Here is a 111,017-nt window from a genome sequence, read left to right on the forward strand (position 1 = left end):
ACTCACAACAATGGCTGAGCATAAACGGAGTGGCACCTAATAACCAGCTCGAAAAACAAAACTACACAAAAACAAACCAACAAACTAGGGCTGTCAACGTTTTACGCTGTCATCACAATTAACGCGATTAAAATTTTTAACGCAATTAATCCATCTGTGGCGCAGAATTACTCAAAATCCCTGAAATGTTTCTGTCAAAGCATTTCAGGCTGTTTGTCCAAAGTTTGTCCATTCTGCGCTCCAGATGGGTTGATTGCATTACAAATTTTATTCGCGATAATCATGATGACAGCGTTAACGCATTAACATTGACAGGCCTACAACAAACACAAAAACTGAAGACATTATGATATAGACTTATAATTTGCACCGATGTGTTTTCTAAATTCTATCACACACATATACGCGAAAATGTTCGCCCAGGGCACCAAACAGGCTGTTGGTCCATCTGTGTTACCTACGTTTCTCTGCTCACCGTGTCCCGTGTTTCTCCCTGTGTGCTTATACAGTGGGATGCAAAAGTTTGGGTAACCTTGTTAATAGTCATTATTTTCCTGAATAAATCGTTGGTTGTTACAATAAAAAATAAAATGTCAGTTAAATATATCATATACGAGACACACACAGTGATATTTGAGAAGTGAAATGAAGTTTATTGGATGTACAGAAAGTGTGCAATAATTGTTAAACAAAATCAGGCAGGTGCATAAATTTGGGCACAACAAAAAAAGAAAGAAAATCAATATTTAGCAGATCCACCTTTTGCAGAAATTACAGCCTCTAAACGCTTCCTGTAGGTTCCAATGAGAGTCTAGATTGTGGTTGAAGGTATTTTGGGTTTGATGGCTTCCGAGCATGGACAGCTCTCTTTAACTCACACCACAGATTTTCAACAATATTAAGGTCTGGGACTGAGATGGCCGTTCCAGAACGTTGTACTTGTTCCTTTGCATGAAAGCCTTAGTGGATTTTGAGCAGTGTTTCAGGTCGTTGTCTTGTTGAAAGATCCAGCCCCGGCGCAGCTTCAGCTTTGTCACTGATTCCTGGACATTGGTCTCCAGAATCTGCTGATACTGAGTAGAATCCATGTGTCCCTCAACTTTGACAAGATTCCCAGTCCCTGCACTGGCCACACAGCCCCACAGCATGATGGAACCACCACCATGTAGGTAGCAGGTGTTTTTCTTGGAATGCTGTGTTCTTTTTCCTCCATGCATAACACCCCTTGTTATGCCCAAATAACTCAATTTTAGTTTCATCAGTCCACAGCACCTTATTCCAGAATGAAGCTGGTTTTTCCAAATGTGCTTTAGCAAACCTCAAGTGGCCCTGTTTGTGCTGTGGGCGGAGAAAAGGCTTCCTCTGCATCACTCTCGCATACAGCATCTCCTTGTGTAAAGTGCGCCAAATGGTTGAACGATGCACAGTGACTCCATATGCTGCAAGATGATGTTGTATGTCTTTGGTGCTGGTCTGTGGGTCGACTCTGACTGTTCTCTCCATTCGTCGCTTCTGTCTATCCGAGATTTTTCTTGGCCTGACACTTCGAGCCTTAACTTGAACTGAGCCTGTGGTCTTCCATGTTCTCAATATGTTCCTAACTGTGGAGACAGACAGCTTAAATCTCCGAGGCAGCTTTCTGTATCATCATGATGGTGAACAATCTTTGTCTTCAGGTCATTTGACAGTTGTTTTCAGACCCTCATGTTGCTACTCTTCAGGGAAAATAAAAAGAGGAGGGAAGCTTACAATTGACTCCCTTAAATACTCTTTCTCATTATTGGATTCACCTGTGTATGTAGGTCAGGGGTCACTGAGCTTACCAAGCCAATTTCCGTTCCAATAATTAGTTTCAAAGCTTTTGGAATCAATAAAATGACAACAGTGCCCAAATTTATGCACCTGCCTGATTTTGTTTAAACAATTATTGCACACTTTCTGTACATCCAATAAACTTCATTTCACTTCTCAAATATCACTGTATGTGTCTCCTATATGATATATTTAACTGACATTTTTTATTGTAACAACCAACGATTTATAAAGGAAAATAATGACTATTAACAAGGTTACCCAAACTTTTGCATCCCACTGTATAAGCACACAGGGAGAAACACGGGACACGGTGAGCAGAGAAACGTAGGTAACACAGATGGACCAACAGCCTGTTTGGTGCCCTGGGCGAACATTTTCGCGTATATGTGTGTGATAGAATTTAGAAAACACATCGGTGCAAATTATAAGTCTATATCATAATGTCTTCAGTTTTTGTGTTTGTTGTAGGCCTGTCAATGTTAATGCGTTAACGCTGTCATCATGATTATCGCGAATAAAATTTGTAATGCAATCAACCCATCTGGAGCGCAGAATGGACAAACTTTGGACAAACAGCCTGAAATGCTTTGACAGAAACATTTCAGGGATTTTGAGTAATTCTGCGCCACAGATGGATTAATTGCGTTAAAATTTTTAATCGCGTTAATTGTGATGACAGCGTAAAACGTTGACAGCCCTAGTTTGTTGGTTTGTTTTTGTGTAGTTTTGTTTTTCGAGCTGGTTATTAGGTGCCACTCCGTTTATGCTCAGCCATTGTTGTGAGTGCGCATGCCAGGGGCTGCGACACATTTATTCAGCCGTATTTCGCACATGACTATGAAAGGCGTAAGGGGAAGTAGTTCCTTACAATCCAGATGATCCGAATGAGTTTCTTTCCACTGTGTTCCTGTTAATGATAAACTACAAATTTACCCCAAAGTACTAAAATATCGATATTTTAATATGAGAATCAATTCTAGAACATAAATTACTGGTATCAGAAGAATCGATACTTCAGTATCGATCCGCACACCACTACCAGTCGCCCATCTCAAAAACCACTACTGACTGGAGAAAACACACTAATATACACAAAGGGAAATGAGGAAACCGCACACAGGAGGGAGACACAGCTGAACCTAATAAGCAAGACGAGACAGGCAAAACTGAACACACTGACATAAGACAAAGACCTTCACAATAAAACAGGAAACTCAAAAAACACATGCAAAGACACAGACTAAGAGACACGGGCTTTACACAAAGACCTGACTGAACTGGAACAGAGGGAGCATGGGAACCAAAACCTAGGAACGAGAAATCATAACAAAAGACATAACCAGAATAACCTAAAGCATAAGATAATAATAATTAAAACAAAACATTGGGTCAAATGACCCAGGACCATGACATTTAGTGAGGTTAGGTTAAATGGTCATTCTAGATTAGGTGTGAGTCCGTAGGTGTGAATGTGAGTACAAATGGTTGTCTGTCTCTAAGTGTTAGCCCACAGGTGACCTGTCCAGGATGTAGCCTGCCTCTTACGCTACAGGCTCCAGCTTATTAATACTTATTATTAAGTACTTCAAATAGTGTAGTGGTTAATACATTAAAAACTGTAAGGCTGCACATTTAATTCCAGCTGGAGATATTAGCTTTTAATAGTAATAAAATTCTGGAGCTTACCACCAGCACATTGTTATTATCCATCATTAAGATGGTATATTTCCTTCTGTGTAGCCCATGCAGATATCTGAGGACCTTATGTTGGGTTATTTGGCAGACTGGAGGTGATCGACACTTTTCTCTTTTCTCTTTATATCTCTGTATTTGCAGCGCATGCAGTTCTGCAAGGAGGTGCAGAAATTACTGTTAATATGGCCGGGATAGTGGAGATGATCGACACCTTTGATCGGCCCGGTAAAGCTTTTGCTGCTGGTACCTACGCAGGAGCAGATGCATTTGCAGATGGATTTGAGGACAAACCTGGAAAGCGTGTTCCAAAGGCAGGAGTGTATGCTGCTGCAGGAGTGGGCTACGCTCGTGCTGAATGGAGCGTTTTTGACGCGGAAGCCAAAGGTCCAAATGCCAGTGCAGGAGCCGGAGCTTCTCTATCTTCTCTCAGTGCACGAGCTTTTGCCAGAGCAGAAGTAGCCAGTGCTTCAGCCTCTGCTGGTCCATTGAAAGCTAAAGTTGGCCTGGCAGTAGATACAGGAGTTGGAATTGGTGCCAGTGGTCTAGAAGCACAATTTCTAGGAACTGGTTTCACTATTGGCCCTAGAGTGAAGATTTCCCTGTTAGGCAACAGTTTTGAACTTAACCTTGTATAGATGTCGGCTTTATACCAAGAAACCATCATCTATTTATGGCTTCTTGGTGAAACTGATTACTAACTAATAAATAAATAAAATAACTAATTATTTATTAGTTCTTTTAGTTATTTTAAACAATCTGTTGGGTAATGAACTTACAATGAAATTCAGAATCCACTTTAAAACTCTGTTATTAACATATTAAGTTGTAGATTACAGGTCCCTGCTTATATATCACAGCTTCTGAGACCTTATCAATGAAGCTGGCATCTCCAGTTCTCTAACCAGGGTTTCCTAACTTTGCCTCGCACTGATTTTAAAAGCAGGGCTGATGGTGCTTTTGAGGTTGGTGCGCCCAAGCTGCTTACTGCTGAAAACACATTTTTATTCATTAGCTTTTCTTTAATGTTCACCTTACAGCCATAGTTGGCAACTATTTGCAGGTATGTGTGTTTGTTGGAATGAATGTCTGAATGCTACGGTTGATTATGTGTCTGTAAATTTGAACATGTTTACATAGCTTCAGTCTGTGGCTTTTGTTTTAATTCAATCTTTTGCTTCAATCTGTTTTGAAAAGTGCTATACAAGAGTATACAAATAAAGGTATTATTATTATTATTGTTACTACTACTATTATTGTTATTATTATTGTTGTTGTTGTTGTTATGGCAAAAAATTATAATCATGACTACTTTATGTAAAGCGCTTTGGGGTCCTTAGGGACTAGTAAAGCGCTATATAAATACAGGCCATTTACCATTTACCATATTATTGTTGTACCAGCATAATATCTACACGATGTACTCAAAGATAAAAATAAAAATAAAAATTTAAGCTTTAAAATAAACTATATGTACAACATAGTGGAACAAAGAACCATAACATTGAAATACTGAAAGCATCCAACATTTTAAATGTACTTAAGTAAGAGTAATCCTCCTCCTCATTGCAGCCCAAGCAGTCCAGTTAACACGTAAAGAGCTTGTGGGACCTGGACTACTGGGGTGTGCCAAAATGTGAATCGGTCCGGTAATGCTTTTGCTGCTGGTACCTTCGCGGGAGCTGACGCATTTGCAGATGGATTGGACAAAGCAGGAGCGTATGCTGCTGCAGGACTGGGCTGCGCACATGCTGAATGGAGCGTTTTTGATGCCGAAGTCAAAGGGCCTAATGCCAGTGTAGGAGCAGGAGCTTCTCTGTCACCTGTGAGTGCCAAACCCTTCGCCAGAGCAGAATTAGCCAGTGCTTCAGCCTCTGCTGGTCCAGTGAAAGCTAAACTCGGTCTGGCAGTAGACACAGGACTTGGGATCAGTCCCTCTGGAGTTGAGGTGCTGGGAACTGGCTTGTCTGTAGGTTCTGGTAAAATTAGTGTTTCTCTCTTTGGCTCTGGGTTTGAAGTCAGTTTCTGGTAGATTGTACAAAATACAGATTTTCTAAACTATATTCTGCCCTTCATTACAATATTGAAGCCACTTTTTTAGCATTTAATATCTGTCATGTGCATAAAATGTTCTAACATTTCAAATCATCTGTTAGAAATGTTTTTATGTAGTTTACGTTAATCTTTTTTAATGTTTTATTTTATTGAGTGTGCATGATCAGATTTATTGATATGAGATGAGTGAGGTTTTTTTACTGTTTTTTTATTTGTTTATTTTTATTGGTGTAATGATTGGTTCATTGTTGTAACAAACTACTCAGCTGCCTTTCTGCTATCCTGTCTGATTTCAGTTTACTTTATATGTAATGTGAGTCAGTATATGTCAGTGTAGAGAATAAATGACTATTCAAGCCCATCTTCCATTACTGTTGGTTCTTGTTGTGGTGGAAAACGATTCTGGAATTTACCATAGTTTTCTGATTATATAAGACAATTATAAGATTATAAGGCGCATTAAACGAAACAAAACAGTCAAGTAAGTCAAACTTTATTCAACTCAGTCACAATAACGTTCAACATTGTTTAGTTGTAACACATAAATTACAGAACAATACACTTTCAGTTCATTCCTCTTTCACAATTCCATCAAATTCTTCATCTTCAGTGTCTGAGTTTAACAGTTGGGCGTTTTTTGGCATCAAGTATGCCCAGATCCCTCTTATCACTATCTGAGTCAGTCTTGTTCTTGTTACTTAGCTGTTCAGTAATGATTCTAGCCTTTTGGAAAACAAGGACGACACTTGAGGCTGATACCTTAGCGCAGTCATCCATGATCCATTGGCAGATAGTGGTGTAACTCACCCGCTTCATAAGCATGTCTCTTAACAGGTGCCATTTTGGGGTCCTTATACACACATCATAATATTATGTTGAAGCACAGTACATATTACTCCGTGAGGCTCCTGACTACAGTAGCCATAATGCTCCAACAATCCATCAAGCAGTGTGGTTTCTTAGCTTACCAAAGTCATACTAAAACATTTTGACAGATTTTAAGGATTTTAAGTGCACCTTATCTCTGAAAAATACAGTAGCCTACTAAACAAAATAGCGGAAAACAGTAACCAGACATGAAATCCAATCAACATGTCATGTACTGTAAAGATATCTGAAGAAAGTAAAAAACAAAAAAATGGAAATACACTCGGCATTCACACCTACAGGCAATTTAGAGTTTTCAATTAACCCCTATCCCTACTAAATGCATGTCTTTTGGGAGGAAGCCAGAGGACTCACACAAACACAGGGAGAACATGCAAATTCCACACAGAAAGACCCGAGCCTGATGGTGGAATTGAACACAGAACCTCTTTGCTGTAAAGTAGCAGTGCTAACCACCACACCACAATGCGACAGCATTTGCAGCACATTAACTTTATATTTAAACCAGGTAATTTATTTTTGTTTTATTAATTTTGTATTAATACCACGTGGAAAGCATGTGATATACTGCAGCTTTATTTCTGACAATGAAAATGATCCCAAAACATTTTGCCAGCCCAGTAAATTCATACCCAGATAGAAAAAAAGCACAGTGGCCATGTATTGGCCTCTTCACAGCCTGGACCTCAAGCTTGCCGATAAGATAATTCAGACAATGTTGAAAAATCAAGGTGGATATACCAAATATTGACTTTCACTCTTGGCAGAAGTGTACTGATTCAGTTTTTGCCGTATATACTGTATTTTCATGCATGTTTACGCAAGTTTCAATAAATCACTTCACCTATGTCACATTTTCCTGGAAAATCCAAGTGAACCAAAATGTGTCACTACAAACCATGTGAGAATATTCAGTCTTCTTACTGGTAAGATAAGTCTGGGCCATGAGCAAAAAAGTAAATACAAGAAGAAGGTACTGTGTTCTGGACTATCAGAAAAGATAGAGAATTTACATTCTTTGAGTTGGCCCATACCAAGCACATCAGGTGCGAAAACACCCTTAAAATATTTAAATACATTAATATACAGTGATATAATTTATTATCTTATTCATCTAAATGTATTAGTAGCAATAGTCTTTGTTTTAGGCAAGGTGATCCACTTTGTTACCACTTTTGATTTGTTCTGTTTTTTTAGCTGAAGAAAACACAGTAATTGTAATTTCATACCCAGAGAAATTTACTTTCACTTTTCATGTATGAGTTTGTGTGTGTTTTGGGGGATTACCTCTAAAACCACCTAACGGTTCTTTATGGCTTTTGTTTGTTTTCGTTTTCACTTTTTCTTTCTGTTTACTTTGTGTTTTACTTGGCTTCAAGAATATCCAGTGCTTTATGGTACCTTAATCAAGTTTATAGAAATCACATAGCGTGGTGTAGTATACTAATACAGCTACAGTCACAGAGGTTTACTTCACATTGACTGAATTGTTGCATGAATAATGAATATCCCAGAATAAAAAAGCTTACTTTAAATGTTACTTTAAAATGCCTGTAGAACATTAATGAATCAATCGTTTTGTCTGGGTTCAATATTTAACTGGATATATAATTTCCTACACCAGTTTAACCAGCTTTTGACATTTTCTTTCAGAGTAAAATACCTGAAAATGGAAGGTAAGCAAACATAATCTAAAAGAGTAATTCTCAATCTGGCAGTCTAATTTTTTAAAGCTATATTGACTGATAGTTTAACTATATGTCTCTCATTTTTTATATACTGTATATAAAGCATTTTATGTTTTTGCTGAAATATAATTTAGGGACAGATTTGCTAAACCAGGCAATATAATGTGTGACCACAATAGCACTGATAGGTTTGGTTATTTTTGCAAATGATTTATAAAAGTTGTGATGTTTTCAGGTCATATATGTGTACGTTAAATACAGGCCTACGGTGGCAATCAGGCAAATAATGGACACAGGCTTAAGTAATTGACAGGCTCCAATGTAGGACTTTAAACTGTGCAACAATATACAAAGACAACTTCAATGGATAAAACGACCTAGAAATGTCTGACTGAAAAAAAGTTTATTTCTCTCCTGGCAGTGGTGATGTTAACTGTCCACCACAATGTTTTTGCTTAGTTACAAAAATAAAGTTGCTAGTGACCCAGGATGTTATAAAGCACATTCCAGGCTCCTTCTATGCCAAAAATGATTTAGCTAGATGGCTGACATGTACAGTTAGGTCCATAAATATTTGGACAGAGACAACTTTTCTGTGCATTACCACAATTAATTTTAAATGAAACAACTCAGATGAAGTTAAAGTGCAGACTTTCAGCTTTAATTCAGTGGGTTGAATAAAAAGATTGCTTAAAAATTAGAGGAACTAAAGCATTTTTAACACACTCCCCTCATTTCAGGGAAGTAAAAGTAATTGGACAAATTAAATAACTGAAAATATAGTGTTCATTTAGAATACTTGCTTGAAATCCCTTTGCTGCAATGACAGCCTGAAGTCTTGAGCTCACGGAAATCACCACATGCTGAGTTTCCCCCTTTTTCATGTTGTGGCAGGTCTTTACTGCAGCAGCTTTCAGCTACTGTTTTTTTTAACAGGCCTCGTTAAACGGCTCGCTTTTTGTTAACATTCAAGTTTTGTTCCCTGTTCCTTGGAGTCTGTGTTTTGGGTCCTTTTCTTCAATCCTACAGTCTGCCTCTGCCAGACTGTGACAGAACGTCCTGACCACGCTTTTATGGTAACCCTCTATAACTCTTCCTTACTTTGCTTCCTTTCCTGTGAAGGTGGGGGTTAGCTGTTTTCCTGCACCATGCCATAGTTCTTCATACATATTCTAACAGTACTTTCTATTTGTGCTCTACGCCCTAGAAACTGCCATATCATAATATTGCGAGCAATCACAAACTATAGCCTCCTTAAATAATGTATAGGGTGGGCCATTTATATGGACACACCGTAATAACATGGGAATGGTTGGTGATATTAAAGTCCTGTCAGAAGAAATGCCAGCACAGGCATCCAGTATCCATAGTTTCAGGTGCTGCACCTCTCATATCTTCACACCATAGACAATTGCCTTCAGATGACCCCAAAGATAAAAGTCTAAGGGGGTCAGATCAGGAGACCTTGGGGGCCATTCAACTGGCCCACGACGACCAATCCACTTTCCAGGAAACTGTTCATCTAGGAATACTCGGACCTGGCACCCATAATGTGGTGGTCCACCATCTTGCTGGAAAAACTCAGGGAACGTGCCAGCTTCAGTGCATAAAGAGGGAAACACATCATCATGTAGCAATTTCAAATATCCAGTGGCCTTGAGGTTTCCATTGATGAAGAATGGACCCACTATCATTGTACCCCATATACCACACCAAACCATCACTTTTGTTGTTCCAACAGTCTTGGAGGGATCCATCCAATGTGGGTTAGTGTCAGACCAATAGCGGTGGTTTTGTTTGTTAACGTCACCATTCACATAAAGGTTTGCCTCATCACTGAACAAAATCTTCTGGGTGAACTGAGGGTCCTGTTCCGAATTTTTGTTTGACCCATTCTGCAAATTCTGTGCGCCGATCTGGGTCATCCTCGTTGAGATGCTGCAGTAGCTGGAGTTTGTAAGGGTGCCATTTGTGAGTAGCTAATATCTGCCGAAGGGATGTTCGACTAATGCCACTCTCCAGTGACATGCGGCGAGTTCTACGCTGTGGGCTCTTGCTGAATGAAGCTAGGACAGCCACTGATGTTTCTTCATTAGTGACAGTTTTCTTGCGTCCACATTTTGGCAAATCCAACACTGAACCAATTTACTTTCCCTGGAACAGTCTCTCACTTTCGTTCTCTAAACCTAAAAGAGAATTATGGATTTGATCAACTGGTCTCTGAGTGCTATTGACACCCTTTTCTCAACGAGAAGTCGGGGCTCGGGAGAGCCTGAGTGCCCTGGAGGGACTTTCTCTGCCGGTTACACGATGGACGGGTGGCAGAACTGGAGGACCGTGTGCCTGGCGGGACTGTCGATCGAGGACGCTGAAGATATCTACCTATTCGGAACCATGATAACAGGGTTCATGCTGATCGGCGTTGGCTTAGCCCTGGTTTATCAGAGAAATAAGAAAGCGGAACCGGCTGTTCAAACCCCCACAAGGCTGCCCGCTGGATTCGAAGCGACGGGACGAGGTGCGACCTCTCACAACGAACGTAATATGGTCAACACCTTGGAGACGCTTACAGCTGCTGTGAAGGCTCAAAACAACACCATTGAGCGTATGAGGGGAAACATCAGAGAGAGGCCTGCTCAAAATGAGACCCTTGAGCGACAGTTGGAAAACATCGCGGAACGGATCACTGTAGTTGTGAGGTCTCAGAATCAAAAGACTGACAACACCACGGAACAGAAGTTTGATACCATCATGGGGAGGCTCGCAGCTCTTCAACGGGAGATCGAGAGACCAGCCTCGGAGTGCTAGAATTCGAGCTGCTCACAAAGGAGAAATCAACAATATTCAACATTTGGACACCACGGCCCCAGCTGCAGGCCCAAGGCTGGAGCCCACCAAAACAACTCCCTGATAACGACTGTGTGATGACTATTCTTCCCGCCCCATGAAGGACACCTGGATTGGCTGGAGGACTGTTTACTTAGCCTGATAGGCCGAAGGACACTGTCTCAGCTAAACTATGGACACGCACACACACACACTTACACTGATAAGCACTCACTCATCCCCCTCCCTTTCCAACGCCTTCGATGCTTGTGCCCTACCGGGGATGATAGCAGTCAACTGGACCAGCACAGATGCTGCAGGACCGGATGCGCTGTCTACGCCGGCTCTCGCTTACCCTTTACCCGCCCTGTTGCTTGTCTCGTGTTTCTATGGTGTATTGATAGTCATGTGCTTTTGTGCTGAGGTGATTTTTCTTTTATCAAACTGTTCTCCCACTAGGAGCTCAGTCTGAGTGGAGTTTTTTTTTCTCCTCCTCTTACCTCATGTAGTGTATTTTCGTTGTTTTTTTCCTATCAGCCTACCTTCTGACATGTCTGCCCAATGTGATGTTTGTGTAAAGTTGGTCAGAAGGTTCCTTTGTGAGTGCGCATGCGCCATTAGCGTGCTGCCTGCTGTAACCCCTAATTTCCCTCGGGATGAATAAAGTATTCTGATTCTGATTCTGATTCTGAACCAGTTTCACGAAAATTAGCAAGCAGTTTGCTAACTGTAGCATGGGAGATGGGTGGTCTCGTAGGGTGTCTTGCATTGAAATCTGCTGCAATGACCCGGTTACTGCGTTTACCAGATATCAACACAATTTCAATCCGCTCCTCACGTGTTAACCTCTTCGACATGTCAATGGCTGTGAACAAAGAGAAACTTGTAAATAACTCATGAAAGAATAAAGTTACGTTGAAACCAAACACACCATTGTTTTTCTTGTGACATTACCAATAAGTTTGATGTGTCACATGGCCCTCTTCCTATTGAAAAAACAAAAACAAAAATTGGATCCAAGATGGCCGACTTCTAAATGGCCACCATGGTCATCACCCATCTTGAGGAGTTTGCCCCCTCACATATACTAATGTGCCACAAACAGGACTTTAATATCGCCAACATTCCCATTTTATTACAGTGTATCCATATAAATGGCCCACCCTGTATATTAAGGAATTACTTTTTTTTTTTTTTAAATAAACGTCGATTCTTGTCTACTGTGCAGATATCTAAAAACAATCAAGTTATTTGAACTTGAAGCCAAACAGCAACACTGTAAAATCTAGAGCAGATTTTCGTTACTTGAATATTCTCACTTTGACAACTTTAGCTTATCGTACAGTACAGATATCTGGGGTGGTTTTGATCCCTCCCTGTTCATATTTCCTGCCTTCACAGTGCAAGCTGGAACAAGTGCTCCCCCACAATAACAGTCTATGCCGCTTTTAGTTTAACTTCTGCATTTTAACAGAATCTTGTGAGTCACTTGTAAACACCCCCCCCCCCCCCCCTCCCAAGGCCTCCACCCTCCTGCTCTGCTATTTATTCCTCTCACCCTCAGTGCTTAGAGCAAAGGCGTGCAAACATTTCCTGTAACCCAAGCGACATTATTCAAGTAAGTAATCATCGGATTATTATCTGATTCTTACATTCTACAGTCCATATCAAATGTTGTAGTATATATTAATCTATGATATTTTAATTGACCTGTTCTTGCAAGTTATTGTTTTAATGAGAAAACTTAACCCTTTCTCACAGATGATGACACATAATCTATTATCAGTGTGTAACTGATAATTTTCTATATTAATTTTTTACAGCAGCTCTCCCAGTTTTCTTAACAATAACTGACCAAAAGATGCCTCGCAGGCAAACTTTTTTTTTTCCAGGCTTTTCCAAGAAACAGATTAACTTATTAACTTACTCGTACTTTGTTCTGAAAAACAAATCAAAACAATAAAAAAAAAAATACTGCATGTTTAAGCACCTTTGTGTTTAAATGTTTATATATTCAAGTATTTCAGAAGTAACTTTTTTCTTTCCAGGACATATCCAAACAAGAAGCAGCTCAACAGCAGCAAATATGGGAGGTAGGTTTCACCCACAGGCTTCTAACATAATTTTAAGGGTGTAATTTAACCAAAGTTACTAATTTCTCCCAACAATGAAAAAGTACGTGTGATGCAGTGTTGCCAAATTATTATAGGGTAAGGTTTGATAGACTAAACCCTTAAACACAAAACTTCAAAAACCTAGAGAGTGAGTAAGACTGCTAACTGTATCGTTCAGCAATAAACTTATCTACAAATGTGTTAGAAAAGAAACTGCAAACTATAAAAGGAATCTGGATTTAAATAGAACATAGTAGTGTTGGAATAAGTGCAGGAAACACTAGTATTAGGTGTCTATGGAACAAATCTCCTTCAACGTTCAAATGACCAAAGTGAGGACTACAGGCGTTTCTCTCAGTTGGTTGTGTTCAGGGAAAAAGCAGCTAAATACGCTGAGACTTCTCCACATTTGTTAGTGAGTTAACTCTGGATATCTGTAGGTTTTGTCAAACTTGGAGTGAACAAAAGCAGAAAAACAGTAAAAGATGCAGACAGTGAAAGTCTGGTTTATTTTATAAGATAAGATAAGATAAGATAAGATAAGATAGAACTTTATTAATCCCTCGGGTGGGTTCCTCTGGGAAATTCGACTTCCAAAAAAAAGCACAGCAACGACCGAAGTTACAGTTACAGAATTGTTATATATATATATATATATATATACACACACACACACACACACACACACACACACACACACACACACACATATATAAATACAGAGACAAATATAAATAAAATATACAAAGGGGATAAATAGAATAAATAGGAATAAAAAATAAAAATACAAGTGAATTGCACATTTCAAGTATTGAGTCTATTGCACTGTTGACTATTATGAACACAATAATACTATTATAACACTATTATGACATTATGAACACAATGAAACATTTTACAGTCCACAGAGCAAAGTAGCATACATGATAAATAGATACACATAACACGGTCAGTGAGAAGTAAAACTCATCGTCTTACCACGTGTTATATTCTGTAAACTTAAAATAAACCACAGAAATTAGTGTTTAGTGTTTTAAAGTCATTATTAAAAAACATGAGTCAACATTACTGAAGTGACACTTTAACGATGCTTCATATCACAGTCTTTATGATGATAAAACATATTCTCTCGTTAGCACATGTCTGCGCTGACACTTGTCATGAAAATGTCCTGAGCCAGGGTTCAAGCTTCCTCTTCAATTACCATTAATCATTAATAGGACGCACAAAAGATTTGTCGCATTATCCCCATAAACAACATGCTTTTATAGAAATCATTGTGACACAAATATTTAGATTCTTGTTTCACAATGTGCCTGAACTCAAAATCTTTAGAGTTTCATATTTATAAAGTATCGCAAAGAATACATTTATACCATTGTATGAGCTACACTTCTTGTAAAAAATAAACTGATTGGTAATGCGTTTGAGAAAACCTCCTGCTGTGACCTTCCTTCTGTGAGGGCACACACACTCACACAGAGAGAGAGGGGGGAGATCATTAATACAACGGCTTGGAACCGGTTTTTGGATTTTCACTTGTTGTTGGCTTTAATATGAACAGTCACATAAAATTCATTCCAATTTTTTGCCTTTGCTTCAATTAAGATGTTTCTTTAAATCTACAACAGCTTCCTTTTCGAAAAGTTTACTGACATAGTAAGGAAGTAGCTAGGGAACTCAGTAAGTATGAGCAACAATAGCTTAGGGAAAGTTTCTACAATAAAGAGGATTTCATCATCTGCGGTTCGTCAACAAGTGTCGTATTAAAAACAATTCAGCAGACTCTCAGAGTGCAGATACAAACTGTTTTCAGCTGTAGAGGTAGAGATACACTTCATGTACTTATCAACATACAGTTTAGGGGCTTGCATTAGAGTGCTTTGGTGCTTGGGCCTCTTTTATTTAGCATAGTTATACCATTGTGAATTTATCATATCAGCTATCATATGTTTGACATGCAACTAAAAATTCGAAAATATATTTTTTTTAAATCAGTAACTTTGCAAATTTAGAGGAAATGTTTTCGGACAACATATGTGTCACATTTTAAACAGGGTTTGAATAATCAGCGCTGACATACAGACATTTATGCGCTGGGTATAACAGACATGCTTACCTTGTGAAAGGCCCTCGGATTTCTTGGAGCAGAGAAACACACTGTATTGTTGCTTTTCTCTATTGTATAAGCAGCGCCCGACTGTCAGAAACGCTCTGTGTGGGTAGCAAAGTCGGCTCCAACGCACATCCAGGAATCCGTGTGAAAGAAAGGTGTCGCTGCAGCTAGGCTCTCAGGATAGTGAGGCTTTTATTTATATTTGCATTCTGGTGTGTTAAAACTAGCAGCCTCTGTGTCCCGCTTGGATCCTCATTCCGAAAATTCAGATATTTAAATAAAATGGTGAATTGGCTAGTGATGAGGAGCCACTTAGATCCGTAAAATGAGGTTTGATTAAGTTGAACTCTTATGAACAGCTATGAATTCTACCTCTCTGCTGATGTGTTCCAAACAATCGATGTTTTTTACATGGCCAAATTGTGTGCTAACTACCTCCCACCGCTGTGTCTGAGATCTGAAAAAATAAAAAGTTAAAACGATATACCTTGCGGCAGTTGTGAAGTGCTGAGGAAAATACTGTGTGTCTGATGGGGTGTTTTTATATAGGTGGACTTGGTTTCAGTTGGGCTCTGAGATGCAGATATAAAGAGCAGGTTGTAAAGAGAAAGGTGGAAAAACTATGGTGGTTCAGTTAGTCAGTAGGAGGTGTAATTGTCTGCCTGTAGAGATAAAGGTGTGGGGTGTAAGAAAATGTGAAAAACCTTTGGAGGTTCAGTTGGACATGGTTTCAGTTGACGTCTGACATGATAAGATAAGATAATGGAACTGTTTGTAATTAAAAAATGTGGAAACTATGGAACTACAGTTGGGATGTGTGTGCTGGGATGGTCTTGATAAGGGAGCCTCTTTTATTGTTTTATGACTTCTTTTGCTGACTGTTGGGGCCCTACCTGTAACCCACTCTGTCTAACTGTTACAGAGTGTGACTAGGTGTGAATATGTGGTTTTAGAAGTATCACAAGAAAAGTTTATTTCTAAAGGAATACCTGTTGTTGTTTGTGGTACTCTATTTAAAACTATTAGCCTCTGTGTCTTTTCGGAGCGCTAAAGAAAAAAGTAAAATGCCCCTAAAGTAGTTAAATCATCTATGTGTAATCAACAAGTCTTACTGTTGCAGTGTGTTTGTGACTAGTAGATAATTATAGGGCTAGTTGCATTAAAGGAACATTGGGGTTGATACAGTGCTAGTGTGACTAGGTGTGAATATGTGCTTTTAGAAGTATCACAGTTTATTTCTAAAGGGATACATGTTGTTTGTGGTATTCTGTTTAAAAGCTATTAGCCTGTGCAAAAAAAAAGTGCCATTATATTAGGGAAAGGGGAAGTTGTGAGGGGGGAAAGGGGAAGTGTGGGTGTGGGCGGTGAAGGGGGAGGCAAAATAAAGTACCATTATATTACTACTCTTTTGTGTTGTTAACATGTTTAATGTTATGTATTTTCTTCTATTTAATCTCAAAAAGATCCTAAAACAGTCAGTGATCACTGTTGACCTCCCTCGGCTTTTATTACCGCTAATCATTTATTTAAGCTCAGTTTTTAAAACCTTGGGATGTAACTACAACCCAGCCCATGCATCAGTATATGAATGACTAACCTCGTATTGTGGATGGATTATCTCAGTTGTTCTCCTGGCTGAAGTTTGGTCCTTTTACAGCATCCTGCCATGCGATTACATTTGTTCCTGACCACTGAGAACACTCACGTTAACTTTTATCGAGTGGAAAAAAAGTTAGCTTGTTTATATTATGCTAACATAGCTGTGTCGCTAGCGGTCATGTAGCACATCATTATATACCAGCTAGCCAAACTTCAGTAACCCTACAAACGTCACTGCTGTTTAGCTTTCTGTCATTTATGTTGGAAGTGATAACAGAGCTGTACGTTTTAATTTGTTTCCAAAACCCCGCAGTCAGGACATGCTATATTGTATTTAGATAGAAGCTAGCAAGCTAACTTCCTGCTAACTTCTAACTCCGTTAAATGTCATAAATTCCGTTTTCATGGATGCCTGGATGTTAAACTCAATTGTTACACCTGTTAGAGCAGAACGCTGATCATTTTATTAAAGATGAAAGACTTTAGACAGTTTTCAACTCTCAGTAATGCCATAGTGATCGTTTGATATATGGACCTGCAGCGGAGTTTAGGTCCAGACACGGCTAGTGACGTCAGACTTTACAACTGGATACATCTTGTCACAGAGCTTTACTCTGTTTCACTATTTATTTGAGTGCTATGAAACTTTAATAAGGACAAAGCTGTTTTGTAAATTTATTAATAAAAATGTATTGATCACAAAAAACAAACAAACTGTACCTTCCATCTACTAAACCAATTCAAACTATTTAAATAAAAAGACGACTGCTAAACATGGAGTAAAAAACACCTTCAGCTGCACAACGTTGTTAATTCTCACCTACTGTACTAATTTCCTTTTCTTGCTTTCTCTTTGATAGGTTTGTGTCTCAAAATTGAACTGAAAGCCTTCTAACTGCCACTAGCTCAAATTACTGACACACCCTTTTCCTGTTGGGTGTCTTATCATTTGTTTCACATCTTCGAGCTATCTTTCAGTCCTTATTTGGTCCTTATATCCTTCTGATCATTATTCCTCTTAGCCACAGTGGACACACCATAGGAGCATTTCTTATAACCCAAGCAAATTCAAGTAATTGAAGTAAGTAAACATGGGATTATTGAAATATGGGATACATACACCATGCATTAATTATCAGGGTGCTGAGATGTTGACCCAGCATTTTGAGTGTTTTTTTGTTTTTTTTTTTGTATTTTTTATTTCTTTTTGCTGTTTGGGGTAAATTTTTAAGATCTAGTGTTTACAGTTAGTATGGAGTTCAGTCCTGGTTAGATTTTAAGTGTAGTTATTCTTATGATCTGTGTTTTCTTGTTGATGTCTCATTCCCCATTTCCTGTATGAATCTTTCATGTCCTCTGCTTATGTCTCGTAAGTTATGCCTGTCTCCCTCTGTCTAAAAAATACAATATGTAAACTCTGTCGGTTTACATATTCCCCTCATGTTATTACTCCGAGTCTCCCCTGTCAGTATTTTGTTTTGTGTATGTTCTACCGAGTCCGCCATGTGTGTCTCCTCCGTTGTTGTGTGACTTAGCCTGTGCCTTAATATTTCCTGTTTTAATTTGATTTTGTGGTTGTGTGCTTATATTGTGTCTGTCCTTTGTCAGGTTCTCTGGATCTCTCGTTTTGTGGTCCAGTTATATATATATATATATATATATATATATATATATATATATATATATATATATATATACACACATGTGTATATATATATGTGTGTGTGTGTGTGTGTGTGTGTGTGTGTGTGTGTGTGTGTGTGTGTGTATGGAACGCCAGGACTGCCATAATATATATATGGACCTGACCGTATTTACATATAAATTTGTTGGGATTGTTTGAGGTTAGATCAGGCAAAGCATGAATCTGACGAGCTTTTGGAATTTTGAAAATACAATATTTAAGCTAATGAAATTTCTCTTTTTTTCAGATATGGATGCTGAGGGTAAGTAATGTAATGTGGCAGTGCAACAGCATTTTGAGAATATCTTTTAAAACTAAAATAGTGATAAGGTTGAGGGTGAGGAGGAAGAGAAGAGAGAAAATAGGACTAGAGAGACACAAGAAGAAAACACAAAGTACAGAAGCTGTTTCAGAGGAGTACAAGTTACATGTATAACGTGTACAAGGTATAATTACATTAATTATACCCATACAAGAATAGTACTTCAATGAAATACTTAAGTAAATAACCTACTAGAGTACTTGTTTTTTTATTATTATTATTATTATTTAATTAATATTAATATGGGTTAGCACAGTGGCACTGTTGCCTCACAGCAAGAAGGTCGTGAGTTCGACTCCACCAGCGGGGTCTTTCTGTGTGGAGTTTTCATGTTTACCTAGCATTTGTGTGGGTTCTCACTGGGTACTCCAGTTTCCTCCCACAGTCCAAAGACATGGAGTTAGTGGGGTTAGGTTAGACAGGCGTAGGGCCATGCAAAGATGTTTGAAGGGGCGGGGTCTCAAAGTTAAAAAAGGGGCACATAGAACCAGGCTGAATAACAACAACCGATGACACGAAGTACCATCATGTGGTGGCCTTGCTGGATCCGCTGTCCACTCGTCGTGTGATGACCCTCATCCGGGATCCCCCCACCCAAGGGAACAACCAATCAATGAGTCGGTGGCCCCTGGGAGATTTGGTGGGGACGCGGGAGATGCCATCGGATGCCGAAGCTCCTAGTAGCCGGGAGAATGTGATCCGGTTCTTCTGTGAGTGAGTGGTAATCCTTCGCGGCCAGCAGCAGGAAGTTGGCAAGGCCAGCTGGCATTAGAGCCAGCAACTGTTGAAGGAAGAGGTGAGTGAAGAGGAATCCGCCATTATCCATTCCTGGCAAGGACAGCATGCTCTCCATGAACTCGAGAGCGGTACCATCACCCAGGCCTGAGTGAGAGAGGAGTTTCTCAGCCCGCTCTGCATCAGAGAGGGAGTAGTGCCGCAGCAGTGCCTTCAGAGTGGTGTATTTACCTTGGGTTCAAGGTTCAAGGTTCTTTATTTGTCACATGCATAGTTATACAAGTATAACACACAGTGAAATGTAGCCTGACACGCTCCTCAACATGTGCAAAGAAATTGGGGGGGGGGGGGGTGTAGAGGAAGAACATTATATATATATATATATAGTATATACATTGGGCGAATGTGCAGTAGTAGCAGCAAGCAGGTGAATTCTGTACATTAATATGAATAGACATCTGACTATTTTACAGGATAGACAATATAAACATGTTTAAAATTAAAGGAATTTGAAATGTACATTGTGCCTTGGTTTAGTGTCTGGAAGAGTCCTGTCTCAGTCAATTATAGATGATGTGAGCGGGCGGGTGTGTGTGTTTAGGGCACGGATGGCTTGGGGATAGAAGCTCCTCTTGAGTCTCTCTGTCCTTGCCCGGAAGATGCGGAACCTTCTACCAGATTGCAGAAGTTGGAACAGTTTGTTGCCAGGATGGGACGGGTCCTTCAGTATCTGCGCTGCTCTAGTCCGGCATCTCCTGGTGTAGGTGTCCTGAAGCGGGGGGAGAGCAATCCTGCAGCAGCGTTCTGCTGTACGGATCACTCTCTGGAGAGCTTTTTGGTCCTTCACACAGCTGAAGGATGGGGGTGGGGGTATCTCCGGGTGGGGGTATCCCGGAGTAGGGTCATCACACGGCAGGTGGACAGCGGATCCAGCAAGGCCACCACATGATGGTATTTTGTGTCATCGGCTGAAACACCCCAAAGAGCAAACTGAGCTTCGACTTGCACAAACCGCGAAGGAGGGTCGTGAAGCCAAAAATCTGGCCGCTTAACCGCCACAGCAAAAATGAAAACATACAGCTCTGCTATCACTTCCAGCATAAATGAAGACAGAAAACTAAACAGCAGTGACGTATGTAGGGTTGCTGAAGTTGGGCTAGCTGGTATATAATGATGTGCTATGTGGTGGCTAGCTACACAGCTATGGTTAGCATAACATAAACACAGTGCTGCCAGTGTCCGGCAGCCTCGCCTCTATCAGTTGGGTTATTTGGCAGACTGGAGGTGATCGACACTTTTCTCTTTTCTCTTTATTTGCAGCACATGCAGTTCTGCAAGGAGGTGGAGAAATTACTACTGATTTGGCTGGGTTAGTGGGGATGATCGACACCTTTGATCGGCCCGGTAAAGCTTTTGCTGCTGGTACCTACGCAGGAGCAGATGCATTTGCAGATGGATTTGAGGACAAACCTGGAAAGCGTGTTCCAAAGGCAGGAGTGTATGCTGCTGCAGGAGTGGGCTACGCTCGTGCTGAGTGGAGCGTTTTTGACGCGGAAGCCAAAGGTCCAAATGCCAGTGCAGGAGCCGGAGCTTCTCTATCTTCTCTCAGTGCACGAGCTTTTGCCAGAGCAGAAGTAGCCAGTGCTTCAGCCTCTGCTGGTCCATTGAAAGCTAAAGTCGGCCTGGCAGTAGATACAGGAGTTGGAATTGGTGCCAGGGGTCTAGAAGCACAAGTTCTAGGAACTGGTTTCACTATTGGTCCTACACTGAGGATTTCCCTGTTAGGCAACGGTTTTGAACTTAACCTTGTATAGATGTCGGCTTTATACTAAGAAACTGTCGTGTTTTTATGGTTTCTTGGTGACACTGATTACAAACTAATAAATAAATACAATAACTATTTATTCATTGATTGAGTGATTGATTAAGTGATGACACTGTGCAAGAGAGAAACATTATTTTGTGTAATTAATTGTCCTCCTTTCCTCACTGTTTTGCATATTCAACCTGTATGCCTCTTTTATATGTTGAAATCACTTCTAACGGATACACCTGTGTGTCATCTGACAGGAGTCGCTTCGCCACATACAACCTGATCGGAAGGTTGGTGGATTGATCCCTTGCTGCTCTAGTCTCCATGCAACTTGGGCAATATACTAACCCCAAGTTGCTCTCCATGCATACATTTGAGTATGAATTTCTGTGATTAGTAGCTAGTAAGCCCTTAAGTATAGAAGAAAGTGCTTGGATGAATGGGTGTGAATGAAACAGGTATACATGTATAAAGTGCTTTGAGTGCTCTGGGAGAGAAGAAAAGTGCTACGTACGAATCAATCCATTTACCCCCTTCCCCCTCTCCTCTTCATTTGTCTTTGACCAAGAGTTAACAATAATCCTGGACCAAGATTATTGTTACCCTAGACCCAGATCAATCCAGTATGGAAATCTTATTTTTGATGATCTGCATGTTTGATTTGGTGAATGCTGTTTTAATGCTGGACACCGTTCCTCGTGCAACCGTCTACATATATACAGGCTTGGGACCAGCCTAATGTGACCTTAAAACTCATTACAGTTGAAGAAACTTTTGTCGCGGGGTCCTGAAGAAATGCAGGCGTAGTCAGGAAGCGTTCAGTGTGGATAGTTTATTCTGCCGGCATCCCAGGTGCACAAAAGATTATTTACAAAGAAAATAAACAACTAACTTAATTCAAAACAAAACAAACATCTATATACAAAACACAAGCAGCTGAGCCAGTCTTCAAGTTACCCTCACTGTAACATCTCACAGAAAGCCCAGGTAGGCCCTGACGGCCTCCCTTTATATCCCATTGCCCCTCCCACTAGGCATAATAGTCATCCCTTTATCATTTCTTTCCCCAAAACACTCATTTTTCCTCAGCTTATTTCCAGCTGTATTCCTACAATACATATATGTATACACAAATTTATGGCCACTTCCAGACAGCCTAAAGTGTTTCACAGTAACAAAAAAAACACAAACAAAAATAATGCAGTTCACGTGACCTTTCCAAGCGCATGCGAACCCACTATTTGAACCCCAGAACACCATACCATTATGGCATTATTTTTGTGCCACTATTCTGAGCGCACGTAAAAAAAAATTGAGCGCACGTAAAAAAAAATTTTGCAGGTGCAAGTGTTGCATTTTGAGGAGAAATTTTATTTTGAGCGAAGAAAAGCTAAATTTGAGTGAACAAAATTCATTGCTGCATGCAAAAGATGTATTTCAGTGTTTGCTATTATCCACACACACACACACACTAGCAGCCCCTCTCGCTCAGTTTTTGCATTTGTGCTTGCTCGCAATGTGTTGCTTGCGCTCTCAACATTTCTGCCCGTCTGCGTCAACTCTTTCTGTATATTTGTGCCACAAAACCAGCCAATCACAGACTTGGATGCAAAAAAATCTGATTGGCTGTTTTGATCTCCAATCAGCTCGAAATGACGAAATGCAATATCCCAGAATCCATTTCATCCAAAACTCAAACGAGGCAGTGGCGGAAGAACACAGAGTGGCGGAGTTTGAAATATTACTCTTTCTGGGTCAAAAAATAAACTTTTAAGATATTTTCATGCGAGAATGGTGCTGTGTAAACTTAAAATACCTGCTCGATTCATCAAGACATCACATATTTGCATAAGTGCTCTAATGTTTTCGGAGATGCCTGTTACCCACCAGCTGACCGGGTGGTCACTCGGGTTAAACATAATATATAAGGCTGAACTGACAAAAAATCACCGACTACACCACCAGGTATTATAGGAAAAACCATAAAACCTTTGAACTAAAACAAGCTGACCACCAGCTGACCAGGAGGTCAAGGCTCAATAGAGCGTGCGAGCACAGCTAACTCCTGGAGTATGGTTTTCAACCCCCCTGCGGTATTTTGCTACTCAGGTTAGTTAGTTATGGCTACGATTGAAAATACCCCCCACACCCCACCCCTAATGGTTGCACCTCCCGAAACTTTTGTCTGGGCTCTTATCTCATTTTTTTATTTGAAACAATCAACAGAGAATTTCACACATTTCACATATTTTTATAAGGTTTTTAAGGCTGTGGTGTTAGTTTTTTAAGTAACATGAGCCCAGCAGCAGCAGCAGCAACGCTAGGCTAACACTAACTAGCTAGCCATATTATAAACCTCATGCTAAACTAACAGAAGCCACAAAATCAGTTTAAATAATAGTAAACATTTACTCACCAAGTCAGTGTATCAGGTAAAGATCCACAGCAATGACAACAATAATCTCTTGAGCTGTAGCTTCTCCAGGTTTGCTCAACATATTCCGGAAAAAAAATGCTGGCACCGCAAACATGCGGACTGATCTGTGCGAGGGAGGAGGATGGTAGTGACGTGGCATTTTCAAAACACATCTTTCATCCTTCCGCACTGACGAGCAACATTTCCAGTTTACTTCGTTTTTCTAAGTTAAGAAAACTCAAATAAATTGAGCTGATCAGCATTTTTGCATAAAAAGTATAGGTAACTTATTTAAATTGAGTTCTAATAACAAATTGATAAAGATTGAGTTCAGCATACTTTTTAATTAAACACAATATTACATTTTACAGTGTAGGTTAATTGGTAATTCTAAATTACCTGAATGCTAATGGTTGTTTGTCTCTATGTGATAGGCTGGTAAGCTGACCAGGGTGTACCCTGCTGCTTACCCTATCACTTCTTGCCTCAATGACTACCGCCCAGTAGCACTCACCCCCATCATCACTAAGTGCTTAGAGCAGCTGGTCCTAGCACACTTCAAATCCTGTCTCCCCCCCACCCTGGACCCCCACCAATTCACATACCGCCAGAACAGGAGCACAGAGGATGCAGTCTCCATCGCACTGCACTCTGTCCTCTCACACCTGGACAACAACAACACCTACGCCAGAATGCTGTTTATAGACTTCAGTTCAGCATTCAATACAATCCACCCCTCACAACTCACGAGGAAACTGACAGACCTGGACATCAGTTCCCTCATCTGCAAATGGTTACTGGACTTCCTGACCAATCGCCCCCAACATGTCCGGCTGGATAACCACTGTTCATCTACAATCACGATGAACACCGGTGTACCACAAGGCTGTGTGATGAGCCCTTTCCTCTACTCCCTCTTCACCCAGGACTGCAGACCTGCTGATGGTTCCAACACCATCATTAAGTTTGCAGATGACACCACGGTGATTGGCCTCATCAGTGACAATGATGAGGCCGCCTACAGGGAGGAGGTGGATCGTCTGGCTGAGTGGTGCGACACAAACAACCTGCTGCTTAACACCGAGAAGACCAAGGAGCTCATCGTGGACTACAGGAGGAATGCTGACCCACATCCACCCATCCACATTAAGGGGACGGCTGTGGAGCGTGTGAGCAGCTTCAAGTTCCTGGGAGTCCACATCTCCGAGGATCTCACCTGGACGACCAACTGCTCCAAGCTGGTCAAGAAGGCTCACCAGCGCCTCTTCTTCTTGAGGACTCTGAGGAAGAACCACCTGTCCTCAGACATCCTGGTGAACGTCTATCGCTGCACCATCGAGAGCATCCTGACCAACTGTATAACAGTCTGGTATGGGAACTGCTCTGCCTCGGACCGGAAGGTGTTGCAGAGGGTCGTGAAAACTGCCCAGCGCATCGCCGGAGCACCACTTCCTGCCATAAAAGACATCTACAGGAAGCGGTGTCTGAAAAGGGCTGGGAAAATCATCAAAGACCCCAGTCACCCATCACATGGACTCTTCACCCTCCTGCCCTCTGGGAGGCGCCACAGGAGCCTCCGGACTAAGACCACCAGCTTCTTCCCCACAGCCGTCAGACTCCTGAACTCTGCCTCCTGACATCTGACCCACGTTAACACATGAACTGAACATACACACCCCCACAATGGACAACTGTACCCTCAAACACACAATAATAACATGGACTGAACCACCACTCACAACCACTAGCACTTTATATAGCCTCTGTAGAAATTATCCACACCCTCACTTATCTTAACTGCACTACTGTATAGCTCTGTGTAAATAATCATTCTGTACATTCGATAATTTTTAATCCTACAACTGTTTACAACTTGCATAGTTCCCATTTCTGTATAGCTGTATATCCCAGATTCTGTAAAGTTATTTATTTCATATTCTGTATAGTTTTTCATATTTATATCCTGTTCATAGCCTGTACATAGCTTGTACTCACTACAGCCTGTACATACTTATAGTTATAGAATATTCACAACATACTTCATACCGTGTACATTATAACATACCATAATAGACCCATTTCTGTAATATACTTACATATCTATACTATTGCTAATATATATTGTAATATATCTATATCACTAAAGCACTTCTGGATGGATGCAAACTGCATTTCGTTGCCCTGTACCTGTGCATGTGCAATGACAATAAAGTTGAATTCTATTCTAATTCTATTCTATTCTGGGTTATGCCCTTGCAACCCATATAAAGATAGGAGGACGGTAGTCATTGTAGATCCATTCAATTCTTATGTCAAACCAGACTCTAGACTTTGTTGAACATTATGTAATATGAAGACAACATGTAGTATTTAAGTGACCAAGTAGTATTGGGGTAAACGTTATTGAATAGTGTTGAAATAAAATGAAACTTGTTTTATTAGTTTTAAACTTTTAACTTTACGAATGAAGCAAAAATTAAATTATATGCACTGGAAGAAATTTGTTTAACATTTAAACCTATTTTCTGCATATTCCAGCATATAAAATAAAATGTTTTTTGTGTTTACACTCACTCTTTCAAACAAATGCAAGTAACACACAGCAGAAAATAAATAAAATCAAAGGCTCAGCGGTCCTTTTGCTCTATTTTCACCTGTATAGCAGGAGTGGGGCAGGCGGAGGTTTGCCGTGGTGCAGGTGTGTCATAGCGGTCAGTGGAAGGATCTGGGAGTTTCACATTCCCGTGGCAGCGTGTGGGTGCTTGCTCGGAAGTTTAGGGAGTTTTTTTGCTGTAAAAAGAAGTTTTCTTCCCACGCACATCTTTTTACACACATGACTTAAAATAATTGAATGTATTTTTTATAGTTATGTTGCATATTTGCATTTACAGTCATGAAGTATAACACCTTTGCATTCAAGACACTCTTACTATAACATCATAACATCATTCTTGTATAATTACAGAATTTTCCATCCTGTTTAAATGATACTCTATGAATAATTTACACTGTAACATTGTCTTCTATATCCAGTTTTGGTCAGAAGTTTACGTACACTCATCATGGGCATTAATGACAGGGCAATTTGAGGGTTTTGGTGATAAACAACAGTTCAAATGACACATCTTTAATGATTATAAAAACAAACAAAAAAATGATTAAAAGCCCAAAATTGCCACAACATTGATTCTGCTGATGAATGTATGTGTCTTCTGGCCATAACTATATCTCAAATATGATATTTCTCCTTACTTACAGCACATGCAGTTGTGTGAGCAGGTGGAGGAGTTACTGCTAGTGTTAGTGGAGATGATCGATACCTTTGATCGGCCTGGCAGAGCTTTTACTGAGGATACTTTCGCTCGGGATGGAACATTTGCAGATGTTTGCAGTTTAAAGACAAGCCTGAGAGGCATCTTCCCAAAGCCAGAGTATATGCTGAAGCGGGAGTGGGGCACGCCCGTGCTGAATGGAGCGTTTTTGATGCAGAGGACAAAGGACCCAATGCCAGCGCAGGAGCTGAAGCCTCTGTGGCATCTCTTGGTGTAAAAGCCTATGCAAAAACAGTAATAGCCAGTGCTTCAGCCCCTGCTGGTCCAGTCAAAGCTTCAGTTGGTGGGAATCGGTGTAACAGGAGTGGAGGCCAAAGTGCTGGGAACCAGTATCTCCTTTGGTCGAAACTAACAGTCTATGCCACTGTTAGTTTCACTTTTGCATTCTGTTTAAAAGAATCTTGTGAGTCACTTGTAAACCCCCCCAAGGCCTCCACCCTCCTGGTCTGCTATTTATTCCTCTGTCCCTCAGTGCTTGCAGCAAAGGCGTGCAAACATTTCCTGTAACCCAAGAAACATTATTCGGGTAAGTAGTCATGGGATAATAATCTGATTATCTGAGTCTTACATTCTACAGTCCATATCAAATGGTGTAGTATATATTAATATATGATATTTTAATTGACTTGTTCTTGCAAGTTATTGTTTCAATGAGTAAACTTAAAACTTATTCACGGATGATGACAAACCATCTTTTATTTGTGTGTAACTGATGTTTTTCTATATTAATTCTTTACAACAGTTCTCCCAGTTTTTTAAACAATAACTGACCAATAACAATGAAGAAAGTACTGGATGTTTAAGCGCTTTATAGTGTTTAAATGTTCATATGTGCAAGTATTTCAAAAGTGACTTTTTTTTCCAGGACATATCGAAAAAGGAAGCAGCTCAGGCTGGGAGAAAGAAAGTGGAAACAAAGGCACAATAACAGAAAATATGGAAGGTAGGTTTCACCTGTGTGTGTGTGTGTGTGTGTGTGTGTGTGTGTGTGTGTGTGTGTGTGTGTGTGTGTGTGTGACAGAGAATACAATATTGATACTTATTGATAGAAAAACAATATTGATATTTTCATGTGATAGGACATATTTGCCTTTCATATTTGTGAGGTTTAACACCTTTGCATTAACAACAGTGTTTGTTAGTCCATCATTAGCATAATTCTTGTTTTAGTACATTTTTAAATCCCATTTCTATAATATTGTAGGAATATCCACTGCTATAACATTGTCTTCTATGTAGCTCAGATTACATTTCTCCTTACTTACAGCCCATGCAGGTGGAGCACTTGAGATGATCGATACCTTTGATCGGCCTGGCAGAGCTTTTACTGAGGAAACCTTTGCTCGGGCTGGAACATTTGCAGATGCGTTTGAGGACAAACCAGGGAAGCGTCTTCCCAAAGCCGGAGCGTATGCTGAAGCGGGAGTGGGGCACGCCCGTGCTGAATGGAGTGTTTTTGACGCAGAGGCCAAAGGACCCAATGCCAGCGCAGGAGCTGGAGCCTCTGTGGCCTCTGGTGCCCAAGCCTTTGCCAGAGCAGAAATAGCCAGTGCTTCAGCCTCTGCTGGTCCAGTCAAAGCTACAGTTGGTCTGGGATTAGACACAGGAGTGGGAGTTAGTCCCACAGGTGTGGAAGTCAAGGTGCTGGGAACGGGTATCTCCCTTGGTCGCAAAATGGGCATTTCTCTGTTTGGCACTGGTTTTGAATTCAATCTGTGGTAAACTGTGCCCAGTACAGATCTTTCTAAACCGTGCAGTGCCTTGTATTAAAACAACAAGCCCTCGAATCTGCATATAATTAATAAATTGTCATGACATCTCCAATCACTCCTGAAAGATTTTTCTTAATATGTGTTGTCGCTGGTGATAAAAACATTAAAATTGATAAATGATATTGTGTGTGTTTATTTTTATTGCTTTCAGATTTAATATTCTCATATGAGCACAAAGTTTTACCACTTCGCTTATTTTATCATCTTACTTTATCACTTTATGACACAGAGATTAAAGAACACACACCATCCCGCAGGTGGTGACAAGGAAAAGGAAAATTCATTGTAGCTTATTAGAGTTGGATGTCTCGAGACTGGTCTTGGTTGCAACACGTAGCAACTAAACTTTCCACACTGTGTCACGCTGAATATGATATAAAACTTTAACCTATAATAACACAAAACTCCAGACACTGAAACGGGTCACTCAGCAAACACTGGGCCCATAAATCGATTTATTCCTACCTACAAAACTAAATTCAGAAAAATAGCAAAATGTTATCTGAACTTTTTGATTTCTCTTTAACGTGCAGGGCTCGAAAGGATGCCTTCACTTCCTCAACTAAGAATAAACTACTTTGAGAATTCGGTATGACGCTTGTTCTACTTTTCTTAATATGACCTCAATATCATAAAACACTCAATAAAAGCACTGAAGAGAATGTGAAATCTAGTGAGTCATGAAGCTGCAGAAATTCCAAAAAAAGCACTCAACAAAAAAAGGACTGGGAAAAAATCATCAATTAAGTCTAATGTGGCTATGAATTTTCTTTATATAGTGAGGAACTTTGTTTCTTTCTTTCTTGTCTTCTGTATCACCACAATACTGTGATAACATACAATGTCTCCCAGAGGCTCCAGGAAACTGCAGCTCTAAACTGATGTTGGCATTTGTTCATTCAGAGTAAAACACCTGAGGATGGAATAATGGCAAAAACTGTTTATTGATCCCTCTCTTTCAAGCAAAAGCTAAATAAATTCTCATCTACTGTGCAGATATCTAAAAACAAACAACTTATTTCAACTTGGTTTTGCTTTCTCTTTCAGGCTGGAGGCTTGTGACTCAAAGTGAAACTAAAAGCCTTCTAACTGCCACTAGCTCACATATTAAATTATGACACTCTTTTTCCTGCAGTTTGTCTTAATTTGGTTTTTTTTTACATCTGGAAGAAAACCAGTGAACCTTTGGTGTCAGAATCAGCTGGTACAGACTTAAAACCTGTTTTTTTGTTTGTTTTCTCTTTAGAAGCTACATAGTTTTTAGGTTTTGATACATTCAAGTGCAGATTTGATGATTTAGGGGTGGGCGATAGAAACGATATACGATAGAAACTATATAAATTTGGCCAACGATAGAGATGACTATATCGCTCTATCGCGATAGCGCATGTTGATGATGTCATCAGGCTGCGCCTGTTTTGGTCGAAAGCATCGCAGCGGCTACAACCATTATCATCTGCAAATTATGCCGGGCGACAGTCATAGCAAAGAGATGAAGCACTTTTGAAATATGGGGAAAGCCAAAAACTGCGCTTCCTCCACTTCTGTAACATTGATTCATTAATGTTGAATTCTCTCGCAGCTGCTCTATTCCCATGTTGTTGCAGTATATTAGTAACTAACCTCGTATTGCGGATGAATAATCTCAGTTGTTCTCCTGACTGAAGTTTGGCCCGTGTATAGCATCCTGCCATGCGATTGCATTTGTCCCTGACCACCAGAATCCCTCACGTTCACTTTTATCGAGTCGAAAAAAAAGTTGGCGTTCATCCTCCAGCTTCACTGTGTTAATGTTATGCTAACATAGCTGTGTCGCTAGCAATCACGTAGCACATTATATACCAGGTAGTCCAACTTCAGTAACCCTGCAAACGCCACTGCTGTTTAGTTTTCTGTCTTCATTTATGTTGGAAGTGGTAGCAGAGCTGTACATTTGAATTAGTTTCAAATATCGTGATATATCTCTCAGTCAGAACACGGTATGAAATGTTTAGGTGTAAACTAGCGAGCTAACTTCCTGTTAACTTCTAACTCCATTAAATTTCATAAATTCTGTTTTCATGGATGCCTGGATGTTAAACTTAATTGTTACACCCGGTAAAGCAGCAATGCTGATGATTTGATTAAAGATGAAAGAATTTAGACCGTTTTTAACTCTCGGTGTTCGTTTGACTTTGGGACTTGAAGGGGACGGAGTTTTGGACCCAGATTACTCCGCGAAGCTCCTCACTACGGCAGCCGTAATGCTCTGACAATCCATCAAGCAGTGCGGCTTACCAAAGTTGTACTAAAACGTTTTTTAACAGATTTCTGCACGCCAAAATCGGTTCGAGGTCAGTAAGCACAACCAGAATTCATACATAAGGCACACTCTCGATTTTTGAGAAAATTAAAAGATTTTAAGTGTGCCTTATCGTGTAGAAAATACGTTATACAGAAGAAAATAATATATCGTGATATATATCGTTGCCGCACATGCTTCAAATTATATCGCGATATGAATTTTAGGCCATATCGCCCAGCCCTAGAAGAACTTTCAGTTTCCATGTAGCACTACAGTTAAGTGATGTTCAAGAACTGAAGACAAACAGGAACACTGTAAAATCTCGAGCAGATTTGTATTACTTGAATATACTCAATTTAACAACTTTACCTGTATCATACAGTACAGATATCTGGGGTGGTAGAAGTTGAACTTTTAAACCCTCAAGTACTGTTTATATATATCCTGCCTTCACAGTGCAGCCTGGAACAAACTAACAGTCTATGCCACTGTTAGTTTCACTTTTGCATTCTGTTTAAAAGAATCTTGTGAGTCACTTGTAAACCCCCCCAAGGCCTCCACCCTCCTGGTCTGCTATTTATTCCTCTGTCCCTCAGTGCTTGCAGCAAAGGCGTGCAAACATTTCCTGTAACCCAAGAAACATTATTCGGGTAAGTAGTCATGGGATAATAATCTGATTATCTGAGTCTTACATTCTACAGTCCATATCAAATGGTGTAGTATATATTAATATATGATATTTTAATTGACTTGTTCTTACCAGTTATTGTTTCAGTGAGTAAACTTAAAACTTATTCACGGATGATGACAAACCATCTTTTATTTGTGTGTAACTGATGTTTTTCTATATTAATTCTTTACAACAGTTCTCCCAGTTTTTTAAACAATAACTGACCAATAACAATGAAGAAAGTACTGGATGTTTAAGCGCTTTATAGTGTTTAAATGTTCATATGTGCAAGTATTTCAAAAGTGACTTTTTTTTCCAGGACATATCGAAAAAAGAAGCAGCTCAGGCTGGGAGAAAGAAAGTGGAAACAAAGGCACAATAACAGAAAATATGGAAGGTAGGTTTCACCTGTGTGTGTGTGTGTGTGTGTGTGTGTGTGTGTGTGTGTGTGTGTGTGTGTGTGTGTGTGAGAGAGAGAATACAATATTGATACATATTGATAGAAAAACAATATTGATATTTTCATGTGATAGGACATATTTGCCTTTCATATTTGTGAGGTTTAACACCTTTGCATTAACAACAGTGTTTGTTAGTCCATCATTAGCATAATTCTTGTTTTAGTACATTTTTAAATCCCATTTCTATAATATTGTAGGAATATCCACTGCTATAACATTGTCTTCTATGTAGCTCAGATTACATTTCTCCTTACTTACAGCCCATGCAGGTGGAGCACTTGAGATGATCGATACCTTTGATCGGCCTGGCAGAGCTTTTACTGAGGAAACCTTTGCTCGGGCTGGAACATTTGCAGATGCATTTGAGGACAAACCAGGGAAGCGTCTTCCCAAAGCCGGAGTGTATGCTGAAGCGGGAGTGGGGCATGCCCGTGCTGAATGGAGTGTTTTTGATGCAGAGGCCAAAGGACCCAATGCCAGCGCAGGAGCTGAAGCCTCTGTGGCCTCTGGTGCCCAAGCCTTTGCCAGAGCAGAAATAGCCAGTGCTTCAGCCTCTGCTGGTCCAGTCAAAGCTACAGTTGGTCTGGGATTAGACACAGGAGTGGGAGTTAGTCCCACAGGTTTCGAAGCCAAGGTGCTGGGAACGGGTATCTCCTTTGGTCGCAAAATGGGCATTTCTCTGTTTGGCACTGGTTTTGAATTCAATCTGTGGTAAACTGTGCCCAGTACAGATCTTTCTAAACCGTGCAGTGCCTTGTATTAAAACAACAAGCCCTCAAATATCCAGTCACCCTGAGAGACTTTTCTTAATATGCTGACAAAAACATTAAAGTTTAACACTATTAGTGCCACCAGAGCAGACACCAGGTTTGTTCTAGAGATTTCACTCAATCTTTAACACACAGGAAACACAGGTCATCCCTCCAATCTTTATGTATGTATTAGGGGTGCAACAATACTTGTATCGATATTGAACCGTTCGATACAGTGCTTTCAGTTCGGTACGCATATGTATCGAACAATACAAAATTTTTAATTTATTTTATCAACTTTCCTTCTGACGATGCTGTCTGTGTTGAGCGCTCAGTGGATCTGCGCTCGACAGTGCAGCCTAGGCGGAGTAGTCGAACGCAGATTCACTATGCGCAGGGCAAGCTAGCGAGACAGAAGTTAAGCTCTCCTTGCAGCATGGCAAATTGGACCTCCCCCACCCTCATTCAGATCTGGCGTTTGGAACTATTTTGGTTTTCATGTGACGTATGACCCTAAAGGTAAGCGCGTCATGGACAAAAGTAAAACAGTATGTTGGATGTGCCACGCAATGCTCAATTACATGGGTGGGAACTAGTGCGTTAGCGCAGTTTGCTCGTTAACGTGTTGGCCGTCCAGCCCCTCGCACGGGCGATCCGCGGTAGCTTGTTAACGGAGATTTGCCGTGTTGTGGCGTTAACGTCATTTCAGATTAACGCTAACAGCACTAGTGGGAACACAATGAATATGACTGCACATTTACGCCGACATCATCCTAGTGCAAAGACAAGTGGAAGCAGACAAAAACAACAAGCACGCATGCTACAAACTTTACCCGAGTCATTTAGACAGCCGTTAGCACAGGATTCTCCTTATGATATGTTTAATATGCTGCTGAGAATATAGCCCAGAAGAAGCGTATAGTATAGCTTTTATTTTGGAAAGTGACATTTTTCTGTAATAAACTCTGTTCCAAAGATGAGTGATTCCTCAATCAGATAATTAATTTTTTTATTACTTTGTTTCAGCAACATTAAATTTAAAAACTGTACTTTTGAGTTAAAATATATATTTATAATTTTAATAAATGACAAATTAAAAAGGCATGAACATTTTTTTTTGTATCGAAAAAATATCAAACCGTGACACCAAAGTATCGAACCGAACCGAACCGTGAATTTTGTGTATCGTTGCACCCCTAATATGTACGTGTACATACATACATACGCATGTGACACCAAGCTGCATGTCAGGTAAACATCCCGGGGAGATTGTAATAATTATAATAATAATTACAGTAAATGGACAGGCGTGCACTGAGATTTTAGACTTTTCTCTTTCCATGGATGAAAAGTAGATTTATTAAGAAGTATATTTGTCTAGACGATAAAGGATCTTAACACAGAGCAAAGAATGCTCATGTTTTTCTTCCGAACCGACATAATGACTCAGTGATGTGTCCCACAAACAGACTGGATGTCAAGACAAATAAAAATTTATAATAGAAATTGAAGGGGGGAAAAAAGTTCATGGCAATGCAAAATCTCTGTCGGTTTCTATTTAAGAAAGCTGGAAGTAACTTTATTGAGAATATTATTTTCTGATTAGAGAGGTTTGAGAGTTTTGCTGAGGATTTTTTTCCCTTGTACTTGTTCTGGAAAACCAATGTGCCAGTAATTAAAATAATTTATCCTCCAGCTTTCACAAGGCTGGAAAGTTCATGTACTAAAGCAAAAATAAGATTTGTGTTATATATTTGTTTGGGTTTTTTGCTACAGATTAAAAAGGAGAACATCAATCACGTGAGGTTAATTTCCATCATTTTTAACCACTTTCACTCACAGATTAGTCAAACTTGTGATGTTTATTGTACCATAGTCAGTTTTTACATTCCCATAAAATTTTGATAAAACAGTCAGTGATTCCTGACAGACATATTTACAGTGTGCAGATTTTTACAATGTAAATACAGCCACAAAGACAAACATACAAGACTTGTTCTATGAACTCAGCAGCCTGTTCTCACACTGTAGATGCTGTCAGATGCACAATGTTACGTATGATTCATAGCAAGAGTCGGACCCATTCAGGACCACCTGGCGTCACATTTAAAGGCACTCGGGCACTTTTTTTCTCTGCGTATGGATTTCTGTGTATTTTAGCTCCAAACCTACACGAGTAGCTAGAAGTTATCAGTGAGTGAACACAAAATTTAAAATGGAAAATGCTACCATACGAGAAACAAACCGCAGCCCTCCTGCTTTCTCAAACTCCTCACATCGAACTACATCTTTCATGTATCTTTGTGTCGCCAGCAGATTCTGATAAAACACTGAGCTGAGAACGGCTCAGGGCTGCATGCGAATGGCTCCGTCCAGTCTAATGACCTCCCCGTTGATCATGGGATTCTCAACCAGGCATGTGACCAGGTGAGCAAACTCAGCGGGGTCACCCAGGCGCGAGGGGAAGGGCACCTGGCGCGCGAGGAATGAGCGCACCTTCTCTGGAAGACCGGCGAGAAGAGGAGTGGAGAAGAGCCCTGAAGGAAAAAACAGTTTTGTTGATTTTTGTGTCAATTTTTGATAAAATAATCAGAAAATCTAATTTCTCCACATAGTTTTCGGTTTAGTCTAAGTTAACTATAACGGGCTAAGTAGGAACACTAACCGGGTGCTATGGTGATGACTCTGATGCCCACGGGTGCCAGGTCTCGTGCGATGGGAAGAGTCATCCCAACGATGCCGCCTTTAGAAGCGGAGTAAGCCGCTTGTCCAACCTGAAGAATAAATAAATACAAAATCACTCATTTATTTTATCACTCACTTAAGAAATACTATATATAGTATTTTTTTTAACCTTACCTGTCCATCGAAAGCTGCCACGCTGGCGGTGTTAATGATGCAGCCTCGGTGTCCGTCTGCGTCGGGTTCGTTCTTCCCCATCTCGCCCGCAGCGAGGCGAATCACATTAAAAGATCCTGCAATGTTCACCTGCAGGTTAAATTAAATAAATAAATAAAAGCCACATGTGATTCTCTGATTACTTCTTCTTCTGTCCGTCTGATCATCTGTCCGGCCGTCTTACATTGATGACACGCTGGAAGTCCTCCAGGCTGTGAGGGAGGTCCTTCTTAAAGTTATACGTTTTCACAGCCACAGCAATGCCAGCGCAGTTAACCGCCAAGTCCAACTTCCCAAACTTCTCTTTGGCCAGGGAAACAGCTGACCGCACCTCTGCCTCTGATGTCACCTGGAAAACGACGAGGACAAGAAGCCCTTTTGCTCACATCAAATTATAAAGCATTCCAGCCAATAACAACCCCAGTAGAAGAACTCGAAATGCACCAAAGATTCTTTATATTCCCTGTTTGCAGGAAAATAGAGGACAAATAAGAATAATTATGGCCAAAATATACAACATGAATGCACTGGGGCTCAGCATCTACTGTGTGTGAGCGCCATCTACTGAGCTGACAGGGTATTACATTTCCAGTGGCACATGCAGAATCTACACGATGGTGAGAATTTCACATCCAAACGCTGAACAGACAAAGATTGTATCCACGTGATGGCTATAAAGGAGCTGTTGTAATTTTGCCTTTGTGTCAATGCTGGTGTGAACCTCGTTCATGCTGTTTTGATCCCTTTCCGAAGGTTTTCACTTTCTTTCAACAAATCTCAGAAATCTGTTTGGTTTTGATGCTCAAATTATTTTTCCACAACTCACCCCACTATATATTTATCTGTCTGTCAATCAATCTAGTGGTCTCTGGCTCAGGTTTTAGCTGCCTTCATGTCAAAATGTATGCCACATTCTTTTCTATGGGGTCAGAATGGCGTCCTCGATGGTTCTAGGTTGAAGTTGTTGCACTTTTTTTTTCTTATTAATCCCACACACCCCAAAAATCCACTAAAATAAACCCTTTTTAGGAAAAGTCACGAAATATAAGATGATTGTGTTTTAATTCAACACTTTTACTTGATTTTTTTTTAAATGCCAAGGATGTCAAAATGACCGCTTTTGTGGTTCTAGTGCTAAAGGACAATCAGTATTCATTTCACACATGGCGTAAGAAGCATTTTGGTCCATTTTGTTCTATTCGATTCATGTAAACTCTATGCCCCGCACAGCTCGCACAGATAGGAGTGTTTACAAATGTGACTTTCTCTGTTAATGTTTCCAAAATATGCAGTCTCGCATCGGTTGAATTTTGGACTCACATCTGCAGGAGCAAAGGCACAGCGGTTTCCCAGACTGGCTGCCACAGCCTGTCCGTCAGAGGAGGGCAGGTCCACGATCACAGCAGACGCTCCGCTCTGCACCAGACGCTCCACGGTGGCCCGCCCCAAACCGGAGGCACCGCCTGTTACCAGGCCGACCATACCCTGCTCAAGATAAGATAAGATAAGATAACCTTTATTAGTCCCACACATGGGAAATTTGTTAAAAACACACGTAAAGAGGGACGCCCACCGGGACAAGAGGAGGGGGCAGAAGAAAAGGGGAAAGAAAGTCGCAGGCCAATAAGAAAGACGAGTGAAAGGACAGATCAGAACATCACTGGGTTCCTTTCAAAAAGACACTGCATGTTTTATCTGTTAAACGTTAATTCCTCAGTAATGGATTATATTAGGTACACTTCATGAAATTGTGATGGGATTTGTTTTTGGTTAGTCAAACATATTTGATGTTAAAGCTGCTTCATTGAATTTAAAATACTTTTAAAATCTTGTCCAGTGTCTTTAAGGTGACTACCAATGAATCCTATTCAATATCTCTCTGCTGTGGTTTTCAATGATCGAAATTCAATAGTAATCAGATCAATACATCAATAAAGGCCTTTCAGAAATAGTATAATACTGCAACATCCACACTGTATTGAAAGAAAGCTTTAATTCGAAATAATCGCATGCCACAATTTCCCTAAAGATACTGTTGGAGTGGAAAAAACTGCTAGTTGAATGAACTAGACGAACTTTGGCACCATTTCTTCATAACGCTGTACCTTGCACTTTGACCTTCCTGCCGTATGTGTAGCTGCTGCTGTGGAATGAGGAGCATTTTAACCCAAAACATAATCTTTACCGACATCTAAGCAAATGGCATTGTTACTTAAATTTAACAAAACGGCGACTGAAAACATGTTAAAGGAATGAAACCTTTATGGCAGAAACATTGAATATAAAGTAGCCAGTCGCCATAAAGAACACAAATAACATACATAACTTCTGACTGTCTGATCACAGACATTTCATAGGAAATTTAGCTGTCATTCAAATGTTTTAATTAAAGAAAAAAGAGACATGAATTAAGGTCTGCGCTGCAATAATATGAACTACATTCCTTCCATTGTATAGGAGGCATATGAACCATTATTCTACATGTAAACGTCTAGATCGTGTCTTTATATGGGAGATGCAGTCAGTGTTTCCTCAGCGTTTGCTGGGATCAGTCGTTCATTGTTTGCAGTCTACATCAGGAGACCCATTACATCATAATGCCACAGGTTTCCCTGCATATGAACATTTTGTCACCCACCAAAGAGGCTTTTGTTTCCCCCATGAAAGAAAATCACAGGATGTTTAACCAGGGTTTTATACACTCCAGCATAACATAGACTGTTTGTATCAAATATCCGGAGATTATAAGAAACTTCCCAGGCTTCCGTGATGTAAGGTGACACAGACTCATTGTGCTTTTGTTGGCAGACAGTCTCCAGAGACCAGACTTGAGCCTGAAAAAACCTGATGCGTAAAATACTGGGGGGAAAAACATTTTAAACACCTTCTTCTAAATGATCTTATTTGTTATTTGTCTTATTTGTTTTTGCAAAGTTAACAAAAAAAGGGGGCTAAGCACACATGCGCGCACCTTCATTTACTCTTCAGATTCATCTCAGTGACCGGTTTTTATTAACTGAAATATAAATACAGCATTATTAATTTAATTAATTAATTTAAGCTGCCATGTTTAAAAGCCCTCGTGTGTCCTGTGTCCATCTAACTGACAGCCGGAGGTCAGCCGGGAGGGCTGAAGGGGGAGCTATCAGCATGTTTGCTAACCTGCAAGTATGCTAGCCGAGCACTCAAACTTATGGACTACAAAGAGAGCGTGCACGCCGAAAGAACCAGAAAAACTCGCACAAATCGAAACCGAAGCAGGGTGAAAGTCTAGCGTCATATTTCCTCAGAGGAAAAGAAAACGGCGAGGCAGCGCGGAGGTGTTTCATGTTTATTCTGCTGCTCACCTTCACACACCGAATGTTCGCCATCGTAGATCCGACTCGGCTGACGTCATACCAAAGATCGTGTGTGTACGAGAGAGGCTGTGATGGATCTTCTTCTTCTTCTTCTTTGTGTTTAACGGCGGTTGGCAACCAACGTAAAGGAGCATTACCGCCTCCTACTGTTCCGGAGTATGGGTCAGACAGTGAGTTCACAAGCTGTATAAAAAAAAAAACTAAAAAAAAAAAACCCTACACTCTTTCATAAACACCTATAGCCTTCAGAAACCCCACCAGTTCCCTCACCTGTGCCCTACTACCCTCCAACACACTCTTCAGATTAAATTCCCCAATTCCCCGCTCCGTCAACCTATTCTGCAGAACTGTCCTCTCCACATCATAACCCTTGCACCGCAGTATTACATGCTCTACTGTCTCCACCTCCTCCTGGCACACTCCACAAAGCCCCGTCTCATGTTCTCCTATCATCTGTAGCGTTTTATTTAATGCACAATGTCCCAGTCTAAGCCTGGTAATGACCGCCTCATCTCTCCTATTACCCCTATACAACCTACTCTCTGCCACCTCCTTCTTAAGATGATACAATTGCCTGCCCGTACTCCCTGAATCCCACCGCTTCTGCCACTCCTGAACAACCTGCCTCCAAACAACACCTTTCCCTTCAGATCCACTGCTTGTAAGTTCCATCTCAGTCCTACTTTTAGTCAACGCTCTTTTCGCCAACCTATCCACCTTTTCATTTCCACTGATCCCTACATGAGCTGGCACCCAAAGAAAGTGAATATTGCCACCACAACACCTTATCCTGCTTATAGTCTCCAGAATAGCATACAGCATGCCCTGCCTTGTCTTCGAACAAAACGACTGTAGACTTTAAAGAACAGCTGCCGAGTCAGAACATACTACCACCTGCCTGATTTTCGAACACTCTACCCATTTCAATGCTACCAAAATTGCTACCATTTCAACCGTGTATACTGCCAGTCCATCCGAAGTGTATTCTGTGTATTCCAATATTTTTTGACGGAACTGTTTCCAAACCCTGTACTTCCAGTAACTGGACTTTTAGCACCATCCGTGAACACATGAATACACTCAGGGTATTCAGTCAAGCTGTGAAAATGAAATGCTGAAACAAGATCGACTCTGCCTTTCAATGTTCTCTTCAGATCCAGCAAGTACCAGTCCACAGGAGGAGTCTCCAATAACCATGGGGGAACCACAGAGAACACTACTGCAGGACATATTTTAAGTTCATACACCTGACACTCCTTAGCCCACTGATTCCCCACCTTTCCAAAATGAGCCTTCTGACTTCTTCCATACTCCCAGCATTCCAAAAGTACCTCCTTTGTGGGATGTGCATCACCATGACCACCAAGATGAACCCAGTAATTCACCGACACTTGCTTCCTCCTAAGATCTAGGGGCATTTCTCCCATCTCCACCTGTAGGGCACCGACTGGAGACGTCTTAAAAGCTTCACAGCACACTATAAGGGCTTCCGATTGCAGAACATCCAAACGTCTCAACGCAGAAGGAGCTGCTGAACCATATGCCACACACCCATAATCAAAGACCAACCTAATTAATGCCAGGTAAAGTCTTTTCAAAGCAGAAGAGCTCGCTCCCCAACCCCTCCCAGCTACACACCTCATAACATTAATAACTTTTTAGCATTTGGTTTCAATCCAATCAATATGCTCCCACCATGTCAGTCTCGAATCAAACACAACACCTAAGTACGTAAAAGAGCTCACTTTCCCAATTACCTTGTCATACAGTGTCAATGTCAAAGTCTCACTCACTTTTCTTTTGGTAAAGAACATCATTTTTGTTTTTTCCAAAGAAAACCGGAAGGCTGTGATGGATGAAGACGAGCTGAGCTCTTTACTGTTACTTTACTGATTTACTGTGACCGATACCGCGTCTTTAATATGAGATTTAAAAAGGTGTAAAACGTTCTTTACGTCCTCAACGACTGATAATAATAATGTGAGCAGCTATTTACAGTTTGCACTTTATGCTTTATTCTGCGTTTGTAATATGAAATGTTTGTAGCATAACAGCTACAAACACTTGGTAGAGCCTACATTAAGACAGACAGACACACACACACACACACACACACACACACACAGGGTTCACACACACACACGGTTTGTGTACCCGAAAAACCATAAAAGTGAGAGCGCTTTTACTTATCTTTGCTCAGAACCCCGCCCACTAAGTTCTGACCAATCCGGTCTTTAAGTCTGACATCGTAGGGTCGCTGTCAGACCGGATAGATAGGCTGAACTACTGTAATTCATTATTATCAAGATGTCCTAAAAATTCCCTGAAAAGCTTTCAGCTACTCGAAAATCCTGCAGCTAGAGTACTGACAGTACTGCATACTGCAGCTTCCAGTTTGGATTCGGGAAATTGACACTATCTCTACTTTTAAGATTAGGCTTAAAATTTCCCTTTTGCTAAAGCATATAGGGCTGGATCAGGTGACCCTGAATCCTCCCTTAGTTATGCTGCAGTAGGCGTAGGCTGCTGGGGGTTTCCATGATGGATTGAGTGTTTCTTCTTCAGTCACCTTTCTCACTCACTATGTGTTAATAGATTTCTCTGCATTGAATCATTCTTGTTCCTAATCTCTGGCTCTCTTCCACAGCATGTTTTTTGTATCCCTCTTATCCCCTCCCTGAGCCTGGTTTTGCCGTAGGTTTCTTCCTTGTCAAAAGAGAGTTTTTCCTTCCCGCTGTTGCCAAAGTGCTTGCTCCTAGGGCGTCATATGATTCTTGGGTTTTTCCTCTGTATGTGTTATTGCAGGGTCTAGTATAAAGTGCCTATTTTTAAAAAAAAAAAGGAACTGAAAATTGTTCCCGTCCTGGTTCCCTGCGAAAGCAAAAACCCGTGCCTCCACCGTGACAGAGCTGGAAACAGCTTGAGGTTATTGGTGCTCATCTCCTTATCAAGAGCATTCTCAGTCCATGTGACAAAGTCAGCCAGGGTGAGACTCCCTTCAAGGCTGTTGTCATCTTAAACTTTTCACAATATTAAGCACGAACTGCCTAGACTTACTTTATCATTTTAATCACTGGTGGTTCAAGAAATGAAGTGTAATCTCACAGACTCAGATTCATGGAATCACGGGTGTTTGAAAGATTTTATTGCATGTGTTGTAAAAAAGTTGTGTTTAACTGCAGTAACATCATAACTTACAGGGCAAAAAGTGACTTAATAACAATAATAATAACAACAACAATTATCATCATCATCATCATCATTATTATTATTATTATTATTAATACGACAGTGTATTTGCTAAAAACATCAGTCATAATCAGGACAATCTCAAGCCCACCAAGGGAGGGCTCCAGCAAAGTAAAATCTATGGCCAGGATTTCATTTAGCCTCGATGCCTACAAGTGGCCCATATAGCTATGCGATACCAACCCTGAATCTTTTGTAGTTTGACAACGCTCACAACCCTGGACCCACTGCTTGATGTCAGAGGACATCCCTGGGCAGTAACAGTGCTGTCTGACCAATTCGGTGGTATGCTATGGTCCTGGTGCAGCTGTCTCAGCTGAAGTCCCAGAGACTTTAGAGCATCTGGGAGGACAAGTTGGAGCACTTCCTCACCCCCATCAGGACGTGAAGTCTGCTGATAGAGTATGCCATCCTTCTCTACCAAACGGTCCCACTGACGTAGCAGAACCATAACTGGCTTGGGAACCTCGCTCCTCTCCCTTGGAGATGGCGGAGACTGCCTTTTCCAAAACACCAAGAAATCCCTCAGGTGTGGATCAGCCTGGTGTCCTCTGGCAAATGCTAAGCTTATGTACTAAGAAGTGGTCTGTGGTCACCACCTTGCTAATTGCCTATAATTTCCACCTATTGTCTATTCCATTTTCACAACAGCATGTGAAATTGATTGTCAATTAGTGGACAGTTTGATTTCACAGAAGTGTGACTGACTTGGAGTTACATTGTGTTGTTTAAGTGTTCCCTTTATTTTTTGAGCAGTGTATATACATCCCAAAAGGCTCACACAAGCTAGGTCCCTTAACTTTTGGTAGCTGTTGAAAGGATTAAGTTGTGGTATACCAATGGCCAGAAATGCCATTATTATTACTTCATCACAAAGTCAGGGGTGATCTGAGACGAGTGCTGCAAGGTACACTGTGCTGCAGATGTGCTGTTGCTATCCTCCATCTTCAAAATGCATCACCCTCCAGGACCTGAAGATCAGTGAAGCACCAGCCAAACCAATCTTAATATTGGAACAATATTATAGTTTGATGTTGAATTTCCACCACCTTTGCACCAGTGGTTAATGTTGAAACAATAATAAAATCATGATTAAAAATCAACAGGACTTCACAGATATTTCAATCAATACTAAACCACTGCAAATTACCATCAATGTCTTTTTCAGAGGTTTATTATCTAAAAAAAAAAAAAAAAAGGACACAATTTAACATGTCCAAAATAATATCTCTATAACATTGAGTGCCAGACCTGATCTAATAAAAAAAAAAAAGACATTTTTGCATCAATTAAGAAAACAGTTTATTTTATGAAAACATTTTTTTGTTAAATCTATTATTTACACAGTGTTTTCAGTTTACTCTGTGATGGGGCTGGACCCCCCAGGACCGTGACTCAGATGTTGCAGGACACTAAAAGCTGTAAGGCTTGCAAAGAAACAACAGAGAAGCACCTAGAAACACTGTGAGACTAGTTAACAGCACCCAGTGCAGGAGGAGTTTCAAGTGAAACCATTGTGAGACCTTCTCTCTTTAAATGCCCTCTTTTGCTTAGTCAGGCCCTTATTTTTTCCTCCCAGCCCAGTTAGGTCCAGAGGCCAGCTCAATTGTAATGGCAAAGGCCAGCATGCGACAGACTTGCACCTCCTGTGTGTTCCCTCCAATCAAAGAAAAGCCTTCCAGGTTTTGAATTAGTTTTTCTCTCTCTTCCTGATAATTTTGACAATGGAACAAAACATGTTTAATAGTTTACTACTACATTTCCCCATTTGATTTTTCCCTATAATGAACAGTGAACTGTTTAACCCAGTGTGTCCGAATCTGAATCGAGATATTGTCTCTTCTCTCCTGGTTCTCCTACTTTCCTTTGAATAGAATAAAACCCATCTCCCTGTCCTCTCCTCCTCCCACCGATTTGCCATCTTTCCCTTGTTTTCTGTTTTACCATGCTCTTCATTTCAGCTTTGCCAATACTGACATTTAAATCAACTTGATCTCCTTTAGCAGCCTGCTTTGCAATTTTATCTGCCACCTCATTGCCAATAACACCATAATGTGCTGGTATCCATACGAATTTAACTATCAGTCCCATTATATTTATTCTGTAGATTGTCTGTAAAATCTCAATTAAAATGTCTGGTCTGGCATCTGAATGACTTATCCAAGCTGGTCAATGATGAACTAGAGGGAACAGATTATTGTCCATAATGGCTTGTTATCCTCCACCCACTGAACAGCTAACAACAATGCCAACATTTCCCCTGTGCACACTGAAAGTCCATTATTGAGCCTTTTTCCAACCTTTATCTTCAATTCTGGAAAATTGAATGCCACACCCACTTGATTGCCTATATTTTTTGCTGCATCTGTATAGAGTTGTTCAAAATCATAAAATTGATTAATATAACCCTGCACTATATAGGAATTCAAAATAAATTCCTTGTCTTTGAAAACATGCGACACTGAAACCACCACGTGTGCTGCAGGCACTTTGGAAAATCTGATCACATTTCCACAGATAACCTAAGCAAGGATCTATAATCCAAAAATAATAGAAAAATGATTAAATATTTTTTAAAAAAGACCAGTAGAAAGTTACAACACTGGAACAAATTTATGACCAAAAACCTGAGGAGGTAAGACGATGGAGGGGATGGTTTCGGTTGCCGTGAGAAAGACAGTAGGCTGTATAGTTATCTCCCAGATCTGGTGTGATCCTAAAACTATACAAACTACTACCTCATTCCACAGCTCCCACTTTCTCCCTCAGTCCACCCCGGTCATATATTAACTTTATATGAGCATAATAAACATGGCCCTGCACTCTTGGAAACAGGACAGATGACCGGTCTTCAGAAAATCCTGCAGCCTTCTTCCCAGAAGCTCTTTGTTCTTGAGTCATAGGTAGGCATCTCCCAGGACAAACCTAGGAGAAATTTAAAAAAAAAAGTAGTAATAATAATAATACTACTACTACATCTTTAAATGATCACAACCAACAAAACCTGAACAAAACAAAAAGCATCAAAGAAGAGTCAAATAAGATGTGGGAGATGTTATGACGCATCATTTGAAGGCCAGCAGAAGGTGACATTAGATGTGCTGCTAATAAAACGTGTGAATTAAGGTATTTGTTTGCGGTACCTTTTAAACTCATCTTTGCTGATACTGTGTTTGAATATTATCACATGTATCTGCACTGCATAGGCTCAGGAGGGCATTTCCTGTTCTACATGCAATATATTTTTACAAAGCAAGAAACTTCTTCCTGACAGTGAGATACGAGAACAATGACAGCGAGCAGATGTGGGGAAAAAACAAACCCCAAAACAGTCAAACAGGGTTTTTAACATTGCTTCTCTGATTGTTTAGTGAACTTCTGTCATTGTCACTGAACCCTGGTAGATATACAAGATATTAAATGGTGGATGGCTCAGAAATTCCTGCAGCTAAAGAGGAGATCATTACCTGCCCTCACAACCATGTCAGAAATGACACTTTCCAGTTGTGTTTTATTCAACAACTCAGTATGATTAACTCAATTTTATAAAAAACAAACTCTAGGGACAGCCATGCATGCATTAATCTCCTCAAGGTTAGATAATTGCACTTTATGACACACTTTCAGGCAATATAACATGAGGTTGCTCTGCTGACCATCCCACAGTCTTGGCTAAGAACCAAAGTGATTGGGCTTTTTCTATCAGGACACCCATCCTCTCCCTGAGGAGATCAGTTTGACGAGCACACTGTTATCTTTTATATCCGTCTTAAAGACATTTTTAAAGCAGGTTTTTATCTCTTTAGTGTCCATAATTGTTTTACCACCTCCTCTACATTTTTTATTTGTGCTTTTAAAATACCTGCATTTCATTTTTAACTGTCCTTATTTCCCCTTTTAACTCCTTCCTCTGCCATTATTGATGTTCACTTTTTCCTCGTCATACATTTTTTATTTCCTCTGTCACATTATTCTTTACACATCAAAATCAACAGACATTGTGACGGTCCATCTGGATTTAAATGATAGATTCACACAGTTAACAGCGTGGAATAGTGGTCAAAGTTTTAGTCATTTTTGATGGGTCACATCACACTGGCCACTAATGAGTGGCATGACGGGAATCTGCAGTGTTTCTGGATGCAGCTGCTTTTTGAATTGAAAAAGGAAGAATGTGATACAACACCACAAACCTACAGCCGAAGCAAATCCAACATGCAAGCTTTTCCCCGTAACAAAAGCCTTTACGTTTTGCTATTTCTCTGTGGGCGCTATCCAAACACAGCCATTTCTAAACATCAATTTGTGTTATTATATTAATAAAACGCAAATGAAACCCTCAGCTTTCTGCCTGTGTGGTGTTCAGAGGTGATACTAAAGGTTTGGGTGGGCCCCCTGCAGATTTTCACACTTCAAACTGGTTAGTCTGATGTTTGGAATGACTGCAGTAAACGATGTGGAGTCACTATTTTAAACATGTACGCATAAAGTGTGTGCGGCAGAGAGTTAAACTAAAGCAGGGATCCCGTATCATTCTACATTATTAGGTGGCGCTAACATGCTAACCCGAGCACAGTCACAGCCTCTGGAAACATCGGCTGCTTGGTTTACAGTAACCCTGTCCCCGTCAGAATCACAGCAGTATCTGTTAAAGGAGGATGGAAAGCAGCCACTGCCACCGTGTGTGGAATATTTATCTGAGCCTGCCTCAGAAGTAGCTAGCCCGCTGTTAGCTCACAAAGCTAGCTGACAGCTACCTCGAATTGGCGGTTCTCGACCTGCTGTCATATCCGCACCGCACGCGACAACACACACCTGCCTGTAGGCTCGGTACTTCCCCCCGTAACTAATCGAGTGTTTGGGTGCCGACCTACAGTAGTGGTTTACCTCAGAAGCCTCCCTGTAGCCTGGGTGGCCCCCCATATCATCGTCGCCATCTTTCCGAGCGGAGCGGTTTGCAGCCAGCTGCTGATACGCACAAATATCGCGAGATTCATGTGTCGTGCCGGGATTTTTTATTTTTATTTTTTTTAACGCGTATATAATCCCCGAGCTTATAAAATATCAAGATTTCCCACTTTCAGGACTTCTTACTTCAGAGTGGGCGCCAATAATATGAAAATTTTGTGGGGGGGGGGGGGGGGGGAGGTAAACTTCATGATAGATTTAGGCGATAGATTTAGTGGAGTCGTTTTTTTATGAAGTTCCAGTCTGAAAGTCACTGTTAAGCATAAATTAGCAGAATGCTAGAAAATTAAATTAAAATTTTATGTCTAGAAGACAGTGTAAATAATAATTTTAAGCGCTTAGTTCTATCATGAGCGCCCTCTGCCGCTCTCCAACGTGAATTGCAGCCAATTTCTACATAACGGGAGTCAAAGGAAGTGGAGTCACTCTCGATAGATTGGCTCCGATTTTACATACATCTTCAGCAGAGGTGCTTTTTACTTCTTTATTTAAAGAATTTACACCTGGGTCATTTCTTATTAAGTCATTGGGAGGAGCCAGCGAAGTAGTAGCACACCAAGAAGAGCGCATCTACTGATCGTGAAGATTTTGAAACTTAAATTTCAAAGCCGTAACACACATCTGCGAGTACTGAGAAAATTATTTTAACACAGAAGGAATTACATCTAGAAGTTTGTTTTCTTAAATATAAATATGGATAAAAAGGATAAGGTTGAACTTTTTTCTTTGACCAACCAAAACAATATGACAGGACCCTTTAAAGCAGGGGTGGGGAACTCCAGGCCTCAAAGGCTGGTGTCCTGCAGGTTTTAGATGTGTCAGTGATTCAACACAGCTGATTCAGATGGCTACATTACCCTACTCACCATATCTTGAAGTACTCCAGATGGCTGGTAATGAACTAATCATTTGATTCTGGTATGTTGACCCTGGATGATATCTAAAACTGCAGAACACTGGACCTTGAGGCCTGGAGTTCCCCACCCCTGCTTTACAGGTTATCCAAAGTGGACTTTTTGAAGTTTCCTCCAGTGAATCTGTTTTTTTTTTCTTTTTAAAATCCCTCTACATCACAGACATTACATTGGTGCAAATTTTGCTATTAAAATCCCTCAAAAATTCAATGAATGAAGACACAGGACACAGGAAATACTTTTTTTTACTAAAAGAATAAATTTTATTTCAGCACTGTAAGTCATTTCCCAACCAGTACAAACATGACTGCCATCTTTGTCTCTTTCTGAACCATTCCTCCCCTGCCTCTGTGAGATCAGACCACCAACAGCCAGACAAATTAAAAACAAAAGAACAAAAAAAACTTTCTCTCACCTTTCCACAAACCGTCTGGTGCTTCCATAATGCTAACAATGATGACAAATTATACCAACCATAATTATAACAGCAATAATGATGATGATAATATTTCTATAACAATAATATTATGGATAAATTTTAACCCTTTTTTCGCTGCACAGGTAGTTTTTGGGTGGTTCCGGGTACTGATGCGTTGACCGATGTGATGTGAAACGGCCCCCAACTTGACGGGGACTTGGCCACGAAGGGAGGGAGGTGGAAGGGGGGGGACAGGTTATTCTGAACCTTCTGGGGGGCTGTTGAGGGGGGGAGAGTGGCAGTGTAGAGAGAGACAGAAATTAGGGACCCTTATTCAAACCGGACAAGAATGCTGTGAGATTTCCTGGACAGATACAACCCAACCGATGACTCCTTTCTGTATGACAGAAGATAATACTGTTTCATTTCTACAATAATACATGCACACACTCCTGTTCCGGGGCTTTTGCTTCTCTTCAGAGGATGCTCCCGTTTTCGTGGGCAGAGAGGTGGGGGTTACTTTTAACCAGCTTTATGACACAAATACTATCATTTCAGTCAGAGAGCAAGAATTTTCCTCACAGCGCTTCAGCTGAGACGGTTTAAACCTCCTGATTTAAATCAGAAACTGGAAATAAAATTTTATGATGATCAAAGCGAGATGTAAGCCATGGATTGGAATTTGTTAACTAGGACTGCAGCTAAGGCTTGCTTTATTGATTCCTTCAAAATAAAACCGCTTTTAGCAGAGAAAATGTCTTAAAATTGCTTCTTTTTATTTGAACAAAAGCCTCTAAACCAATAAATGCCCTAACTAAGATGGAAAATAATTTTTATTCACTATAAAAACAGGATGTTGACTATGGACTGGGATTAACTAACAAGTTCTGCAACTTGCAATGATTTTCACTACTGATGTCAAAAGTAACAGACAGCATCTTAAAATCTCTTATTTTTGTCAGACCAACTGTCTAAAATTTATATATTTAGCCTAAATCATATCCGATCATGAAGTCAATGATGCAGCTAACAATTCCTTTAAATATAACTTAATGATTGCACTAAAATGTGCCAGGAAGTAGCTGTATTTTCTGCAGCTTGATGAGACTAACGTCAATTAGCTTGTTATGGTTTAAACGTACAAATGTCAGAATAAAACACTAATTTCCACCAAGAGATCGGCCCTACATCTACCAAATATGCATTCTGATTTTTAGTAAGTGACAGAAAATTGCTCATCTTGCAGCAGCAAAACGGCATAATTAAAATCGCAAGTTCAAGTCCACAAAACTATGAGATTCTATCAAATTATTTTGTATGAGAAGCCCGAAAGCTCTGAAAGCAGATCCTCATGGCTAAAATGTTTATTTCCTTGATGTGAATAAATCTCCTGGATGGTCGATCAATCTCAGATTCGCACTGTGAGGAAAACTGTCTCTCTTTCCTCCGCCTCAGTGCCCACGTACAGCATGAAAAGACCCGCTCAGCTCAAGTCCTGGGAGCTAAAAGACAATGTTTTGAAGAAGAAGAAGAAAAAAAAAAAGCAATAGAGGGTGCCAAGAAGCTCGGCGTGACAGAGAACATATTTGTCAGGTGTCGTTCCTTCTTCCCGTGTGTGTGGTTACTTGTAATAATTTGATGTGATAGGAGCAAGTGGAGCAGTTCACACCGCCTAAAACTTCACCATGAGGAGCGAGCGGGAGATTTTGATGAGACGCTCACTCGCCGCCCAGTCCGTCTGCATCTCCACGAAAACCACAGTATGAAAAACAACAAAAATAAAAATGAAACACCACACCGTTACCTCACAGATCTGTCGGATAAATCACACGTGCTGTAATGTCATTATACATATAATCATCAGAAACTTATTACTCAGGGTGGAGGGGCGGGGAGCTGTCAATGTTGGGCAGGGGGAGGGGCTATAGAGGAGCTTGTTTTTGGGGGGGCGGTGGGATAGACGGGGATACTAGGTGTACTTTGGTTCTCAGGTGTTCACAAGAGATATTTCGCTGCTTTGTGCAAGGGCGCAGAGTTGAGCTTTGATTAACGACGAAGAGCGAAAACTCGTTATCGGGGATAATATGAGAATCGAACATAGTGCAGACGACGATTTTCAATCCGAAAAAACGGGCAATATTTACTTACGTACAATAATAAAACGGTGAAGTGGTCTACAGATGCCATATAAAATACAGGTAAGGAAAATGGCGATCGTTACAGTTCAAATCTCTAGGTTGGCTAAGCGTATTTCAGTACTAACTGAAGCGATGGTAGAAGGATTAGATTAGAAGATGTAATAACATTAAAAATAGTAAGAAAAAACACATTTTGCACAATTGAATAAAACAGTTTTGATTTTTTTTTCTGATTTTTTTTAAATCCACTCTGGCTAGATACATACAGAAACTGATTATCAACGTTAATATAACCTTTACTGTTAGTTGGGTTGATTAAGGGGGCGGGGCAGCCCGAAGAGAAAAAGAGAAAAAATAAAAACGGCCAATAGAAACGGTCCTAAAGGGGCTAACGGAGCGGCAGAGAAGGAGGTGAAAGGAAACTGAGATACAGTGGGAGGAGGACAGGGGTGGGATTAACCTGTGTGGAGGATATCTGTGTGCGTGTCTGCAGTGGGCTTGATTTATGTGTGTATGTGTCTGTGTGTGTTTTCGTGGATGTAAGTACTCTACAAGGAGGCCGAGGAAAAATTTGAGGGTGGGAGAAAAGAATAAATGGATGAACAGCGAGAAGAAGTGTCATAGCAGGGGCGGGTTAGAGGATAACAAGCATAAAAATCACTGATCAAATACCTATCAAACTAAAACAGACGAGGACAAAAGAGGGACACTACATCATGTGTTGTGTTGACTTTTTTTTTTCCTTTTTTTTTTCCAAACTATCTACTGTGTAACTCAGGATTTAACATCTATATATCCGTGTGTTTATTATGTGCGTGTATTCTAAAAATGTGTCAGTGTGCGCGTGTTTCTCCAATCTGTGTCCATGCAGCAAAAACTTGAACGTGAATGTGGGATTTTTTTTTTTTTCTTCCTCCTCGCGGTCAGTAGAAAGTGTTACCAAAAAAGATCTCCGATGAACTGATGACCACTCCACTGGGAACTGAAACTGCACGAAAAGAAATCACTTCAGCACGAAAGCAGAGAGAATGCCGCTGGTAACAAATCAACTGATTCCTCTGTGTGTGTGTTTATGTATTGTGAACGTGTGTGTGTGTGTGTGTGTAACTGTTATCTGGCGAGCGAATCGAGAGAGGGCATCAAATACCAGGTCACACTCTGGATCGCCGCAGAAAAGCCATCTTCTAACAATGTACTGCTGTAATACACGTATTTGTAGTAATGTCAAAAGTTGAAAGCAGTTAAGTATATGACTCCTAGTAATTCTAGACTTAGTATTTCGGCCAGTGGAGCTATATTCTCTAGCCTAGTCTTGGTGTCTGTTTTACAGTCCTGTGTTAAGCCCCGACACTGTTTACCTACTCTCAACCTAAGAACACCTAAAGTGCTCGTAGATCCCTACCCATTAACGGCTAACTAGTCCGAACCTTTTTTTGATTTCATTTGGTGTTGGTGTAAGAGGCGGCGGCGTGGCCTCGGCGGGCCTACGCTCACGGCTGGGTCGACTGTCAGCGTGTCACTGTAAATGGCTGAGTTCATAACAGAGGGGATGTCTGACGCGACTACATTAACACTTACTTATATATATTTATATATATAGTCAGGGTCTTCTGTTTCCTTCAAAAAACAAAAAAGAAACGAAAAAAGAAAGAAAAAAAAAAGCATTTCATAGGAGCTTTTTTCTTCCGTGTTAAATTTTGTGGCACACGATGAAGCGCAAGTCATCAATGTAGTAAGAAAATAAGGTGCTTCTTTGCTGACTTGCCCTTTTTTCCATGTGACGAGTTTATTTCAGCCTCTCTACGTACGTTTTAGAGATTACAACGACCATGGCCAGCATCTCTCAGGCAGTATCTGTCGCTCTACTGCTTTGACGTTTGCAGTTGTGCTACAGCTAATCGTTAAGAAGGTACATGCTTGTATTTCCTTTGTCAGATGAGACGTTACTGTGTGTGTGTGGAGGTGGGGGACACATTTCATTCTCTACAAACATAAATGCTCTAATAAAACATTTCCTAGAAGTCTCAGATTGTGAGCGGCACGCTCGGGGGTCCGCCACGAGGCCTCCCTCTCCCCTGTCAAGTGACGATGCGGTCCAGCCCGTGAAGGCTCGCGCCACGCTCGGCTGAGGCGCTTCAGGGGCAGGGAAGTGCTTCCTGCTGGTCTAAAGTGACACACCGGAGCTTCGCCGAGCAGCGGCTCTCAGTGTCGGGCATTCGTAATGACAACAGCTGCTCAATCTTTTGAGGCTTTGCTGCCACGCCCCTTTTATATCACATGTGTCTTATGAAAATACACTTTGGAAATAGTTTTTAAGAAATCTGAAATGATTCCCAGGATCTCCTCGACGTGGACGATCAAGACTCCTTTTAGCTTCATAGCAAAGTGAATGTATGAGGGCAGTCTGAGGGGAACTCTGCCTGGCAGCAGTCGCCCAAAAACCTCACCGCTCATTTCCATCTTTTACTGGACAGTTTCCATTCCTACGTTTTTGGCCTTTAACTGAAGAAGGTGCCTCAGAGAGGTTGTCATTTCTATATCAACTGTTAGAGGACTGTCCAGTGTGGTTTAACATTTTTTAAAACAAAGTGCTTCTTTGTCTGAAACCACTCTGTTCACATTCTGACGTCTCTCAAATAGATCTCTACCTTTAAATGTAGATCTATGTGTCATAATGATTTAATCGGGCGCGGGGAACGCCCCTCACCGACTGTCAATTCAACTGTCTAGGGGCTTGTTGAAATCCATTATATTTAAATAGAACATTAAGTGCTTCTGCTGGGGTAGTACAATCAAAGCTTTGGGAGGAGGGGGCCGGGGTGAGGGGTGGGACAATAACATAATAATGCAATTTTTTTTTCTTTTTTTGGAGGGTCGGGGGGAAATCTTGCATACTGTAGGGCTTAAGGTGCATAAATTCATGGGATCTCTTAGCACAGCTAAGTACTAGGCTATGCTACACTGGGCAAAGTAAGATATCACACTAATGCCGTGGTGGTGCAGAAGTGCTTCAGTGACTGATTAACCAATCAAATCAATCAATCAAAGAATAAAACGAAACAAAAAATAACGGGGTTTGATGCGAGTGCTACCGCTGCATGTTTAGCAGCGCTGCCCGCCGACCTGGTTGCAGAATGGAGTTTGGCAAGGGTCGCTGCACAGAAGAGTCAGACTCTGAACATCTCTGACCTCTCGTGAGTTGGCTATGGCAACAAACCACATCAACATACAACGACTGCCTGTCACCGTTGCTGCATGCTTAACGTTTGTGTGCAGAGTCGAACAACGGGACGACTCAAAAAACTAAATAATCAAACTGTACAAACAGCCCTAATAAACGGGGGCGGGATTGATTAAAGATGTGGCGGTGATGGGGCGGGGTTTTAAGCTTATTTCACTCTGAGTGCGGATAGGGGAGGATTTTTTTCTTTTGACAGGTGGGGCGCTTACGGACTCATGGAAAAACGTCTCTTTAGAAACAATGTAAAACCATATGAGAAAACTTATAGGGGGGAGGGGGGAACGGCTAACTGGTTTAGCTAATCACACGTCGCAGCAGAGGAGGCGAGGACGGGCCTCCCGTCGCCTCCTGCGCCGTGTGATGATGTGCACAGCTAGCAGACAGGGCTACAAAAACAGGGAAAGGCAGTCGAACACAGATAACTCTCTTAGAGCAGCACATCCTGATAAGGATGCCATCACTCCTCCTTCTGTAGTGCTCCGTCTGACGGGCAGTCGTCAAGGCAACAGGGGTCCTCCACTTCCACCCCCTCTGATTGGTTGTCTCTGCTGGCTAAGGCACACGGGGTTGGCTGGGCCAGGGGAGTCAGCTCCAAGGGCTGGCCGATGGCGGAGGCTGCTGAGCTGCCATTCAGCTGCTGAGAGGCAACCTCTGGCGTGGAGCCCACCTCCTCGGAGGGCTTTGGGGGACTGCTGGATGGGGGGGACGACGTCTGGGGAAGGAGAGACAGAAATGTTGGAGTGCAACAAAGTTGACGTCCACGCCTGATTTCAGTGTTCACCTGAGAGTACAGAGGCTTGTCTGGGTTTGTCTGCTGTCACACCTGTGTTCTGTTGGCAGTTGTCTTCTTCCCTCCCCTTAGTTTTGCTGGAGTCTCTTTACCCCTCCTGTGGTGCACAAAGAGAAAGGCTTTTTAAAAAAAGTCTCCACTGGGTTAACATTACAGTTCTTTTAGGTCGGCTCCAATGCATGAAGTGGCTAGTATAACCTTTAGGCCTTTGACTAGAGATGAACTAACTGGCTGGTGACCAGAGCAGCTGATCAGCCTCAAATATATCCAGTTCTGTAGCTTTATATTCAGTCTTTTTAGAATGATTTTACATAATGTAAACAGGAGGGAGGGAAAAATACTACACACTAGTTTAAAAGCAGGAAAACACAGGAAACGGTCAAAACACAACTCAATATTCAGGATTAAACTAAATTAGGGCTGCCACAAACGATTATTTTGATAGTCGACTAGTCACCGATTATTTTTGCGATTAGTCGACTAATCAGATCATCATCCATTGGACGTACAACGTACAGCTTATTGCACCAGCAGCATCTGCTCTTATATAACTATCATTAGCTTACAGCTTTAAGTGTTTAAGGTGCTAACTAAAAATAAAGACAAGATGATAGTTTATTAAATTTTAATGACATTTGCAGATTGTTTCGGTGAGGTTTAATAAACTCCTTGCTATCTAAAATATAACAGGACACCGGAGTAAATTCTCGAGCATCTCACACTTCTGATAATCAGCCGTCTGCTTGACATTTATTCAGCTGTGTAAAAACTTTAATCTCAGCCAAACCGATTTACTCAGGAATAAATAAAATACAAAAAAAAAGCCAAACAATAACATTTTTAATTTATCTAAGTGACTCATATATTTAACATGAGCAGCGAAAGACGGCGGTGGGTTTGAAAACGATTTGCCGGGAGTCCGGTGTTCTCACGGCTCTAGTGAGCCTTGAACCCCGGCTAGCTATCGAGCTAGTGGGTAACAGACGCCTCCGAAAACGTCGGAGCGCTTTTGAAAATATGTGGTGTCTTGATAAACTGAGCAGATATTTGAGGTTTACACAGCTACATTCTCGCCTGAAAATATGTTAAACGTTTATTTTGTGACCCAGAAAGAATAATAAGAGTAACATTAAAACTAACTAGCTGCCGCCATTGTTGGAAACTGAGCTGGGCCGCGCTATGAATTCTGGGATACAGCTTCTTCTTCGGGGTTTAACGGCAGCTGGCATCCTTGTACATGCAGTGCTGCCCTCTTCTGTTTCAGTCCGTTATTACACTCTTAAATCCTGCTTTGATAGTCGACGTAATCGTGACTAGTCGACTAATCGTGGCAGCCCTAAACTAAATGCTGTTCTACTTATCATGTAGTTGAAAGAATAACCAACTCATATTGCGCATTTGGGATGGTGACTTCACGGCGGTCATCTTTTGTACAGGCTATGATCGACACAGGATTTGTTTCATTAAGTAGTGATCTCTTTTTTACAACTGTCTGTCCTTGAAGTCCGAACAGTAAGAGCTGACTTTACAAACTTGATCCAAGAAAGAGGCGATCGATGGTTTTCAGAGGCTGAAGAAGACTCGTCACTATAAGAAAGATGAATTTTGAGAAGAATTTGTTTCCCTGTCAATGTAGATTTTTACTACTTTGATATATTAATTAGATACCAGAGCTGTTAATAAACGGAAAGAAGCCCAGAGACTATGGCTCAAACGACATCATGACTTTTTAAACTCAAGCCGCTTATTCAAACCCTGCAATGTGTTTATTTTACTTGAAAAAAAATTATAGCAGAACTCACCCTTTCCCGGCTCCCACTGACACCACCTGCATGTTCAAGCCCCCTCTCCCACGGACTGGTTTGTTGCCAGCCCACTGACCAACCACCATGCCAGCGATCTCCAGTTTCCCTCCCTGAGGGGGGATGGACTGAATGCCTGAAAGAAAAGATTGCAAAGTCACTACACACCAACTCCCTGTGTTCCTGTTTATATTCCATATTATCTTAATAGGACATAAACTGCGTATTTATCTATATTCTACCATGTTTTGTCACCTAGTAGATAACCAAGCACACAGTTTTATACCAACAAGAAACTGTACAACATTAGTCTGGAGTCAGAAACATTTTCTTGTATCAATTAAATGTAACTGCATTACATACAAGACAACTTTCTGTTCAATCTGTAAAAGGAAATCTATTCTGCTTCATACTGAGGTCAGTGTATATTCAACGACTACTTGAGTCGTACAAATCTCAGTTTTCAGACTGCTCCAAATGCTCAAGAAGTATTTTCCTGCTTTGTAACTCACAGAGTGGATATTTATAATATGGTCATCTCAGAGCTCAAATGTTTTGTTTGCAACAAACAATCAGAAAAAAGTTGCTTAAAAGAAGTTGGAAAGGAGCTCAAACTACTTGTTTCAAACAGTGGATGAACTGTGGCATACCTGGGAAGCCTCGGGGTCTGTGCTGGGCTGGGTGGTGTGGATGATGTGGGTGATGCGGGGGCATGCCGCCCATGGGACGGGGTGGGTAGAGAGGAGGCATGGGGTAGAAAGGGGGCATCATGGCAGGGGGAAGGAAGGCAGGAGGTGGAAGAGGTGGTGGTGGAGGAGGAGGGCGAGACAGGTTAATGCCCTCGAGGATCGCCTGGCGCATCTTCTCGACCTTGGACACCAGCTCTTCCTGCAGAGAAGAAAGAATTACGGCTGTTAATACGCGACAGATACAGAGTAGATCCCACTTTCTCTTTAACTGTCACTTTTATTATCCATAAAACTGGAGTGGGCATATTGATGTATGGAAAAATAATAATAATAAAAAATAATAATAAAAATAAGTGTTTCTCTCTGATGGCGACTCAGTGCTACGTTTTTCCTCCCACGCCAATAGTGTAACTCCATACATATAGATATCTATTAACTTATCTTCCTCCAATCTCTTATGTATGCACCTATGTGGGTCAGGACGTAGTTAGTTGTACTCTCACAGTTCTGGATGTAGCATGCACCACACTCATTAACCCCCCCAAATCTATCCTGCTTATTTTAACTTGTCCTGTTTCCGAGGCTGCATGTCTGCATTCTGTCTTATTGAAGTTCTATTTTTGCAAAAAGTTAAATATAAATATATTCTTGCCATACGGTAAGTCACTTTATTACAAAGGTTTAATAACATATGAAACACAGCACAAGCCCATTTTAGCCCATGTGACACCGTCACAATGATTTCAAACACAATTTTTATTCATTTTCAATCTGCTGTCATTTCAGCTGTGAGGATGAATAAAGCTTTTTTCTGAAGCTCTTTATCACAGGTCTGTGTGCTTCCTCCTGTACTCATTTTTCATTCTGTTCTTTTAATGTCTACTTTAAAATTTGGCCATGGGATAACAGCTGGAAACTTTGTTAACACACACATTCAGAGACATGGTGACTCATTTGCACTTCTCCTGATAAAGTGAACTGAGCAGCCAGCCTCCACCACGGTCACTGATTAGGGCTTCAACCAAAAAACACAAAACAAGTCTTTAATTCCTTCAATAATTCAGTTTTGTATTTGTGTTAATTCTTATAGTACTTTCTATTTTTTTTATTAATTTAGCTGTTTAGCATGATGAAACATCGCTGCCCTAGCAAGCTAGCAACAGAAATATAAAGTTAAAGTGATCAGTGATATTCTATTAATGTAAATTTACAGTACCCTACAGGAACTAATGCGTTAATAAGGCAAGTTTTGTATCACGGCTGGGTAAGCTGATACTGTGTGTTTATTTTGGGGATTTTAAAGGCTTCGTTTGACTGGAACAGCACAGGAACACTGGAATGGACCTGAGCTCAGAGCGCTGCGGTAAGCATCAGGCCCATGGGCTGCCAGATGAGCTCCTATATGAAGTACACCAAGGCTCTTAAATAAAGCCAATATTTGCACGACCGCAGTCATTAAAATGGTCTCAATTTTGACTTGTCTCAATGTCTTATTTGTTTCTATCCCAATGAAGGTCGCCAAGAAAATTTGTGGTTTATATTTTTTTGAATGTTTTTTTGGTGCTTTTAGGTCAAAGGCAGTGTAGAGCAGATGGCCTGAGGGTGGAGTTGATCGACCATCCCAGTACATGCAGCGTGCTCCAATCATTTACAATTGTTACGTTTTTGTGTTATTGTTGGGGGGGAAAAAAGGACAATTACAATATGTAACAAATTTAAAAAAATATATTTAGAAGGCAGCTGACTTAATCTTTTTTTGACTCCTAGTTTTTCTTGTCCAACATCCCATTTTATTCACCTCTGTGCACTCCCATTTTCTATAGTTATTGGTTTGTGCCGTGTATTTATTTCAAACAGCTGTTAGCTTGTGTTTTTATAAGCTGTATTGGTGTGTCCAACTTAAATGGGCAGAGTAACCGTAAATCATTTTGAATCAATATTACACTTCAAGTCTTAAAACAAAAGAAGATATGAACTTCCCCATCCTGCTCTTTAAAATAACCTTTACAAATTTCTTAAATTGTGGGGGAAGGTGGAAAAAGTCCATTTTAAAAGCCATTTACACACAGAGCTGTATGATGACTGGACTATAATTCACCCTCCAACAGGGATTTTGGGACATGAAAGACAAACGATGGTCACACTCAGCCCTGCGATGCTCTGCTTCGTACCTGCCCCTCACACATGTCCAGCAGGGCGGCTCGGTCGCGGGCGGCTCGGGCCAGTTTGCTCTGGAACAGTTTGCCGTCGAAGAAGCCCCAGGGGCAGCAGTGTTCCCACGGCAACGGCTGACCGCAGACATCATTGATAAACAGCGCCGTATCGACGCCGGCCATAAAGAGAGCAGCCAGCTGCACGCCGCGAGCATCCACCTTCTCCACCTGACAGCCAACACACAGATGAAAAATGACAGCATTTAAGAGGTGGGAACAGAAACGAGAGCAGAGAGGTGACGGCGCTGAAGAGCTGCGAGGTCTCTGCGACACGTGAGCGTGCACTCTTCTCAGAGACTTTAGCTTATCGGGGATTTTACTGACTCTACAGAGTTTCATAAAGGCGCCTACACACTGCGCTCTCTGGAGGTTCACTGCCACCCACATCACAGCTGATGCATGTATCATGATAATCAATACCTACTCAGGGCCAAGAAGCACATCGCCACTATTCATTTTCACGCTACTTCCTCCTTGGCTCGGTCGATGATACATCATTCAAACAAAGCTTCTGTTAAAACTGAACTAAATTTTCCTTCCACAGTTGAATCTTAACTTTTTTCGAGGTTTTTTTACCGCCACCTTTTCTGTTTGGGTTTATTTTGCTGTTTTCACATTTAATGGTGCATGATTGTGCATTTTGGCTTCTTGTGGATCTCCTGTTTTTTTATAACCTGCTTCACATAGTACAGCCAGGATTTCAAAAGAAAATTTGAAAAACGTGGCAATGACTTCACTGAGTGAGTTCTGATTTTTTTTGTAGTTTTCTGGAATTAACTTCTGGAGTTGTGACACATATCCTTAAGGAGAAACACGGAGCATGTCGAGGATGCATCAACCATGACCGTGGCATGAAAACCTACGCAAAAGCGGGAGTGTTTGCAGTCAGCTGGCAGTTTGGGTACGTCGCGTCCACCTGCAATGAGCTCCTTCGCCGATGGAAGCGGAGTATAAAGTATGTGATACAACCAGTCTGTGGGATACTCTTGATTCGTTGGTCCGAGCCAGCCGTGGAGAAAGGCGAAGTTATAACAAAAAGAGAGGAAGTGAAAACGAGTGTCCATTAGAGCCGCAGCCTGTTCTTTTCATGCTGTATTTTTCATTTTTGGTGGGGTTTTTTTTTTTTTTTTGCAGTTCACCTATTTCTAGTGAACTCTGCCGTCACTCCCTCCCTTATTTCAGTCCACTTGTCAACCGGTAAGCATTCAGCAAACGCATTCCCCATCCAATTCCAGCGACATGGAGTCGGCATCTGAGGTGTGTGAAAACCCATCTCCACTCACCATTCAAATGGAAACATATGAGAAGACAATAAATTACACTTTAACATGCCATTACATTCTTCCCTTATTAACCAAACTGCCTCAGAGGGAAAGGATGTTTTATTTTTCAGCACTTCAGTTTTCTCAAACAGCACCAAGACATATAATTTACACCACAAAGCAAGAAAAATAAGTGCAGGAACAACTCTTATTAATGATTATTCCCTGAAAGGAGGGGACTCTCACCTTCAGCTCCTGTAGCTGGTCAGGCTCATAGAGCTGGCTGGAAACAGCTTGGGCCAGGAAGGCATCGAGCTCATGTCTCTGGAGGATCCTTCCTCCAGGCCACTGCATCATATACCTGAAAGAACAATAATTAATTCAAACAGTGCCCTGGAAGTTTTCAGTTTTAATAAGCAACAACAGAAGCAGAAACTGTAGTTTTCTTTCATTCTTCAGGGAATATGACATAACAGTTCTCAGAGACACACACTTATATTTAAATCAAAAGGATGACTCGAGTGCAGATTTCGATGAAAAAAAGAACAATAAAAAAAGATTAACTTCAGCATCACTCTTACACTCTTCTTACATGACTGGAGTGGAAAATCTTTAAATCAGTTTTTATTTCTTATTGTATGAACGAAAATGATTTCTTGCAACACAAATTGTGACAAACAAAAGCAATTATATTTATTTTAGGGGATATCGAACAGTCGAACGCTGATGTGCTTTTTCAACATGTACGCAATGAGGAAGTGAAACTGGGAGTCTTGGGCTAACACACGCAGCATTAACCTGCATGTTTCTGAGAAACCGGAGCTCCCAGGCAAAAGCCAGAACAAGCCCAGAGACATCCTGCACCATTACATAAATCAATCCTAGGCAAGGCATACATTCGGTGCCAGTAAGCTGTTCCAGTTCATGTCTGAAATGCAAAAGTGAATTTTCATCTCGTTATTTGTTAATTTCTCAAGTGTGCCTGTTGTAAATGTTCCTTCCTGCTGTCACTTTGTCTGCATCAACAAGGCTGAAGCTTCCCTTCATGTTTCACTCGTGAAAAACAAAGCAGCAACTATTACCTCTCTGATGAATTAAAACGTAGTTACATTTAACTGTAAAGCATATAAATACCCACACAAATCAAAAATAATCAGCACGTTGTTTAGTTTGTCTCCAGAAAAAGAAAGCAGGGCAATCTTGTGTAGGATTTATGCTGCAAAGGCTGAGTTACTGGCTCCATTGTATGAACAGACATGTCATTTTCTGTCAACCTACTGATGAGCCTTTTTCACAGAAGACATCCTGACATGTCACAGTAAGAAAAGCACTGCTATAAATAATAACGCGACTGTTGAACTGCAATTAGAGTCCTGGTGTTGGGAGTGCTGGCTCACTACAGCGCTGATGGGGTTTAATGGGAGAGCAGACAAAGTTTTTGTTAATGGTATTACACGTGTCTTTCCTGCTGTAGTTAGTGGAAATGTCGGTCTTTTTAATTTGTAACTATTTGTTATAATCTACTTTAATAACAAGCAGACAGGAGGATACTTCTAAGGCTGTAATCCATGTCTCCAGCTGGTTTATCAACAAGTGAAACCAGATTCAAGCAGTGTGTATTTATTTTATTCTTGTAACGCGTGACCCTGAGCAAAGGTTGCTCTGACCTGAGTTTTTGGGCAGAATTGCTCCGTAAATACAGCCACGAATGAGGACTGAGAGGAGACAGGAGATCGGCAATAAGAGAACATGACAAGAACAAGACACGTGCTGGAGCGCTACAGTTCACGGCCTTGTTTGCAGAAGACATTCTGGCTTTAACAGGTATAATTATGACATCGAACTGAGTGACATTTATCGTTGTGAGCTTCCTGTTCTGTGGTAGCCTGTATGCTGACTCACTGTTTGACAGGAGCAGAGCCATCGTTATCATAACGGACATCACGTGTGACAAAACTACTACAAACAGTAAGGTGTCAGTTTAAACTGAGTAAATTTAGCATTTGATGAACTGGATAAACATAAATACTACAAACAAATATAAATGGCATATACCTGTTACTGCTCAAGTCTAGGATATTACTGTTATTACTGAACAATGGCCAAAAAGAGTAAATCTTAAGGAAACCAGTAGGGGTTTTTAAGCTTCAAGAGAAAGGTTTTCTTAAGACAGGGCTCTAGACTAACTTTTTGCCATGGGCGCACCGGTGAGAATGAAACAGAAAAACATGAAGGAGATTTTTCTGGCCTGGCTTTTTATAGCAGATAACCTTAAAAATATTCTGCAATATTCTGCAGTTTTGCATAATTTTAAAAAGTTTAAATTTCTTCAGTATTGAACAGCAGAAATTTGGCTTTCTTGTCCGAGGTCATTTAAGTGAAAAAAAAAAAAAAAAGAAAAGAAAAAGACAGCAGCCGACAGCGCTGTAAACAACGGTAGACTGGTGGGTAATAAGCGAATGAATAATGCAGAAAACAGATTTGAGACGGGAAACTGTTCTTGAAGTACAGAGAGAGAGAGAGAGAGAGAGAGAGAGCTAGCTGTGCATGAAGTGTGATTTTTATCGTGGTGGAAGCAAAACAGCAAAAGTCAGAGGGAATTCATGACGACATTTATCAAATGTGAAGCGCAGTTTGCTGCTTCTTTTGCTGCTGGCTCGGTGAATTTTGGTTGGAGAGAGACAAAACCTGCAGCTCAGAATCAGCGCAAAAAGACGTAAACACAGAGCGGACCCGACGCATCAGATTCGCTGAGCTCCGACAGCGTTTCCATGTACGGACCATCGGGTGAGAAAGCCGAGAAAGACAAAGCTGATTCTGATGCGTCGGGTACGCTCTGTGTTTACGTCTTCGTGTGGAATCCGTGTACCTGCTCTCATTTGCTGTTTGGTGATTGTTAAATAGTTTTGTGAGCTTTAATCTGAGAATCAGTCCACACCTGGACTTTCAACTGGACCACAGCCAATCAGAGAGGTCCCGCCCCTGACCATCTCCGATTGGTTTAGTCCACAATTTTATTTTTATTTTTTTTAGTCGCACCACTGAAAAATTTGGTTCGCAAGAGTTAAGTCTTGCAAAATGTGTTTTATGTATCACCATTATCACTAAACAATAGTGCCTCTGGGAAAATTCAGGAGAAAAATGTAAATACTTTGAATTACCTATGACATCAGCCTAAAAAAACTGTTTCATTGTAACAAAGGCAGAAGTAACATTGGATCAATTCTCAAGCAGGGAGAGGAAAAAAGAAAAAATAAAGACACAAGGTCTGTTTTTCTTTTCTTTTTTTTAACTATTTGACCAGATTCCTTGACATGTTTTAAAGTAACTACCTACAGGAATTGTCAAGATGCCTGCTGAGTGCCAAAACTTGCTTCTGAAAGGATTGGCTGTTTGGTTATACCCAATTATGCACATATTTTGCTCTGTCACCTTTATACAGGGCAGTATTTGCAACAGAAAACATATTTGGATATCCCACCCTCCAAAAAACCCTATTTGCCAAATTTAGATTTGCACCCAGCAAAGCGTTTTAAAATCCCTATAACTGATGATACCTGAGCACGCAGCACATGAGCAGCAGATGCTGTGGGACCTGTGCTGGGTTGAGGAGGGCTGGGCAGTCAGAGCGTAGGCAGGCCAGGAAGGCCCTGGTTCTCCTGGAGCGGTCCTCGCTGGCACGACCTAACCAGAGCCGCCGGAGGTTGGGGCAGGTCCACTCACGGAAACACAAGGCGGGAACCAGCTCTGGTGTTAGGGCCGACTTGGCCTTACCGCTGCTCCACTCTTTGATAATCACTGGAGGAACTGCAACACAGAAACAAATGTTGGAATAATAAGATACATACGGTGGCGTTGCTTATGATGCAGATGCCTCAGTTTTGGAGATTTCCGAAGCTGCTAAAGATGAGAGCATGTAGAGGTTTGAGCTGTTTCACACATAGAGATTCTGCCAGTGCTGTGAAATTGGAATATTTAGTGAAGAGACCTTGAGCTGTAACGACCAGCTGGGTACACAACTTCTGCCTTTGTTTGCCACACATGACAGTCGAGTGAATCTTTTGTAAAACAAAAATTCGAGGATGTCCAACATGTCACTGCAGTCATCATTATTTAATGTTTACAAGCCTGAAGGCTCGTCTGACCTATAATGACAATAAACAACAACTTTAAGTCAGTTAATGTATCTCGAACATCTATGGCTGCCTGAGCCATACCGACTCAAATCAGGTAATGGCAGCATACGTACAAGCCTGATTGGCATACTGACCCAGGTAACAGCAATGTATGAGGAACAGGAGGTTTTAAGCCTGTATATTCCTTGACTTTAACAGTACATCTCCCTACAACACAGGTGTCGAACTCCAGGCCTCGAGGGCCGGTGTTCTGCAGGTTTTAGATGTGTCCTTGATCCAACACAGCTGATTTAAACGGCTAAATTTCCTCCTCAACATGTCTTGAAGTTCTCCAGAAGCCTGGTAATGAACAAATCATTTCATTCAGGTGTGTTGACCCACGGTGATATCTAAAACCTGCAGGACACCGGCCCTCGAGGCCTGGAGTTCGACACCCCTGCCCTACAATGTAATATTAAGTAGTTTCTCAATATGAAATCAAAATGACTTCTGGATGAAAAAGCCCAGGAGCAGATGAAAAACTTCAAATAAGCATCTAGCCAGCTTTCTGACAATTCAGCAAATATACAGAAAATATACCTTTTAGTCAAGAGAACAGAGAAAGGAGAGAAAGGGAAACAAGCACAACTATAGCTAGCAAGATTTTAAACGACAGGTGGCCTAGTAAGAGGCCAACATGAAAAATGTACCAAGTAAGAGTAAGGTTTGGGAGGCTACATGATACTGACTGAAAGTGTAATAAAAATTGAGTATCTGTAGTCTGTAAAGTCTGTAATCTGTCTCAGCTGATGCAAGCTTTAGATGAGAGGCCTATTTAAAGTGAACCAATGTGGCTTCAACACACTTTTTATTCTTGAACTCTAGTAGAGCAGCATGACTTTGTTCTAGCAGTATCCAGTTCACAGCATGCTTGAGCCTTGGTGGTTCACGGGTTCTTCCTGAGCATCCTAACCAACTTCCTCTCATCTGAGGGTGACTGTTCGAGACTTCCTCCAAACATTAGAAAAGTGGAAATACATTCAAGTAACTTCTACTTGCATAGAATTGTTTGAACTAATGATCTTGGAATCTGTAGTTATTTAGAAATGGCTCCAAGAGGCCGTCCCAGCTTGTATAAATCAATATGCACTTCTCCCCCTTAGACCTGCTTTTTAAAGTCATTAAAGATGCATGCCGTACAATCGTTCCAGCTTTGATAAAGAACAGTTCGAAGAAATCATTAAAAGCCCCAACTATGATGACATTCATGCCATCATTCATTCATTCAACTGTAGTTACACTGAGGTTAACTGGTCTCTCAAATGAAAATATTTCAAAGAAAATTGCAGTGTAAAGTGTTTATCCAATCACAATGCCTGTTATTCCATATTGCACTCAGGTATCTAAGTCCATCCCAGACCAAGACCTACCTTCCAGGGGAGCCCTCTTGCGGAGAGCGAGCCTCTCCAGGCGGCGGTGTGTTTCAGCCAGGCTGAAGAGGACGCCGTAGGCATACTGTCTGGCAGCACGGAACAGCAGCGAGGCAGGAGGCAGCTCAGAGTTACACTCATCCTCTATACACACTGGCATCTTCATCTCTCCCTGAGGGATGCAGGGGCATAAGGAATAGTTGAGGACAAAATGAATAAGAGAGCAGGATCGAGAGCTCTAAAGAGTCTCATACGCTCTCTCTTAACAAGACAATATCATTTAGACATGGACAAATGCATAGATACGGCTTTTGAATGAAAACAATAACTATTTAACAGTCTTCTGCAGAGTGGTGCCAGCCTAAGAAGGTGTTTTCAAATTTGTTTATGTTGAGTCTTTCAGTCAGCCTTGAATGTATTTCGTTAGTCCAGTTTAACCTGCAGGAGTATCTGAACACTTAAGTAATGCATTTTTCTATGATCAGCAACAGTTTAATAACCTGAAAAACATGTATGATAGATTAAAACTACACGCTTAGGTTTCATTGTTGCGGTACACCACATTTTACTACAAAACAATTCATTTAAAATTTCAGAAAACCCTTCTTGCTTTTTGGGGGTTTTTTTAAGGAAAATGACATGGGATCGTAGAATATAAATGGCTGGGATGAGGATTAGCACCTACAACATCGAGGCCATACTTCTCAGCCACAAAAGTGTAGCATGCCAGCTGGAAGTTGGAAATTAATTTCTTCGTCAAGTTGTAGCATTGCAGTAACACGGGGATACCGCGGATCGGGGGATAGACAGACGGATTGGTGCAGCATCTGCAGTGTTGCGGATGTTGTACCGGACTGTTGTGGTAAAAAGACAGAGTATAAAACCAAGGCTGTCGTTTCACTGCTCAACATACGTTTCTGCCCTCACCTGTGGACACAAAGTTTAGGTACTAACTGAAAGAATGAGCTCATGGATACAAGGGGCATAAATGAGACTCCTCCAAAGGGTTGTCTGTGCTGTCTGTGGGCTGAAGCTCCTTTTATCTGACGGGAATGCCTCCTGGCCGCCCTCTTGGTGAGGTGACCCTGGAGCAGACCTAAGACTTGGTGGAGAGATAACGTCTCTTGGCTGGCTTGGGAAAAACGCAGTGTTCTCTCAGAGAAGCTGATGGAGGTGGTTGGAAAGACGGCGGTCTCGGCATCTCTGCTGAGCCTACTTTCCTGCATGTATCCAGGGTTGGTACACATGGCTGAACTTTGATGGATAGATAGGTAGGTGTATGTAAGCATACGATGGCCATTTTTCAGCAACCATAACTTCAGTGTTCAAAAGACACACTGCGCACCTAAGACATACCTATGAGGTTAAAAGAACTTTTTTCCCTCATAACATTTTTCAAACTTATATTAGTACAAAAAAAACTTTTCTGCTGATTAAAAAGGAACACATTTCGTTAGTTGAGTGTGTGGCTCATGAGTCTCTGTGGGTTTGATTACAATCTCTAAACTTCAAACTTTCAGAAACCTGAAAGTGTTTTTGTCCCAGGAAATGAAGGGTATTCATGTGACACAGTGTTTCATACAGGGGTGTGCACTACTCTCTTCACAAAATAACACCAAAAGGCTCCAACCAGAGAAAGAAGTCAGAAATCCCAGCACAAATCTGAGCAAAAACACCAGTACACAAAGGGGGTTTTCCTGCATAGAAGCACTTTTTGACAACCCGCAGAGACTTTTTAAAGAATTGTAATAAAGTGCCAGAAATATAATGTTTATAAATAGATTTCTGCAACATAACACAGCAAAGGTATGGCGTTGTCTTTACTGTACATGGCTTGTTCATGTTTAGTAAATGGCCTGTATTTATATAGCGCTTTACTAGTCCCTAAGGACCCCAAAGCGCTTTACACATCCAGTCATCCACCCATTCACACACTGGTGATGGCAGCTACATTGTAGCCACAGCCACCCTGAGGCCCACTGACATATGCATAATCAACCAACAAAGGCTCATTGTAAGCCAGGAAAAACCTTAAGAAACAGGTGCCCTCACAGGTCCATTAATGGTAGTTTGTGTCAGGTTGTGAAGGCAGTAGTACACACAGCTGTAAAGTTTTTGGGCATTTGAAGACTAAAATCAAAACTACAAAGGACAGTCCTTCAGAAATCTAACCAACCCAATGATCTTCTCCAATGAGCAGATTTTCTGCTTTCTAGTTGTGCTGTTAACATTAAAACTCGTATTACATAACACAATGTCTGTGCTGGAGCAAAGGATTGATGGTCTCAGGTTCAAGTTTCCTCTCAAAAACAGATTTCGAAAAGGAAATTAAAACCTTAACGAACTGTTACTAAGAACTGTTTCACCTTGGTCAATATGTGGTAAATCTGGGGGTACATCAGCCCTCTTCTGTGTCTGTGTTCGGCTACACGAAGAACCTCAGCGCTGACCTAAAATTAAAAACAGAAACACGGTGACAGACTTTCCCCAGAAACACCCCACAACTGTGCTGTGAACTCTGGAGTTTGTGTCTGACCTGAGGCAGAGGGGGTGTGGTTATGTCCATGTGACTCCGCGTCGCCATAGATAACAGTGACGGAATGTTTGACCCGCTCCCGTTGCCTTGGGAACCGTCTCCAGAGCCGGAGCCCCCTCTTCCAGTGGGATCCTCCCACCGAGAGGACTTGTCTGTCAAATGGCTGAGGAGAGAGGGATTATGAGAATTTTTAAGTTATCCAGAAACTGGCATTCAGGGTCAACACGTGTGTATTGTGGTTAGTTGAGGTGTAACAATTAGATTGACAAGGACAAACCAATAGTTTAAAAGTTTAAAATAATGTTTAGAGTAATTTGACTAATAGCCACTTCTGACTATTGTCTCTGCATTTATCAGCACTGGATGTTACACCTGTCATCATTGTCTGTGACTTTTCAGTAGGTTTGCATGAACATTATTGGCCACCAAGAAAGCAGTGGAGGGTGAACCTGTATTAACAAGGTGTTAATAAGGTTTAAAAATATAACAGCACAACCATTAATATTCTAAAACTAATTATGGCTGTGTGGTTTTATTAAATAATTTCATTAATTTTTGTTATTTATTATATGACATTTTATATTCTACCTGCAACGGGTGTGTTAATGGTCGCTCATATCAAGGATCACCCCTGGTCACCGATCATTTTCACCAAGAAATCTCCCCACAGATGCATTAAATTATTAACAGACTCATAGTAAACTAAATCAGCCTCAATATAATATCATGTTGCATCTCCACATGTGAAAGAGACATTTCTGGATGTGCACTTTAACATTCATTGCTATGTGTGATCAATCAACCATCTTTAAAAGAGAAAACAGGAGGCCAATTCTGGCTGCTGGTTGAATTAATTTCACAGTGCACCTGATGAGACACTCATCTATCACGTTCTTCACTTAATTTTTCTCCCACCCCTTCCCGTGGCATGTGTGATTTTTGGTTTAAAAAACAAAACAAAAAAACTCCACAGTGTGTGGAGGGCACAGGTGAGACACGCACACACAAGAACAAACTTCAGTTGTGTGTTTATTCATAAACTAACTAAATAAAAACAACAAAAATACACAGTTTTAGCAGTTCAAATATGTGTCCTCTCATGTTAACCGGCTACTTTAAAATTAGATCATTTGTAGTTGTGTGTCGACGTCTCCTCTAGAAGTGAGATATGGGCCCCACATTGCACATCATAGAGAAAGGGTGGATAGCACAACCATAATGTTTGCACATTCACCTCCTGTGCCAGCCTGCCATGGCTGCACTGGTATGAGTCATAGGTGATGTCACAGGGGAACAACCGGATGATGGAGCAAATCACCCAGCCCTACTACCTATTCCTAGTAGGAGTATGAATCACTGAAATACTATATAAAAGCCTACTTATGAAAAATAAGATTAGTAATTAAACATTAAATACTCCGACATCGTGTGAAACTGTAATTATTTTATATGTGGTGTCAGTGTCCACTACACGTCAGATTTATGAGCCATGGCTGCCTGGGCTTGCTCAGTCTTGTCTTGATGAACAAGTGCCCTAACAGGTTGGTATGACATGCATATGTCTTCATCCAGAAATGCAAAGCTCTTTGACTTTACTTTTCAGACACATGGTACCAGGGTTGTTTTATACTCCCGAGTAGGGCTGCCACAAACGATTATTTTGATAGTCGACTAGTCACCGATTATTTTTGCGATTAGTCGACTAATCAGATAATGCATCCATTGGACGTAAAACTTACAGCTTATTGCACCAGCATGCATCTGCTCTTATAGAACTATTATTAGCTTACAGCTTTAAGCATTTAAGGTATGTGCTAACTAAAAATAAAGACAAGATGATAGTTTATTAAATTTTAATGAAATTTGCAGATCCTTTCGGTGAAGTGTGATAAACTCAGCCATCTGATCCTTGCTATCTAAAATACAACAGGAGTAAATTCTCGAGCATCTCACACTTCTGATAATCAGTTGTGTCCTTGATGTTTATTCAGCTGTGTAAAAACTTTAATCTCAGCCAAACCGATTTACTCAGGAACAAATCAAACACTGAAAAAAGCCAAACAATAACATTTTTAAGTTATCTAAGTGACTTATATATCATGTTTAACCTGAGTAGCGAATGACGGCGGTGGGTTTGAAAACGATTTGCCGGGAGTCCGGTGTTCTCACGGCGCTAGTGAGCCTAGCCCCCGGCTCGCTATCGAGCTGGTGGGTAACAGACGTCTCCGAAAACGTCGGAGCGCTGTTGAAAATATGTGGTGTCTTGATAAACTGAGCAGATATTTGAGGTTTACACAGCTACATTCTCGCCTGAAAATATGTTAAACGTTTATTTTGTGACCCAGAAAGAATAATATTAAAACTAACTAGCTGCCGCCATTGTTGGAAACTGAGCAGGGCTGCGCTATGAATTCTGGGATAGGTTGGACCACGAAGTATGCACCAGACCCATCCTTCAAATCTGAGGAAATGAAGGCCGCATTTGTCGGAGCCTTCGAATTTGGACAGTCTTTGTCGTGTCGCTGTAAACAGGAGGATGCGGTTCCTGAATTTGGACACAGCTACGATAGCGGACACTACGTCGTCTTCTTCGGGGTTTAACGGCAGCTGGCATCCTTGTACATGCAGTGCTGCCAACTTCTGTTTCAGTCCGTTATTACACTCTTAAATCCTACTACTTATTCTTGCATCTTTTTGGAACTTACAAAGCTTGAAACGGCGTGTCGACTATTAAATCAGTCGTCGACGATTTTGATAGTCGACGTAATCGTGACTAGTCGACTAATCGTGGCAGCTCTAGTCCCGTGTTAGGAACCCACAGAACCACTTCAAACTGTGCAAAAGGAACCTGACATGCTCGAAAAGTGTCTTACTTGGCGTTGCTGTCATTGGGTTCATCTCCATCCGACGATGAGGAAGGAGACGGAGAGGGGCCAGACAGAGGGCCGGTGTGATGATTGGGTAGTCGACTTCCCCCCTGAGTGGAATCATATGGAGCTGACCAGTCAGTGAAGCCCATCTTGCCCGTCAGTGAGTCATTGCAGTCTTGGGATGGTGGCTGTGGGGTCTGGAACAGAGGGCCAGGTCCATATGGAGCATTTTGATAGTGTGGCTTTAACCCCGGGACCTGGGGGGGAGGGAACTGGGAAAGGGGGGATAAAGAAGGAAAATTGGGTTGGTGGAGGAAGAAGCATGGGAAATTGAGTACAAAAGAGGAAGAGTAGGGAAGAGAAGACATCTCAGGGGTGGGAACTGATACTGTCCTATTTTATATCAGATCAAACTGGAAGCATATCATCAAGGCTGGTGGGAGGATACAAGACGGGAAGAAGTGCACCCTCCTCCATCAGTCACTAAACGAGCACATGCCTCAAAGGGATTTCAAAGAGCAAAGGGAAATAAAGCCTAATCCACTATTCTACATGTAGACTCATGTAGACAGAACACAATTACACATCAAAGAGACTTAAGGATTAGCGAGAAAAGGAATCTACCTGATTCTTTCCAGGCTGCATCGGTCCCATGTGACCAGGTGGTCCCCCAAATGGAGCAGGTCCAAACCCAGGTACTGTGCACAGCGAGAGAGAAAAAAACAGGGATTAAAAACAAATAGACAAATGTGTTTTATTCACAGTGAATAAAAGTACATCGAGCAAGCCAAAAAGATTACATAACAGCAATCCTGTTTTCTGAACTTGCGTCCTGAGCCGCTTGCTACTCACAGATGAAAGAGGAGGGCCCCATGTTAGGTGAGCGGGGTTTGGAGGCAGCTGAGAAATACTCCACAGCTTTCTTGAATCGCTCCACCTTGTCCTCCATACGAGACTGCAAAGGGGGGGCAAAAGCATTATGAAGACTACTGAACCTGCTGGTATTAAAGATGGCAGTGAGGATGTTCTAACTGAGGGATCTGCTGGAGAGATTTCCTGCATTACGCACCCAAGAAGGAAAAAACAAGAACAAAAAAACCTTTGGCCTGTTCTCTGTCCGTGGACCAGTGTTTGATGTTTTGGTTTTACAAAGGGGAGGTTGTCACAGCAACATAGCCATAAAGTCAAACCTACTTGGTCACTGGTTTATCCAGTGTAAACAAGATTAAATAACATGCCTAAGGCCTGATTTAGACCTCTGCGGGGACTCTTTGTAGAGCCTACAACCTATAACCTACAACCTATAACCTTTGCAAGTGGCCGATATCTTTGCCTGCATTCATGCTCATGTGTGGCACATATGCATTAATTACCGTATGGTTGTGTCCCACTGATTTACATGCTGTGCTATCCAAAAGAAAGAAAATAATGGGACGTTTTTCACTTTTAAGTCCCTGCTCTTTGTTTTGGTCAGTTTATTTTCCAGGGGCACATGGCTGTGTCCCTCAATTTTTTCTACTTTTTTGTACATCTCCCCACGTCCAGAAACAGTTTCAAAAATCTTCCACAGCATGCATTTTTAATTTCTCTTTGATATTTGGGCTGATTGTTTTTACATTCATCGGGTCCCAAAGAATCACCTTTTTTTTTTTTTACCCGATTTTTGTTCCTAAGAAAAATGAGAGCCACGTATGAGGATATTCATTTTAAATTTTGATGAAACTTAGGCAGTAAAATGTCCTCGTGAGTGGATATCAGGCCCTTGTAGAGCAAAATTTAGTATTTTGGTCTAGACAACCCAAAATGTGATGTGCACATATGTGGACACCAGGTCCTAGGAGGTTAACATTTACTGATATGTTGACACGAGTCTATATGGCTGAAGTATTGGTCCTTTTCTGTGTCATTCATTACTACAGGAACAACTGGTTTGGTTTCTGACACCTGGTTAGATGTTTGCCGCTCTGGTTCCAGATCACTAAGTCCTTGTAGCTGGAAGAGAGTCGCCATGTTTACTATAAACTGACCCCATGCAAAGGTTTATCTTTCAATCTCCCCGTCCTCTCTGTGACACTTTGGTTATAACTGAAGACACAAATCTGCTTTTGAAGAAGAAGAAAAAAGGCCCCACATGTACTGTTTAATATCAAACAGGAGAATATACCGCATTTAGAAACCTATACTTTGGTGTGGATTAAACCACGTTAATGCTCGAGTGAGCACATGTATAGACAGAGTTTAATGTGAGATTCGTTCAAATTAAAGAGTGAGCAATAAGTTATACGTACATCGTTATCAGAATCTAGTTTGCTGCTGGATTCAGGAAAAAATACAAATAAAGTCGCTTCTTACTGAACTCTGTGATTATTCCAGCTCAAGAAAAATGTTCAGCTTTACATACTTTAACTGCAAAGATAAACTGAACATGTTATAACAAGGATGGCAAACTCTGTTTTACGAAAGGCTATGTGGTTTATTGATAAGTTGCTTAATATGAGATGGGATGGACGCGGTTTTTCCAATAACCCAGTTTGGGCCATGGTGTAATGGCAAGAATTTAGACATAAGCCACACAGTAAGTAACAGCAGCACACTGCTGTGGTCATGGCAGGTCAAAGTAACTTTTTTCTAAAGGTTTATAACATTTTTTTTTAACCTTTATTAATGGCTGAATCCAGCGTGTCGCTTTCCATCAAATGGCTGAATAATTACCATTTAACTTTGTATTATGGACACAGGAGAAGATAAGAACAATTACCTATACTTTTACATCTTCCTCCAGAAAATTACATGTAGTGTAACCCTCTGTTTACTTAAAGGAAATTTATACTTCCATGTTCCACTCTACAGTAAAATGGCTGTTGATTGGTTCCTAGTTACAGGGGGGACAACTGTCATCTCTACTCTACATAATTATCCCATAGATGCCATTTTATTTTTTTGGTCCCTCATCCTATATCCTTGTAGGTACTTTCCTGTCCCATTTAGTAATTACAACTGTAATAACAACTTTACTCAATCACAACATGTTTTTTCCAACGTATCAGTTTATTTGGCAGCCCTAAACCATTTTGACGTCACATTTCATCAAAGTCAGAAGCCTTAAGTACTTGAGTTTAGCATGCATCTTTGCTTCACAGATGGACAAAAACAACAAAGATGCACTGGTTTATTTTGGGTATTTTAGGTTTGCCTCAACTTTGTGCGAGTCGCTCACCCTCACAAAACCTGGAAGGCCTGTTTTGGGCCATGAAAACAAAGTACAGAATGGCTTCTTGTATGTGTTGTCAAGTAAATGCACCATCTTCACCGTTCAGCTTTTTTTTGCTGTGTGAAACAGTGGAAAAACACATGCACTCTAGCAGCGCAGCTCAACTGATCATCTAAACTAACCACAGTGGAAAAACCCTATTAGTCAAAGAGCCATATAGTTTATAAACATGTTCAGTAAACTACGACTTAACTCCTACCATAACTTTCCTTTTACAGAAGACATCAAACTCAACACACCACCCAATTATAGATTTAAATGTTTATGTCCTTTAGACATGAACAACACAGCAGAAACCACTTCCCGAGGCGACACCGGGGACTAGCTAACCCCGTGCAGCACAGATTTATATCGGATAAGCAGAAGGCTACAGTTTAGCACTGATGTGTGAGGAAGTACAGTTGCTGACTCAGGCCTTGTGTCAACAGTAATAACCTATTTAACTGTCAGCAAAAATCTGATATGTAAAGTCAAACCTCGGCTAAAAGCATGTTCACATTGTTCTTTTCTTTTCATGTAAATCTTATTTAAAGACATTTTAATTCACCCGGCAGGATGTCGGTCTCCGAGCAGTCGGTAAAAAAACCCATCAGTGACACACATGACCTACCTGTGACTGTTTGAAGACATCTCTGGCAATGGCGTCGAGGTTTCCCAGGTCTTTGATGGAGGCGACGTACTCTGAGACGGCTTTGATCACCACCTCACAGGGCGGCAGCACCAACTGATGGGCTCGCACCTGACAGCAAGAGAACAAAGGCTCTCATGTACTTATATCGAGCTACGAGGACAGCGGCACTGTGAAACAGCCGCATGACAGACAGGTAGATTTTTTAAGAAGCATTGCACAGAAGCGGCATTCATATTGCTCACTTTTTTTTATTAGATATTATACACTTTTTTCTAAGCAACTTTGGTGATATATATATATATATATATATATATATATATATAAAAAACACCAAATACTGCAATGTTCACCAATAAAAAAATGACACTTTTGACAAAAGAATGATTCCAATAACAGAACGATCGCGTTACAGATATGTGGCTTTTGGCATGTGCCCATAGGAGCGTTAAATTAATAACGCCTGTTCCTCGCTCTGAGGGAGAGGCTGGTTAGGTTTATCAGTTTGTTTGCAGGGTAACTAAAACTTTATGGAGAGCTTTGCATGAAATTTGTGCCACTGGTGGGGCTTGGCCACACTTGAAGAAGAAAGAAATGATTAACCAATAGCATTTCGTGGCAGGTAGTGAATATCAGAAACTCTAAACTATTGATCGACTCCTGGATAGGAATTTTCCACTTTAACTATCATCTGACCCATTTCAAAAATAGTCATTTGTGTCCATGTACACGAAAGTGTATTTTCCTTTTTTTTTTTAAAGAGTGAAAATGTCAACGTTCGAGTCTCATAGGTCACAGATTATTATCTACATTTTTTTTAACATGCTATTAATTTTATGATTAATTTGCATGGAAAACCACTTTGTTAGAGCCAGGCATTCAAAATGACTGAGATTTAGGTATAGAAAAACAACTTATGTTTAGTCATAAAGACTCACTGTGAAGTTTAGAAGCTAAACTATGTGATTAGGGTCAGACATCATAAACAGGTTAGGTCTAGTCTTTAAAAGATCATGGATAGTGGGAAACAACGCAGTTGCCACTTTTTTCAAAGCTTCATTTCTTTGGTTAGCATACTGACAGATTCCACACGCAAGCCCTTGGACTGTGGGAAGAAGCCAGATTATCTGGATTGAAAGATCCCAAAACCTTCTTGCCACAGTGCTAATAACAGTCCCACCTGCTGAAACACTTTACTTACAAAGTCATGTTGACTGTCACAAAAAACCAAAAGAAAACAACAAAAAAAACATGACATTTCATGATCATGAGCACGATCTATGTTCACAAGTATTTCACAAGTTATTTACCTTGTGAAATACTTGTGAACACAGATATGTAGATTAACCTCTGAAGTCAATCTACATATGTGTACAAGAATTACCATTCCTGCCAAGGAATGTTAAGATAAGTAATCACTAATGGAAATCAATAAATGTTAAAAATGAAAAAACAAATTAAACTGGGAGATCTGCTTTCCAGTTCCAATATGATACCAGTGGTGTTGCTTCAGGTATTTGCTGATAACAAGTACTCATCCAATACCAGCGCTAAATTAATAAGCCTTATCCCTCAATGCTAGGAAAGGACTTGTAATCATCATTTTATGTGTCAGGAAACATACAATATGCAAAAGTAATGGACTGATATTTGCTGATAAATTAATGCATATCAAAGGAAAAAGCGTAAAAGAAAGATAACTGTATTTATGTAAGGGAACTAATTCATTAAAATTTGTTGTTTACCGGTCACACCGGCTTCTTCTTTCCCTGCTCTCAGTTTCAATGTGGGTACACCTCTTCATATACGAGAAACAAAACAGATGAGAGGAAGATGAAGTGAAGATAAGAAGCGAGTAGAAAACAACTTACGTCACCCTTAAAACAGAAAATCTTCTGAACAAGTGTTAAACTTATTGGAACTATAGAAAGAGGGTGAAAAGTCAACAAGGATAGCGTAGTCATCTGAGCCTTTCAATTATCGTCAGCAAAACTTGTTAGTGCAGGTATTCCATACCTGCTGCAAACTGCTAACCCTTTTGTTAGCACTATTTCTAGCAACTGGTGCACTGCTGCTGAGGCATGGCAAAGTAAACACAGACCAATGTAGAATTAAAATATTGACTGCTTGCCACCAGTATACAACTTCTTGAGTCACTGTCAGAATAACGTTTTTTAAGGTTCATCTGCCTCTGCATTTGTCTGGCTAGCAAAGATAAACACTACCTGTATTTTGGGGGTTTTCAGCCATAGCTGACTGTGTGCTTTAAAGGGATGGATGGAATTCACAGTATTCACATAATCATATCAAAAGAAGAAGAACATTTCATTTGGATGTTAACCTTTGACAATATCACTGAGGGGCAAGGCCTCTCTCGTTTAACGTTATCTGATCCCTGATCACTTATATCCACTGAAGCAGAACTGACTGTAAAATATTTATAAGAATCCAGGTTGTCTGCTTTTTACAGGATAATGGGAACTAGGCTATACTGTTATATCTTGGCACAAAGAGTCACTTTTGAAAGTAAAATTAAATTTTAATGCAGCCACCAGGAGCCCCGACCTTTGACAACACTTACCACACACTGTGTGATGGGAAATTATAAGCAAGCTAGATGGAAAGTAAGACAAGACTGGCAAGTGAACCAGCAGCGTACTGCATTACTTCAAGCTTGAAAACACAATCATATAAATGCCGTGTCAGCGTAAACCACATCAACCACATTGTGCAGAGTGTGGACGAAGGCTGCAAATGCTAGCAGTGCTACACACCACACTCGGCACTCTGTAAGCCATTAATTGTAATACAACGTCGGTCTGCCACTGTTGCGGGCACAACATCAAAGTTCAAAACAGCCAGTGGAGGAAACGTTGAAGGCATGTGACTTAAGCACTGCACCCGGACCACGGGACCAAAGGCCTTTCTTGGAAACAGGTTCCATCCGGTGATACACTTCAGGTGTATTTTAACAGTCAGCTTGTTGGAACACGTCAATACATTTATTTATTATCATTTGCTACAAACATTTCACAATAAAAGCCTTCTAAAGATCAACAGATGGATCTTGTTGTAAAAGGGGGAAAAACGTAGTGAGAAAAATAAGACACAAAAATGAGGTAAGGGTTCATGTGACATTACATACTGTTACAGCTAATATTTTCTTTTATTCGCAGAGAACTATGGACAAAGAAGCAATCGTTACCTTGAGGGAGGCTAGTGGGTGTTCTGGTCCCAGCAGACTCCAGTGGAAGGCAGCCAGGTCTTCATCAGGCAAAATATGATTTCCTGAAAGAAAGAAGTTCTTAACTTTTTGTTGCATCAGTGAACAAAAACAACAGACAAAGGCAGCTGTCAATTATAACCAACGTACAGGGGTGTGTCCTTCAAAAGTAAGAAGTGTGGTATATAGTTTGGATTTTGAGGTGTGTGCCATTGTATCGCTCCTCACCCAGCAGAGCAGCAAAGCAGGGCAGGTGCTGTGTCTTGAGCCCGAGCTGCCTGGCGGCCTCGGACAGCAGATACTGGTGTGTGGTCAGGTTCTTTCCGTTCCAGCTCAGTTTGAGCGCATGCGAGGAAAAGTAGGCGGGGACGTTGCAGAGGGCAAACTCTGAATCCTGAGCGATCAGGCCTGCAAATCCATAGTCCCTGTAGAGAGAGAGCACTTCCTGGTGGTGGTCCTCCAAAGTCTGTACAACCTGTAGATACAGAGAAGACAAATTTGTTAGCTCTATGAAATTTCGCACCACCTCTTTCATATTTAAAGTATAAATGGATTAAGAAAAAGTTATTTATTGCTTATCTGATCACTGTTTAAGTTGCTTTTTTTAAGAATAAGAGACAAGTTTTACTCAAACTTAGCTTCTCTAATTTGTGGCTTTTTGATATCAGCGTTTCCCCACACAGAGCCTGGAGGTTTATTTTATTAGCTTTCTATACAAGTTTACAAGTGGAGAGCCTGCACACTCTTATTTTGAAAGCTGAGCTGCTGCTAAAGTCTGTATACAAGTGACGGAGCTAGCCATTGGGATGTTCCGCCTCAACCTGAGACTTTTTGTTTGAATAGCTATCTGTCTGAGAAAACATGGAACGCTGCTCAACCATAGGCTAGCACAGCTGTCAATCACACAGCACACCTTACCCTGCTTTACCCCAACTGGTTTTTGTTGTTTTACACCAATGGGGACCATAATTTACAAAATAAACTTTCTGCTGCATTCATTAAAACTTGAAGCCAGTGGTTGAGACTATAAATGGTCTAATGAGATCACAGAGTAAGAGAGCTGAAGGGAGGTTTAGATAGATTGGACTGTAGAATTTGGTCACCCACACCACTGTAGTACAAGACAGCTGGTTGGTGAATCACGATGGGCATTTTTCAGTACTCCCCAATGTTTTATAGACCAGATGACATTTCAGAGGAATTGAAATTATTATTTTTTTTTGAAGTGGACTGCCAATGGAGAAAATGACAGTCTCTCGTGCAAGCTGTCACTACAACATACTTCGTTTATGATGAATGTAGATGACAGACTAAAACTGGCAGTGACACATTTTATGCCAACACAATACTTCTGCTCCACGGTCCATGACAAGGTTTCATAAAACACTGTTTGCTCGCAAAATTACATCTGAGGCAAAACTGTGCTGTACTGGTTACTTTCAGTGTCCTGGTGATGCATCTTTCTCAACATATGGCCGCGTAATATTCTTCATAGTTTGTGGATGAGGGGCCATATTTTTGTCAGATAGAGGGAGAGCACTACGGCCTCGGGATTATGTGGAATCTTTTTAATCGATGTCAGCGTTGATCAATGTGAAAACTAAATAATTAGACAAAGCTTTGTTATTAAAATTCCATTTAATGAGCTTGTAATCAAATATCTTTTTTTCAAATTAATGCAATATGGGACAAAGATGGCAAGGATGATTGAGACTTGTTTAAACTATTTCATCTCTCTGTATCACTAAAACCAAGCAAACATTAAGAATCAATCCATTTTAAGATCTTAAATAAAACTGAAGAATGAACAATGTCAAAACGATGCAAGACATTTATTATCATTGGGAAATACTAATTAGTTACTATTCAACAGTGCTAGAACCACTACAACACGATGATGCTTTTAAATCAACTAACAGTGAAGCAGACTTTAAAAGCCTAGCAGCGATATAACAATGACATTCAGCGACTGGTAGCAACAACAGTTAGCGACAGGGAGAGTGGGCGTGTACGAAGTGAAAATTCAAAATTTTGAGGTGGATAATTGAAGTGACTACCAATGGGAGCAAAGAAAACCACTGATTGATGTATAAAAAAAACTTTAGGGTGACAACTACCGTGTTAAAAAAAATGCTGTAAGCTCAATTATATAACGCAGTTTACTCAACATTAGTTTACTGAACTTAAAAAAAAATCTTTAAGTCTTTTTTTTCCCCCATCAACTACATATACTGTATACCTAATTCAACGCACAAATCAGTAGGTTAAAAACATGAAAGTGGTGGAGCATGCAGATGCAAATATATTTGACTATAAAGCCCAGCGATTCTGAGAAAAAGGCTGCGCTAACTGTGATGATCCTTCCACCTTCGTTTGTTGGATCCTTTTATGACTTTTACTGTTTTGAGATAGCTTGTAAACCAAGGACACTCTTTAAGCCCACTCAAATCGAGCTGAACAAAATGATGATTGCGTTTGTGCTTCAAAGGAGAGGATGAATGCACGATGCTATGAATAAAAGGTCTACAACCCAAGACAAAATGAGTGACATATTTATAAAGGCCTGTGGCTAAATCCAAAGTAAAATGTTAATTAAAATTTCAATAATCAAGCCACAACATGCAGTAAACACTAGAGACGTGCATAACTAGTTGACCAGATATTTAAACGTTGCCACCCTCACTAGTCAGCATTAGAAACTAGTTGGTTACACATTGATGTGTAGCAGTTGGTTGTCAGATGTTATTATAGCCATGGCAATAGGCTGTATTTAGTCCCAAATATTTTGAGTGTTTTTGGGGGGGGATTAGTCAGTCTTATTTTTTCCCCCTGCATATTTAAACATTCAATAAATTAGTTGCCAGGGACATCCTCAGTAAATACCTGACTATTACAAATATTCAAATTTATTTAATTTTATTAAGACTAAGAGTAGGTTATTAATTGTTTTGGTTGTATGGTCTTTGTTTTATTTAAGTTAACGTTTATAACAATGTTAAAACGTTAAACGATCGTGGCTCAAGAGTTGGGAGTTCGCCTTGTAATCGGAAGGTTCGAGCCCCGGCTCGGACAGTCTCGGTCGTTGTGTCCTTGGGCAAGACACGCAAGACACTTCACCCGTTGCCTACTGGTGGTGGTCAGAGGGCCCGGTGGCTCCAGTGTCCGGCAGCCTCGCCGGACACTGTCAGTGCGCCTCAGGGTGGCTGTGGCTACAATGTAGCTTGCCATCACCAGTGTGTGAATGTGTGTGTGAATGGGTGGATGACTGGATGTAGCGTAAAGCGCTTTGGGGTCCTTAGGGACTAAGTAAAGCGCTATACAAATGCAGGCCATTTACCATTTACCAATTTGTTTCTGACAGAAGAATGAATGCCCACTTAAATAGAAATTATACATCAATAATGGCATAATATACAATAAAACAGCTAGAATCTTAAAAAATATTGTGATGTGAATTTTTAGCCACACAGTCCAGTGCTAAAAGTAAACAATTAGTTTCAGCTTTAAGTCTGTATATCTAGAATTAATACCAGAGTTTAATGACCAGAAAAAGGCATGTGTAGCAACTCCAAAAACACTAAACTGGCATCCAGTACACATAGAAGTAAGCAGAGACCCAAAGCTGCACAGATAAGAACAACAGTAACTAAAGTGAAGGTGCAATGCAAGCAGAGGTGAAATACTTGGAGCTGCAGAAGCAACACAGTTTCTCAGAATACAGGTAGGGCAAAACAAGCGTGCACACATGGGAACTGTGAGTAACGATGCTGTACGAGCACATGAAGCATCAGAGTGTGTTGTGTTGTAATGTAGGTGGGATTTTTCTATTCTAACAAGTATCCTCTCAGGAAACAATATGGCACTGTGTTTTTGTTATACTAGCTATGGGAATGTAGATCAAAGGCAAAACATGATAGCAGGCTACATAAAGCTGACAAGAGGGGACTGCTAGAGGCACATTTATGGCTCTCTAGGATGCATTATATATTTCACATTACTGTATGATAACAGCAGAGTGGTTCAGTGCATTTATAAAGCACATTACTGATGTTTCAAAAGGTCAGATGCACAAAAATATTTTATTTCTAGTATTCTGTATAGGGCTGTGCAATATGACCAAAATCTCATATCCCGATATAATAATTCTATCGTCTGACGACGATATAAATCACAAAAATGTAACATTTTCTGTAAATTCTGTGAATCTCGGGCAGCTCGACTTGCGGGAAGCGTTTCCTGCATGAAACTATACATTTTTAGACATAAGTTGTAACGGCCGCCGTTTTCTTTGAGTATTTATTACACGGCGTGCTGCGGGGAAAAGCCTGTTCTAACGTTTGAGTCTAAGGTTTATTTTTTAGCACCTGGAGGCTCTTTTTTACTTCTCATCTGTAAATAATCTGCTCTTTCACGTGATTCAGTTTATTTTGAAAAGTCTCAACAGGGTCTTGAGCTTTATTGTGAAAGGCTTATGTGGAACATAAACAAGCGGACACGCGATGGTGTTACCGTCGTTGTTGCTAACCACAACGCATAAAAACAGGCGCTTGTCCGTCTGTAGTGTGGTTATATTAAATATAAGAGAAAGAGAGAACTTTAAAGAAATTAATATAGCCACTACAGTGACCATCAGAACGATGACAAAATATTGCCTCAAACAGTTTATTTTGCGACACCACGAAACAAACAATAGCGTAAAATTAAAGATAGACGTTTTTATATCGTCATCCGATTTATATATCGTTATATCAAACAGCCCTATTCTGAAACACCAACTAACTCAAATATACAAATTAATTCAAAGTATACCACTGTAAGTCACCTGGGAACTATAAATAGTGCTCCCAACTCAGCAGCTGCTCAACAATGTATAAAAAAGTTCACCGAGTTCATGTTATGTAATATATAGGCTAGACAGGTCATGCCTTAAAGTACATGTTTCCAATCTCCACTTTGGAATGACAAATTCTTTTAGACCAAGCATTTATCACTATATCTGAATTTATCTTGGACAGACTTCACCTCCTTCCAGACCGTTACAAACACGGGGCACCAGCTGCAAGGACCAGCTAGAGATACCAATTGCTAAATTCTTTAAAATCATGACAGTTGTGTGAGACATATCAAATCTACAGAAATCTTGCTGAAACACATCTAAGCTATTAAAATCCAGGCATTTAGAAATCCCTTTTTGGACAGGTATTTTAGGCACCTCTGAGCAGGTGACTTCTTCAAACAAAAGACAATAAAGTAGCCTGTTATCAGGCAGAATTATCAGCCGTTTACACTGACTTTCATGTTTAAACACGAGGAAAAACAAAAAAGGACTGACAAGAACTGAATCACATCTATGGGAAGGGAAAATAAATGAGAATAATTATTTGAAAGTAATGCAGAATTCCCCAAGAGATTTGCTGAATTATACCCCAGATATTAATAGCATAAAGTGAAAGGTGAAAATTGGCCTAAAAATTCACCATGAATAAGTGCAACTAAATGCCCTGTGCTTAAGCCTGCATCCATGATTGACAAGTACTAGGGGCTCAAGGAACAACTGGAGCAGATGGGGAAGGTGAGGACGGTCCCAGCAGATTCCAAACGCATGTGAGTGCAAAGAAGAGCAGCTACACACAACAGCTAGAAGCAAATATGTAGCTCAACCGGGTAGAAAAAGCCTGTGCAAATTTTCATAAATATCATCACTGGTGTATATGGAAAGTGTAGAATTTCTTTTCTTAAATAGGCAGAAATCCTACATTAAAATTCAGGGACTTATAAATATATTTTTGGACAAGTGTAATGCAAAAGCAGGCTATATCACCCCCCCCCCCCCCCCCCTCCAAAAAAAAATAAAAAAAAATAAAAAAATAAAAAATCACAGAAGTAGCTCACTAGCTCACTTTCAGACAGAATTATCAAGTATTCACACTCTGATTCTCATGTTTGGTCCACAAGCACAAAAGAGACCAGAAATGAAATCATGAAAGCAATACAGAATGCATGAGTGAGACTATACACTACATCCCAGATATATGCAGCATAAAATGATGCAGAAAAGATGGGAGGGGGGAAAAAAATCACAAAGAGTGCACTAGAATAAGTGTCTGGCGCTCCAGATCTAGTGGGTTGGAAAAAAAAACCTATGCTCAGGATTTTGGGACTACCAGTGGCCAAAAGAACAGGCGTGTCTGAAGCATTGGAGGCTGTAACCCCACAAAGCAAAGAGCAGCAGCCACATGCAACAGCTAGAAACTGACATCTGGCTTTGCTGGGTGGAAAGAGCTAGTCCAAAAAACACTGCTTTAACAGAAAGTGATTGCATTTGTGCAAAAGAAAAAAAAACAAAACGGAAAAAAAAAAACAACGAAAAAATAAGCATAATAATAAGACTCAGGTGTTCACTCGTTTCTGTGGTTAGAGCTGCTTCTTGCACTTGCCACAAACCAGGGAAGGCGTTAAAACGGTTGTGAATGATGCAAACAGCTAAATGGGCCTGCTGCACCTAACAAGTGTAAAATGAGCGGCACGCCGTATGACACGACCACAATAAAACAACTTTCACACAGCCATGATTGATCTGCTTACCCGCACTCGGAAGCGGAACATGGCGAGGCGGACACAGTGGCTGAGGCAGGCCGGGGGCAGGAACCATGCCCGGGGAGGCGGGGTGGCCTTGCTGCCGACGTGGTTGACTATCAGCTGCGCCGTCTGTCGCTGGCTCTGAGCTCGCCGCGCCCACTCGGGCCAGCGCTCCTTCCCCAGGGTGCCGTTGAAAACCACGACCAGCTCCAGGCCACCCTGGTACAAGCAGGCCTGCGACAGGGCGGCCAGGTATCCCAGCATGGCGTTCCACTCGCCTCCGCACACCCAGTCCGTCTGGTAGCCGCCGTACAGGCGCTGCAGGCCGGAATCAGCGTCGATTAGGATCCTGGCAGGCGGGGGCGGGGGAGGCATGGGCCCGGGGTGATGTGGGTGGTGGTGTGGGTGATGATGGTGAGGGGGCTGGCGGGCCGCGGTCCGGGCAAGCTTGAGGAGGTCCACGGGGACCGTGGCCCCGGGACACCGCTTCTCTAAATACTCCTGAAAGCCCTGCACTCCCATGACGGTGTTATTGAGCCGGTGCGTCTGACCGGGAGCGGGCTCTGAATACGTTCTGTACGCCGTGTTTGTAACGTGTTGTGGGGCGAGACTTGCAGCTAGCTGTGCACTCCGGGGCAAAGCTAACTGGTCTCCGATGTAGTGACAAAACTGTAGTTTAGTTAACCCAGCAAACCAACTTGGCTGTCACGCTGCCTAGCAAAACGAGTCACCATGCACCGCCGCACGACTGTTTCTGGTAGTTATCCCAAGATATCGAAATGCCAATTTGTTTGTTTTATTTCTTTACTTTAGTTTTGGTCGAGGGTGCTCAGTTTAGTGTCCATCCCTGTGGATTTTTGGTGAGATGCCAGAAAAGGCCAGTGTAGCTACCTACCTACCAGAAAAAGTTTAACACGTTTCCTGCTCCCATAATTTGGCTTTAACAAGACCAGCTTCCAAAATGCAGTCGGTAGCGAGTAACAAAAATGCAGCGAGATGGTGGACCGAGAAATGTCTGCAAAATAAAAAAAAATCCCGCTGTTTTGTGCACATGAAACAGATGCAATACTGCGCTTTTTTTAGTTAGCAAACCCACAGGCTGGATGGCCAGTTCGCGGACATGATGGTGAACCGAGCAGCTTGAAAACCGTTTTTTTTTTTAAACCTGACAGATGAAAATGTTCACATTTATTCGCCACTGGCTCTGGGAAATTTCAGCACGTGTGCTACACCAGCGTGCAGGATAACAGGTGTCAGAATATTAATTTAACACAAACTAATGAGCAGCGTGCCTGGCTGCACTAATATTTGCTAACTGTGGCTAAGCTGCTAGCTGCTGCTGGCAGGGTCCCCGGCGTGATTTGACGCGTCAACTCCCGAAGACAAGTCCGGGGCGGACACGACGCGGAATGAGATGGATGTTTGACGAAAGAAAAGAAAAGTAACTAAAAGAAAATAAAAATAAAAGCCCGATGGTGCCTCCCTCGCTTTCTTCCACGCTCACGGCTTCATGTTGCAGAGGGGAACGTTACTTCCAAGCGACGTCAGCCATCTTGCGACTTCCTCGCGGCCCAGTGGAGTGGGAGGGAAGGCGGAGGGAGGCGAGGAAGGAGGCGCGGCAGAGCGCGGGGAGCGACGGGAACAGTAGTCTGACTATGGCATAGCGTCCGTCCAGAACACGAGCGTCGGCAACGAGAAAAAACTACAACTGCCAGCGACGGTTTGTACGAGGATAAAAAAGCTGGAGAGCAGCAGTTCTCCAAGTGAACCCAGTAAATACGTGATTATTTGACAGTTCAACGTGCAGACCGTTATTTTTTCTTTAAAATAAAAGCATAAAAGCAAGCAAAATGTATCGAAATATAGCTGGTGTTTTATATTTCTGATATTGACGCACCAATCTCTATCGTGTTGAGATTTTTTAAGCATTTTATTCAAGGAATCAAAGTAGTATAAAGTGGTCAACTACAAAATAGATATAAATTGGTGGTAGTTTAAAATGAATCAGTTACTTAAGCAGTGTAACAGGTAGAATGGCGCTGTCCCACCTGTGCCGAAAGTCTTTGAGTTTGTCGCCTCCTTGTGGCAGCATATATCAAATGTGCTGTTGAGAAAAATCAACGTACTGTATTAAAAAAATCATCTTAATAAGTCTTTATACAAGTTATATGAAAAGAAAGAGGAAATGAAGAATGAAATGAAACCAGGTGGCGTGGTCTGAGGGGAAATCAGAATAGCTCTGGACTCCACCTGTGGGAACACTGTGCAAGGTTTTCAAGCTGATTTCTGGATATGACTAGAAGAGTAACTGAGCCTGTGGTGACTCAGGAGGGATGTATTAAATGAGAAATTCTGAAAGCCTAACATTGCTAACGTCTGCCCAGCAGAGACTCACCTGCTCTCTCACATTAATGGTTTATTTCACTTTAGACTCTGTACATTGAGCCACAGTAATTCTGTGAAAAAGGATATTTGAGACACTGTTATTTACTTCTACCATTCAGTAACATTAAGCATGTTTAGTATTGTATCCAGACTACTGAAGTTTTGCAAACATGTGACTGCTGGATGGAGGATTGTGTGAATAAGGCCCTGGTCAAGCTTAGAGACTGCTCTGGTCATCTGGCAACCACCATTTATGAAAGAAAAATGATTATTCCCTGACTGGTTGGAAGGTTGCTGGGCGAATGACTACCAAGGCCAGGAAGATCGTGAAGGACCTCAGCCATCCCAACAACAGACTGTTCTCTCTGTTGAGGTCAGGAAAGCGATTCCGCTCCCTGAAGACCAACACAGAGAGACTGAGGAGGAGCTTCTTCCCGCAGGCGATACGGTCTCTCAATCACACCACCACACAGTACTGACCCACACATACAGTTCTTACACACACTGGACATTCTGGACATTGTTTTCACTTCATCACTTAAATCACTTTAAGCATATTTGCACTGCACAAGACATAATGTGGATTGCACAACACTGGACATTATATTCTTCATTTCCAGTTAATACTTGTACAGCTGCTGTTATTGTGTATTTATTTATTTATATTTCTTCATACATTCTTATATAGTTCTATATTGTGTATTTTGTTGTACAGTTATTTTATTTTCAACTTTAATTTATATATTTTATCTTATTCTTTCCCAGTTAAATTTACCCTTCATTCTAATTTGTGTTGTACAGTTATTTCATTTTTAACCTTAATTTATATTTTATTCCTTCCTAGTTAAATTTACCCTTTTTAATTTTTCATATTTATTTCCTATCTTATTCATAGCCTTTTCCTTTTTTGTTTTCTTTAGGTCACGAGCAGTTGTCCAAGCATTTCACTACATATCGTACTGTGTATGACTGTGTACGTGACAAATAAAATTTGAATTTGAATTTGAATTTACCAAAGCCCCAGTCATGTTGGCTAGAGATCAATCAGTAGGCCATATTTTTCCTTAGAGATCCACCTGTTGCCAAGGAAAAACCTTGTTGCATGTAATTTGCATGGAAGTGATTTTTCTCCTAACATTGCAGCTACGCACTTGAAATTGTGAAAAGTGTGATAGAAACCAGAAACAGGGACCATTCCCCTTTGAACTCAGTGTTACACCTTTTGAAACATGTTGGCGGCTCCGAGGCACAGCTTTTACTTCAAAGGCGAACATTAAAGGCCCATCTATTCACATTTTACTACCATTGGAGTAGTTAGCGAGTGTTTGCAGAAAAAATAACAAACTAAAGGCGACTGTGTAAATCAAAGCAGTCACTGGCATGTTTTTGGTGCTACACTTTATTTACTGCTGATTTTAATACCAAGAAGTTATACGTGCGTTTCCGTAGCAACCGGTGATCATATTATTTCCAGCGTTACTTAGGAGGACTTCACGTTAAATTGTTACAACAAATTTTCGATATGTTTCAGGTGCTTTTGGTTGGTTTTTAATTCTCATTTCTGAGGTTGTTTGTTTTGTTTTTTTATTTCCCATGAGCCTCCGCCCTCCACACCCTGATTCTTGTAATCCCCGTGGCACCCCATTTAAAACTCCTGGAACCGCCCCTGGCTGTAGGGCTCAAATAAAACCTACGCCCATTACAGACAGATTAACGTGATCGCGCAGCTCGTCCCCGTGTCTTCCTGTCTTCAGAGGGAAGAGTAGACATGACGACCCGCTCTATGCGCGCTCTGTCCGGAACCCTGAAACCGCTCTTCAGCCCCCGGTCACCGCAGGTAGGAGCCGCCCGGTGCGGTTACCTGTTGAACACACCGCGTTTTGGATGGTGCAGCAGGTGGTTAGTTAGCTGCCGCTGTCCGTTCAGCACCACGGGTCAGCGTCCGGTTCGCGTCAGCGTTTTACGTAATTCTGCAGTTTGAGGATGTTTCCTGCTGCCATCTGTAAGCCTACACTCTTCCCTGCAAAGTCATGCATTATTCAGAGACTACACCTCTGCGCCGAGTAAAGACAGACAGGTTCACTTCTCCGGCGGAAAAGCTGTCTGTTGTCCACGAGTCCGTGTTTTGCTTGTGTTGTTACTCAGACGCAGTTTTAAGAAGTTTCGAGAAGGTATAACTACACAAATATGCGCCTCGCTGTTGTGTAGACATGCCAGTCTGCACAAAACAAACGCAACAAGCCTCATCAGGCTCGCTCTTATGTTTAAGCTGCCAATCCGGAAGGCATTTCCTGTTTTGTTTTTCATTGTATTTGAGCTCAAAGAAAAACCTCAGTTTTCCACGCTCGTCGACTCTGCTATGCTTACATGTTCATTAAAGTCTGCAGGTCACGGTGGAAATGCATGTTTTTATTTATTTATGATTCAAACAGCCTGTCGAGACCCATAATTACGTTTGTTTTCACTCCTGTGTGGTAATACTAGCATCACAACATAGAAAACATCGACTAATTATTACTTTATTGCACTTGTAATACTTCCACCAACCCTCCTAAAAATATCCAAACAACAGAAATGTTTCTTTTGTTTCATCTGCATGTGGATGAGTAGTGTCAAACATATGGGCCGGGTTCCAGAACAGGTCCATCAAACACGTCCAGATCAGCCGTCTTTATCTAAATAACAGCGTAACAGTGAAGCTGCTAGGAGTAGAGGCAGCCAGCCTCCAACGTGTCTGTGACCTGGTTTTATAGCTAAAAACAAATAAATAAAATGAAATAAATAATTTTTATAAAAGTCAAAAACTATATATATGTAGATATAGTTTTTTGGGTTTTTTTTTTTTTTTTTAGAACATTTTAAAATTAGAATACTATTTATTATGAAGGTAATTTGGTCATTTTAAGAGGACTTGTCTGCGTGTAACCTCTGTTTTTCTCTGCATCTTTAGGGTTTTGTTGTGGCAGCCTGTCATCAGACTCACAAGTCAACTTACACTGTAAGTTGTGTTATATATGAGGATTTATTTTATAGCTTCTATAATTTCTGTAAGCTCGGTCTTTAGGAGACCTTCTGACTCCCCACCCCTCACCATGATTCACATTTAGAGTCGATTCTCCAAGAAAATGTGGTCTCAGCCTCTCCTTTGTCCTATTTTCTCTCCCCTGTTTGCTCTGAATCCTTCCTCCCTCCACCCACCCAAGACCATAGTGAGTATGGATGCTTATAAGTGCTTATAAGATTTAGTGTAACAGCTAAAAGAGTGACAGGTCTCTGTAGTTTGTTTAGGGTTGTATCTAAAATGTGTGTGTTTGTGCATTACAGGCTCCACCTGCTCGTTACGGAGGCAGACACACCGTGACTCTTATTCCTGGAGATGGCATCGGACCGGAGCTGGCCAAACACGTGTGTGAGCTATTCCGGTGAGAATTCCCTCATGCACTCACGATTACTCTCTGCAGAATTTCACTGAAACATTCACCACCAGCGTGTTGAAAATTCAAAACTTTTTACAATTTTTAGCACTTCATAAATTTCGTCCAGAGGCTTTTTGCCTGGCTGCCATTGTAAAGGATGTCTGGATAAATAAAGGTTACCCTGACTTCTTGAACCATCCTCGGCTAATGTTTCCTTCTCACAGTGTGTGCACATTTTAGACAGAAAGCTGTTCATAGTAACAGCTTTTAAAGTATTTTTTAAAACACAGAAATGTATAAGCAATGAATTTAAGACTTCAGTAGAGTTTAGAGGATTAGATTTGCACCTCATGTCAACTGGGATACGCTCAAGCCTACATCCATCCATCCATGCATTCCCATGTCAGATGAGATGTATAACATCTCTGGTTGATTCTGTGTCTTCAAAGAGAGGAGCTCAGACAATTGAACCATGTCAACTAGCTCCTTTTGACGAGTAATACCAGCAACTCAACTCTGAGCTTCATCTGGATGTCTGACTTCCTCACTATATCTCTAAGGTTGACTCCAGCCAGCACACAGAGGAAACTCTGATGATGCCACACAAATCCGGTCGTCCTCACGCTCCCTCTTTCTTTCACTTCTCAGTAAGATTGTGAGGTCCTGCTCGGAGCAGCCAATCTCCCCAGTCCAGAGGGAGCAGTTTTAGAAAAAGAAGAAGCTTAAGTTGGATAAGCGGTTAAAAACAAATGGGTGACTGATTAGTTCCTTTTGGCTCTTGCTAAAAACATAAACTGATGCAGAAAGGGCACATACTGGTGCATTAACATTCAACAGAATGCCAGGATTTAAGTCGCTGATGCTCAGAATTTCCCGTGGGATGCCCTGAGACACACTCCATAATGTTGACTACACACGCACACACAGATGCAGTGCTAATATTAGGCCACTAAATGGTTCAGCTCTCTCATTCATAAGTGCTCTCTTTGCCTGTGTTCACTATCAGATTCTGCTGTGTGCCTGTAGACTTCGAAGTCGTCAATGTGGACTCGACTAAGACCTCAGAAGATGATATCAATAACGCCATAATGGCTATCAGACGCAATGGAGTTGCACTGAAAGGTAACTGTGGAAAATATACCTTAAATGAAGTTATAAGGCAGGTAATATGCAAAAGAAACACAAAAATTGTAACGTTTTTTATTTTTTGTGTCTCATAAACAGTAAACATCATGTTCCTAAAAAAGAAAAAAAAACACAAAAGAAGCAACTTTCATGACTAAATCATTTTTAGAGATGTAAGTGAGACAAACGGACATAAATCATTCCCAGAGGCGATAACACTGAACCAATCATATACAATAAACACAATTGAACTTCTTTTTCCTCTTCTGTTCCGATTTATTTTACTGAGTTTGATTCTTGTGCTCTACTTATAATCACTTCCCAACAAGTACAAGACGAATTTCAGATCAAAAGAGGCAGACAAATGAAGATCAACATGTGAATTACCTCTGATTAGTCTTTATACTTTTTTCATGGTAAGTATTTGAATGTAAATTTTTAAGTGGCCCAACAGTGAGGTGTGACTGGTACAAGAGATTTTTAATGTTCTTAGGAAGCTTTATTGATTCCTTTTTCGTATACATGTAAACATTTTATTTATGTTTACAATTCATAATAAAAATAAATAAACGGAAACTCTGAAATGAAATATTTGGATGTGCATGTTGAGAAAATCACATAGTCAGTGTTGTGCCTAATGATGTAGAGAGCACAGAGGAGGAGGAGAATCCAATCACAGGACATGAGAGGAAGAAATAAGAAGCTCAAAGCTGAAGTATTTTACTATCCAGGGTGAGGTCATACAGGAGTAGACAGTCAGTGAGGCAGACACCAAAGGTAACAGGTGTGCAAACATGTCATATCCACAAATAAAGAACCAATAATAAGAGAAACAAACTGAACTTTACACAGGAAAAACGTATGCAAGGAAATTAGTAGAAAACTTAACTAGTGCAGAAAAAATCTGTTGGAAAGATGGATTTTTTAATTTTGGATTGCAACAGTTCATTTTTTTTCTCTTTTAAACATAAATATGTTTGTTTATTTAGGAAATATTGAGACCAACCACAACCTGCCACCTTCCCATAAGTCCCGAAATAGCCTCCTCCGGTGAGTCGACAACTCTTTGGTTTTCAGCTCAGATTTTTTGCTGATGTAAAGTCACAGAATTTGAGCTCTCTGTTTGTGCTCATCTTCCTCGCTGCAGTACCACTCTGGATCTGTACGCCAGTGTGATGCACAGCCAGTCCCTGCCAGGAGTGAGGACGCACCACAGAAACATCGACATCATAACAATCAGGGAAAACACGGAGGGCGAGTACAGCAGCCTGGAGCATGAGGTGTGTCTCTGTGTGTGTGGATCCCATCTCTTTGAGTGCATCTCTAACTAATCAGTCTCTGTTTTATCTCCACTGCACCTCTGCAGAGTGTACCAGGCGTCGTCGAATGTCTGAAGATCATCACCAGGACCAAATCTTTACGCATCGCCGACTACGCCTTCAGGACAGCTCGAGAGAAAGGACGCAGACGAGTCACCGCCATCCACAAAGCTAACATCATGTCCGTTTCTGTTCCTGTGTTTTATCTCGTTTCTTAAATGTGTTCCACTCATTTTTCGTCTGTTTCTCAGAGCAGGAAGTTGGGCGACGGCCTCTTCCTGGAGTGCTGTAAAGAGGTGGCCAGTGGTTACCCTGAAATCACCTTCAACAGCATGATTGTGGATAACACAACCATGCAGGCATGTCCATGTGAGACCATTTCATTGTGTGGTGTCTGTGTCAGCATGTCCCTCACATTCTTACTGGGGTATTTAATCAGAAAATGTGAGCGTTTTCAAGCCAAGACTCTTGAGAGTCACAACAGAAGGCGGTTAGTCATTGAAACCTCCTTCTGTATTCAAAAAAACGTGTGTGTGCTGGCTTCTCCAGCTTGTAAACATGTCCTAAAATGAGCTTTTCTGTGTGTGTTTTAGCTGGTTTCCAGGCCTCAGCAGTTTGATGTGATGGTCATGCCTAACCTTTATGGCAACGTTGTGAGCAACGTGTGTGCCGGCCTGGTGGGTGGACCCGGCCTGGTGCCTGGAGCCAACTACGGAGAAAACTACGCTGTGTTTGAGACGGTGAGACAGGGTTAATGAGATCTCTACATGTCTTGTGGGTTCTTTGTTTTTCTCTCTGGGGTTAGCTGCAGTTTTTCTAGGGTCCACTTGAGGCTCTCTCCAAAAGCGAGTCATCTTTGTGGACTGCCCTGTTAAAATCCCACCGTTAAAGCATCAATAATCATGTTAACAGCCTCGTACAACAAAGGTTTTGGTCTCTATCAATATTTATAACTCACCAGCTAAAAGAAGAAGTTGGAGTTGGGTGTGTGTGGCCACTTTGACTGGCTAAGCTTCCTGTATCGTCAGTGATTTGTCTGCTAGCCTCGCCTCCACTAACTGGAATCACTGAACTGGTCCGGTTTTCAGACAAGTTTTTTTGTGGGTGTGTATGATGTTCATCATCTCCTAATGAACACATGTCCATGGCTGGGTGGTCTGAGTGCTCCTCACCTCACCCTCGGCAGCTGAATCCCAGTCCTGCTTCTGGTCGTCTGGTTCTTTCCTTCTTTTCTATTTCACCTCTTTCATGTGAACGTGCAGCGTTAACTTCCCTCTTTTGAATTTTTCCCTATTGTGTAATCTAAGCACTTTAATTTTTAACGAAACCATAATTGTTGTTTTTCCAATCAAGCTCTATACGCACATATGAGTGTACACTCACTCAAGCCTCCCCTGATGTAACATCTCATTTTTGTAAGGACGTATAAATGGATGTATCACTTTTCTAAATGTGCTCTTCTCTGCACAGGGCACCAGGAATACTGGGAAGAGCATCGCTAACAAGAACACGGCAAACCCCACGGCCATGCTGCTGGCCTCCTGCCTCCTGCTGGATCACCTTAAGCTCCACGGCTACGCCAGCATGATCCGCAAAGCCATCCTCTCTACAATCACCGATTCCCAGGTACGATTTGACCAATGCTACATGCAATTTGTTGGTGGTATTCAACTTTTATTGTTATGTCCTGCTTTGTATTTCGACATTACTCTAAATATGTTATCTCCTTTGTGTTCCAGCTGCACACTGCTGATCTGGGAGGTAAGGGCTCCACATCTGAAATGGTCCAGTCCATCATGGATGCAATCCAGAGCAGTGGACCTCGCACACAGAGACACTAGAAACCAGATGACTGTACGATTGCACCTTTCATTGTAAGACTGGACTGAAGCTGTAATGTATGGACAGCTTTTAGTTCCTATGTGGGTTCAGTGGTTTAAAAAGCCCTCTGTGTAAAGCAGAAATATATAATAGTACTATGATAGATATTATATTCAAGATTTCCTAATTATTGTATGAATAATTTGTGAAACTGCAAAAAATAAAGCACCTGTTTGAGATCCAACTAATGCTTTCTATGTATCTTATTGTGGATCGATTTCTTATTATTATGGAAAACTGTTATAAACCGTGCACTAAAAATCAAAACATTAACCAAACTGTTGTCACCTACTGAAATATAGCTGTTCCAGCTTTGCATTTCACATCATATTGTGCAACCACAACATTTTGATGCATGGGTGGATGGATAGCTGAATGGATAAATTACTGTGCCTATTTGCACCCCCCATATTTGCATTCTTGGACACCTACAGAGCAGCTTTGCACAATTCAAAGATAGAAAAAGTAATCACGTAAAATAAGCTGGAGCCCTTCAGTTCCTCCACTGTCTCTTTAATCAGTGTTTAGAGCCTGAGCTTTGGGCTTACAGGGATTACTTGCACTTACACCTCTGGTCATTTTTATATGAACCACTGTGATAATAAATATATGGAAAATGTATCGCAGCCCTGCTTCAAATAACTAAATATAAATAAAGTAACTCAGATCACAGATCAAGTTGGTCAAGGGCAGTCTTTCCTTAGACTTCTAATGGAAGTATTTTTGCAACCAGAAGTCGCCCCCCGCTGGCCAGTAGAAAGAATGGAGGTTTAAGGCATCAGAGATACGGTTAACTAAAAACCTGTGGAGCATCCATCCATTTTTTACCTGCATGAATTTATTTTGGCTTGTTTTAAATGGGAGGGGCCAAGGCTACAGGTGTTGTAACATGGTGTTAATAACAGTAATTATGTAATGTGGCAGCCCTCTGGTCACATTTCCTTCCGTCTCGTCTGTGTTGTTGTGCAGTTTTCAGAGTGGGCGGGGTTAATTAGCGCTAATGGGCGCACCTGTTCAGTCTCCGCAGAGCATTTAAGAGCTGGCTGCGTCGTTCTCTCCCAGTCCACCCAGCATCACAGTGTTTGTTTGGGTCCCTTCAGCCTCATTATTTTGTGTTTTGCACTACACAACACCAGACGTTTCAATACTCCTCCAGCTGCTGATGCGCCGATAACACTAACAAACCCCATCAATTTAATTATCGTTTTGCTTCTTATAAATACAATTAAAGATCAATCCTATTCACAGAATTACACACCCACCATGGTGGTATTTCCATTGCCCTCCATTTAAAGGTAAAAATACAGCATCAAATGTAACACAATAAACATTCAAGTGATTGTGAAATATCCCTTTATAATCAGTGACAATCAGTTAATTGAAGGCTTAACCAGAGTGTTTTTAACTTAGAGGTTTCTGTTTGTTCACAGTCTGATGGTTAGAAGGTAAAAGGCCCACCGTTTTAAAAGGGTGGAGTTACATAGACTCACACATGTGTCCTACAGATTGACATATGCTGGGTGTGTGCGGTAATTTATTAAGTTACTGTGAATCCTTTCGGCCTTGAGACAGTTTCTCCATCAATCATCACAACCAGCTACATGAAAGTATCTGTTGCAGTTTAACTACACTTCTGATGACTAGTTATGGAGAGTAAACAGGCAGAGAGTCTCACCCTGACGTAAATCCAGATTCAATTTAATTTGGTTCAACTTTATTTATATAGCACCAAATCACACCAACAGTCTTCTCGAAGCACTTTATATTTTAAGGTAAACACTCCACATTAATAGAGAGAAAACCTCAACAATCAGCACTTGGCAAGAGTAGGAAGGAAAAGTCCCTTTTAACAGGAAGAAACCTCTGGCAGATCCAGGATCAGAGAGGGGCACCTATCTTGCGACTGGATGGGGTGAGGGGAGGAAGAGAAGAAAAGGACATGCTGTGGAAGAGAGCCAGAGATTAATAAGAACTAATAATTACATGCAGAGAGGTGTATGAACACATAGTGAGTCATACATCATGAGCATCATGGGAATCCCCCAGCATAACGTATTGCAGCATAACTAAGGGAGGATTAAGGACCTCCTGATCCAGCTCCAACTATATGCTTTAGCAAAAAGGAAAGTTTTAAGCCTAACCTTAAAAGTAGAGACATCTTTTAAGTTCAAACTAGAAGCTGGTTCCACATAAAAGGGGCCAAAAGGCTGAAGGCTCTGCCTCCCATTCTACTTTTAAATCCTCTAGGAACAAAAAGTAAGCCTGCGGTCTGAGAGCGAAGTGCTCTAATGGGATAATATGGTACTATAAGGTAATGAAGATAAGATGGGGCCTGATTATTCAAGACCTTGTATGTGAGGAGCAGGGTTTTGAATTTGATTCTGGACTGAAGAGAAGCCAATAGTGAGAAATATGTTCTCTCTTTCTAGTCCCTGTCAGTACTCTCACGGCAGCATTTTGGATCGACGGAAGGCTTTCAGGGAGTTTTCAGGACAATTAAAATGGATCAGTAGCCATTTTTGGATAAAATCAACATTCAACTACCTGTGTGGCTTTTTTTTTTCTAGAACCAGGCCTCAATAATGGTTTCCAGTTAACTGGAAATAAAAGACAGGAAGCAAAATATCTCTCACCCGTAGCTGGAAGTTGCAGATCTATGAAAGGTTAGACTTTACAAACAAGTAAAAGGACTTTACAGTCTTTTCTAAAAGGCGCAGGAAGCCAGTACACTGACACAAGCTGCGAGACATCAGTATGCATGACCTGCCTTAAAAGGACAAGTTTCTTCAGTAGGAACAGAGCACAGCGGGTAATGAAGGGATTTGCTGACCAAAACAAAAGTCTTTTTTTTGACTGCCGTGCAGCTAAAAAAACCAACAATTCACACGTAAACTAAAACTAATTGAAGCCTGGTGTTCATGCTTAATACTTAACAGACATAAGAAAGTTGTTTATACACAAATGGCGGAGCAGCAATGAGCCTCGCGCTCGACTGTTTCTGTGTGTATGTTTAAGGTTGCTCTGCGGGCCCCTCGATAATTAGAGGCCTCTCCAAATGAGGGAGCAATCGAGGGGAAGCAAGCAGATTACCGCCCCGTCAGAGGGAGAAGGAATGAGAGCGGGAGAGGAAACTGGAATGCAGGACAGCGAGATGCAGAAGAAGGGAAAACAGTGGAGCAGGGGTGAGAGGGAAAAAGGTTGCTGAGAAAGACAAGTCTCCTTCTGTTGCTGCTGCCTTCTCATTTCTCTCCAAAAACCTGAGCTCCCATCTGTCACAACATCTGACACTCTCTCTGCCCGCCTGCTCACACCCCTCTCGACCACCCGCTGATGCAAACTCACACGTACGCATATTAGTTTGCGCGTATGAAGGGTCTTTGATCATTTCTGGAAGCCTAATAGAGAAAATCTCATTTCATCTGCTGGTGTATGTTCCCCATGATCTGCTCTGAAGGGTGGATCAAAAGCAGGGCCAACAGCCACATGTTTAATATCAATAATCAACAGGAAATCACATTAATTCGCAAACACTGCCCGGGCACTGCGTCCTTTCATCACCCTCTCTCTCACTCCTCCTCTTCTTCTTCCACGTTCATAAAATCCAGAAAGGCGAGAGAGAGAGAGAGAGAGGGATGTGCTAAAGAGGAGAGAGAGGAGAAACAGCAGAGCGAGTTGGCAGAGGTCACCATCAGTGTAATAAGCACACAAACGCACACAGACACATGCAGCAGACACAGCATGGATGCAGCTAGTGTGTGCAACAGCAGATCAGGTTGTCCTGGCTCCTACAGATGCTTCACGGGACGCTGAGGAGGAGGTGAGTCGGCTCCGTCTCCTCGTATTTCCCTATGATTTTCCTGTTTTTCATGAAAATGGGAAATTAAAATCTGTACAGATAGATGTTAATTTTAGTCACGCACTTTAAACCTCCTGTTTCATGCTCTTTAGGGTTGTTTTTTTTTTAAATCAAAAGCGGTAGAGGATTGCAAAAAACGAGTAAACTGAATTGATTTTTAGCTTTACGGCTTCTGCAAAGCAAATTATGTGTAAAGCAGCAGGTGTCCAGCTTTCTAATAGGATTAAAGAAGCTGAAAGGTGTCAACAAACTCAGCTCCGTGGGCTGGAGGGAATTCTCTGTTCATCTCTAGTGCTTCCAACCTGACACCTCCGGCTGACTGGAAAATATTTTCTCCTCTTCCGACTGAAATTCATGATGTTCAAACTGAAGCTTAAAAAGAAAACAGAAAAGACTAAAGAAAACTGATGATTTTAGCTTTAGCTTTGCCATTTTTGCAAAGCAATAGGCAAATAACCTTTAATATAAAGCAGGCGTCTAGCCTTCGTCATCAGTCTCGGCTGTTCAGTTTATTTAAACAGATACTGGAGTGACTCCTGTATTTAGCTCCTGCGCAGACACCTCTGGCTGAATGAAAAATACTTTCTCACCTGCAGACTCTAACATTTACATCCTAAAGTGTTTCTTTCTGTCAGACTTGGCAATAATTTCAACAAAAACATAGAAAAAGAGGAAACACAAAAGAGATCTGATGACTTTTCTTTAGTTTTGACATTTAATTAGCATTTTGTGAATGAGTTTTAACTGCTGCAGTTTTTTATTATATAACTACTGGAGGATGAAGTTAAAAAATCTGTTAAAGTATATATCATATAATAAATTATTAATATTACTGTATCCATGCAAGGTTTTACTGTTGGAGTTCATTTAAATCATTTTCTGTCTGCTAATGATTGTTTTTTTTTTTTAAATCAATAATTTATCTGCTGATTCTTTTATTGTAAAAATTTGGGATTAAATCAGAAACTCGGCCATGATCACCTCAAATGATTTTTAAAGCAGCTGCCAGTTCAGATGATTCACTGGCAAATCCCTTTAGCTGTTTTTGTACAAACTGAATTTAAAAAAGATGATGTTTAAAATGTAAACAAAACGGACTGCAATGATGTGCTAATGTCACAAACTCGCATTTTATTCACAATAGGGCACAGAAAACATATCAAATGTTTAATCTGAGAAATCTGACAGCATTTAAAAAAAAATCCTTTTTAAATTTGGTGACATTAACACATCTCAAAAATGTTGAGGCAGGTGTTTAAAAGGCTGGAAAAGTGGTACTTTTAACAACTGGAGAATCACTTTTCAAGTAATTAGGTAAAATGGCAACAACTAACATTGACTGTTTGATGTGAAAATAGCATCTTGGAGAGACAGAGTGGATCTATTTCTGAATAATGTTCATCAATGTAATATTGTGAAAACTCTGAATACTCATCATCTACAGTATGTGATATCATCAAAAAAATCTGAGAATCTCGAGAAATCTCTGTGCACAAAGGACGAGGTTGGCAGGTATGCCTGTGATGGACGGGTCTTCCGACAGCACTGCATTAAAAACAGACGTTATCACTGCATGGACTCTTCCAGGAATCATTGTGAACAGTTCACGGTGCCATCGACAAACGCAGTTATAAGCTCTAGCATGCAAATGACAATGAAGGTTTGACTGGATTTATATTTGATGACAGCTTGATTAAAGACATTTAAAACGTGTGACATCCTCCTGCGACGAGCTGCTTTTTAGTAAGCAATCAGAAGCATGTTGCATTGTTATCCGCATACCAAAGTGTTTGACTCCAAACGTGGATGAACTTAAAACAACCTCATTAGGAGCTCAGATCATCAAAGTATGCGAGCAGTTTGCTGCGTTTAATCCAAATCCTGACCTAATTCAGTTTTGCCAACACAAGCAAACGCATCAGTTGACGAGCTCTGTGTAGACCAGGGGTTTCAAACTCCGGTCCTCGAGGGCCAGTGTCCTGCAACTTTTCCATGTGTCCCTGTTGCAACATACCTGAATACAATTAGTAGGCCATTAGCAAGACTATAGAACCTGACTGCATGCTGAGGTGAACATTCAGCCATTTGATTCATGTTACAGCAGCTCATGTGTGAATGAACATGATGCAATAAAAATACTTTGAGAAGTATATCTTTCCAAACACATTTACTTAAATTTACTTGAGTAGGGTTAGGGGTTGCCACTTCAGCATGCAGTCAAGTTCTATACTCTTGCTAATGACCTACTAATTTTATTCAGATGACACATGGAAAAGTTGCAGGACACTGGCCCTCGAGGACTGGAGTTTGAGCCCCTGGTGTACGGTGCGAACGTCCTTGGATGTTCCAGCATCAGTGTGCACTTCACGGGCAGTTTGGTGCCTCCTCAAACTTGGACTTGGATCTGATTTCATGACCAAGCAGGACATCTGTCTGATTTTGAATGCCATGTGTGGAGTTGCACCGGGAACTGAATTAGGACCTATAGACTTTCAAAAATGGATTAACAGTTCAAGATAAAACAGAACACTGGAGGCATATGGATGACATGACTCATGACCCAGGTGTGAGGTCATCATTATCCATGATGATCTACCCACTTCCAGCGAGTCAGTGGGTAGACCATGCTATAACCTCAACCAAGACGAAGCTTTCTTTTTCTACTGCCCAAAGAAATTTGTTGTCTGAGACTAAGAAGTGTTTTTATGTCTGCAAATGCTGCATGCATCTACTGATGTCTGTCACACTCACCTGACTACAGAAGCACTTAAAACAATGGAAACTATGCAGAAATGGGCCTGTAAAATCAGACTTGGCCAGAGGTTCTTAGGACACTTGAACAGCTCTTTGCACACTTGGATTTTGTAGGTCCAACTTTGCTTTGGGTTTGCTGGGAAGCTGCTTAGGTCTACCTTTACCAGCCACTTCCATGTAGGGTTTAGCAATAGTTCAGGAGAGGGGATTTATTCACATACAGAATAAATTAGACTGCCCCGGTGCTCAGAATCTACATCAGGGCTGCCCAATCCCAGTCCTCGAGAGCTACTATCCTGCAGCTTTTAGATGCATCCCTACTCCAACACAGCTGAATCAAATGAATGGCTTGTTATCAGGCCTTTGCCAAACACGATGGCATGCTGAAGAGGTAATCAAACCATTTGATTCAGCTGTGTTGGAGTAGGGATGCATCTAAAAGCTGCAGGATGGTAGCTCTCGAGGACCGGGATTGGGCAGCCCTGATCTACATGATATGTGCTGGTGGTGATGAAGATGGCAAAGGAGGATTGGATAAGGAGGAAGCAAGTCAGAAAGGCAAATAACAGAAGAGCCCGGAGCTTTAAACCGCAAAGAAGAGAGGCTGATTGGGTAAAAGGAGGAAAAGAGAATGATTGGCCTACAGTAATGATGTTGATACTGAGTTTGATGGGAAAGAGGAAGTGATGTAAAGAATAGAGTAGCAGCCTGAACGCCAAGGAAAATCAAACAGATTAGCTCTTTATTGAATAAATGCATAAACTTCATAAATGATTAAAAAAAAAACTGTTTTGGACGTTATTTAGATTAGTGATTATTTCAAATAAATACTCAAAGAATTTGGGGAAAATGGGTGTAATGAGTACAATAACTGAAAGAATGGAAAAGAAGAAAAAAGAAAAAAGAAACAAACAGTGCATCTGACAGAAAAAGAAAGGGAACATTTTCAAATGTTTTTATAGGATCTTATACAACAGTGCCATTTGTCTGGCCCATTTGGGATCAAATTGGTCTTTTTGTGTCCCGTGAACTAAAAAGAGATCAACACTTCTTCCCTAAACAAACAAATAAAGGGGTGGAGGGCTTCAAGAATCACAAACAAAGACACTCGGCAGTTTTTACAGTTCAGTGCACGCACGCAGACACAATCATAGAGCCCACAGGGCTCATCAGACCAAATGTGAAGGCAGTAATGAAGTCCTGTTGTTTGGCCAGTCTCCAGTGAACATCATTACAAACTTACGGGCAGTTAGGGATTTCCCCAAAACTGCACCTGATTCTAAGAATTTAACAATAAACTTTTTATAGTGACTGAAAATACATCAAATTAAGAAAAAATTGAATAAATAAATAGATTTTAAATTAACTTGAGTGCTGTACTTCAACCCCCTTTTGAGGTGCTTGTATTAAACTTTCTAAAACGTAATAATAATCACCTGTATACAAAAGATGGACCAGGAAAGATTAACGTTTGTTTCACAGTTTTCCTTCATAACGATGTCATCGTCTTGTCTTTCTGTGGTGTTCCTCTCCTGTCCCAGCCAGCATGTCCGTTTCTGTGATAACAGACACGTATACGTCCATCGACCGGCCGGCGGTCTCTGAGACCCCCACCGGTGCTAATGCTACAGAGCGGGAACGAGACGCCCTGCTGGCCGTGGCCGAGGTGGTGGTGCTGGCGGTCATCTTAGTGATGGCGTTACTTGGCAACGGGCTGGTCCTGGTGGTGTTGCTAAGACGAAGGCGACACCACAACCCCCTGCACCAGTTCATGCTGAACCTTTGTGTGGCTGACCTGGTGGTGGCGCTGTTCCAGGTAGCAAACACTCATTCACGTTGTGGGTTATATGTGTGTTATACAGGTGTGTAATTGTAGTATTATCTGAAAATATGTGCAGATACAATAATCTGGAAATGTGATCTTTTTTTTACAGCTTGTAAACAAATACATAAATCTGGAAAAAGACAAACACACTGAAGTCAGCAAATGTCTTCACAGGTTTCCAAATATGCACACCTACATGTAAATGTGAACTAAACTGGGGTAAAAGTGCACATGAATCTATTATGTGGGGCGACCGTGGCTCAGGGGGTTGGGAAGCGTATCTGTAACTGGAAGGTCGCCGGTTTGATCCCCGGGCTCTCTGTCCTGGTGGTTGTGTCCTTGGGCAAGACACTTTACCCTACCGCCTACTGGTGTTGGCCAGAGGGGCCGATGGCGCGATATGGCAGCCCCGCCTCTGTCAGTCTACCCCAGGGCAGCTGTGGCTACAACCGTAGCTTGCCTCCACCAGTGTGTGAATGCGAGAGTGAATGAATAGTGTAAAGCGCTTTGGGTGCCTTGAAAAGCGCTATATAAATCCAATCCATTATCATTATTATGTGCACAAATACTTGTAATTTTTCATTGATTTTTTTTTTTTTTTTTGTATTTTGTACACAAATTTGAGATTTTAAATGTACATGCAAATTCAGAAAAGTGCACAGAAGTCTTTCAGTTTTTGCATTAATCTGTAAATTTGAACTGGAATATGTAAATGTGCTCTGGGATTTATGAATGAGCACACTAATCTGTACCTCGAGATTTTTAATATGCACAAATGTCTGTGTGTGTTTGTGTGCATGTGTGTGTGCATAAAATTTGTGCATCATATACCACAACTCTCCACAGAGAAAATATATTGCGACATGTTACTTCAAAAGCATATATCCTTCCTCCCTCTCCTCTTCCTCTCTGAGGTGTTGCCCCAGCTCGTGTGGGACGCTAAGGGACGCTTTCCTGGTCCTGACTTCTTATGTCGCCTGGTGAAGTACCTTCAGGTTCTTGGAATGTTTGCCTCCTCCTACATCATCGTGGCCATGACAGTGGATCGCCACTATGCTATCTGCTGCCCCCTGCAGGCACATCGCAGCGGGGCCACGAAGCGCTGGAACAGCTTCATCGTGCTGGCCTGGGTACTGTCGCTGCTGCTCAGCCTGCCACAGGTATGCCAAAGAGGCTGGCCACAGATCTGCTCCTGAGATGCATAACTTAGGTTCTGATTACCGTTAGGCTCTTAAAATTAACATTAAAAAGAGAAGAAAACAAGGTGATAGTCAAAGAAAGGACAGGGGCATCATTCTGGTCTTAAGCTGTTACTTTAAAGGCCTATCATCAAATTCACATATGTTTGCCTTTAACTTTGAAGATAAACAGAGGTAGTGTCCCATTTTGTCACATTTCCAACCAACACTTTTATCACGTTAAAACACGAAGTCGTAAATAAGCACCGTGCCAATTAAAATCTTATAGAAGAGAGCACAAACACAAAATCAGACTGTTTGCTGTTTCCATCATCTCCACTCATCTCTTTGCTGGTTTGCAGGTCTTTATCTTTTCCCGTTCTGAGTTGGCTCCAGGTGTGTATGAATGTTGGGGCAATTTTGCCGAGTTCTGGGGCCTCAAAGCCTACGTGACGTGGATGACGCTAGCCATCTTCATCCTCCCCGTTCTGATCATCACCATCTGCCAGGTAGAACAGAGAGAACCAGAAGACAAGATGCTTCTGGAAACAAAAATTTACCCTCTCTCGTCTTTCTTCCTTTAGGTGCGAATCTTCAAGGAGATTCATAACAATCTGTACCTGAAATCAGACTGCCGCCTGTCCCCCGCTGCTCTCCCTCAATTAAGAAAAGAAACCCAGAGAGGAAAAAGAGGAGGAGGAGAAGGAAAGTCTAATGTCCCCTTCTATGTTTCCCCCCTCGTGTACAACAACCCTGGAAATGACTGCAGTTTGGACCCTGTGTCCACCTATCAGCACCTCCCGATGGGTGATCATTCTTGGACTCTACAGTAGCTTTGCATGATTCACTAATGATAATAATGCTTATTTATCCTACACTGAGCCTTGAGATGGACGTATCTATAAGCCTTAAACCTGCAATAGTTTATAATGGCCAGCAGGGGTCGACTGCTGTAGTTGGTAAAGGACAACAGTCTGTAAAGAAGCTTATGGAGAAACAACCCTCATGCTAACTCATGTTTCCTGATTAGTTTAGGCGCTCAGTCACAGCTCTGCAGTCCTGTTGAAATCAACATGATGTTCATTTGGTAAATTATGGTCCTCACTGGTCTGCAGACAGTTAATTATGTATATGAATTATGGAGTGTTTTACCACATGACTGGCACGTCACCACCTAAGAATGTGCACTGTTCTTCAGTTTCTCAGTCAGCAGTTATGAATAGAATAGAATAGAATAGCCTTTATTGTCATTGTACAGAGTACAACGAAATTGGAGTGCCACTCCCTTGGTGCAAGTTTCAATAATAAATATAAATGTAAAATATAAAAAGTACAAAAAAAACAATCGTAAGTACTCAAACAATAGTATGTACAATATATACAGGATAGCAGCATTAATATAATGACAGTATGAATAGCAGCATAATATAATGACAGTGACGGTATGGAATAGGTTCAATTGTTTTTGTGCTTATTTACTACGGTGATAGCTCTGGGAAAGAAGCTATCCCTGAATCTGTTTGTCCTGGTTTTATGTGACCTGTACCGTCGGCCTGACGGTAATAGTTCAAACAGTTGGTTGCTGGGGTGAGAGTGGTCCTTGATGATATTGCCAGCTCTGCTGAGGTACCGAGAGTTTGCAGTGACCTCCAGGCTGGGCAGAGAGCAGCCAGTGATCTTCTGGGCTGTGTTGATGACCCTCTGCAGTACTTTCCTGTCTGCAGCTGAGCACCCTGCATACCATGTTGTTATGCCGTACGTTAGGATGCTCTCTATGGTGGCTCTGTAAAATGTCACCAGCAGCCTCTCCTCCAGGTTGTTCCTCCTGAGCACTCTCAGAAAGTGGAGACGCTGCTGGGCCTTTTTAACCACCGCTGTAGTATTTGCAGTCCAGGAGAGGTCATCAGATATCTGCACGCCCAGAAACCTCATGGAGCGTACCCTCTCCACACAGCTCCCGTGAATGTAAAGTGGGGCCGGGTCTGCTCTGCCCTTCCTGAAGTCCAAGATAAGTTCTTTAGTTTTCGTGGTGTTCAGTTGGAGGTTGTTAACTGAACACCACTCAGTCAGTCTGTTGACCTCATCTCTGTAGTCCGACTCATCCCCCCTTGAGATGAGTCCAACCACTGTGGTGTCATCTGCGAACTTTATGATGGTGTTTGAGAGATGGGTAGGGGAGCAGTCGGATGTGTAGAGCGTAAACAGGAGGGGACTGACAGGAGTCTGACAGACTGTGGTCTATTTGTCAGGAAGTCCTTGATCCAGAGGCAGATGGGGGTGGAGAGTCCCAGGTGAGACAGTTTCTGGACCAGGATCTCCGGGATGATATGATTGAATGCTGAGCTGAAGTCCAGAAAGAGCATTCTCACATAGCTTCCTCGGTGCTCCAGGTGACTCAGCGCAGTGTGGAGCGCTATGGTGATAGCGTCCTCGGTGGAACGATTTGTCCTGTAGGCAAATTGGTGGGGGTCCAGAGTGGGAGGCAGACCGGCCCTGATGTGCTGACAGACCAGTCTCTCAAAGCACTTCATCACTACAGGCGTAAGTGCAACAGGCCTGTAGTCATTTGGGCTGGCCACAGCTGTCTTCTTGGCGATGGGGATGATGGTGGAGGTTTTGAGGCAGGGCGGGACGGTGTTTGATGACAAGGAAAGGTTGAAGATTTTAGTGAAGACTCCGGTCAGTTCGTCAGCACATGCTCTGAGAACCTTTCCATGTATTCCATCAGGACCTGCCGCCTTCCTGGGATTCACTGACCTTAGAACACACCTCACTTGATGCTCCCTGAGTGTTAGTGTGCCAGTGCTGGGGGCGGGTGGAAGTGGTGTGGCAGCTGAGGGCCTGGTCATCTCAAATCGGGCGAAGAAACAGTTTAGATCCTCAGCCAGTGAGGCATCAGTCCTAGATGTTGCCTGGTTATTGCTTCTGTAGTTGGTAATGTGATTGATCCCCTGCCACATTTTTCTGGGGTCGTTGTCAGCAAAGTGATCTTCAATCCTCCTCCTATAGGCGGCCTTAGCTTTCCTGATGCCTCTACTCAGGTCTGCCCTGGCCGCCCTATACGCAGCCCTGTCCCCTGACTTGAAGGCAGTGTTGCGGCTTTTTAGGAGGGATTGCACTTCGCTATTCATCCAGGGTTTTTGATTTGGAAACACCCTGACCCTTTTGTTGACGGTGACATTGTCAACACAGTTCCTGATGTACGAGAGTACAGTGTCCGTGTACTCCTGGAGGTTGTGGCTGGAGAATAAATCCCATACAGTTGTTGAGAAGCAGTCCTGCAGTTGAGAAAGGGCATGGTTGACATGTTGGTGCTGCTCAGGTAAACTAAACTTTCCATAAAAACTCTTCACCCATTTCTGATCATGCTTCAGGCACTTGACTTATTGCAGTCTTACTCCTAAAGCAATGTGGTGGTAGAAGGTGACTAAGATCTGGAGTATGCTCCTCATCTCATGCCTGAAATTAGCTAATATGTGCTTTTACTACAATCAAAAAGTTATATATAAAAAATTAATAAATAAAAATGTAACCATATTTATGGTCTTAACTCATGAAATGAGGAAATTCAGGGAGAGTGAGCGTCACAGGAATGTTTTTGTCCTCCTCGTCAGCTCAGCTGCAAGCCGGCGTCCCACCAGATCCAACAACGCCCTCTGCTGCCTGCTCACCACACCCCACCAAACTGCCTCCTGTCAGAGGTGGAGAGGTAACAGCAGCCATGTCAAAAACGGTGAGGATGACGCTGGTCATTGTGCTTGTGTACTCACTCTGCTGGGCCCCGTTCTTCAGCGTCCAGCTCTGGGCCGCCTGGGACCCTGACCCACCTCAGAACGGTACACACACACACACACACACACACACACACACACACACACACACACACACACACACACACACACACACACAGAGTCCTGCCAGACCAACTTGATGTAATTTTAAGGATTTTTTTGTTCTCTACATCCCTAAAAAAAAATTAAATAACTTTACATAAATACCTTTAACCCAATTTAAATGGAGCAGTAATCTGTCAGGGTGTTTCTCCGCCTCTCATCCTGTGACAGCTGGTGCAGGGTCCAAACTGTACAACACAAAGATGCCTTAGACATTAAGTCATTGTGTTAACTTTAAAACTCTCTAATAAACTTTTATATACAAGACTACAATAAGTACCTCTGGGCTACCAAAGATACCACCCTGAAGCAGAGTTTGACTTGATGGCCTGATCTGCAGTCCCCTGTGCCATTTACGGACCTCCTCCTCCTCCTGTGTGTGTACACAGGTGTAGCGTTTACCCTGCTGATGCTGTTGGCCAGTCTAAACTCCTGCACCAACCCCTGGATCTACTCCGCCTTCTCCAGCAGCGTCTCCCCGGAGCTTTGTCTGCTGCTTCACTGTCGGCCGCACACTCGGCGCCGAGCTTCCGAAACAAACGACTCCACCATCACGCACACCTCCAACTGAACACTGGACACGATGAAGGGCAACTCCCTCTCAGTGGCACAGCTGAGTCGGCTGATGTTTAAGGAAATATTAGTTGAACTTTTAAAATGAGACCCGAGTGAACCCATGTGAAGGGGCGCTGAAAATGAACAGGGGTGAGTGGAGCGAGGATTTTTATTACAATAGAAATATGTGGAAAAAAATTCTAAAACAAAAATGTAACTGTGTGTATTGCCTTAGCCATGAAAAACACAATAACTACATTATTGGGCTTCGGCACTGCAGAGCTCCATCACTCACACACCCTCCATGACACCATGGAAACCACGAGTCTCTCCAAAGACTACAAAAATCCATCTTCCAGCACCTGTGAGGCTCATTTCTGGGTCGTGTTTGTTAAATCTGAATGTTAGAGCTATGCACTCATTCCATTTCATTAGGTACACCAGTGCAAATTCTTAAATCAGCCAATCAAATAACTTTGTCTGCACGACTGAAAGCACCATGTTGAGACAACCAGCTGAAGTTCAAACCGAGAATCACAACAAGTAATTTAAGTGATTTTGGAAAAGGTGTGATTGTTGGTGCCAGACAGGCTGGTCTTTCAGAAACTGTTGATCTGCTGGGATTTCCACACACACACACAACCATCTCTGGAGTTTACAGAGCTGTTAAGAAAGAGAACATATCCAGTGAGCAGTGATTCTCTGGGTGGAAAAAAGCAAAACTATACAATAACTCATAACTCCTGGCTATAACCAAAGTATGTAAAAATAAAAGAGGCAAAAGAGCATCTTTAAATGCACAACATGTTAAGCCTTACAGCAGATGGGCTGCAGCAGCAGATAAGCACGCTGGGTGCCCCTCCTCTCAGCTAAGAACAGGAAACTGAGACTCTAATTTACACATGCTCTCCAAAATTGGATAATGGAAAATTAGAAAAACATTCACATGGTAGGGGTCAGAATTTGGAGTGAACGAGCACGAATCCATCCCACCTTACACCAGCAGGCAGAGCTGCTGGTGTGGAGGATATATTCTGGCATGCCTTTTGCCACGTGGCACCAAATGAGCGTGGTTTAAACACCGCAGCATACACACAGATTGGTGCTGTCCGACCCTTCTATGTCTGATGGTTGCATCCAGCAGGATAACACATCATAGAACTCAAATCATCTGAAACTGGTTTCTTGGATTTGTATGTCCCC

The 111,017-nt window shown here is 41.3% G+C and overlaps 8 protein-coding genes across 10 annotated transcripts in view; 6 read left to right on the forward strand and 2 right to left on the reverse strand.

Moving 5' to 3' along the window:
• The window catches only part of LOC309696359 (uncharacterized protein), a 5,110-nt gene extending 963 nt beyond the window's left edge, over positions 1-4,147 (forward strand). Inside the window, exon 2 of the mRNA XM_082517538.1 lies at positions 3,652-4,147. Within this exon, the coding sequence (XP_082373664.1) occupies positions 3,652-4,145 (494 nt within the window). The 3' untranslated portion in view covers positions 4,146-4,147. The remainder of the gene's footprint in view (positions 1-3,651) is intronic.
• A 5,050-nt stretch (positions 4,148-9,197) lies between these two features.
• Positions 9,198-21,438, forward strand: LOC309696994 (uncharacterized protein). The gene is made up of 5 exons (XM_082518583.1): positions 9,198-9,214; positions 12,486-12,582; positions 13,013-13,057; positions 18,725-18,739; positions 20,855-21,438. The coding sequence occupies exons 3-5, from the start codon at positions 13,051-13,053 to the stop codon at positions 21,346-21,348; spliced, it is 516 nt and encodes a 171-aa protein (XP_082374709.1). The 5' UTR covers positions 9,198-9,214; positions 12,486-12,582; positions 13,013-13,050; the 3' UTR covers positions 21,349-21,438.
• Positions 21,439-27,505: 6,067 nt separating this feature from the next.
• Positions 27,506-28,989, forward strand: LOC309696995 (uncharacterized protein). Its single transcript, XM_082518584.1, has 3 exons — positions 27,506-27,621; positions 27,961-28,038; positions 28,363-28,989. The coding sequence occupies exons 2-3, from the start codon at positions 28,032-28,034 to the stop codon at positions 28,815-28,817; spliced, it is 462 nt and encodes a 153-aa protein (XP_082374710.1). The 5' UTR covers positions 27,506-27,621; positions 27,961-28,031; the 3' UTR covers positions 28,818-28,989.
• Positions 28,990-31,694: 2,705 nt separating this feature from the next.
• Positions 31,695-34,833, forward strand: LOC309697118 (uncharacterized protein). Its single transcript, XM_082518778.1, has 3 exons — positions 31,695-31,801; positions 32,141-32,218; positions 32,543-34,833. Exons 2-3 carry the CDS (start codon positions 32,212-32,214, stop codon positions 32,995-32,997), a joined length of 462 nt encoding a protein of 153 aa, XP_082374904.1. The 5' UTR covers positions 31,695-31,801; positions 32,141-32,211; the 3' UTR covers positions 32,998-34,833.
• Positions 34,834-34,877: 44 nt separating this feature from the next.
• Positions 34,878-39,385, reverse strand: hsd17b10 (hydroxysteroid (17-beta) dehydrogenase 10). 2 transcript variants are annotated; one of them, XM_082518776.1, is made up of 6 exons: positions 39,280-39,385; positions 37,253-37,417; positions 36,117-36,281; positions 35,894-36,022; positions 35,700-35,808; positions 34,878-35,571 (listed from the first exon to the last, which is right to left on the reverse strand). In XM_082518776.1, exons 1-6 carry the CDS (start codon positions 39,301-39,303, stop codon positions 35,381-35,383), a joined length of 783 nt encoding a protein of 260 aa, XP_082374902.1. In that variant the 5' UTR covers positions 39,304-39,385; the 3' UTR covers positions 34,878-35,380. The 2 variants fall into 2 exon arrangements, with proteins under 2 accessions (XP_082374902.1, XP_082374903.1); XM_082518777.1 differs by having other exon boundaries at positions 39,290-39,352.
• A 9,273-nt stretch (positions 39,386-48,658) lies between these two features.
• fam120c (family with sequence similarity 120 member C) lies at positions 48,659-87,397 on the reverse strand. Its single transcript, XM_082519762.1, has 17 exons — positions 85,634-87,397; positions 79,277-79,523; positions 79,031-79,113; positions 75,808-75,936; positions 72,779-72,881; positions 72,551-72,624; positions 71,930-72,198; positions 69,057-69,219; positions 68,887-68,970; positions 66,521-66,692; positions 64,533-64,782; positions 61,222-61,336; positions 59,672-59,881; positions 57,462-57,699; positions 56,812-56,947; positions 55,043-55,106; positions 48,659-54,931 (listed from the first exon to the last, which is right to left on the reverse strand). The coding sequence occupies exons 1-17, from the start codon at positions 86,147-86,149 to the stop codon at positions 54,677-54,679; spliced, it is 3,108 nt and encodes a 1,035-aa protein (XP_082375888.1). The 5' UTR covers positions 86,150-87,397; the 3' UTR covers positions 48,659-54,676.
• A 2,329-nt stretch (positions 87,398-89,726) lies between these two features.
• Positions 89,727-95,937, forward strand: LOC309697975 (isocitrate dehydrogenase [NAD] subunit gamma, mitochondrial-like). Of its 2 annotated transcripts, XM_082520246.1 has the most exons (12): positions 89,727-89,849; positions 90,963-91,010; positions 91,120-91,221; positions 91,337-91,434; positions 92,435-92,550; positions 93,543-93,603; positions 93,701-93,833; positions 93,920-94,053; positions 94,129-94,231; positions 94,466-94,612; positions 95,343-95,498; positions 95,612-95,937. In XM_082520246.1, the coding sequence occupies exons 1-12, from the start codon at positions 89,781-89,783 to the stop codon at positions 95,711-95,713; spliced, it is 1,269 nt and encodes a 422-aa protein (XP_082376372.1). In that variant the 5' UTR covers positions 89,727-89,780; the 3' UTR covers positions 95,714-95,937. The 2 variants fall into 2 exon arrangements, with proteins under 2 accessions (XP_082376372.1, XP_082376373.1); XM_082520247.1 differs by lacking the exon at positions 91,120-91,221.
• A 3,556-nt stretch (positions 95,938-99,493) lies between these two features.
• LOC309697749 (vasopressin V2 receptor-like) lies at positions 99,494-110,179 on the forward strand. Its single transcript, XM_082519860.1, has 7 exons — positions 99,494-99,570; positions 103,909-104,179; positions 105,103-105,348; positions 105,729-105,875; positions 105,951-106,173; positions 108,957-109,202; positions 109,649-110,179. Exons 1-7 carry the CDS (start codon positions 99,545-99,547, stop codon positions 109,828-109,830), a joined length of 1,341 nt encoding a protein of 446 aa, XP_082375986.1. The 5' UTR covers positions 99,494-99,544; the 3' UTR covers positions 109,831-110,179.
• Positions 110,180-111,017: the final 838 nt, after the last annotated feature.

This window comes from Aulonocara stuartgranti (assembly GCF_965226115.1).
Source record: "Aulonocara stuartgranti genome assembly, chromosome: 20".
Classification (NCBI taxonomy): Eukaryota; Metazoa; Chordata; class Actinopteri; order Cichliformes; family Cichlidae; genus Aulonocara; species Aulonocara stuartgranti.

What these genes read in the sequence shown, in the direction of transcription:
- hsd17b10 (XM_082518776.1), bottom strand. Translation starts at nt 39,303, where the DNA reads ATGGCGAACATTCGGTGTGTGAAG. An exon ending in TGGCAGCTTTCGATGGACAG is followed by an intron (nt 35,809 to 35,893) that starts GTAAGGTTAAAA and finishes TTTATTCTTCAG; the next exon opens with GTTGGACAAGCGGCTTACTC. An exon ending in AGTCATCACCATAGCACCCG is followed by an intron (nt 35,572 to 35,699) that starts GTTAGTGTTCCT and finishes TTTTTCCTTCAG; the next exon opens with GGCTCTTCTCCACTCCTCTT.
- fam120c (XM_082519762.1), bottom strand. Translation starts at nt 86,149, where the DNA reads ATGGGAGTGCAGGGCTTTCAGGAGTATTTAGAGAAGCGGTGTCCCGGG. An exon ending in CTGCTTTGCTGCTCTGCTGG is followed by an intron (nt 79,114 to 79,276) that starts GTGAGGAGCGAT and finishes TCTTTCTTTCAG; the next exon opens with GAAATCATATTTTGCCTGAT. An exon ending in CCACACCCCCTCTGCCTCAG is followed by an intron (nt 68,971 to 69,056) that starts GTCAGACACAAA and finishes TTTTAATTTTAG; the next exon opens with GTCAGCGCTGAGGTTCTTCG.
- LOC309697975 (XM_082520246.1), top strand. Translation starts at nt 89,781, where the DNA reads ATGACGACCCGCTCTATGCGCGCTCTGTCCGGAACCCTGAAACCGCTC. An exon ending in TCAGCCCCCGGTCACCGCAG is followed by an intron (nt 89,850 to 90,962) that starts GTAGGAGCCGCC and finishes CTGCATCTTTAG; the next exon opens with GGTTTTGTTGTGGCAGCCTG. An exon ending in ACTACGCTGTGTTTGAGACG is followed by an intron (nt 94,613 to 95,342) that starts GTGAGACAGGGT and finishes TTCTCTGCACAG; the next exon opens with GGCACCAGGAATACTGGGAA.
- LOC309697749 (XM_082519860.1), top strand. Translation starts at nt 99,545, where the DNA reads ATGCTTCACGGGACGCTGAGGAGGAG. An exon ending in CACGGGACGCTGAGGAGGAG is followed by an intron (nt 99,571 to 103,908) that starts GTGAGTCGGCTC and finishes TGTCCCAGCCAG; the next exon opens with CATGTCCGTTTCTGTGATAA. An exon ending in CTATCAGCACCTCCCGATGG is followed by an intron (nt 106,174 to 108,956) that starts GTGATCATTCTT and finishes TGAGCGTCACAG; the next exon opens with GAATGTTTTTGTCCTCCTCG.